The sequence below is a fragment of the Schistocerca nitens genome, chromosome 5 (assembly GCF_023898315.1).
Source record: "Schistocerca nitens isolate TAMUIC-IGC-003100 chromosome 5, iqSchNite1.1, whole genome shotgun sequence".
Classification (NCBI taxonomy): Eukaryota; Metazoa; Arthropoda; class Insecta; order Orthoptera; family Acrididae; genus Schistocerca; species Schistocerca nitens.
In genome coordinates, this window is record NC_064618.1 from 181,146,134 (window position 1) to 181,290,312 (window position 144,179).

The window sequence follows — 144,179 nt, forward strand, 5'->3', positions numbered from 1 at the left end:
CTTATATTCATATGCAATCCTAAACAACTAGTTCCGGTAGGATACAACATTTTAGTGTTGTGATTGTCAGCGTTCAGTCTAATTCCGTATGTTTCAAGTAACGGACTTAACCCGTGGACATGTTTGCCTGACTGTGATGAGCTGTGACTACTACACAGTTTCTCGTTTCAGACTCACATCAAACACACGTTAACAATTAGAAAAGAAAAGTGAATATAGTGGTATCGCAATTAATGTGTGTCAAATCAAGTCGCACTGCACTAGCCAACATTAGTATTAATGATTAAGAATGCTTCACAATAATAATTTATATGGAAATAATAAATGTATTTGCTAACATTCATGTTCCATTTATTGTAATAACTACCCAATTTTCCTCTGAAGAATGATTTTAACTAGGTCGTTACAAGATTTTCCATTTTTTTTTGTCTGTCTCATATTTTCTCTTCCCAAAGTCTCTTCATTCTTCGACTGTGTTTCTGTTTCCTTTATGCTGTCCATATTTTCCCTTTTTCTTCCTTTATTTTACTGAAAATTAAGAGTGCATAATTTAGTTCTGAATTGGACAATTTCATTTATCCTTTCCCCCATTGATTTCTGTTTGCTTTAGGTATTCTTTTATTTGTTGAATGCAATTGAGGATTCTCTTTGTGAGGATGTTGCTGCTGATTCTATCGATGTGTCCCTATAATGTCAGTAGCCGTTTTACGATAGTGTCTGTACGTCTGTCTATATGTTCTTATAATTTATTGGTCGGATTCTTCGTCAATACATCGTGTATTACTCCAAAAATATTTCTGAGAATTTTATGTTCTATCTCTCAGTCTCTCTGATCAGACAGTGAACGTTTCTAATGTTAGCGTGTTTCTGGCAATTATGTTATAGTTCCCGAGTTTGGCTTGTCTTGAAACCTTTCTTTTAATTTTGTGCGCCCATGTTAGTTTGTGCGCTTTATGAAATGTTTGTGTTTCATCTGCGTTGGATGGCTTGTTTGATCTTCTTATTTGTAAATATTCCCCTAGGTATTAGACTTTTTCCAGTCTGCTAACCATAACGTGTTTTGAGTGCATTATTTGTGTGTCGCTTTTTCTTCCATGTATTGCGTTTACTCATACATTATGTGAAACCTGTTAAGGAGTAGAGTTTCTGTAAGTATTCCAGAGTTCCTTGTGCTTCGTGCCTATTGTAGCTCTGTCTGCCGTGTAATCTGTAAATTCCAGACGTTTTATGAGTATTTTTGTTGTACGTGTTATTCCTAACTTAACCCCTTCGACTTTTGTTTTCCATTGTTTGATAATCTTGTGCAAAACCAAGTAAAATAAAATATGGGCCACCTTTCCACGGGCTGCATTTCAGCATCGAAATATTTGCCCTTTAATTTATGTTCCGTATGAAGCAGTATATCTGTCAGAATGATCGATTATCTGGAAATTGGAGAAATCTTACTTTTTTCAATGGAAAGCACTACAAGTCTATTATTACACACGTATTTCATCAGGAACGGTACACTGCCCGTAGTTGTTCCGGAAAACATTTAATAATGCTTACATTATAATTAGCTTGTACGCATAGGCATGTTTAATATAAAAAACTGTTCTTACGGGAAGGAAGAAGACGAAGTTTAAGTCATGTTTCATTGCAAACTTAAGAAAACGCTCACTGGTCCTCCATTAAGAAAATTTGTTGACTTAGGCTGTACGCTACCTACAAGATAAACGACATCATCGGCTACAAATAACTTAAACGTGTATCGAGAAGTATACAATTATTTGCATATAACTTGTTTCAATATTTAATTAAAATAGTCGTTTTGAAGTGTCCTCTAAGTAAATTTAATAATGGAACTGCATTGGCGCCATTAATGGGTAGTTGTGTGGTGAGACTGCATCACTTCCTCCACTCTGAATCCACTGTAGCATTTTCGCCGTCCGACATTTAATGGCAGAGCTGTTTCTGTTGCAGTACACACTACAGATAAAAGAGTCCATCTTCTTGTCCATCCACTGTAGTTATCTCAAATGGTACCGAGGTGTCTTTCACAAATTATATTCTGCGTGTGGTGCCCTTGAGAGTGTATTGTATATTCATGAGAGAATTTCACGAATGTTCTTATCGATGATTTGCTCTTTGTGTTTCCATATTTCGTTGATAGTACCATCTTCTCCTGGGGCTACGTTGCTTTTTACATCTATTATAATATTCTCCAGTTCTGTCGCTCTGTCATGTTCGGAATCTAGCTTTGGTACTGTTTTCGTGCAGCTTAATTTTTCTTTAGGATTCTTGGCATTGAATAATTTTTCAAACAACAGTTTTTTGAGAATTGAGGAGTTTTCTTCAGTATTTTCGTAAATATTCTGTAGAAATTTACCACGTTCTTCATTTTTTTCTGAAATCGCCTACGATTTCACTTAGTCTACTCGACGTGTACCCTTTTTAATCTTCCAGTATCATTCGAAGATTATTTTTGGACTTTTTTGAAAATCATGCCTTTTCTGTTGTTCTGTTAGAGCTAACGTTATTCCACGGCAGAATTCTCCGTTTAGTGGTCTTGTGAGAAGTTGCGTTCCACCATTTATGCTTGTGTTTCCTGGTATAATGACCCCAACCTACTGATGGTGAACTTTCTTCCCGAGATCTTTCGATTTTTCGGATGTCTTTTGATTAAATTCTTCAATGTATTTATCTTTGTTTAACTACACGTATTTTGGATCCAGTATTATAATTACACTCCTGGAAATGGAAAAAAAGAACACATTGACACCGGTGTGTCAGACCCACCATACTTGCTCCGGACACTGCGAGAGGGCTGTACAAGCAATGATCACACGCACGGCACAGCGGACACACCAGGAACCGCGGTGTTGGCCGTCGAATGGCGCTAGCTGCGCAGCATTTGTGCACCGCCGCCGTCAGTGTCAGCCAGTTTGCCGTGGCATACGGAGCTCCATCGCAGTCTTTAACACTGGTAGCATGCCGCGACAGCGTGGACGTGAACCGTATGTGCAGTTGACGGACTTTGAGCGAGGGCGTATAGTGGGCATGCGGGAGGCCGGGTGGACGTACCGCCGAATTGCTCAACACGTGGGGCGTGAGGTCTCCACAGTACATCGATGTTGTCGCCAGTGGTCGGCGGAAGGTGCACGTGCCCGTCGACCTGGGACCGGACCGCAGCGACGCACGGATGCACGCCAAGACCGTAGGATCCTACGCAGTGCCGTAGGGGACCGCACCGCCACTTCCCAGCAAATTATGGACACTGTTGCTCCTGGGGTATCGGCGAGGACCATTCGCAACCGTCTCCATGAAGCTGGGCTACGGTCCCGCACACCGTTAGGCCGTCTTCCGCTCACGCCCCAACATCGTGCAGCCCGCCTCCAGTGGTGTCGCGACAGGCGTGAATGGAGGGACGAATGGAGACGTGTCGTCTTCAGCGATGAGAGTCGCTTCTGCCTTGGTGCCAATGATGGTCGTATGCGTGTTTGGCGCCGTGCAGGTGAGCGCCACAATCAGGACTGCATACGACCGAGGCACACAGGGCCAACACCCGGCATCATGGTGTGGGGAGCGATCTCCTACACTGGCCGTACACCACTGGTGATCGTCGAGGGGACACTGAATAGTACATCCAAACCGTCATCGAACCCATCGTTCTACCATTCCTAGACCGGCAAGGGAACTTGCTGTTCCAAAAGGACAATGCACGTCCGCATGTATCCCGTGCCACCCAACGTGCTCTAGAAGGTGTAAGTCAACTACCCTGGCCAGCAAGATCTCCGGATCTGTCCCCCATTGAGCATGTTTGGGACTGGATGAAGCGTCGTCTCACGCGGTCTGCACGTCCAGCACGTCCAGCACGAACGCTGGTCCAACTGAGGCGCCAGGTGGAAATGGCATGGCAAGCCGTTCCACAGGACTACATCCAGCATCTCTACGATCGTCTCCATGGGAGAATAGCAGCCTGCATTGCTGCGAAAGGTGGATATACACTGTACTAGTGCCGACATTGTGCATGCTCTGTTGCCTGTGTCTATGTGCCTGTGGTTCTGTCAGTGTGATCATGTGATGTATCTGACCCCAGGGATGTGTCAATAAAATTTCCCCATCCTGGGACAATGAATTCACGGTATTCTTATTTCAATTTCCAGGAGTGTATGTTGTGTATTATATTTCTGTATTTGTGACTGGCCTAATTTTTGCTTGTAGCAAGTGATGATCGGACTCGAAGAATCTTTAACTTGAAACTTCCTCGGGGATTAAAATTGTGTTCCGGACCGAGGGTCGAACTCGAGACCTTTGTCTTTCGTGGCACCTCAGTCACTATCGCTGACCCATTCTCACAGCTTCACATCTGCCGGCACCTCGTCTCCTACCAACCCAACTTTACAGAAGTTTTCGTTGCGAAACGTGCAAGACTAGCACTCCAGGAAGTAGGGATACTGCGCAGACATGGCTTATCTGCAGCCTGCGGGATGTTTACGGAATAAAATTTTCATTCCACAGCGGTGTGGGCGTTGATTTTGCATTGACATAATTTTTATGTTAAAATTTTGATAATAATACATTAGATGATATTAATTTTCTTGTTTGTGTTCTACGTAAGGGTCAGTGTACTTTTCCCTTCACCTAGTCGAGACTTGAAGTCTCCAAATACAGCTTTAATATGTGTTTGTGATATTTTGTTATCCTTCCGTAGCTCCATAAAAGTGTTGGACTTGTTGCTGTTTCTTTATGTTGTGATCATTCACCAACGCATGTGCGTTGATGGTGGCATATCTTTCGGTTCCTGATTTGAACGCGATGGTGAAAAAACGTTCTGATATTGAAATGAACTACAGGATGTTGTCTTTGATTGACTCGTTTACTGGAAATCCTGTGCCAAATATTGTTACTGTTTCCCGTCTGACATCATGTTTAGCTTCGTATTGTGCGTGCTGGACGTTCAGACTGGAAGAGCAATTTTATTCGTGGTTTAACTCTCGCAATACCAAGCGAGGAGGGGGAGAGAAGGGAGTACTTGATACCTACCTCTGCAAATATTGCAGTTTACTCAGCTCCGTTACATTTTAATTCGATAAACGACATTTATTGTTTTATTGCATTCTTCTATCTGATTCCATGTATATTTTAAATTATTGTGTTAAACTTAACCAAAAATTTATGTCACTGTTGGAGATCTCTCGTTAACCAGTGAATATTGTGTCCAATATTACAGGGTTTGTGGCCTTAGTTACATATCACTCCTTCTTTGGAAAATATCTTGAGAGTGAAAGTCAACGACAATGAACTATATTTACAATTTTAGTTGTTTTGTGTATTGGTCACGAATTCGAAAGTACACGTTACTGAAACAGAGATGAATTGCTAAGAGAGTGCCAGAAAAGTGTTTCCAGTTCTTGACCCTACTTACACATCAGTAGCTCTTTGCAAAGTATGCTGTTAACGTAAATCAACAATAGTTAATGTATTTTGCAGTTTTCAATTTTTTCGGTTGGGCGTAAAGTACCATCTTACCCCCATTTGTAAGGCGCGTTGGTATTGCAATCGTGAAAAATTTTTAAATTTAAATTTTCAACTCTTACTCATCGCACAATGTAGAAAGTTTTTCTGCAGAACTGTGGTTGAGCTTTGGCCGGCGGGAACGCACCGGCGTATTGTGCCGTTTTCACTGCTGTGAGTGGCCTGTAAAAGATGGGACATGCACTGTGTTCACTGATGTGTTTCCCAAGCTAAAGCGCCATTTTATTGGATTTCGTATTTGTTGTTGCGTGTTACGAGAAGATGAAGTTTATTTGATGCACAACCGTGAAAGACTACATGTAACCGCATTGTTTATGTACTATGTGAGGAGGAAACGAGACTGTAACTGTGACTTCGTTGCATTAAACTCTTAATTTTGTATCCCGCCTGGTAGGCGGCGCGTGGGTCTGGTTCTATAATGTGAAGGGTAGGCCGAATGTTGGAAGCTAGGAGGAGCATGTGAGGTAGAACTCTCGGTACTTCAGTGTGAATTTAAATCACCTTCACTTCAGCAAGAAGATGAATACATAACATTGCACTGAGGAGCACGTAGGTGCGAAGCCGCATGTCGCAAAGGTCACAGAAGTTACACAGGCCAAATCTGTAGTGGCTCGCCCACGATGAAATAGAAACGATGTTGCTTGATCATCTATTCGGAATCAAAAGGGCTGAATCCGGAGTGGCGCTTGTAGAGCTGCACAGCGCCGGCTAGAGTGCGCTGTCGTCGGCGTCGGTGTCATAGTGCCAACCTAGTAGAGCGCACCTATGTTGTGGCGTCGAAGCTATCGATACCACACTTACCTTTATTTTCAGCCAAAAAGCCTTAATGATCATGACGTAATTGTGGTAAAAGGACTTTTTTACTGTGAAAGAAGCAAAGTAATAATAAAAGTAAAGGAAATTTGTAATAACCAGCAGCCTGAAATTAGCAGTGTAATTGTTCATGAAAACGTAATGTCACCAGCTGTAATGTTTGTCCCTGTGTATTGCCTGTACTACATCTCACGTGGTGTTTCCTCTGCACAGATGTTTTCTCGTGTGACGGAGTGGTTCTGCTGCCTGTCAGCAGCGCCAGGGGAGGCGGAGGAGACGCGCGTGTGGGACGACGTCTCTCCAGCAGAAGACACCTTGCAGGTGAGTCTCGTCGTGCTACATTGCTTCCGAGAGTAAAACTTAAATTGTAAGGGATGACGATTGTTCATTCGTCTTTCTTTCGACTCAGTTACACTCTGCCGGGATGCAAACAGTTTAATGTTACTGAAAGAACTGAAGTGTCCAAAAGAGCTCAGCAACAAGCTACTTATGGCTTTAGCTGCGAGTAACAAGACCGACACGAAGGAAGCTGATTACAGGGACCGTCGGAGTAGAGCATCAGGTAGTGATGACGCAGCGTTTTGTTACACGGGAGCCTTGTGTACAAGACCTGGTGCGCGACCGGGAGATGGAAAACCCCAGTCCAGCTCACCTGGTTGATTAACTTAATATCACATGCTCTGGTGATGTATAGAAAGAGACTTCCAGGCGTTTAGGATACACTGAATGTCCTTGTATTGTGAAGCACCTTTTTCATGAGGAGCGGAGGCAATGTGATGAGTCTTCGCACTAGTTTGATGCGACCACAAAGAATAAAAGAACACTGTGCCCACTTCTCCTTTCTTAGAATATCTTTTACAAGTTCGTGATTGTAGGCCGTGGTTTTTAATATATTTTTTTTCTCAACGGAGGAACTCATTATTTCTTATCTTACCTGTCTTCCGAATTTTGAATTAAGACTCTAACAGCACTTACCAAACGCTACTAATCTTTGTTTGACATTAGCAGGCTGCTTTTTACGGAGGATCGCTGTCTTCATCTCTTCTAGTCTACTACTTGTAGCTTCCTTGCTTGACCATCCTGTGTTATTTATCTTCCAATGTAGGAGTATTCCTCCCCCCTCCACCTGATTGGTTACTTATTTAATTGCATCCCTCAGAGGGCCTATTGCCTTCTCATTACGCTGCTCAGTTCACTCTCTTTGTTTCGTAAACCTTTCTACCATTCACAGAGGATTGCACTCTCAGTGAATTTTACCACTCATATTCTTTCGCTCCTCATTTTAATTGCACTGATGACACTTCCTCTTATTTTCTTCAATGATTCTTTGATATACAGCAATGACAGTAGGGAAAGAAGACTGCATCCCGGTTTTACTACGTTTTTTTAATCAGAACACGTTCCTCTTAGTTTTCCATTCTAAATCTTTCCTCTTGGTTGTTGTAAATATTGTGTATTGTCAGTCTTTTACGAGAGTTTCCATGTAATTCCACATGCAAACAAGACTCGACAGCGTCAACTTAAAACGTCGGACTTACCAACGATGACACGATAACTCCAATGGGCGAATGTTTCTATTTTAATCAGACAACATAGATGTAGACATTTATCGCGGCCCTAGAATATGTAATTACTGTTACAGCACCGAATAGTAAACGCCCGTTGAATATTACAGCGTCCCAATATCTGAACTAAATGTTCGCCGTCTACACTCGTACTTTCTTCTCCAACAGGTGCGAGCTTTGACACTGGACGAGTTCTTTGATGTGTTGATGGAAAGCCGCCTGCATGAAGAGGAAGAGCGTGGAGCTGGAGTGGTGAGTACCACAGATACCGTACTCTTCCTTAATAGGAGTGGTCTGGAGCCAATTACTAGAAACTTCCTCTAGTCATTACATGTTAGCAGTACATACGAGGATATTTTTTCCTGGACCATTTATTTTGCACAGATGACGCAATGCAACCCTTGTCACTTATGTTAAGTGTCTGAGAAAAATATGTATTCATACATAAACATATATATTCATATAATTCGTAACACATAACTTTCAATGCGAAGGCAGCAACTTTAGCTTACCGCTAATGCTTATATCCTTACCAAACACATCAGTCCAGCACACTATTACTAGGTGGCGCTATTTCAATCTTTTTAACTTTTTTCTCCAGGACAATGGCGGCTCCTGGTCTGCCTGCTGGACTAGTGTGGACACCGAGCCGTCCCGCCCTTCAGAGACACCACACCACGCGTCGCGCCTGTGGCGTTGGCGCCCTCAACCCACGGGAGGGGGAACACGATCTGGACGCCACACGGTACGTCCCCAAAACAGTCGCCATTAGTATTGGAACACAGAGTGCAGTTGCAGTAAAGATATAGACTGACAGGATGGCATGTTTTCAATTCTTAGTTGGTACGATGAAGTAAAAAACAGTAGCAATGGCATTGTAGGGCGGAAGATGTGTAGGGGTTCTTAAGTCTACCGAATCGATGACCTAGAATACTGGGTTTTCATTCCATAAGGTAACTGCTGTCTGCTAGTAACGTAGCTGCATTACCTGGAACTTCAACGTTTATTTGTAATACTGAAGATCCACACACTTTGACACACAGTCAGGTGTTTTTCAGCAAAGAGGACATAGCTCGTAATTCTTTCATGATCTGCACTGTATTGCATCAGCAGAATGTCTTAAATTCCATTGCATTTCGCTTACTCTGGCCACTGTCTCACACTTTGTTATGTGTATGCAGATTTTCCAACGCATCCGGAGCCTATGCTGCCTGGGCGCCGGATACGAGGAGATGGAGGAGGACGTGGAAGAGGAGGAGCAGAGCCGAGCTGCGGTCCCAGACACTCTGCAGGTGAGGCATCTGTTGTTACGTCACTGATGACAGGGCAAACGGAACAGTGGGAACTGGGGGCAACCTGATTGCATTTAACACATCCACTAGTTACTAAATTCTATCACGTTTTCATGGAACTCCAATAATGCTTTGCTAAAATAGTATTTCGCTTGGCTTTCACAAATACTACGACTGGAGTGACACCTCTCCTGCAAAGTGTTCTTATCGCAGAATTTTGTATTCATATATGTAATGGCGGATGTAAGTATCGATCAGCTAACTCAACTCTCTAAGTTGCGTTTGTGTCCTGAGACACTTTATTCTTGCTTTGTGTGTGGCGGAGAGTTCTTCTGGTACCATTGTCACTTCACCCACTTCTGTGCTGCTTTGCGACTGTAGTGTGGGTGGAGTGAATGTCTGTTGTTTATCTCTGAATCAGCTATATGTTCTCTGACTTTTTCGCCGTTCTCATTTCGTCCGGCATGAGCAACAGGAAATCAAGGAGAAAGTACTCAATATGTCAAAGACGACGGCAGCAGTATTATGTCGTACACTCCTATTCAGATACAGGATCTCTAAATTTAAGCAACAAAGTTTCAGGAGAAGTGCGTTGTCTTTCCTCCAAAGAGTCCCATTTCTGTTTCTTTTCATATGGGCTAAACCTACCTCTTACCATCGTAGGAGTACGCTTCTGAATTAGTTCTATGCGAACGGTCCTTCCTACTTAATGAGAACTCCTTTAACGCAAGAACAATACCCCAGAATTGTTATATCGAATGCCTTTCATGCAATTTTCCTTATTCATACAGTGTATTTTCCCAGTACCGTTCCAAGAAGGCTTTGACTTCCATTTGCGTTTGTTAATACTGATTTAAGTATTTGTCCCACTCTGTATAGGGTCTTATAATTACCTCCTAATTGTTATTTGAAGAGACTTTGTTCAAAAAATGGTTAAAATGGCTCTGAGCACTATGGGACTCAACTGCTGAGGTCATTAGTCCCCTAGAACTTAGAACTACTTAAACCTAACTAACCTAAGGACAACACACACATCCATGCCCGAGGCAGGATTCGAACCTGCGACCGTAGTGGTCCTGCGGTTCCAGACTGCAGCGCCTTTAACCGCACGGCCACTTCGGCCGGCTAAGAGACTTTGTAATCGGACAGAATGATGGGTACTTCTCTTGTTTACCGAAATGATCTATTTACGTTCATTTAGAGAGTTCTGCCATTAATACACCTAGTGGGAATTTCTTGTAACTCTCATCACATTTCCGTAATTTCATCAAATGGCGACAGTTCCTTGTAGACATCTGATACTTGTAATAGCAAGAGATAATTATATTAAGTATACCGACAACATTACAGGTGCTATTACGTCTGCTTGGTGGACAACCCATGTCAGTTTCGTTTCCGCGCAACGTTCTCCACCCAGTATAAAGTGCCAGCTTCTAGTAGTGAACTATTTAGCGGGTGAAAGACGAGTCTGAAAAACACTCCGTATGACCGTCTTGATAGTCGACCATGTAGCACAGTGTCTAACAGCTACGAGCGCCAGTGAATTGAACACACGAATGTCTCTGAACTTCGAAGCTGACCTACCTGTGCTTTCGATTATTTGAAAATCGGAACAGCATGGTTACGACACACACGCTTACTGACAGCACTTGGAATTAACGCAATTTAATGCCATTTACTTTGAAATAATGCATTGCTGTACGCAGTCTAGTGTTTTGTGGCGAAATTCTCAAGCTTCTTTATTCCGCCTGCAGGACGTTGGAGAGCCCCTACCACCCACCGCTGCGGTTCTCCCAATCGAAGCGTCCGGCACTTCCGAGCCGCCGACACGCCCGACCCATCTGCGAGGGCGTCGACGTTGTCGTCGTCAACGGCGCTTCGTGCGGAAGCGAACTGGACACGTGGCGGCTCGCCTCAGAAGTCGCCGCCATTGGCAACTGTTTTTGCGACTTCTGTTCTAATAACTATACACACTGTTGTTGAAGGGAGATGAAGTATGAGGGGGTGGAGGTAATACTGACTTACTATTTAATAAAGTGTGATGCAGATTTAATACCGTCTTTTACATATTATTTATTTATTCAGTTCTTTATGCACGCATCATGTGTTTAACACATCTGCTGGATGTTGGTATTGATGTGTGAGACTACTATTGCTTTAAAATATCTCATTTGTTGTCAAAGTCATGCACTTCAGAAATACGAGTCAAAAGTGAATGTTTTCATGAAGCTCGGTATTCAGCAACAAAGTCTCGTCCTAGCTGTCGGAAGAAACTACCTTTAGAAGACGCTGTTTACAATTGTTTTTTATATTGTAGTCGTCTTCGTATTTCCATCAGGGGTGGAAGTCGCGACTGTTCGCCAAAAGTGGTTGTTCTTCAGAAAAACATGGTTGTTGTGACTCAAGTAAATTGACACGTATCTTACCTTTCATATGCCTAGACATATAAATGGCTACAGTATACTTAATTTTCCGTGACCATTCAACAGTCAAAGAGAATTCGACCGAGGAAATGTAAGTCTGTAAACATCCTCATACCAGAAGGCGAAATTTGTAGGTATTCGTACTACTCAAAAACTAACCTGTGTAACCTACTGTTTGATTCTTCCAAGATGAACTGGAATCAGTAACAGTTGTTGGTTCGAGAAACAGTTAATGGTGCTTGCAATACTATAATTCTTTAACTCGTACTATCGATGAAATCTGGAAAAACAACCGAAGTTCTCTGACCACTCATCATGAAGATAATTAATGTCAGCTGCCACGCAGAACATCTAAGAAATCATTATGTGACACACAAAAACGTAGAACCTAATGTCTGACGACCACAACCATCTGCAAGCACGATATTGCTATTTTACACAAACAAAAGGAGATGCGGAACTGAAACACGATTCTAACACAAGAAACTGACATTGTCAGTACCAAAATGTGACAGTGTAAGTGCCATAACTTGGCAGTGTTAGTTACTCGGTCTTAAAACAATTTTGTAACAGCAATATCTGTCAGTGTGTGCGTGTAACTGGTGATTGCTGTTATCCTAAAAACCGTCAGAATCTATGTTAAAGCTACAAGAATCTATATTAGAGCAAACTAATTGCCTCTTGATAATGCAAAATCTTAACCAAAGATATACATGTCACACATGTACACCTTAAGAGAAACATCTTACATTGCGCAGCAATTTCAGTGTAACTGCTTTACAGCGAAACCATTTTCCTGTTCAAAAGTTTGTAGGATAATTATTTTGCGGTATTAACATATTCCTGTGTAAATGTTTTCCAGTGTAAACATATACAAATGTTGATAACACATGAAGTTAGTCAGTGAACCACGACCAATATTATGCCATCACACTTAAGAGCTTCAATTCTATTGATCACCAGATACGTGTGCTGACCTGAGCATGTGATATCAGGAATCTGTGTGTTTATCTCGTTGAAACAAGTCTTGAGGAAACGATTACACTGGAGATGTTTACACTAGAATTGCTAACTCTGAAAAGCAGTTACACTGGAAAACAGTACAACAGAAAAATTATCACACTGGTTAATGGTTACACTGAAAAATGGCTACACAAGAAGAGTCTTATATTGGAGAACTGTTGCATTGGAAAGCAGTTATACAACAATACAGTTGCACTTTAAATGACTACACTTGAAAAATGTTACACTGGAAATGGTTAGAATGAAAACCAGTTACCCAGGTAATGGCTTTTATTAAAATGATTACAATGGGAACAGTTACACTGGAAAATGGCTATGCTGGAAAATGTTTTCACTGGAAAGCTGTTACACTGGAATATGTTTATGCTGAAAAATGGGTACAATGGAAAATTGTTACACTGAAAACAGTTGCACTGGGAAACAGATACACTACAAAATGGTTGCACTGGAAAACGGTTGCACTCGAAAATAATTGCATTGGAAAGTAGTTATACTAGAAAACTTTTACAATAGAAAACTGTTACCTTGGAGTACAGATTCCCTGGAGAAAAGTTACAGTGGAAAATAGTTAAACTAGAAGTAAGAAACTAGAAGTAGTTTATCAGGGCAAAAGCAGTATTGGAAGTGAGGGAAAATTATTTCACTGGAAAAGGTAATGTGGAAGAAATTTAGACTGGAAAATGGGTACAAGGGGAAATGTGACTTTTAGAAACACCCGAACCAGAAAACTGTTACACTGAAACTCATATACAGCAAAATGGCTATACTGAAAAAGTCTACCTCAGTACTCATTTAGACTGTAAAACGATTACACCGACAAATGCTTACACTTTGGAAATTTGGTAGACCAGGAAACATTTCCACTAGAAACTGATACACTGGAGAACAATTACATTGGTAGCGAGTTACAATGGAAAATAGTTAGACTGCAAGACAGATACAATGGAGAACATTTACAATGCAAAATGGTTACATTGCAAATGGTTACATTGGAAATTCTTACTGTGAAAAGAGTTACACTGACAATGACTACAAAGGAGAGAGGTTGACTGGAAGATGGCTGCATTAAAAATTGTTATACTGGAAAATGACTTAGGTGAGGTTAGGTTAGGTTAGGTTAGATTACACCAGGAAATGGTTAATCAGGAGGTGGTTACTGTGAAAAGAGTTACACTAACAATGACTACAAAGGAGAGAGGTTGACTGGAAGATGACTGCATTAAAAATTGTTGTACTGGAAAATGACTTAGGTGAGGTTAGGTTAGGTTAGGTTAGATTACACCAGGAAATGGTTAATCAGGAGGTAGTTGCACTGGAAAAAGTTTAGACTGGGTATTTTTACAAGGTAAAAGGTAGCAACAGAAACAGTCACATTGGAAAATGGTTACTTTGAAACAGATACACTTCAAAATGGCTATACTGGCGAGTGGTTCCACTGAAAATGGTGACACTGGAGAATGGTTACACTGCAGAAGATCCACTGGGAAATGGCTACACTGGATAACTGTTGCATTATAAAATAGTTCCACGTTAGAAACATGTTTTCAGTGGAAAACACTCTTACCACTAGGGTATAAAAAATGTCACACTGATATTGGCACACATGTGCTGATACATGTTTGAAAAATATTAAGATTAGTTGTCTGAATAATTAGGTGAAACCGATTACGATGATTCAGAATGATGGCAGGAAATTTGGACCAAGCACAGTAACACTAACATGACGATCTACGTGATGGCTTTAGTAAGTCAGTAAGGTTGCAGGAAGGATGGGTTTTGTAATACCTGTAGCTTGGTCCCTACTGATCTACAGATTTAGAGTTCTATCCTCCAAGGTCATTCAATCGGTCTTCTTAATGTGACTCTTGCCCACCGGTAATCCATGAATCTTCCTTAGCAGTTCTTTGTCGTGTACATTTTTTTACTTCGCTGAAAAATACACCCTATATTAAACATTTCCAATAATTGATGTAGTCGCTATTAAGTGAAACAGTATATATGTAGAAGATTAAAACCAATGTTTTTCATTCCTTGTCGAGACTCCTTTGAGTAAAACACTAAATCAATTAATGACTGAATTCAGACATTACGAGAAACATTTGGAAAGAACGATGAAACTAACCCGTGTTTAATTCATATGAAGTCGCTGCCGGAGTGTAAATTTCGTTTCCTAGGGTCTCGATTATTGGGTCCTTCCCCATGCTTCTCCATATTGAGTGGATTTAAGGAAATTTATTGTTTAGTGGATTACGGAAGGAATTTATTTCCCAACGGTATGTGGACAGCAGTTCTACCAACGAGCTGCGCCAAGTGACAAACTATTGAAAAAGCTTACGAATCTGAAACATAGTTCGACGAGTGTAAGGTGTGTGTTGTACTGCGCGTCTCAGATGCTTCCTAAACCTATACTGAAGGCTGACGGTAAATGCGATCTGAGACGAACATGTTTCCATCCGAAACACGACCGATAGGGCTTTTAATTCGTATAACGAGTACACCTTTTGCAGTGTATTCAACGATCTTGACGCATAAGGAATGGATCGTCTCCCCTGTTCACTCTGCTGTAACAGGATCGCCCCCATTACCACAGCAGAAGCATCTGTCTGTAAGGGAAATGTTTCATTATAATATACGAGAGGACAGGGCCATAGCTGTTACTGATGCTTGCTTCAGCGACGTCCAAGCTGCGTTCTGGGAGAGAACCCATTGCAACTTACGTCCTATTCTACACAATTAATTCAACTGTCCGGCCTTCTCGGGAAATCCTGAGATGCATCTGCGAAAAAAATTGACCATGTCAATGAACGTAGCTACTTCGTCTTCACTTATTGGTGCCAGCAGCCTAAAGGCCTCCACCTTATCAGTGTCGATTGTTATCCCCTCCAGAGACTTGTTCGACTCACAAGCAACTTTCATCTTGTGTTGTTTAATAGGTAATCCTGCTCTCCTCAATCTCTCAAGAACTTTTAAATCCTGAATGAACTCAACCACACAATGATATACAAATTTTTATTTTTCATCAGATAAAATCCCATACAGCAAACAAGAAGAGTACAGGGAAACCCATAGACCAAAGAAATCCTGTTAAATTCATAAAGTTCCAGTCAGTCGTAAAAGACGTGATGGATTCAGAATATTTACCTAGATTAATTTCTTAATCAGCCTGATTGAGGTCTAACGTGGTGACCTCCCTAGCACCGAAGCAAGACTGTATATCAGGCAGCCATGCTGAACGCTGTGTCACCTTATTTCAGTGCGGTTAATCATTATCAGGTCGGTATTCTCCATTTCACAGGGATACTAAAGATATTTGATCCACCTACACGGACATGGAAGGATGAATAGCTGCTAGTTACAGCATTTGTTCGATTATTTTTTTAAATATATTCATCTTAGGAGGGACAAGCGATATGGTGATCTTTCAATTGCGAAATTGTCTGATAATTAAATATTCTATTCCACCAATGAAACACCCTAATTTAATTGTTAATACGTCCAGACATTCCGAATACGCGCTTTTTATTTTCTTCTGTGTCTCAGAACCCAAGAACCACAACCTACCGATGGACACTCTTCTTCCTTCTCTTCCCCTCCTACAACTTGTCCACTATTTGCAATTGCTCCGTCGCACAGGTCCTTATGATTGCAAAAGGAAAAACATTTTATGTGGTCAGAATTTGATCGAATACTTTGTGGCCCCCTTAACCAGTTACAAGACCAATAACGTCTGCCTCTAAGATACAAGTAATAGCCAACTTGTGAACAACCCGCATGCTCACCTTCCAAATACAATCTTTTACCTAAAGTTTCAACTACACTGCACCTTTTCCTTGACGCTAGAGTGATTTAATCCCTTTGTTCTCTACGCTATCTTCTCTCAATTCCCCTCATTTACACTTCTTCCTATTTGTACAACAGCAATCTATCGCCAGACTGGCACTCCCTGCATCTAAGAAAGCACAAAGATGGTCACCGTATTAGTGGTGATACATTCACATGGTACGTGTTATCCCTACCGTGTCTTCACCGCAAACAGGGCCTTGTGCTTCTCCCTTCTTTCTTCCAGCAGTTTCCTTTTCACACCGTTCCTACTTTTGTGTCACACTTTGTTAAATACCAACTCGTTAACCTCTTCCTAACAGCCATATCGACCGCTCTAGCTTTCTGTTGGAACTCCACAAAGAAATACAGAAACTTAGTAAGTTCGCCAAGCGAATCAGTGCAAAAGCATCGCACTCAGCCAAACATTCTTCCAGTGGGTTGGGCAGCTTGGCAAATGGTTTATCTGACGTCGCATGCCCCCTCAGCTGCCACTGCTCACTTTGCCCAACTACACATCCATTGTCACTCCCTGCCCAGACCACGTTAGCACCGAGCGAGTTGGTGTCGCAGTGGTCAGCACACTGGACTCGCATTCGGTAGGACGACGGTTCAAAGCCGAGTCCGGCCATCCTTGTCTAGGTTTCCCGTGATTTTCCTAAATCGTTTCAGGCAAGTGCCTGAAAAAGACCACGGCCGACTTCCTTACTCAATCCGATGACCTCAGTGTTTGGTCCCCTTCCCCAAATTAACCAACTAACCAATGACTTTAGCAAACCAACTACCAATCCTTTTTACGTAGCCTTTCATTTACTCTTTTTTTTCTCTCTCCATGTCCTTCAGGTCCTCTGAGCGATCATAGTAAGTGCGTATCTGGCTTTTTCTCTCCTAAACTGCTTATAAGTAAGCAGAACACTACCTAATAATTCAATATTTTCCGACGTTTCTGCCAGAGCCGTGCAAATACCAGTGGCGGCCAATATTACCTCCTTCTCTTTCCTCAGATCTTCCGTATTACCGGGATTTGAATGTTTTGCCCGAATTGAACTACCAGTTCCGTTACTCTTCTTTGCAGTCCCTAAGTCACGTCTCCTATCAGGAATACTAGAACAATGAATTAGACAATATCATATTTCAATAAATAATTTTTCAATTGTTTAATCTCGATTGTTCGTCTCTCCACGTAATCAACCATGTTTTCTGGTACCAATTTTCTGCACATACTGAAACGACATCCTTATGTCAGTGTCTGTTTGATTAGGGAAAAGGATAGAGAAACAAGAAAGGTCCCAACAACTGATTTAAAAAGAAGCACTCAAACTTTATATTTTAAATGTGAAAAATTTTGTGGAATAACAGTAGATTATTACAGATTTGCCAGAATTAATTAAAAAGGACAATAAAGTCTGCTGAAAGTGAGCGAATGAGAGCTTCAAAATGATCAGTGTACTAGAAATTTTATTTTATAGAAAGCAATAGATAAATCAGCCAGATACAAGTAACACGAGTAGAATATTATTAATACTGACCAATGCCTTAACATCACGTCTTAATTAAAACTCAAACTCTCCAAAAGAATCAAGAGCGCAATAGTTACAGAGCAATACATAAAAGTGTCAACTGTATTAACAACAATTCGATAGTAGCAACACATCCTACGGAAATTACTCCGAAATCACTTCGGAGGTTTTGCTAGTCAGGATCTATTACTTCCGGTTATCCAAACCAACACGACGCTGTTTCCTTGGTCATGTCCCTTACACACGTGAACAAGACTGTTTTCTTACTTCAAGACAAAAATTTCTCTGAAACGTAAGTACCGCAAGAACAAAATAAATGATTGGCTTACATGCATCCATAACACAGATTTGCGACAAGTGCTCTCAAATAAGACATCAAATCCGAGTAGTTGCTCGACATGACGAGATCAAAGCTAACTAAATAATCCTTCAACAATCACATATCGTTGGTAATTACTATACTCTAAAAAGGAGACCTTCATATTGGAAAAAAACATAACTTACACTACCCTGCGTATTCCCATAAACTGACACTAATGCTTCACGTACAGAACGTACCATGAGAAGAAGAATCACGTTGAGTCCACTTCACTAGAACGTGGACACACCAGTTATGCTCGACGGGGGCTCCAAAGCCTCCGTCGGCCGGTGTGGCCGAGCGGTTCTAGGCGCTTCAGTCTGGAACCGCGCGACCGTTACCGTCGCAGGTTCGAATCCTGCCTCGGGCATGGATGTGTGGGGAGTCCTTAGGTTAGTTAGGTTTAAGTAGTTCTAAGATCTAAGGGACTGATGACCTCAGATGTTAAGTCCCATAGTGCTCAGAGCCATTTGAACCATCCAAAGCCTCCACTCAAGTACGAACACGCTTACGACTCACGTCATTTCATGTGTCATTCATACTGCTTCCATCCGGATGACGTTTTAATCAGTATCATACAATCTCATCCGGAACATAGGCGACTTATATAAATAACTTCCGAGCCGTCGAAGTCGCGAGTGGCAACTGTACCCTGTGACTGCCCAGAAGTAACTAACTTCCCTCTTCACTTCACACACATGTCCGCTCACAGTCACATGATCCACTCCATATCTCTGCTTGAGCGATGCTATTGAACAGTGATGCCAACCTTTGACACAGTGACTGTGCCATTGTTTAAAAACACATCTTCTCTTAATACTAGGTTTGTTAAAACTCTTAAAACATACATAAAATTTGTACGCACTGGTGGTACTTCGGGTAACACAAACTGCAGCTTAAATATTTACATATAATACAGTACAAAAGAGACATATGTAACATATTAATAGTCAAACATGTTTTGGAACATGTTCCTTTCCTCCTGTCTTCCGTCTTCTATACGAAAAAATACAGCCTAAGACGACGCATGTATTGACTTACCAGTACACAGCCGGCCGTTGCGGCCGTGCGGTTCTAGGCCCTTCAGTCTGGGACCGCGTGACCGCTACGGTCGCAGGTTCGAATCCTGCCTCGGGCATGGATGTGTGTGATGTCCTTAGGTTAGTTACGTTTAAGTAGTTCTAAGTTCTTTGGGACAGACGACCACAGATGTTAAATCCGATACTGCTCAGAGCCATTTGAACCATTTTTTTGAACCAGTACACAAACAGTAGTTTACAAGTCCTTTAGACTCTTAACATGGCACTGAGTACACACTGACGCAAGTGATACTGTACAGTGCATTGCCAGACCAATCAGTCAGTTATTACACAATAACTTTTGTTGTCCTAGTAACGAGCGAAAACAGTGATTACAATCAATGTGATCTTGGAATTATTAATATACTGTCTTTTATAACGTAAAATTCTTGCGCGGTGTACTTGCTTTGAGAGATAGAGGCTCCGATTGAATGTTTTAGTGATATTACCATATAAGTGTTTTGTTTCATCTCGTTGTTTTATTACTTTATTTTTGTCTTTTCTTTTGTTTGTTCTCACAGTGGAAGTTTTTCTATATGGATCCTATCCTCCCACTATATTCCACAACCGTTTTGGTGGCGGGAAATGGTGGTTCAGGAGGCGACTATAAAATTTTTGTAGAAGGTAGTGAAATGACCCCTTAGAAAAATTATTAATGACTGTGCTGGTAAACTTCTACGTTATTTGATTTTCAAGCAGCTGAACAAAACTCAACGTACTCAAACAGTATTTTCTTTACTTACTCTGATGATCACTAAACTGACACACAATATTTTTAGCGCAACGCAATCTGACTTTTAATAATCCCTACAAAAGAATAGCCCTGACTAACAATAACTTGTACCCTTCATGAATCACTTACCTCACAAAAATCTTCGTTAGTCGAACTACTGCAACACAGCGAGCGCCAATACTAACAGCTAAATAAGAGATTATAACTACTGAAGGCACTAACTACGCATATGCATAGTTAGCAAATGAAAGATTTTTATAGAGAGCAAACAATGTACTTACCTTAATAGTGTTCAATAGTCATCATATATATATCTATCAATTCATGACATAGATCTTTGCAAATTTCCTTTTTCTGGCGGACACACGTCCAGATCGTCCGCTTATAGCAAACTCTCAAAACTCTGGCTTCTCTGTCCCTCCACATCCACCACTGTTGGCGGTTCACCTCCAACTGCACAGCGCTATGCGCTGTTCACATCCAACTGCCCAACACTACACAAGCGAATATTCCAAAAATGAGTCCAACCAGCCACAGGCTGCACACAGCACAGTCAGTGATTTTCATACAGAGCGCTACGTGGCATTACCAACATAAAAACCTGAACAGCCTACTTTGAGTGGATGTATTTGGAAATTACTGTAAATGTCACGTCACTGTCTACAATTTTGTACTTATCTCCGTTCTGGGAACCAACGATTGTACCGTGTTTCTCTGGCTTTTCTAGTTCAGTATTTTATTATTTACTTGATTTCGTGGTTGTTATATTCCCCCCCCCCCCCTCATTTCCCTCCGTTGTCCCATTACCTTCAATAATAGCATTACAAATTTGTAAGACTCATTACTTGATGTTTACACTTTCGAATCATGGAAGGGAAAAAAAACTTCATTGCTCGTCATTTTTATATTTGGTTGTAGCTTCTTATGACTTTGTTGGTAAGATCTACGGACTGTATCGAACACTCTAGTTTATCCATCACGGTTGTTTGCAACTGGGTAACATGTAATACAATGCCAGGGGACATGAAAAAATATAAGAAAAGCATTAAAGTCTATTTCACCAACATCCTATCCTTCTAGCGATCCGGGTAAGGTGTTCATGAACAATTTCTGTCCAGTTTGCTCTATCTTGATGTACATTTTGTCTTTATATTGTCCCCAGTTTTCTCCTCTAACCTTCAGATCTTCCTTAATCTGATCCTGCCATCTTTTTCTGGGTCGTAGTGACGGTCTGTCCCCCTGCACTTTTCCGTCCAAGTGTTGCTCTGGCAGGAGGTTGACTTTCGTCATCTTCGCATGTCCAAACCACGTGGGCCGTGCAGTACTCATTCTCTCAGTCAACGACACATATACTTGCATATCTCCTCTGGTGTTTTCATTCCTAATTTTATCTCTTCTAGTCTTCCACAAATCTGCTCGCAGAAACTTCATTCGCCACACTTCTAAATTGCTCAGATCTGATTCGTTATGTAGACAACACTGCAAGCTGCGTGTCATAATCGGCTGGAGATAGGTTTTAAACATGGTTTGTTTTGGATCTCGCAGGAACTCCGTTGCCACACACAAGGTTCCGCAATTGATGATAAAATTTAGATCCATTTGGTGTTGTGGTGTGTACTTCTAGTTTGGCAGATCCATTCCTTGATACTGTACTTCACAGCTAATTGAAAGGTTTCATACGTTCAATTTTTTCTCCATCTAACATCAGATTGCCCTGGGCGGATGTCACGCCCATAATCATTCCTACAGTTTTGCTCTTGCTCACTATCACATCGTACCCTTTAAACTTGGAGCTGCATTCCTGTAATCATTCCTGTAACTCTAGTTCTGTTCCTTCTCAAATAGCTACACCATTAACAAGGACAAGAACAATGAGATCACATTCTCCTATGTAATTGATTTCCTTTATAATCACATATGTAAGCACAATAAAACGTAATTCTGAATCTGCACTACGCTGTTGCACTCCTCTCTCTGTACTGAAATTCATTTCAGAAAGAGAAAAAAATTCTGACATATTAAACCTAAGTGAGACATCTATAGACTACGTAACAAACACAAAACATTCAAGGAAGAAAAATGACTGACAGATGACACAGAACAAACAAATGAAAATTATAGCAAAGGGAATGTGGATTCTGTCACGACTGTGTAACATCCAATGTCTTGTGGTTCCATACCATTCCTCCTTATGCTCAGTGGCTAGCTCTGAAATTATTTTCTGAGGGTCAAACGCAGAAAAGTTGGACACAGGCCTCAACAACAGACAAGGGTAATTACAATATTAAAGTACCAATCGGTTTCGTTGCAAGGAAATACTTACAACGAAATTAGTGTCCTAACAGAGCCAAGTGGGTTCATTTACCAATCTGTTGTGCACATCAGAAAAAAAGCTGAAAGAGATAACTTGAATAAATACATTAAAAAACAAACAACAAAGTCGACACCTTAAACAACACATGCTATAGAATTAAAGGTTATTTAAGTAACTCAGAGTGTCGTTTGGTAAAAGAAGTAAAACCTAATAAGGCAGTATTACTTTATAACAGAGGTTACCATAGCAATACTTCTGCAGAAAAGTTGTGCAATGAAGTTCAAGGATGCATAATACTAGTCTTTCACTGTCTTCCTCAGTTCAGCACCTCATTCATCCTGCCGGAAAGCTGACCCATTAGTTCGGAGGAACAGAACGGAAGATTTGAAGATGTAGTGGGTGGTCGTATCCTCAAATCTTTCCCAAGTGTGCGTGGTTGCAGACAGCGGAAAATGCGTAGAGATTAAACTGTATGTTACTATTTTTTACGTTATTAAGCTAACTTGTTCCAAGTATGTACAAACGCCGGCCGGGGTGGCAGAGTGGCTCTAGGAGCTACAGTCTGGATCCGAGGGACCGCTACGGTAGCAGGTTCGAATCCTCCCCTGGACATGGATGTGTGTGATGTCCTTAGGTTAGTTACGTTTAACTAGTTCCAAGTTCTAGGGGACTGATGACCTCAGTAGATAAGTCCCATAGTGTTCAGAGCCATTTTATGTACAAACATAAGGCTGATCCACTTTAGCTATAACCCATTGAGGCATTGCAAGGTCAAGACACTGGCGTGAAATTCGGAAGGATGGAGGGTCATGGTGATAAAAAATTTCCGTGGTTTTCAATTCAGGCCAATACGTGTCTCATTCCTTAAATAAGTTCACGGCCAATCGCGAGTCCTTTACTCGTTAAAGAGAGATGGATATATTTATATGTTCTTATATACGACTCACGATTCCCTCGTATTAAGCTGACAAATCCTACATCATTGCGAGGTGATTCCTGGGCGGCATATTACTTATTCTAATATTACCGTTTCTTTCTCTTAGTGCCGCAGGCACTACAGTACATGGCACAAGTTTCGATGCCTTACATAGTAGACAACTGCAGCTGCGTTTTGAATAGTTGTCAATCCATGTCAAATGTTCGCACACTCTGTTAATGTGCAAGGCTTTGAACAAAGTGCTCGTAAGAAACCAGTCTCTCTGCTTAGCCCAGCTTCGTTACCACGCTTCCTGTCCAGTTTCTGAATTACCTTACAAATGAATTCATTTAATCATATTAATCTGCTCTAAGGGTCTTTCAATCCAGTCAGCCATTTTCAAGCTTGTGGGTAGTGACGACTCTGAATTTTCTGCCATACAGCTAACACGTAAAACACTGGACAATACCGTATATGTAACAGGAGGAAGCATGGAAGTGGGTGAGACCAATGTATTTGTGGTTTTCTTGGTCTAAATTTAGCGTTGTAATTTGTCAACCGACACCAAAACTGTGCTTTGTACATAATTCAAAGAGCGAATTCATGCTGGCTGACTGCAGTAGTTAGGTCTCGAAATATATTCACTACATTTGGCTGTAACGTAAGGAATCTTTAATCTTATAACTCATCAAAACTTATCATTGTAATCCCTCATGCATATCCAATTAAGACACCAAACAATAAACTCAAGCATACACTTAATATCAGAGACCAATGATTCAGGAAAAATAAGCGAGTCCTAAAGGCTATTGTTAAAAGTCACAATATGCAGACAAATATTTCAGTAGACGCTTTAAGACATATATTCAAGCAGAACTTTACACAAGAACAAAGATGGCGTGTACTTCAGTTCACTTCCGACACTTCGCAACGTTGCATACTTTTGCACAACTGGCGCGCTAAACTTAATGTATTCACAGAAAACTCCTCACAAGAACACACATGGCACGAAATCAAGTTAACTCGAGACACATGGAAATCTTTACATCTTAATAAATCACGGTAAATCTTTGCAGTTGTTAAGTAAATGTTTACAGATATACATCCATGATGACTCAAACTTAACATTATGTTAACGAACAGCAGGGAACGAGAACGAAATCTGACACAGCATAACAGCCCCCACCCCCCAACGAGAGACCAACGAAATGACACGCAGTCTAACAACACACTAACAGGCACCATGAGCACAGATCCCTCACACAGAAGACATTAAACCCCAACCCCCCTCCGAAGAAAAGAAAAAACACATCAGTACGAAGCATTATGACTGGCAGAAGAAGGTCGCCCAGACAGATGAGAGACTTGTAGCAGCCTCAGCTGAACCAATCCCATGTTAATATCCTCTGGGCGTCATATTTCAGGCACAGAGCAGCGAGAAAGTTGCAAGCCGACAGGTTACACACATTGCTAGTCAATGCACAATGTCCATCAGGGCACAGTATTCGCCACACGGCATTGCGGAAACGACAGGCCGACAACTATAGTGTCCCTTTTGAAATATTCAAGCCGATTTATCTGAAATAAATAATAAAAGGACTCTCAATAATATTGTATGGACATAAACGACAAATTAATTATGAAGAGGTATTAAATAAGGTTAAAGACTATATCGATTGCAAAGACAATATTTATATTAGATGAGTTCGTAGTGCATAACTTTCTCGAAACTAGCATTATTATCTTTGTCATTATATGTAAGAGAAAAATGATATTTAAAATCACTTCGAGTGAGATCATTTCTTCTGCTGTATGTAAGGTACGCTTGCTATTGTAAAGCGGTAGCTTTTGTTCTATTTGTTCTCGTACGTAGCGAATAATTCAAGTGTGTATTCTGTGCTTAGTGGAAATATATTTACAAAAAGTGAGTGCACTGTGTTACTTAAAGAACCCATGCAAACAATTGTTCCTGAATTAATAATAGCAAGAAGTTATTTAGCATTTTTTCAGTCTCTGAGAAGCGAGCAGCGGTGATCTTTCACTGGCAACAATTGGCCGCCATTACGCGGCGTATTTAAGTTAATTTTTTAGTGTAACATATCACCACAAACGGAGCAGAAAGAATCATTTCAAGTTATTCAGTTAACTAAAGTGCAAAGCTTCACTAATTTTATTTCGTCAAAAAATGCATACTTTCAAAGATTCTAAGTCAGTGAACTTAGCCTGCATTACATTTCGCCGAAAGCATTTGAAATAATTTGTAGGGTGTCTGGTGCTCATTTGAAACACAATTTAATATTTATCTTTGGCACCTACAAATCAATATATATACACACCTGGAAATTGAAATAAGAACACCGTGAATTCATTGTCCCAGGAAGGGGAAACTTTATTGACACATTCCTGGGGTCAGATACATCACATGATCACACTGACAGAACCACAGGCACATAGACACAGGCAACAGAGCACGCACTATGTCGGCACTAGTACAGTGTATATCCACCTTTCGCAGCAATGCAGGCTGCTATTCTCCCATGGAGACGATCGTAGAGATGCTGGATGTAGTCCTGTGGAACGGCTTGCCATGCCATTTCCACCTGGCGCCTCAGTTGGACCAGCGTTCGTGCTGGACGTGCAGACCGCGTGAGACGACGCTTCATCCAGTCCCAAACATGCTCAATGGGGGACAGATCCGGAGATCTTTCTGGCCAGGGTAGTTGACTTACACCTTCTAGAGCACGTTGGGTGGCACGGGATACATGCGGACATGCATTGTCCTGTTGGAACAGCAAGTTCCCTTGCCGGTCTAGGAATGGTAGAACGATGGGTTCGATGACGGTTTGGATGTACCGTGCACTATTCAGTGTCCCCTCGACGTTCACCAGTGGTGTACGGCCAGTGTAGGAGATCGCTCCACACACCATCAAGATGCCGGGTGTTGGCCCTGTGTGCCTCGGTCTTATGCAGTCCTGATTGTGGCGCTCACCTGCACGGCGCCAAACACGCATACGACCATCATTGGCACCAAGGCAGAAGCGACTCTCATCGCTGAAGACGACACGTCTCCATTCGTCCCTCCATTCACGCCTGTCGCGACACCACTGGAGGCGGGCTGCACGATGTTGGGGCGTGAGCGGAAGACGGCCTAACGGTGTGCGGGACCGTAGCCCAGCTTCATGGAGACGGTTGCGAATGGTCCTCGCCGATACCCCAGGAGCAACAGTGTCCCTAATTTGCTGGGAAGTGGCGGTGCGGTCCCCTACGGCACTGCGTAGGATCCTACGGTCTTGGCGTGCATCCGTGCGTCGCTGCGGTCCGGTCCCAGGTCGACGGGCACGTGCACCTTCCGCCGACCACTGGCGACAACATCGATGTACTGTGCAGACCTCACGCCCCACGTGTTGAGCAATTCGGCGGTACGTCCACCCGGCCTCCCGCATGCCCACTATACGCCCTCGCTCAAAGTCCGTCAACTGCACATACGGTTCACGTCCACGCTGTCGCGGCATGCTACCAGTGTTAAAGACTGCGATGGAGCTCCGTATGCCACGGCAAACTGGCTGACACTGACGGCGGCGGTGCACAAATGCTGCGCAGCTAGCGCCATTCGACGGCCAACACCGCGGTTCCTGGTGTGTCCGCTGTGCCGTGCGTGTGATCATTGCTTGTACAGCCCTCTCGCAGTGTCCGGAGCAAGTATGGTGGGTCTGACACACCGGTGTCAATGTGTTCTTTTTTCCATTTCCAGGAGTATATATGTATATGTATATATGTATATGTATATATATATATATAAAATCCCTTTCTTGTGTTTGACTTATTAATAATAATAATAATTAATAACCACAGAAAGGAAGGGATAATATACAGCCTGTCCCTGATGCCTGGAAGGGACAATATACAGCCCGTCACCGATGCCTGTTGCACCACAACATCCATCTGTCCCTCGGCCTCTGCGCATGACACTGAAGAGTGACAGACAAATAGACCGCCTGCACTTGGTACGCGCAGTTCAGGACTGCCCTCCGTGCTCAGCACTCGCGGCCACAGCTTCAATATACAGGCCGGCCGCTACCCGAGGTGCTGCAGCGGACCACCTGCCTGCTTCCTTGTTCGTATCTTGATCCCTGATATCGACTGCAGAGACGAGCTGGCGTGTCTCAATCTCAAACCTCCAACCTCCCCCCCCCCCTTCCCCTTAAACCCAAAGGAAGGTAACCAAAGATCTGCAGCATAACAGGAAGACAAGCAGAACAAATTGTCAACTAGTACACAAGGGGAAGTCTGAAAAAATACAGATAAGACTGAAACAAAAGACCATTACAAGCGACACCGAGAATCAACGACTCATTTTGCCGCACAAAAGTAAAAAATCCATAAAATGTAATTAGCACTAAACTAACTTCCGCGATTATGCACCAGAACTCAACCCAAATGCCATTACCTTACCCAAACTTCATTGTGAATCAAGGCAGACTCTTACAACATCGATTAAATATTTCAATTCCTACACAGCTACCATTACAACTCCTCTATGCACTACCACTGAGGCAGCAGTACGCGTGAGAGTGGGGGCAGTGAAACGTGCTTGTGGTTTTACTGGACATATTTAAGATCTTTTATTAGCAGCGACCAGAACTCACATTTACACACCATTGCAAGAGTGAATGCACGCTGGCTGATCACAAAAGAGAGATCTCGAACTATACACCGTCCAGTCACATCAATGTGTCAAAACCCTGAATAACACTATTTTGCAGCGTAGACAGCATCGAGACGTGCCTGGAAGGCACCGATAGCGATGTGAAGCTATGCCATCTCCAGTGCTTTGGCCAGATGCGCTAGGTTCCTCGGCTGACAATCCATTGCGCGAAGAGCCCGGTCAAGGTCATCCCACAGAGTCTCGATTGGGTTTCAATCAGAGGAGTTTGGTGGCCAGGGACGTACGTTAAACTTAACCTGGTGCTCTTCGAGCTGTGTGATACATTGCATTGTGCTGCTGGTAGGTGGCATCTTGGTGAGGAAAGGCAGACTGTAGGTGGGTGTGGACATGGTCCCCCAAGGACGTAGAAGGTGAGTCACATTTTCATTAAATTTCATCACAATTCTGACCAATCCCTTCGTAGATGTGTCACACGATAATAACGTCATCACACACCCTGTTACCCACGTCTTCACCATCTTCCGACGCCTCCGCGACGGAGGTCAGAATCACGACGCCAAGTGTTGAAATGGGGGGGGGGGGGGGGGGGCTTTACTGTGGGTGGCAGAGGAAAACATTTCAGACACAGCCGCTCAGAATCTATACGAAAAGACCTCAGGGGCTGTCGCAAAGGACGCCGATGAAACCACATCTTCTATAGCGGTGTTGATACCCACGCATTCCGCTGCCAAAAACGTCAGTTTGCTGTGCGGTGTGCAACGGTACGACGATCTCGACAACTTTTGACACTTCTGACACCCGATAGAAAGAGCATTAAGTGCTTACGCTTTTCATTCCTCCTGTTTCGCGCCCTCACCCTCACGTGTGAGGGTGGCTGGTGTGAGGGTCGGGGTTACGGGAGGGGAAGGGATAGAGAAATCCAAAATTTACGCACATGCAAACAAATCGGCAGAGGGTCATATTTCAACAGCCTCGGTGCCAGTTGCCCAGCTTTGTTGAGCACTTTAAAAATTTGCATGTGCAGAGCCAACATCAGATGATAATCGTAGCATCTACATCAGGCTACAGTGCTCTCTTTCGACTGTTAGTAGTGTAATGTAATAAAATAAAAATTATTTGTGACTCTTTTTCTTTGCTATCAGTGTAATGTAATAGAACGAATATGAGCCGTGACATACAAAAAAGAAACACGCATTAATACAATGGCTCAGCATAAAAGAGAAATAACTAATGTTGACAGAACCGACTGCGGACCTTTGGTGCAGAGCCGGGTGGAGGGTCTGAATCAGAGGCTCAGACGGTTTTGCGACCGTGTTGGCTGCAGGTTCCTTGACTTGCGCCATAGGGCGGTGGGGTTGCGGGTTCCGCTGAATAGGTCAGGAGTTCACTACACTCAGCTGGCGGCTACACGGGTAGCGGAGGCTGTGTGGCGTGGACTGGGCGGTTTTTTAGGTTAGAAGGCCTCGGGAAAGTACGGGGTGGGCTGCAATCTCAAAGGGTGCATGGCAAATACAGGACGTGCTTGGATCAAGGAACAGTCGGCATTGTAGTTGTAAATTGTTGTAGTTGTGCTGGGAAAGTCCCTGAGCTTCAAGCGCTAATAGAAAGCACAAAGGCTGAAATCGTTATAGGTACAGAATGCTGGCTAAAGCCTGAAATAAGTTCTGCAGAAATTTTTACGAAGTCTCAGACGGTGTTCAGGAAAGATAGAGTAGGCAGAATTGGTTGTGGAGTGTTTGTGTCTGTCAGTAGTGGTTTATCTTGTAGTGAAGTCCAAGTAGATACTCCGTGCGAATTGGTATGGGTGGAGGTTATACTTAACAGCCGAACTAAGTTAATAATTGGCTCCTTCTACCGACCCCCAGACTCCGATGATATAGTTGCGGAACAGTTCAGAGAAAATTTGAGTCTCGTAACAAATAAATACCCCACTCATACAGTTATAGTTGCTGGGGACTTCAACCTTCCGTCGATATGTTGGCAAAAATACTTGTTCAAAACTGGTGGTAGGCAGAAAACATCTTCTGAGATTGTCCTAAATGCTTTCTCCGAAAATTATTTCGAGCAGTTAGTCCACGAACCCACGCGAATTGTAAATGGTTGCGAAAACGCACTTGACCTCTTAGCCACGAACAATCCAGAGCTGATAGAGAGCATCATGACTGATACAGGGATTAGTGGTCACAAGGTCGTTGTAGCCAGGCTCAATACCGTTTCTTCCAAATCCACCAGAAACAAACGCAAAATAATTTTATTTAAAAAAGCGGATAAAGTGTCACTAGAAGCCTTCCTAAGAGACAATCTCCATTCCTTCCGAACTGACTATGCAAATGTAGACGAGATGTGGCTCAAATTCAAAGATATAGTAGCAACAGCAATTGAGAGATTCATACCTCATAAATTGGTAAGAGATGGAACTGATCCCCCGTGGTACACAAAACAGGTCAGAACGCTGTTGCAGATGCAACGGAAAAAGCATGCGAAGTTCAGAAGAACGCGAAATCCCGAAGATTGGCTAAAATTTACAGACGCGCGAAATTTGGCACGGACTTCAATGCGAGATGCCTTTAATAGGTTCCACAACGAAACATTGTCTCGAAATTTGGTAGAAAATCCGAAGACATTCTGGTCGTATGTAAAGTACACAAGCGGCAAGACGCAGTCAATACCTTCGCTGCGCAGTGCCGATGGTACTGTTACCGACGACTGTGCCGCTAAAGCGGAGTTACTGAGCGCAGTTTTCCGAAATTCCTTCACCAGGGAAGATGAATGGAATATTCCAGAATTTGAAAGACGAACAGCTGCTAGCATGAGTTTCTTAGAAGTAGATACCTTAGGGGTTGCGAAGCAACTCAAATCGCTTGTACGGGCAAGTCTTCAGGTCCAGATTGTATACCGATTAGGTTCCTTTCAGATTACGCTGATACAATAGCTCCCTACTTAGCACTCATATACAACCGCTCGCTCACCGATAGATCTGTACCTACAGATTGGAAAATTGCGCAGGCCGCACCAGTGTTTAAGAAGGGTAGTAGGAGTAATCCATCTAACTACAGACCTATATCATTGACGTCGGTTTGCAGTAGGATTTTGGAGCATATACTGTATTCAAACATTATGAATCACCTAGAAGGGAACGATCTATTGATACGTAATCAGCATGGTTTCAGAAAACATCGTTCTTGTGCAACGCAGCTAGCTCTTTATTCGCACGAAGTAATGGCCGCTATCGACAGGGGATCTCAAGTTGATTCCGTATTTCTAGATTTCCGGAAAGCTTTTGACAGCGTTCCTCACAAGCGACTTGTAATCAAGCTGCGGGCCTATGGGGTATCGTCTCAGTTGTGCGACTGGATTCGTGATTTCCTGTGAGGAAGGTCGCAGTTCGTAGTAATAGACGGCAAATCATCGAGTAAAACTGAAGTGATATCAGGTGTTCCCCAGGAAAGCGTCCTGGGACCTCTGCTGTTCCTGATCTATATAAATGACCTGGGTGACAATCTGAGTAGTTCTCTTAGGTTGTTCGCAGATGATGCTGTAATTTACCGTCTAGTAAGGTCATCCGAAGACCAGTATCAGTTGCAAAGCGATTTAGAAACGATTGCTGTATGGTGTGGCAGGTGGCAGTTGACGCTAAATAACGAAAAGTGTGAGGTGATCCACATGAGTTCCAAAAGAAATCCGTTGGAATTCGATTACTCGATAAATAGTACAATTCTCCTTTACTACTACTACTTAAAGTAGTAAAGGAGTTTTGCTATTTGGGGAGCAAAATAACTGATGATGGTCGATGTAGAGAGGATATAAAATGTAGACTGGCAATGGGAAGGAAAGCGTTCCTGAAGAAGAGAAAATTGTTAACATCGAGTATAGATTTAAATGTCAGGAAGTCGTTTCTGAAAGTATTTGTATGGAGTGTAGCCATGTATGGAGTGAACCATGGACGATAAATAGTTTGGACAGTAAGAGAATAAAAGCTTTCGAAATGTGGTGCTACAGTAGAATGCTGAAGATTAGATGGTTAGATCACATAACTAATGAGGAGGTATTGAATAGGAATGGGGGAGAAGAGAAATTTGTGGCACAACTTCACTAGTAGAAGGGATCGGTTGGTAGGACATGTTCTGAGGCATCAAGGGATCACCAATTTAGTATTGGAGGGCAGCGTGGAGGGTAAAAATCGTAGAGGGAGACCAAGAGATGAATACGCTAAGCAGATTCAGAAGGATTTAGGTTGCAGTAGTTACTGGGAGATGAAGCAGCTTGCACAGGATAGAGTAGCATGGAGAGCTGCATCAAACCAGTCTCAGGACTGAAGACCACAACAACAACAACAGTACAATTCTCAAGGCTGTCAATTCAACTAAGTACCTGAGTGTTAAAATTACGAACAACTTCAGTTGGAAAGACCACATAGATAATATTGTGGGGAAGGCGAGCCAAAGGTTGCGTTTCATTGGCAGGACACTTAGAAGATGCAACAAGTCCACTAAAGAGACAGCTTACACTACACTTGTTCGTCCTCTGTTAGAATACTGCTGCGCGGTGTGGGATCCTTACAAGGTGGAATTGACGGAGGACATCGAAAGGGTGCAAAAAAGGGCAGCTCGTTTTGTATTATCACGTAGTAGGGGAGAGAGTGTGGCAGATATGATACGCGAACTGGGATGGAAGTCATTACAGCAAAGACGTTTTTCGTCGCGGCGAGATCTATTTACGAAATTTCAGTCACCAACTTCCTCTTCCGAATGCGAAAATATTTTGTTGAGCCCAACCTACATAGGTAGGAATGATCATTAAAATAAAATAAGAGAAATCAGAGCTCGAACAGAAAGGTTTAGGTGTTCGTTTTCCCGCGCTCTGTTCGGGATTGGAATGGTAGAGAGATAGTATGATTGTGGTTCGACGAACCCTCTGCCAAGCACTTAAATGTGAATTACAGAGTAGTCATGTAGATGTAGATGTAGATGTAATGTAGGAATATTATTTACAGTGTAATATGTTGTTTAATTTAGCCCGACGTGTATAAACACTCAGTAAACTGGCTCAGTTCTCAGGGTGGTTACGTAATCATCGGTAATTAATTGTCCTTTTCTTATTTACCCAACACTACAGATATTATTCCAGGCTCGTGAGATGTCGTGTGCTTATTGCACCAGAGAATATTTGCCAAGTTTGTTCGATGTACACTACTGCAACACGTAAATTATCATCGTGGTTTCGTCTCGACTGCTCAATATAAGATAACAAGAGTAGCATCTACAAATGAAATCCTGTAATGGAACTGGAATCCTGTGACCAGACCTTTTCTGCCTGGGATGTTATCTCGTTATATAAGGAAAATCTGTAAGTAAAATTGTTAAATTATTAGTAGCTGCCTCCAGTCTCGTGGGATCTGAAATAAGATTAATTGTCCTAACCGACGGCACGTCTCGTAGATGAGCTAAAAGAAAAACGTTAAAGATTTTTCTAAGATAGCACCTAACAATGAAAATTCTTTGTTAAGGCCCATATCTACTTACGACAATAAAGGTATCAGACTACCAATTGACTGACCACACACACAGCCGGCCGAAGTGGCCGTGCGGTTACAGGCGCTGCAGTCTGGAACCGCAAGACCGCTACGGTCGCAGGTTCGAATCCTGCCTCGGGCATGGATGTTTGTGATGTCCTTAGGTTAGTTAGGTTTAACTAGTTCTAAGTTCTAGGGGACTAATGACCTCGGCAGTTGAGTCCCATAGTGCTCAGAGCCATTTGAACCATTTTTTTGACCACACACACAAATTGTTTTGACAAAATTACCATTATATTTTTCGGGTTTTAAGTACAACTTACATTATCAGCTGGTACAGCAATGTGATCTTTACACAAGAGCGTTCTCTTAGGTCCGAATCCAAGCAGATAAGATAAGTGAAAGACAAAGGAAAGATAGTTCATGCATATAAGCGCAAGAGTCCATGGAATAACATGTCCATTGTACTTCTATCTCTTCTTCTTTGACGTACTTGTCGATTATTTATAAAATTTATCGTAATATTTAGTTTACATTTTTTTAAACCCAAGTCCACCCAGGACAAACAGTACAGTAGGCTTGTGGAACGGGAAAGGTTGTCAAGGGGATGCCTGTCTGCAAATGCTGTAAGTAGCCTGTTTATACGTTTGTATGTTGGCAGCGCTTTAGACTGCATTTATATCACTGACAGCGCTGTGCACCCTCTGTAGGAGACTCGGTAGCTGGTCGGACTCGCAGTTAGAAGTTAATAGTTAGCAAAAAAATGGCTCTAACTACTACGGCACTTAACATCTGAGGTAATCAGTCTCCTAGACTTAGAAATACTTAAACTTAACTAACCTAGGGACATCACACACATCCATGCCGGTGGCAGGATTCGTACCTGCGATCGTAGCAGCAACGCGGTTCCGGACTGAAGTGCCTAGAACCGCTCGGTCACAAATGTCGGCTAATAGCTAGCAGTGATGGAGATTACAAGCAGCGTTAGCGCGAGTAGAGGGTCTGGACGTGTGACTGTCATGGAGATTTAATATTGGTTGGACATGGATTGTAAAATGTGGGTAATGGAATTATTGACGATTATATAATTTTTGGAACTGGATGTCACGGACGATTATCTAATTTTTGGATCTGGGTATCACATGATTGAGTTAAAATCTGGTAAATACATTGCTTGGTTTGCAACAAAATCTTTCCTTTGCTAACCACTTGCCTATTAGTAGTTAGAGCCTACAGTAGTTAGAATCTTTTTATTTACCCGGAGCGGGTCCCACACTGAAGAATAGGTCATACTGGGATCCTATATGCGGTCCGCTCTAGAGATAAACCACACTTTCCTAAAATTCTCCCAACAAACCGAAGGCGACCATTTGCCTTCCATACCATAATCCTCATATGCTCGTTCCATCTCATATCGCTCCGCAACGTTGCGCCCTGGTATTTAAACGACATGACTGTGCCAAACAAGACAATACTACTGCAGTATCCGAACATCGTGGGTTGTTTTTCCTACTCATCAGCATTAACTTACATTTTTCTACATTAACAGCCAGCTGCCATTCATCACACTAACTAGAAATTTTATCTAGGTCATCTTGTATCTTCCTAGAGTTCTCGATCTGCGAAGCCTTCCTGTACACCACAGCGTCATCAGCGAACAACGGCAGATTGCTGCCCATCCTGTCCGCTAGACCATTTATGTATACAGAAAGAAGCAACTGTCCGATCACACTTCCCTGGGGCGTTCCTGATGTTACCCCTGCCTCCGATGAACACTCGCCCTCGAGGACAACATACTGTGTACTATTAATAAAGAACTCTCCGAGTCACATATCTGGAAGCCTATTACGTATGCTCGTACCTTCGTTAACAGTGTTCAGTGGAGTACCGTGTCCAAAGACTTTCAGAAATCTAGAAATATGAAATCTGTCTGTTGCCCTTTATCCACAGTTCGCAGTATATCATGCGAGAAAAGAGCAAGCCGGGTTTCGCACGAGCGATACTTTGTAAATCCGTGCTGATTGGTGGACATGAGCTTTTCGGTCTCTAGGAAATTTATTGTATTCGAACTTATGCTCCAAAATTCCGCAGCAACCCGATGTTACGGACATTGATCTGTAATTTTGCGGGTCAGTTTTTCTACCCTTCTTTTACACAGGAGTCACCTGCGCTTTTTTTCCATTCGCGTGGCACTTTGGCCTGTTGGAGAGATTCGCGATAAATGCAAACCAAGTAAGGGGCTAATGACGTACACCGAACTGGAATTACATTCGGACTTGGCGACTTATTTTTCAACTCTTTCAGTTGTTTCTCTACGCCAGGGATGCTTATTATTTTGTCATCCATACGGGACTCTGTGCGATGGTCAAACGAAGGTACGTTCGTACGATTTTCCTGCGTTAACGGTTTCTTAAACGTGGAGTTTAAAACTTCGGCCTTCCATTTTCTATGTTCTGTTGCCAAAGCAGTCTGATCAACGAGTGGTCGGATGGAAGCCTTGACCCGCTTAGCTATTTTACATAGGACCTTGCCATATTGCCTTTTTCCAGTAAGCGGTTCACATATAAACAGAAGCAAGGTCCTTTAAGCAGGATGTAGATTTGTATAATGTAACAAATCGTTGTCATTACTCTATTTGCTTGTGTACACAGTCCCGTTATTAACATAAGTTCCCAACGCGTTTTTAATTATTGTGCCATTCTGAGACTAGTCGCTTGGTCGACTGTTGTTAATCGTGGACATAGATGGGATGTCCATACAAAAGATGGATTACGTCCGACACAAATGATCAAATGATGATCTGACGCTCTTCATAAGGAGCGTTTACATGAGAAAGGCACAAAAACTGAAATCGTGATTTCAAGAAGGGCATGGGGGTTATTTCTCACGTTAATTCTCACCAACGCCTGTTATCACTTTTTTATAGGATGAAATTACTGGCTTAGTGGAAATACTTTTACTTGACACTTACGCCTATCTAGTGAATTATGAGCCTACCACATACTTTTCTACATCTACATCTACATTTATACTCCGCAAGCCACCCAACGGTGTGTGGCGGAGGGCACTTTGCGTGCCACTGTCATTACCTCCCTTTTCTGTTCCAGTCGCGTATGGTTCGGGGGAAGAACGACTGTCTCAAAGCCTCCGTGCGCGCTCGAATCTCTCTAATTTTACATTCGTGATCTCCTCGGGAGGTATAAGTAGGGGGAAGCAATATATTCGATACCTCATCCAGAAGCGCACCCTCTCGAAACCTGGCGAGCAAGCTACACCGCGATGCAGAGCGCCTCTCTTGCAGAGTCTGCCACTTGAGTTTGCTAAACATCTCCGTAACGCTATCACGGTTACCAAATAACCCTGTGACGAAACGCGCCGCTCTTCTTTGGATCTTCTCTATCTCCTCCGTCAACCCGATCTGGTACGGATCCCACACTGTCGAGCAATATTCAAGTATAGGTCGAACGAGTGTTTTGTAAGCCACCTCCTTTGTTGATGGACTACATTTTCTAAGGACTCTCCCAATGAATCTCAACCTGGTACCCGCCTTACCAACAATTAATTTTATATGATCACTCCACTTCAAATCGTTCCGCACGCATACTCCCAGATATTTTACAGAAGTAACTGCTACCAGTGTTTGTTCCGCTATCATATAATCATACAATAAAGGATCCTTCTTTCTATGTATTCGCAATACATTACATTTGTCTATGTTAAGGGTCAGTTGCCACTCCCTGCACCAAGTGCCTATCCGCTGCAGATCTTCCTGCATTTCGCTACAATTTTCTAATGCTGCAACTTCTCTGTATACTACAGCATCATCCGCGAAAAGCCGCATGGAACTTCCGACACTATCTACTAGGTCATTTATATATATTGTGAAAAGCAATGGTCCCATAACACTCCCCTGTGGCACGCCAGAGGTTACTTTAGCGTCTGTAGACGTCTCTCCATTGATAACAACATGCTGCGTTCTGTTTGCTAAAAACTCCTCAATCCAGCCACACAGCTGGTCTGATATTCCGTAGGCTCTTACTTTGTTTATCAGGCGACAGTGCGGAACTGTATCCGGAAGTCGAGGAAAATAGCATCTACCTGGGAGCCTGTATCTAATATTTTCTGGGTCTCATGAACAAATAAAGCGAGTTGGGTGTCACACGATCGCTGTTTCCGGAATCCATGTTGATTCCTACAGAGTAGATTCTGGGTTTCCAAAAACGACATGATATTCGAGCAAAAAACATGTTCTAAAATTCTACAACAGATCGACGTCAGAGATATAGGTCTATAGTTTTGCGCATCTGCTCGACGACCCTTCTTGAAGACTGGGACTACCTGTGCTCTTTTCCAATCATTTGGAACCTTCCGTTCCTCTAGAGACTTGCGGTACACGGCTGTCAGAAGGGGGGCAAGTTCTTTCGCGTACTCTGTGTAGAAACGAATTGGTATCCCGAGAGGTCCAGTGGACTTTCCTCTGTTGAGTGATTCCAGTTGTTTTTCTATTCCTTGGACACTTATTTTGATTGACTTGTGAAAATCATGAGCCAGACGTCTATAGTAATCGCAGAACAAGGTCAGTTTCATATTTCAGCTTTATTACACTTTATCGAACACACATTTAATATTAATACATTCGCTTTAATATCACAGCCACGTCAACTTCATTCCACGCGCGACACCGTCTGCGCCCGCCGATATTCCACGTTGCTACGTGCTACGTGGTTCCATCTGCCACTATTGTGTGACGTCATTCAAAGTCTAGCAAGCATGCGCTCCAGCTTCGGCGCCATCGTCGTGTGCAGAAGGAGATTAAATGAGCCACAGTTTATCACAGTCCTGGACTCGACATGCCCGGTTAAGACATCAAGTCATACCTCCTCCTCGTTCGCAGCTTTAGATCCACTATGTGGCGTCGGCGGTATCACCGTTGCATGCACACACCAGATGACACACATAAGAACCTGAAACAGGAGATTAAATGAACAAGAGTTCATCTCACTTCTGGACAGGCCATGCCTGGTTAAGACCCCACGGCGTATCTCGTCCTCCATCACAAACCGTTTCGTCGCCGCCAGCTCCTCTAGCTTTTGCGCTTCCTGCGACTTGTACACGGCGGCGGCGGCATCGCCACAATCTGGGAACACAAGCGCCTTGTGCTGCAACATGTCTCACGCAGACGACTTCCCCTGAAACACTGCCTAACACTCGCAGCTTGATTCCTTTTACAGGTTTTCGACAGTGCTTGGTGTGGTTTCCTTGGAAATATCCCCTGACGTCAGTGCTTCGCCAATTGTTTAACACAATTTCATCCATATGCAGTGATACTAGAGTTTCATTTCCAAAAATCCAAACGAGGAAAGGTACACAGGCTTCTCCAATGAATTTAAATTGCTCATCTAACTTTAAAATTTGAAATTACGTCGTCGTCGGACCGTCTTTAAGTGGGTTATAGCCATCTTCTCTTTTAAGAATTATACCATTCAGTTCCTCACACTTATCAACAACACGTACAGCAACCATGCACTATAGGTTTTTTTTCTTGTTTAAGTTATCAGACTTCTGAATGGTTTCATGCGACTTGCCACGAATCCCTCTCCTGTGCTAACCTGATCATCTCAGATTAGCATTTGAAAACGGTGTGATAAATTTTTTTGTGGATGTGTTCTAATCATCCTGTCCTTTCATCTTCTCAGAGCCTCCCATGTAGTCCTTTCGTTGCCAATTCTGCGGAGAAGCACCTCATTCTTTGCCTCATCAGTCCACTTAAATTTGAACATTTTTCTGTAGCACCGCACCTCAAATGAGTTGATTTTTTTCTGTTCCGGTTTTCCCACGATCCACGTTCACTACCATACCACGCTGTGTTCCAAACGTACTTTCTCAGAAATGCCTTGCTCAAATGAAGGCCAGGAATGCTCTTTTAGCAGGTCTAGGCTGTAGTCAATAGTATTACGACTTTGTAATGTTACTGAGAGACGTGGTAAAAAACACAGCTGAAATCCCAAGATAGTCACGTGTAAATTGTTATTCCAGGTTTCTTTCTAAAGCCGGCCGCGGTGGTCTCGCGGTTCTAGGCGCGCAGTCGGGAACCGTGCGTCTGCTACGGTTGCAGGTTCGAATCCTGCCTCGGGCATGGATGTGTGTGATGTCCTTAGGTTAGTTAGGTTTAAGTAGTTCTAAGTTCTAGGGGACTTATGACCACAGCAGTTGAGTCCCATAGTGCTCAGAGCCATTTGAACCATTTCTTTCTAAAACCGAGCAAAACCGAATAACTCTTGCCTCCCTTGAAATCTCTTTTCCGTCTTAGCATCCACCTCTAATGACTCAGGGGGTGAAGAGGCATATATCGACTGTATGTTAGGAAGCTAACCCGTATCGTCGACAGAAGTCGACGTCACTGACGGTCACGTAGCATTGCGACCATGGTGTTGCCAACCCTTTTTTAGATGCGGTGCGCCGTGACAGACAGAGCCTCCTCCTCCTCCCCCCCCCCCCCCCCAACACCCACTGCTGATTTACTTTAGTCGTTCACCAGCGGCAAACGTGTCATCATCAGTCAGGCACTGCCCGCGACGACATCCTTTGTTTCCGTATAGTTTCGTAGGCCTAAACTACTTTAATTCTACGTACTGTGACTGAGGGGAATAACTACAAACAAAGGAAAGGAAATATAATGAGTACACGAACTGGTTATGTGTGAATTTCGAACGGAGTAAGAGCTGAGGTTATTTCAATATTGCAAAATTCATGTAATAAATTAACGATATTGTCACAGAGCTTGTTGTCAATCGAAGTCATTCCCCGACTCCCAGACAGACACTGGTATCGTTTATCGTTTTGACTATTCTAGAGATGTTCATATAGCTTGAATAAATTTAGCCGTCACCATATAGTCGAATCACATGTGTTTTCCGTTATATTTCTCCTTGAATACGTCAGTCTAAGAAATAAGATCTTAGCCTTCGTCGTTTCATTACAATTAGATGTGACCATCACACATACAGTGGTCCACACTTTCTCTGTGCCTATGAAATAAAACGTGGAGAAACCTCTACTGTTGCGTGACCCCCTCCTGCAGAATATCGATAAATGATAACAGCGACAGATTTTCCGTATGTACTGGTATTGCAAAAGACCCCTCTAATCAGTATCGAAGAAAGGGAAAAATGAACCATCTCCTTCTCAAGTGTTCTTCCATACGTCAGGCCAGCTGACCTGAGGGTATTTACCTCACATTCTGTCAGGACTTGACCTTTTCTTAATTTGGTAGTACCACTTCTTTGCGTTGCACATTTCGTCTCCCTGATTTTCGTAGCTGTTCTCAATTAAGGCGGTTCTGAGACAGTTGAGCTTTCAATTTATTTGTCAACATTGACTTGGCTTTCTGGCTGAACTGCTTTTATAAGTAGACTTGCCAGGTTGGTAGGACTGAATTCTGATCTCTACATTATGTACTGGTAATGCTTTGCATTTTGTGTCACTTTCTGTTACTCCGATCCCATCTTACCTTGACAATATCTCCATTTGATACGAAATATGTAACCGCTGATATTAGACTTTTGGCTGTTGGAAGCGGTACAGGCAAAATTGATACTGTGTTATATACTTTAGATAAAATGAACTCGTTCACTAGTTTTCTGTTATTTTGCTCAATAAAAGTTTCGAATACTATAAGCAACACTATCGTAAAATGTTGTTTACGACACTAGAGGTCTCATTGAACCAGACACTTCACGCATTATCCAGTTACAGTCCATATAAAGGGCGGTTGAGACGTGGAACTTAGGGAAGGCTGGAAAAGGTGTGGACGGGGCCTAATCAGTTACCGTTGGTTGCACAGTAAACACATACATTTTATTTAAGGAAATATTTTAAAAAAAATTATCTTTTAAAAAAACTGCCTGTAACACAAGCTACACTGACGACTGAAGCCCTTATTACGAAAGAATTCAAAATTATTTGTCGGCTGAAGGCCACAAGCAATACTTCAGAACAATTAACGGCTGAATTCCTGAATTACAAATGAGGAAGACAATTACACGTTGAACTACCAAAACCATTTTTAAAACAATCATTCCAAATAAAATTAACTGTAACACAAGCTACACTGACGGCTGAAGGCCTTATTAAGAATAACTCAAACTATTGTCGGCTGAAGGCCACAAGCACTAGCAATAATTTAAACAAAACATTATTTTTAAACAATTGACACAATCACACCAAATAAAGAAGGAAGTGATCCACAGACAGTGCTCCAAGGATCGACCTGAGAAAAGAACAAATATAAGGCAGGAAATGTGATGATTGAGCAGCGACGCGGGCACACCATGGTTTAAGGGCTTGATCCCGAGGTCGCTGCCCAACCCAGCGACATTTATTGTCTCTAGGTGCGCACAGTTGAACGCAAGTACGAGCTAAATGCCCTATCGGACCGCACCTGAAGCAACGCCGCGGTTCCCTTTTAGCAGACTCAGCCGATGTAGATAATCCGAGGTTCTCCTTGATAACGCCCGCGGGCTGAAACTTAACTTCACGGCATGGATCGTCCGCGAGAGGTAATGCAGATATCGCTACAATGGCGGAGCGAAGTTCTTCCCAGGTGGAGGGACGATCACGAAAACAAAGTGCGACCTATCCGCCGCTCGCATTCCCTCGGGACAATAGAAAATAACTACCGTTCTGGCAAGTCGACTAACAAGGCCAAGCAGGCCTTCTTGACTCTGTCCACATATTGATGTAACTCCTCCATATCTTGAGCATCTCCCAAAAACAGCGACACTCGAGCTGTTTGCAAACTCCCATGGTCCTTCTTTCGTTAATTACAAACCGCCGCAAGGAAAACCCCCCTGACATGGCTCTGGATACGAGGGTGCTCAATTCCCCTCAAGCTAACGGATACAATAGCGACAAAACTACTTGATGCGAAACGCCAGAGGCTTCAGCGTGTTGAACAAGGCGAACCAACAACCGGAATGACGTTTCAATTTGCTCGAGTCTGTCTATCACTACTTCTGTGATGTCCCGAAAGAGGTGCACCAGAGGCTTAGGCAATTTAGCAAACGCTGCATCTAATCTCTCGGGAGACGTAAGTGCATCATTCCCGGGCTGGCTGGCGCGCCCCCCTAAAGACAGCAAGTCCTGCTCCCCTGTTCTCTTTTCATCAAGCTCTAAACATGTAACCTTAAACTGCAATTCATTAATCAAGGACCCCAATTCAGCGGTTTATTCCTTATAACGATCCTCTGACGTTAATGTTCTTAAATCCGTTGTCCGGTTGGTTAAATGTACTAACTGTTCCCGCACCCTGTCTGACTGCCACTAGGTCGAGTGCCTTCAAATAGCTAATGGTATCCACAAGGCAGCTAACAGCCTTACACAATAACTCAATGGCTGCTTCTGTCTCACCCACAACATCCGGCTTGATGTCAACTGGCTGAAGAACGGTAGCACGCAGCCGGGCGGCTAATTCAATAGGCTGGCGCCTTATCGCCAGCTCGTAAATGAGGTGGTCCTTCCTCAACAGGCCGATCCCGGGGCACTGCCTGACGTCATTAGAATTAGTCACCTGAAACAATCAAATAGCAAAGACAAATATCGTGTAACACTGACAGAGCTACAATTTGAACCAATGGTAACTGTAATAGCAATATTACAATCGTAACCACGCTCGGCTACCACTGAGACGTGGAACATAGCGAAGATAGGAAAAGTTGTGGACAGGGCCCAATCAGTTACCGTTGGTTGCACAGTAAACACGTACACTTTATTTAAGGAAATAATTTTTAAGAACAATCATTTTAAAAAAACTGACAATAACACAAGCTCCAATGACGACGAAAGAATTCAAAATTATTTGTAGGCTGAAGGCCACAAGCAATACTTCAGAACAATTTGTGGCTAAAGGCCTGAATTACAAGTCAGGAAGACAACTATATGTTGAACTACCAAAATTATTTTTTAAAACAATAATTCCAAAAAAATTGATTGTAACACAAGCGACACTGAAGGCAGAAGGCCTTATTAAGAAAGAATCCAAATTATTTGTTGGCTGAAAGCCACGAGCAATACTTCAAATCAATTAACGGCTGAAGGCCTGAATTACAAATGAGGAAGAAATTACACATTGAACTACCAAAATCACTTTTTAAAACAATCATTCCAAAAAAAATTGACTGTAACACCATCTACACTGACAGCTGAAGGCCTTATTAAGAATAATTCAAATTATTTGTCGGCTGAAGGCCACAAGCAATAGGAATAATTTAAACAAAATATTATTTTTGAACTATTGACACAATGAGACCAAATAAAGAAGGAAGTGATCCACAGACAGTGCTCTAAGGATCGACCAGAGAAAAGTCCCTACAGCTGCGTAGGCAGTGAGACAGGCAGCCAAGAGTTATGCTCACCTAACAGGATACCAACTCACACTAGGCATAATTTAAACGCCGATCAATCCACTTACCAAATCCACCTAACATGTGGTAGCCAGTACAATGATGGGATAATTCAAGCGAGGACGAAGTGATAGACAGCACTGCGTCTTCAGAATCTGGTGTTTAAACATCGCAAGGCAGGAGGAACCAATACAACCAAGACAGATAAAAGAAAGCAGTGTTTACTACTGGCATGCATTGTGGCTGTTTCCCAGTACGTAATCATACCACTGCCACAGCGGCACACCGCAGGCAGTTCATTATCAACGATAGCTTCGTTCATTTTGTGTCCAGTACTGCGGTAACATACTACGTAGAGGTATGCAACACTTTGATAGAGTCAGGATACTGCTTTACTTTCAGTAGGTTATAACAGCAAGATGTTGCCAATCGGTTGCAATTTGTGGCTGAAGGCCTGAGTTAAAAGTGAGGAAGACAACTATTGAAATTTCGGGACAGCACTTTTCAGGAGGAGTCTGACAACATATTACTTCGCCCCCCCCCTCCCCCTCGTGTTGACAACGAGGAGAAAATACGGGAAATTAGAGCCAATACAGAGGCTTACCGACAACCATTCTTCCCATGCACTATTCGCGGGCGTCACTCAAAGTAGTGTGTCAGTGGTGTTGTGAGAGTACAGAAAGATGGGAAATGTGAACGATAGACCCCCCACAGTGGTCGTCCTCGTATGAGAACACCAGTGCAGGATCTTTTCCTCCATCTGTCGGCTCGCAGGCGTCCAACATCAGTTACCAGAAATACTGGAAATGAGTTCTTCCTGGTAACAGGGATTCGTAACTCAGGCCAAACATTGCTTAGAAGATTGTATCAAGTCTTCTTTCCAGAGAAAAAGTCAGGAATTTTGCACTGAACCAACGGAACCGACGCAGTCGAAGGACCTGGCCTCTTGCCCATCAACACTGGACGATTGCAGAATGGAGTAATTTCACATTTGCTGACGATACCAGGACTGGTTTGCAATCGGACACTAAAAGCGTTAGTGTTTGCAGAGACGCTAGATGACACAAGGACCGCCTATACTTCCAGGAAGTCCATCCGGTAGCAGGTGGAAGTGTAATGTTGTGGGCAGCAATAATGATGGGACGGTGGACCCCTCTGATTCCCATCTACTGCAATTTGACTGATCCCCAATACCTCCAAGAGGTCCTACAAACGATCGTAAGGCTCATCAGACATGATGTCGGAGACAATTTCATTCTAGTCGATGACAATGCAAGATCACACCGTATTCCAGCAGTGTCAGGGTGTCTTCAAAGATGCAACGTCAACCGAATGCATTGGCCAACAACGTCCCCAGACAATGGACGCAATTGAGCTTGCGTGGGACCTGTCGAAGGTTGCCATTACACAGCGTCTGAATCCACTTGACAATCTTCAGGAGCTTACTGAAGCTACCTTTGCCGGCCGGAGTGGCCGTGCGGTTCTAGGCGGTGCAGTCTGGAGCCGAGCGACAGCTACGGTCGCAGGTTCGAATCCTGCCTCGGGCATGGATGTGTGTGATGTCCTTAGGTTAGTTAGGTTTAATTAGTTCTAAGTTCTAGGCGACTGATTACCTCAGAAGTTAAGTCGCATAGTGCTCAGAGCCATTTAAATCATATGAAGCTACCTTTAAGTAGTGGGACCTCATATCCCAAGATAAACTTGGTGGTCTCACCCACAGCAAGCCTCGCAGAATGAAAGAACTCATCCGCTTGCGCGATGAAAGTATGCATTAGGACAGTGTGGTGAAATTTGGGTTAACGGGTTGTGAAAGCGGACAACTGACGCGAGTGCCTATGGTAACAGCACGACGTCGCCTGCAGCACCTCTCCTGGGCTCGTGACCATGTCAGTTGGACCCTAGACGAATGAAAATCCTTAACCTGGTCAGATGAATCCCGATTTCAGTTGGTAAGAGCTGATGATAGGGTCCGAGTGTGGCGCAGAGCCAACGAAGCCAAGTCGTCAACAAGGCACTGTGCAATCTGATGGCTCCATTGTGCTGTGGGCTGTGTTTACACGGAATCCTCTGGTCCAAATGAACCGATCATTGATTGGAAAGGGCTATGTTCGGCTCCTTGGAGATCATTTACATCCATTCATTGACTTCATGTTCCAAACATGTATGTCATATTACTGAGCCACAAATGTTCGCGACTGGTTCGAAGAACATTTTCAACATTTCGAGCGAATGATTTGGACATCCAGGTAGCCCTACATGAACCCTGTCGAACATTTATGGTACATAATCGAGAGTCAGTTCGTGCGCAACAAAATGAACCAGAAACACATTTGCAATTTTGTTATAGAGTCAGCATGGCTCAATATTGCTGCAGGGGACTTCCAACGACTTTTTGAGTCCATGGCACGTCGAGATGCTGCACTATCCCAGGCAGAAGGATATCCGACACGATATTAAGAGGTATTCCATGACCTTTGCTATTGGCACCTGCAACAACCTGGATCGAAGGACTTTGTGGCGTTCGCTGTGTTATTCAGCGGTTTGGTATTTAACTAATTAGTAAATGAAAATGATAATTTTATTTCATTACAGTGAGTAACTACTAAATAATTTTTTCTCCCGGCTAAAGATTTGGTCAAGTTGCTAAAGAACTCCAAGTTAACGTTGTGTTAAACTGTTGTCTGTAAGCTGTGTGTCACTAAATCACAGTTCAAACAACAGATTCTATACAACTATTGATTATGATTGAAAGTTATCTTAGCAAAATGATCATTAAAACCTCCGAATATCAGCCGCGCACAACACTGACGTATGTCACCTGAAACAATATTCTTCGAAACTCGTGCGTAATTAATTTCGGCTCCATCCATAAGCAAGAAAAGTTTGTTATATGGATCGTGCTATGGACACTGTTTTTAAAGAACCAATCTGATTCGAATTATTTTCATTAAAATGAGTTCGGGACCACCGGTGCACATTTATTTTTATGCATTTTTATTACCTTCGGCATTTATGTCTGCAGAGTTGCGTAATTTGAATTTGCCGCTGAGATAAATGTTCAGATGGCGGCAGACAATTGATAGAAACTTTCTATTGTTAGAGCAAACTTCCTTTTAACAGGATAAGTATTTGAAATGCTTATTAATCTATACTTTCATATTGTGCACTATTTAGACTAATCAAGCAAACCTTTGATACTTTCGTAGGAAACACAAATAAAAACGCGATACAAATCGCTATCATCAATGGCTGCGCTCCTTGCAGCGGAAGGAAATAATTAAAATATGGATCAAATGGCTCTGAGCACTATGGGACTTAACATCTGAGGTTATCAGTCCCCTAGAACTTAGAACTACTTAAACCTAACTAACCTAAGGACAACACCCACATCCATGCCCGAGGCAGGATGCGAACCTGCGACCGTAGCGGTCGCGCGGTTCCTGACTGAAGCGCCTAGAACTGCTCGGCCACACCAGCCGGCCGAAATAATTCACACAGAGGAATTAAAGTTACATATAATTATTCACTCATATTTATAATAATAATGAACTCTATTCTCAAGTAATAATTAACAAAGAATTACAATTTCTTAGCAGTTTGATATGCGTCTTGCGTCCGCAACCTACAAAAGCCAACCAACAAAAGGTAAAAACAAAGGAAGACAAACGCAGGTCATAAAAGGAATTTACAATTATCATTGTCTTTGTATGATACACATCGATATGTCCAATTACATCATAAAATATTATATAAGTAATTAATATTTATCAACGTTTTATTTCACTGTTTTTTCATATGTCGGTTAGATAATGTTTATAACTGTTAGAGGCATAATTTCCTCTCGTCGCACGGTAGCTAAAATTTATCTCGTTGATGTTACAACTTTCTGTGTACTATCTATTTCGGGACGTTCTCAGAGATGTGCTTGAAGTTAGGACTTTCTCACAGGAACAACGTGACCAACTGCAGTATTATTCCAGATATTCGCAGACATGTATTAATTACTTAAACAGTGTACTCAAGGAAACCCTGCACCGCACGCTGGCCTGGGTGGCCGAGCGATTCTAGGCGCTACAGTCTGGAACCGCGCGACCGCTACGGTCGCAGGTTCGAATCCTGCCTCGAGCATGGTTATGTGTGATGTCCTTAGGTTAGTTAGGTTTAAGTAGTTCTACGTTCTGGGGGACTCATGACCTCGGAAGTTAAGTCCCAGTGCTCAGAGCCATTTGACCCTGCCCCCACCCCCTCCACAGCTGACTGTTACTGTTGATTCTGGTGGTTACTAATTTTAATCTCGCAGTGGACTATTGAACAAGACTGTTCCGAAGAGATATACCCCTCCACTGTGGAGCGTTGGGACAGGATAGTGTTCATTTTACAATGTTTTCGATTGGGTGTCTTTCTTATGTTGTATCACCGGAAGGGTATCCTCAGTTTAGTTGTGTTACTAATTAATAACTATTCCGTCACACGTTTTCAATCTATATAGCAATTTTATTATGTTCGCTATTGTTAGAACCATGTGAGTAACCGATAAAAAAATAAAAATAAAAGATGGGTTAAGGCTACTGCTCTGAAAAAACAACGAAAAGGAAAAAAGATGTCCCGGTCCAAAACAAATACGTAATCACAAAATGCGAATCAATTTTGTAATATCTGCGGCTTCACTGCTGTGTTCAGGCACATCGACACCGTTTTGGTGTTATTAACAGCAGTTGAATTACTATCAACTCAGTTTGCTACCGGTTCTTCACTTATTCCTGCTACATTTAGTTAGGCTGAGTTCAAGATGGGGCAGTCCTGTTTAACGAGATCCGTTTCATTATATACGAAGCATACAGATAGTTGCCCCGTGTCTGTAATTTATGCTTAATAGTCCCCAGTACTCATTACGGATGGCGTAGAATTTTTCATTTTTGCGTTTGGATCAGGGAACAGATAAATATCTTCTTCCGGAACTTCTGTAAGGGATGTACATTTGCCGAGCTGCCTTCGACTGGATTAATTGTAACCTTAGAGACACAGCCTGTTGCTAACGTTAGCTCAAAGTTATCAGTACACTCACCGATTACTTGCTCGTACATTAAGTTAGAGCAAAGGTTGAAACAGTAGACCTACTCCTTAGTTCTTAGTTGCAAAATGTCTACTTGATCTCTTGTTAGTTTCATGTTGTTAAGGGGAGGTTTACTATCTTTGGCCCTAAAAAACCATGTTCTTTGAGAATTTTTTCTCGGGATGGGTTATAGATATCAATGTCAAATTTGATCAAAACGCTTACTGATATTTCCTCTACAAACTGGAATTTTTTCGACCGGAAATCTCGTAGAGCAAAGGCGGAAGTGCCGTCAGAACGAAACAAAATTTCGATGTAGACCTCCACATGCGGTATGTCACAGGTTAGCCGGATCGTCTGAAATCAAAACTGAGTAGATGTTAGCGAAGTGTATAAGATGCTTTTGGAGTTGTACCTATCTTAAGTTTTTTGGACCATAGGAAACAAAATGGCGGCCATTTGAAAAAATACGGTGTTTTTCATGGATTTTTCGACTTCGTCGGCCAAGTAAAAATATTTATAGTTGCTGGATCGGAATAAAAGTGGTACAACTCCTAGACAATTTAGTTAGCTTCGTCAGAAACAAAGAATCATGCCAATCGGTTCAATAGATTTGAAGTTACCATACCGCGCGATAAAAAAAAAGTCATTTCGAGAAAAACGCGTTCAAAGATTTGACTACATATAAATGCAATATTATGCTACTTACGTTCAATCTGCTATCCCAGGTCCATAAACTAGTCCTTCCTGAATGAGATTTTCACTCTGCAGCGGATTGTGCGCTGATATGAAACTTCCTGGCAGATTAAAACTGTGTGGCGGACCGAGACTCGAACTCAGGAAGTTTCATATCAGCGCACACTCCGCTGCAGAGTGAAAATCTCATTCTGGAAACATCCTCCAGGCTGTGGCTAAGCCATGTCTCCGCAATATCCTTTCTTTCAGGAGTGCTAGTTTGGAAGGTAGGAGACGAGGTACTGGCAGAAGTGAAGCTGTGAGGACGGGGCGTGAGTCGTGCTTGGGTAGCTCAGTTGGTAGAGCACTTGCCCGCGAAAGGCAAAGGGTCCCGTGTTCGAGTCTCGGTCCGGCACACAGTTTTAATAATCCTTCCTCTTCCTCATAGAGGGCGTTCTGCTCGATCTGGGCCATTCTGCGCTGCTCCAAGGCCGGCCTGTGACAAGCGGTTTTCGGCCACTTGAACCCGGGGGTCGTCCGAATGATTGGCGAACTGCGTCGAATAGAGTCCCAGGGTGACGTCCATCGTTGTCATGATCTTCAGAATTGCTGAATACCCTTCGTTGAAGCTGCTCACTGCCAGTAAAGTCGATATTTCCACAGTCTTCGCACCAGAATGCAAATGCTTGGGGGCTAACTTCCAAACACATGCTTTCAAACTTTCATTTGAATTTTATGTGTTTCCTCCCAATCACCGGTACAATAACTCGTCCTCCGAAAGACAAAACTGGTGCGTGAAAAACGCCGATTTCAGGCAATCGCAGTTTTTTGTTCAACCACGAATAACAAACATTTCCGTTCCGTATTCGAGAAAACCGTTTCAGGGGTGTATTCTAAACACTTTTATGGATCCAAAAATGAAATTTTTTAAAAAATCGATGTTTTGAACCAAAAGATAGTAAACCTCCCCTTTATTGCCGTATCTTAATTTTAAAAGCTGTTGGCAGCTTGTTACCCATGGCGAACTCTAGTTTCAGAGCATCCCTTTTGTGGTAGATTTCGATTATTATTTATACGTTTCAAATTTGTGTGAATTCCTAATGGACCAAAATTCTGAGGTCATCGGTCCCTAGACTTAAACACTACTTAAACTGACTTACACTATGGACAACACACACACACCCATGCCCGAGGAAGGACTCGAACCTCCGGGCCGGCCGGGGTGGCAAGGGGTTCTAGGCGCTACAGTCTGGAACCGCGCAACCGCTACGGTCACAGGTTCGAGTCCTGCCTCGGGCATGGATGTTTGTGATGTCCTTAAGTTAGTTAGGTTTAATTAGTTCTAGGGGACTGATGACCTTAGAAGTTAAGTGCCATAGTGTTCAGAGCCTTTTGAACCATTTTTCGAACCTCCGGTGGGAGGGACCGCGCGATTCGTGACATGGAGCCTCTAACCACGTGGCCACTCCACGTTGCTTTATGTGTTTCCACACATTTATGGGAGAGTAGAGGTTATCACTGTCCACGTAAGGAAGCTGCGTGATAGACACTACGAGAGATAGCGCAAATAGCACGTAATTTGTAAACACTGGCTGGCTACATCCCGCACAAGTCAACACGTTGTGACCAGTCGCTATGACAGCCGAGGCAGAACTGTGGTACTTAGCAAGTAGTTGATTCCCCAGACTGTTTAGTTTTGACGCAGTCATTAATTTGTTCTGCGTCATGTATGCGTCTTTCATTATCGGGAACGTGTTCTGAGATGAGGATGTGAGACAAGTTGAAGAAAGTTAACGGTGATAATAGAAACTGAAGACATGAATTAAAATTTGTTCCATAACTGGGGCTTGACTCCATGTCTAGATCTTACTAGGCGGATGTGTTAGCCATTAGACCAGCGTAGCTAACACAGGTGCACGGATTACCGTCGTCCATTGCCCTCCCTAATGCAAAGTTCACCTCACGAGTGGACTAGTTTACTCCGTGCAGCTGCGTTAGCAACATTGCTACGGTGGTGTAATGTTTAGCACATCCACCTAGGTAGCAGGAGACTTGTGTTCAAATCAAGGCCATAGCACCAATTACAATTCATTTCTTCAGCTTACGTCACTATTGAAGGTAAAGTTGAGACTCAAATGTCTCAAGGAAAATTTTATTCCATCTGATCAACGAAGAAAGTTTGGGGTGTGGTTGGGGAAACATCGAACATTTATGATCCGTGCTTTTAAACTTTAAAATTTCCTGTTCGTATCTGTGTCTACGTCATTCAAATCGAATTTTTTGTGACCTGGTGGTAGTCAAGGGAAGGCAGGATTCGGTTACGATTGTGGACGGGGCTGTAATCAGTTACTATTGGTTGCCTTCTAAAGTTACACACATTTATTTTTAAAACAGTAATTCCAGACTCAACAATAAATAACAAAATACCACACGTTTTTAATGAAGGAATAAACGACTGTGTAAATAATAGTGTTTTCAGTGCGTTACAATTTAGCAAATCACCATAAAATACAGATGCAGATAATGTAAAAAAAAAAAAAAAAAAAAGGCCACTTGATCAAGGCTGAAGGCGTTACACGCCAAGAACGGCAATAAATTAAGAATGTTTAAGAACTCGCTGCAATTTCAACTAACAGCTATTGAAATATTAAAAAGTAACTGGCCACAAACACATCAGAAGGTATCAGACTCCAGGAATGGCAGTAAATAAGGTATAAAGGCTTACTGCTAAAATACAAATACCGAATTATTTTTTCAAAGCAAATGACCACAATCACGGCTGAAGGCCTTACACGCCAGGAACAGCAATTATATAAAGAATTTGGAAACCTGCTCTAAAACAGTAAATACACGCAAAAGGTTAATTAAAAGAAACAAGCAACTGACCACCAAACAGGTGAAATAAGTTGATGGTAACCTTGTAACACAACCCTTACACTGTTAAATTTATTCCAGAAAGCGACCGGAACTATCAACTGAACATACACAATCTTTAATGTAGGCATTAGAAGGTATGGTAATAAATAATACAATAATAAAACACAAGGACCAGTCAGAGACAAATGGTTCAAATGGCTCTGAGCACTATGGGACTTAACATCTGTGGTCATCAGTCCCCTACAACTTAGAACTACTTAAACCTAACTAACCTAAGGACATCACACACATCCATGCCCGAGGCAGGATTCGAACCTGCGACCGTAGCGGTCACGCGGTTTCAGACTGAAGCGCCTAGAACCGCACGGCCACACCGGCCGGCAGTCAGAGACAGTGCTCCAGGAATCGACCTCTGAGACGGTCCTGCAACAAACACTTTCGCGAGTGATGAGACAGGCAGCCAAGAGTTGCATTCACTTCACAAGATGGTAACTCAGGCTACTGGCAGTCCAACGAATGACTAATGATAACTTGTTGAAGCTACCTACCGTACGATAAAACCAAATACAACGATGGAACAATACGCCAAAGCCAGAAACGGCGATCTGCACTACGCCCCCAGAATACGGTGTTTAGAGTGCCCGGAACGAGAAAGGAATCGCTACCACCATAGCAGAAGAATCACAAACGGCCTACAATCAAGAAAGCTGTCAAAACTACACGCCTTACCGGACAGCAGCGGCAAGGTGAAGAAACGTATACTGACGCTACAAACATTAACCGCCAGGGCAGGTAACTGGGGCGTTAGCGACCACCAGGCAGGAAAAATACGGCTGGTTGAACTTAACAAATTGGAACAAGCTGAACGCAGTAAATAGTAGTAAGAAGCCGAGGAAAACTAATCACATCCGCTTTCCCCAAGCACTCCACTCGCCGCTTTTCGCGTCGGCGGCACTACGAGCAGCAACACGAACCCAGGTCACTGGAGAATCGCGAGATGTCACAATGGTGGAGGTTTCTCTACTTGAATTGAAATGCACTCGTCTTAAATCCTGCAGGATCTGGTTTACGAAGAGGTCGTGCACCCTCGTGGCCACAGCCCTTCCATCCGGCAGTCCATGCGCGCCTCCACTGGTCTCGGCGTATTCTCGCGCTACACGGACCTGGCCCCATCTGAGTGCCCAACCGAACTGCCACACACACGACCCGGAAAAACAACGACGTCGCCCCAAAGATAGGGCAACAGTTACTACATATCGATAACCGCCGCTGCTGCCACTAGCGGACAGGCAACGCTTGCGATGCCGAATGGCGCCAGTCAACACGAGAAGAAGGCAAACAACCGAAACCATGCCAACTAAACGATACCGTCTGGCCTGCAACAGAGGGCGGAAACCTACAAACAGCACCAATGCGAGTCACAGCACGGCTCTTTTTTATTTCATGAAATAAACATTGTTTAGATCATTTCCACGTTTACGACTAACCCTATAATGCTGTAAGTTGTGAAGGTTTGAAATTGGTTACTGTGACAGAAATTGTTGCCTGTTTGGATTTACCTTGACTCAGTATTGGCTTAACGATGTTATGCAATAGAAATTAAAAAAAAAAATATTGCCAATTTAGAAAGAGTCTGCACCTCATTAATAACATTTGTGTAATGGTAAACGAAGCTGACAATTTCCTTTTCTTTCGTTCAAACTCGTTATAAGAACATGGCTTTTTCATTGTAGGCGTATTGCGTATCCTTAGCGCAACTGAGACAGAAATGCATGGAGATAAAGTACTTCTACTGTTGACATCTTGGATATTCGGGAATCCAGCCGGATATTCGCGTCGTTCTCACACGATATTTCAACAGCGTGCCTCGCTGTCTTCTTCAGGTGCTACCTGAGACTGGTCCTTGAGTCGATCGAGTCCAGTATTTATGCCTGGAAGGAGCTGGACATTCCGTCATCGGTCCGCGCCGTGTCGCGTGTTCCGTCTGCGGACCGCGCCTGCCAAACGCGGCTACATTGTCCCTCTCTGGTCGCCGGTGTTCCGACCGCCGTCCACGCCCGGCCTGGCCATTTTCTGAAGTCGAATTCATGATCTGGGGTGTGTCAAATCTGGTCTCTAATGTCCGACACCTTGTCTCACGACTGTGCTCTCGGTCTCCGCTTCTATTTCTTGTAGAATCCCGGAGTGTCCTGCGTTGAGTTTTCACAAGTTCAAGTGATGGATTCCAGGCAGTGCTGATTTGGTATCCCGAGTCACGGTAGATTAGATTATCTGTGACCTTAATCTCAATGGCATCTTTAATGACACTGTCCCAAAATCTTGAGGTCCGTGTCACAATCTTGGTGTCATTGTAAACCATTGAGTGACCAAGTTCCAGACAATGCTCTGCTATGACTGAGTCTGGAGTGCCTTTGGTGTTCTTTACACCTGATGTCCACAGTTATGATGGTCTGGCCAATGTATGACATCCCACACTGGCATGGTATGATGTAAATACCTGGCTTGCGTAGCCCCAGGTCAACTTTTACATTCCCCAGTATAGCCCAAATTTTGGTGGGTGGGCAAAATACGCTCTTGATGTCATATTTCTGGAGCATCCGGCTGATTTCGGCAGAGATAGGTCGGGCGTATAGCAGGTATGCCATTTTCTTTGCCTCTTCTGGTTCTTCTTCTGGATCCTTTGGCTGATTTGCAGGTTGAAGTACCTTCTGGATATCTCTAGAGGAGTACCCATTCCTGCTGAACACTGATCGTAAGTGTTCTATTTCTGTGGCCAAACGATCAGAATCTGACAGAGTTTGTGCTCTGTGGACCAGTGTTTTGAGCACTCCATTCTTCTGTGCCGGATGGTGGCAACTGCTGGCTTATAGGTATAACTCAGTGTGCGTAGGTTTGTGGTACACACTGTGTACAAATGTGCCATCTACCTTTCTCTTCACTAGAAAATCCAAGAACGGAAGTAGTCCACCGGGCGAAAACGACGCTAATATCCGGCTGGATTCCCGAATATCCAAGATGACAACAGATCGCCGGGAAAGCATGAAGAATTACTTCTACTGTATTTTGAGTATTGAGTCTGAAATGAAGACACCTAATCATGCTACTCCCATGACAACCCACGCTCCAAGCTGCTCTCACCAGAACTTCGCGTGATAACCTTTCGGCCTGCATTGTAACAATAATACGAAATATTTTACAAATAAATTATAAGAAATAAAATGTAACTGAACTGATAAAGGACCGAAAAGCGATTTGTAATAGTCTTATTAATGTTTATGATGGGAAAGATAACTAGACAGCAGATATCACCAGGAGAATTGGCCCCAGCTGCTACCTGGAAGTCATTCGGGAAATTTGGTTACATTGTCCGCAGTTTGGTTACCCCTAAAAATTCGGAGATGAAGGTTAATGGCACATGTATCCTGCCAGTAACAAAGAACGGGCTCGAAACAATGACTCCGGCACTGACTCTGGATCTGTCAAAGGACATTTGAGAGAGTAGTGCTTGGAGTGAGTGTGGGGGACAGGATGAACAAGAAAGAGATAAGCAGAGAAGATCGGGCGTCTGTGACGTTTTGGGTTGGTTAGCAGGACTGCAGTGGTGGTGGGCAGGAACGCTGCCAGGATCAATTTGAAATAGGCCATAACACGGATGCAATGGCGTCCGAGAGGCACAAAAAGAAGTGTCAAAGGTCTTCTGACGATGTGGAGACACGATATCGAACGACATGCGGGAAAAAGCTGGATCCAGATCGTTCAGAGGCCTATGTCCTGGAGTGGATATCAGGCCGATGGGGAAGGCATCTTCCTTAAGTACCATGGAAGTTATTCCTCGATTTCTTAACAAGTGACGTCTTAACGAATCCTGTCCGTTCTTCGCTTTAGTATTTTCGGCGTGTTCCTCTCCTTGCGATTTTGCAGCGAACCTCTTCATTTCTTTTCGTATCAAGCCACCTAATTTTCTACACTCTTCTGTAGTTACCATTTTCTTCTTTTACGATTTTCCCACAGTCCGTGATTCACATCCATACAATGCTGTGCTCTGAACGTACATTCGGAGAAATTTTATCCTCAAATTTAGGTTGATGTTTGATACCGGTAGACTTCTTTTGGCCGTGAATGTTCTCTTTGTCTGCACTAGGCTGCTTGTGTTCTCTTCCGAATTTTGTCCGTCATGTGTTGTTTCGCTTCTAAGGTAGAAGAATTCCTTAGCTTAGTACTCTTCGTGAGCAACAATTTATGTTAAGTTTCTCACTGTTCTCGATTTTGTTACTTCGTCTACTTTGCGACCATAAATTTCGATGTTGTGATCGATTATCTAATTTCTGCTATTCCTCGTTAGTTTCGTCGTTCTTCGTTTTACTCTGCATTCGTATTATGTGCTCACTAGAACGTTTCCTCTACTGAGTAGGTTCTAAGTTCTTCCTTCCCTTTACTGAGGATACCAAGGTCATTAGTGAATATTATCACTGATATCCTTTCACCCTGAATTTTAATCCCACTCCAGAACCTTTTTTTTTATTTCCGCCGTTGCTTCTTCAATGTATAAATTGAATATTGGAGGCGAAAGACTATATTCCTGTATCTCACCCATCCCAGACAAAGTACTTCATACTTGGTCTTCAGTTCTTATTTTTCTCCCTTATACTGCTTAACAGGATTATTTTCTCACAAACATTGTGAACAACAGTGTAAGCATACGCTTGCGACTAGCTAGAAGTGCTTAATAACGCACTCGCTCAGACTGACAGCCTGGTGAATGCGACCTCGATCCTCAACCCTCGGATGTATAACAGGGTTCTTCTTGATTCGGCAACCTTCCATGTTATAAATAAGTTGTCTTAAACACTGTCTCACATTTACTGTTTTAGTTTATTGCCTGTAATACAACATCTGTTAGAATGAGAATGCCATACTGCTGACTTTCTTTAAGTATAACGTTATCTCAAGCAAGTCTAATAAATTATTTTCCTTTATTGACTCTGTAATTCTATATGTGTAATGCATGGCAGGAATCATTTAGACCCTTTAGGTGAACAAGCCAAGTTTCTAATAATTTATCTTTGATCTGAATGACACGTTATGTTTGTAAGATTATTGGCACAGTTCAAATGGTTTAAATGGCTCTGAGCACAATTGGACTTAACTTCTGAGGTCATCAGTCCCCTAGAACTTAGAACTACTTAAACCTAACATACCTAAGGACATCACACACATCCATGCTCGAGGCAGGATTCGAACCTGCGACCGTAGCGGTCGCGCGGCTCCAGACTGTAGCGACTGGCACAGTGCAGCACACCTAAAATCATTGGTAAAATATCTTAAGTATTGCAAAAGCTACAACTGATTAGTGTTTTGGATGGTAATTGTATTTCTTTATGTCAGAGTTGTTTCAGGTGACCGTAAGTCTAGTTTCATGAACAGAATAATTATGCAAGGCACTGTTATCCTTTATTTACAGCACAAATTCAATATTATGTGGCAGAAGCAAAATAACATCATCATAAATACATATGATTAGAATCTGAATCATGAGCTCCTGAAAGGCTTGAACATAAAGTTCTTTTGGATCAGGAAGGTGACAGCGATTCTCACATGGACGGTCCCAAGAAAAATGAATCGACTTTTTCTATTGCTCCAAGTAAAGACAGACTACAGAAATGCTGGTTTACTTAATGGTCCTGATGGAACTCAGTGGAGTAAACCATTGCCATCATGCGGCAGAATTCGGGTATACAGTACCATGAAAATTCCACCTGAACCAATAACAAGTAGTTCAACTGTCACACAAAGAAAGTATGGAACAATTTCATTTCGCAAAGAACTCTAGAGGATGTTGCATATTGTACTAATATAGAAGGAAGGTCATTGCTAGTAACAAGAACAAAGTGGTGGAGAATCGTGTCGGAGGAAACAATTGAATTTTTGGGAGCCTGTCTACTGAAGTCGAAGTAGAGTGTGATTGTGAAGTTATCTGGACATGTTTAACAGGGTTATGAGAAATAAAGCTAATTTTTGGGTGTTATTACTGGCGACCAGGTTCCACCGTGGCAGTTCTAGAATCATTCAAAGGGAGTCTACACTCTGTATCGCAGAAGTACCCGGATCATGCTATATTAGTTGGATGCGACTTCAACCTACCTAGTATAGACTGGGATTTCTATGGATTCATTACAGGTGGTACAGACAAGCCGTCGTGTGAATTACTTTTGAACACATTATCCGAAAACTGTCTTGAGCAGCTAAATCGACAGCCAAAGCGTAATGGAAATATTTTAGATCTGGTAGCCACGAACAGACCAGACCTCATCGACGGTGTCAGTGTTGAGACAGGGATTAGTGACCATGATGTTGTCATTACGACTATGGTTACGAAAGTAAAAAGTCGGTCAAGAAGGCTAGGAGAGTATTCTTACTGGAAGGAGCATATAAGCTGTTGTTAGTATCCCACTTAGTAAATGAATCGACTTCATTTACTTCCGGTACGATGGACGTGGAAGAATTATGGGCAAATTTTAAACACATTGTAAATCACGCATTGGACAAGCATGTGCCGAAAAAGTGGGTTACGGACGGAAAAGACCCACCGTGGTTTAACAGCGCAATTCGGAGAATTCTCAGGAAGCAAAGGCAGTTGCACTCGCGCTACAAGAAAGATCGGGAGAATGAGGACGGGCAAAAGTTAGTAGAGATTCGTGCTGCTGTAAAAAGAGCGATGCGCGAAGCATTCAACCACTACCACCGTCATACCTTAGCAAAAGATCTTGCTGAAAACCCAAGGAAATTCTGGTCTTACGTAAAATCGGTAAGCGGGTCGAAGGCTTCCATCCAGTCACTCACTGATCAGTCTGGCCTTGCAACGGAAGACAGCAAAACGAAAGCGGAAATTTTAAATTTAGCGTTTGAGAAATCTTTCACGCAATAGGATCTTACAAACATACCGCCGCGTGAGTCTCGTACAGATTCCCGTATGGAGGACATAGTGATAGACATCCCTGGGGTTGTGAAGAAGCTGAATGGGTTGAAAATTAATAAATCGCGAGGTCTTGATGGGATTCCAATTAGGTTTTACAGAGAGTACTCTACTGCATTGGCTCCTTACTTAGCTTGCATTTATCGCGAATCTCTTGCCCAACGTAAAGTCCCGAACGACTGGAAAAAAGCGAAGGAATTCCTGTATATAAGAAGGACGGATCCTCAAAATTACAGACCAATATCCTTAACATCGGTTTGTTGCAGGATTCTCGAACTTATTCTCAGGTCGAATATAATGAATTTCATTGAGACAGAGAAGTTGCTGTCCATGCATCAACACGGCTTTAGAAAGCATCGCTCCTGCGAAACGCAACTCGCCCTTTTTTCACATGATATCTTGCGAACCATGGATGAAGGGTATCAGACGGATGCCATATTCCTTGACTTCCGGCAAGCGTTTGACTCGGTGCCACACTGCAGACTCCTAACTAAGGTACGAGCATATGGGATTGGTTCCCAAGTATGTGAGTGGCTCGAAGACTTCTTAAGTAATAGAACCCAGTACGGTGTCCTCCATGGTGAGTGTTCATCGGAGGCGAGGGTATCTTCTGGAGTGCCCCAGGGAAGTGTGGTAGGACCGTTGTTGTTTACTATCTACATAAATGATCTTTTGGATAGGGTGGATAGCAATGTGCGGCTGTTTGCTGATGATGCTGTAGTGTACGGGAAGGTGTCGTCGTTGAGTGACTGTAGGAGGATACAAGATGACTTGGACAGGATTTGTGATTAGTGTAAAGAATGGCAGCTAGCTCTAAATATAGATAAATGTAAATTAATGCAGATGAATAGGAAAAAGAATCCTGTAATGTTTGAATACTCCATTTGTAGTGTAGTGCTTGACACAGTCATGTCGATTAAATATTTGGGCGTAACATTGCAGAACGATATGAAGTGGGACAAGCATGTAACGGCAGTTGTGGGGAAGGCGGATAATCGTCTCCGGTTCATTGGTAGAATTTTGGGAAGTTGTGGTTCATCTGCAAAGGAGACCGCTTATAAAACACTAATACGACCTATTCTTGAGTACTGCTCGAGCGTTTGGATCCCTATCAGGTCGGATTGAGGGAGGACATAGAAGCAATTCAGAGGCGGGCTGCTATATTTGTTACTGGTAGGTTTGAACATCACGCGAGTGTTACGTAAATGCTTCAGGAACTCGGGTGGGAGTCTCTAGAGGAAAGGAGGCGTTCTTTTCGTGAATGTCCACTGGGGAAATTTAGAGAACCAGCATTTGAGGCTGACTGCAGTACAATTTTACTGCCGCCAACTTAAATTTCGCGGAAAGACCACACAGATAAGATGAGAGAGATTAGGGCTCGTACAGAGGCATATAGGCGGTCATTTTTCCCTCGTTCTGTTTGGGAGTGGAACAGGGAGAGATGCTAGTTGTGGTACGAGATGCCCTCCGCCATGGGACGAATGGTGGATTGCGGAGTATGTATGTAGATGTAGACAAAACAAACCAGCGACAAACCAACGACACCGAGAGGAAACACAACAATATTGGAATAATAATATTTCATAAATGTTCTTTTGCTTGAAGAACTATTGCAGGAAAAAGTTGCAGCAAAGGGAACTCTCAGACGAAACAAAGAAATTCCACCAGAAATGGTGGCTTCCACATCCAGAGAAGTTTTATCATGGTCAAACGGTTTTTGAGACAATTTGTTAACCGTAGTTACGTGCCAAAAAAGATCTAAAGTGTCAAACTGCTCAGTTCTGTGGACCACAGAGTCTTTGGCGCCCTCAGCCCGTCGTAGAGGGAAGACGATCTGGACGCCACACTGTACGTCCCCAAAACAGCCTCCATTACTATTCGAACGCAGACTGCCGTTTCCGAAATACGAAAAGCGTGAAGAGACCAAATGGTTTGCTATAATTTTATACACTATTAGGCTAACTTGTTCCAGCTATGTATAAACATATGGCCATAGCTCGTCAGGTATAAACGACTGAGGTTGTGAGAGACACCGGGAAGGATGGATTCCGTTGATTTAACTTCAGGCAAATGCAGGTCTTATTCCTTAAACAAGTTTATGGATGACCACCTGTAGTGTCCTTGTTTAACACATTGTATACGCTCCAAACAAAAAAAACAGTAAAATAAAATAAAAGAGAAAGAAAGAAAGAAAGAAAACCATCGCATCACGAAAGGAATTATCTGAATAGAACGGAAATCGGTAGAGGTAGTGTACATGTACAAACAAACAAACGATTATAGTTTCAGAAAAACTGAGTGATTTATTCAACAGCTAGACCTACACAATTGCTGAAGTCTATTACGTTTTCATCCACCTCTGGCCATTATGCAAGCAATTATTCGGCTTGGCATTGATGACAGAGTTGTTGGGTGTCCTGAGGAGTATCTTGCCAAATTCTGACCAACTGGAGCGTTATTTCGTCAGAATCCCGAACTGGTTGAGACCCTGCCCATAATGATCCACACGTTCTCAATTCTGGAGAGATCCACCTTGGTGGCCAAGCAGTGGTTTGGAAAGCACTACGACAAGTAGCAGAAAGTCTCGCAGTAATAGGATGGACATTATTTTGCTGAAATGTAAGTCTGGATGCTTCCCAGTGAAGAGCAACAACGTGGGGCATGAATATCGACAACGGACCGCTGTGCTGCCGCGCATGACAACTACAGGGATCCTTCTATGAAATGAAATGGCATCCCAGAGCACCACTCCTGGGTGTCGGGCCGTATGGTGGGCGACTGTCAGGTTGATGAGATTCCAGGCCGAATATGCCTGACATCATTGCATACAAATTTGTTGGTGTACAGAGATCAATGGCAGTCAGCGCCACAGGCATTGTAAACTCAGCCCTGTTTATATCGGCACCCTAGCAACCCTTGCTTGATAGGTATGGTCCCTTTACACCCCAATGCCCTGTTAAATTAAAAGAAACAGTTTCAACTTAGACGTAGGATTCTCGTCTTACAGGTATGGATTATTATTTTTATTATAAATGGGCAAAATATTTAAGGTTTTACTACGGCGTTTACAACAATAATTTTGATTCTTTGCATTGGGGTCGGGCAACACCTCAAGTATAGAAAATGTGATTTTCAATGTTATGTTTCAACTTTATTACGATAGTGAAAAATCTGGGATAAACGCTTTCTCAACCAACTTTTTATGTATCCATTGTTGTAACAAGCTCACAGAAAATACAAAGACGTGCATTCCTGCAATAAATGCACAAACAGAATTTGTGTTTTGTTGAAGTACGAGGTGATATATTTGACTCATATTGGATGATGATTGAGAAGGGCTAAGAGCTCAAAGAGTCTTTAGTAGGTATATACAGGGTGTTTCAAAAATGACCGGTATATTTGAAACGGCAATAAAAACTAAACGAGCAGCGATAGAAATACACCGTTTGTTGCAATATGCTTGGGACAACAGTACATTTTCAGGCAGACAAACTTTCGAAATTACAGTAGTTACAATTTTCAACAACAGATGGCGCTGCGGTCTGGGAAACTCTATAGTACTATATTTTCCACATATCCACCATGCGTAGCAATAATATGGCGTAGTTTCTGAATGAAATTACCCGAAACCTTTGACAACGTGTCTGGCGGAATGGCTTCACATGCAGATGGGATGTACTGCTTCAGCTGTTCAATTGTTTCTGGATTCTGGCGGTACACCTGGTCTTTCAAGTGTCCCCACAGAAAGAAGTCACAGGGGTTCATGTCTGGCGAATAGGGAGGCCAATCCACGCCCCCTCCTGTATGTTTCGGATAGCCCAAAGCAATCACACGATCATCGAAATATTCATTCAGGAAATTAAAGAGGTCGGCCGTGCGATGTGGCCGGGCACCATCTTGCATAAACCACGAGGTGTTCGCAGTGTCGTCTAAGGCAGTTTGTACCGCCACAAATTCACGAAGAATGTCCAGATAGCGTGATGCAGTAATCGTTTCGGATCTGAAAAATGGGCCAATGATTCCTTTGGAAGAAATGGCGGCCCAGACCAGTACTTTTTGAGGATGCAGGGACGATGGGACTGCAACATGGGGCTTTTTGGTTCCCCATATGCGCCAGTTCTGTTTATTGACGAAGCCGTCCAGGTAAAAATAAGCTTCGTCAGTAAACCAAATGCTGCCCACATGCATATCGCCGTCTTCAATCCTGTGTACTATATCGTTAGCGAATGTCTCTCGTGCAGCAATGGTAGCGGCGCTGAGGGGTTGCCGCGTTTGAATTTTGTATGGATAGAGGTGTAAACTCTGGCGCATGAGACGATACGTGGACGTTGGCGTCATTTGCACCGCAGCTGCAACACGGCGAACGGAAACCCGAGGCCGCTGTTGGATCACCTGCTGCACTAGCTGCGCGTTGCCCTCTGTGGTTGCCGTACGCGGTCACCCTACCTTTCGAGCACGTTCATCCGTCACGTTCCCAGTCCGTTGAAATTTTTCAAACAGATCCTTTATTGTATCGCTTTTCGGTCCTTTGGTTACATTAAACCTCCGTTGAAAACTTCGTCTTGTTGCAACAACACTGTGTTCTAGGCGGTGGAATTCCAAGACCAGAAAAATCCTCTGTTCTAAGGAATAAACCATGTTGTCTACAGCACACTTGCACGTTGTGAACAGCACACGCTTACAGCAGAAAGACGACGTACAGAATGGCGCACCCACAGACTGCGTTGTCTTCTATATCTTTCACATAACTTGCAGCGCCATCTGTTGTTGAAAATTGTAACTACTGTAATTTCGAAAGTTTGTCCGCTTGAAAATGTACTGTTGTCCCAAGCATATTGCAACAAACGGTGTATTTCTATCGCTGCTCGTTTAGTTTTTATTGCCGTTTCAAATATACCGGTCATTTTTGAAACACCCTGTATAAGACTAACAGTGATGATGAATCAGTTTTTGGAAATGCGGGTTTGAGTGATGCTGATAAAGATATGACAGACAATGATATACAGCTGGAAGTCTAGGTGTATGTGAATTAATATGAAGAAGATGATAATGGTACAGTATTCAGGTAACTATTGCGCCTACTCTTGCATGTAGAAGTGGACTGGTAATATTATACAGTATCACCTGCTATGCCTAAACAAACTTCCAGGAATATAATATCTGAAAATTCAAATATTCCATGTCACCTCAGACCGCAATTCAGAGTAGTGAAAATTGTCGCAGACCGTTTATTACCAATCACATGCAGAGTGTAATAGTAACACACATAAATAATAATGCAGAAGACAGTGAAATTCGACAGCCATATTTCGAAGGGGGGGGAGTTGAATTTACATATCAACAGGAATCCTTTGATCTACTAATAACAGCTAGTTTACACAAGGCACGTGGAGAATCTCTGAGCGAATTTTGGTGTGATTATTGTGACTTACACCATTTTCGAGCCACAATGAGCTTTGCAAGATGTGACCTCGGAGTCTTTCCCTGTAGCATGCTTCTACAAAATCTACTCGGTTTACAAGCCGCGTCAATTCGAATAAGACACTCGAGTTTCCTAGGACATCGTCATCAGGAGTTGAAATCAATGACTGCCTGCGTAGGCACGCTGTTCTATTTATATAGATGTAACGGTAGCATGTGGAGCCTTCCAGAGAGGGCTGGAGTGGTGCATGCGCTGGAGGCAAACTGGACAGTTACTGGAGGTTACGTCCACCCACGGATCCGAGTGACGTCACATGGAGCGAGCGGCCGGCGCTAAGCTTGAAACTGCCACTCCCTGTGGACACATCCGTCAATCCTACGTCTTTCCTAATACCACCCTTACGTGGTCATTCCATTTCATATCGGTCTGCAATGTTATGCCCGGATAGTCTGTCGACGTTACTGTCCAAGTAGTATACTACCAAGTCTGTAGTCGAATATTATGGACTTGTTTTTCCTACTGATCTGCATTAACTGAGATTTTTCTTCATTGAAACCTACTAACCGTTCACCATGTCAACTAGAAATTTTATCTAACTCATATTGTATCCTCGCACAGTCACTCAACGACGCCACCTTTCCCTACATCACAGCATCATCAGAAACCAGTCGGAGACTGTGCTTACTCTCTCCACCAGATCACTTAGGTGTATCGAAAACAAGAGCTGGGCTATCACCATTCCAGGAAACATCTGACGGAGCCCTTGGATCTGATGAATTCTTGCCATCGAGGACAACGTACTTGGTTCTGTTACTTTAGGATCTGCGAGACACTTACATACCTGGAAAAGTAAACTGTATGCTTGTACCGCCCTTAAAAATCTGCCGTGAGGCATTGTGTCAAATATTTTTCAGATATCTAGGAATATGGAATCTGAGTGTTGCTCATCATCCATGGTTCGAAAGGTGTCATATGAGGAATGGTCAAGCTGAGTTTCGCACGAGCGATCATTTCTAAAACGATACGATTCGTTGACAGAAGCCTTTCGTTCTCAATGGAATTTCCTGTATTAGAAGTGAGAATAAGTTCAAGAATTCTGTAATTAGGATATTGGTCTGTAATTGTGTTGTTCGGTTCTTTTGAGTTTCAGAAACGACTTTTTTTCCGTTCCTTGACCCTGCACTCGGCAGAGCTTCGCGATAAATGAAAGCTGACTGAGGGCAATCCCAAAGACCACTGTTTGTAATACCAAATCGGTATTACATCCGGACATTGCGAACTAATTACTTTCAGTTGTTTCACCTGCTTGTCAACGACAGGGATGCATATCACTATGTCCTCCATACGTGAGTCTGCACTGTGGTCGAACTACGGGATGTTTGCACGATTCTCGCGCGTGAAGGGTTTGTTAAATGCGAAATATAAAATTTGACTTTCCCTTTGCTATCTTTTGTTGTCACACTAGACTGGTGAACGAGAGACTGGATAGAAGCATAAGACACACATAGCGATTTTGGGTTTGTCCATAATTTTCTCGTCGTGCGGTAGCGTTCTCGCTTCCCACGCCCGGGTTCCCGGGTTCGATTCCCGGCGGGGTCAGGGATTTTCTCTGCCTCGTGATAGCTGGGTGTTGTGTGATGTCCTTAGGTGAGTTAGGCTTAAGTAGTTCTAAGTTCTAGGGGACTGATGACCATAGATGTTAAGTCCCATAGTGCTGAGAACCCATAATTTTGTCGGGTTATTGTCAAGATCTTTCGCTAAGGTGTGATGATGATAGTTGTATGCTTCGGTGTGGACATTTTTAAGCCACTCGAACTTCTATTAACTTCCGTCTCTCTGTTCTGTACGAGAGTAAATTTATATATTTCCTGTAGCACGTTAGTTCAATAATTTCTTTATTCACTTTCAACTCATTTTAATCCATATACACATACCCTTTAATGACGCGAGGTCTTTCTATAGCACATTGGCGTTTCTGTTTAGTGACGATCCCTGGGAACGTTCGCAACAATGCATGGCCGGTGGAGAAGGGCCTGAGTCGTTGCCTAGCATCATTGCGATTTCTGCCGAGGCTATCGTAGTGTCGTTACGAAATCGTGCGCTTACTTAAACCGAGAAAAAACTATCGATATTCTTTTTTGAAGTGGTAGAGCTTTTCTTTCAGCACAACAGCCGCTGTTAAAAGCTCATTCCGAGCTTGTGAGCTTCGCAAGAAGTCTTAGCTCCAGCTTTGGCGGCACGGGACGCATCAGTGATTACAGGTATGATCCAGCGGCTTGCTGTCAATCCTTATTCCTCTTGTAGCAGGAGACATACGATTACAATCAGTGTAACGTAAATTATTTTGTCTCACTATCTGTATACAATATTAGTACTGGCGTATTAAACTTTGTTTTCGGATTCTGAAGCGTGTTGCGGACACCTGGTTGGGTACTGGATTCCCTATGATAGATAAAACCCTGATCAGGTGTTTACATTGTACCACTTCTTGGTAACTTCCGCACAGCTGGAATCTTTGTTGCTTTAATTTTTGTCACTGAATATGTAACGCTATTTATGCAATGACCTTGAATATCCACAAAGTGAGTAAGATGTTTAATAGTTTAGTGGGGATTGTAATTTTATAGACCAGCGCTGAAATGAGCAATTCGACTGTGTGTTACACTAGGTAATGAACGCTAAATCACTGTTCTGGCTTATTTTGAGCTATTCATGAAGAGGAAGTTTTCATTACGCGAATTACACACTCAGGTGACTAAAACGAAGCGATTCCTCCTAATATCGTATCTGACAATGTTTTGGCACGGGGTACTCCAACAACTCGATGTGGACTCGGCTCATCAAGTCGCTGGATGTTCCCTGCTTGCCTCTACATGCGTCCATATTTGCGAAAGTGTTACTGAATTAGGATTTTGTGCGTGAACTGACCTCACGATTATGCCCCATAAATGTTCGATGGAATACATGTCGGGTGATCTAGGTGGCCAAATCGAGCACTCGAACTATCCAGAATTTTCTGCAAACCAATCGTTAATAATTGAAGCCCGGTGGCAAGGCGCAGTGTCATCCATAGAAATGAAATCTATGAATGGCTGCAGATGGTCTCCAGGTAGACGAGCACGACCATTTCCAGTCAATGATCAGTTGATATTGACCAGAAGACCAAGTCTATTCTATGCAACCACAGCCTACACCATTACGGAGGCAGAATAAGCTTGCTCAGTGTCTTGTTGCAACTTTGGTCCATGCCTTCGTGGGTTCTCCGTCACACTCGAAGCCTACAGTAAGCTATTACCCAGTGAAATCGCGACCCATGTAAGCATGCAATGGATTCTCCAGTCGTGTAGGGCTCAATAAATATGGTCACGAACCCAGGAGAGGCGCTGCAAGCGATGTTGTGCTGTTAGCAAAGGCACTCTCGTTGGTCGTGTGCTGCCACAGCCTATTAACGTCAAATTTCGGAGCAATCTCGTGATGGATACGTTCGTCGTAAGTCCCACAATGATATCTGCAATTACTTCACACAATGCTGCTGGTCTTTAAGCACTGCCAACCTAATGGAAACGCAGCTGCCCTCGGTCGTTAAGTGAAGGGCGTCGACCAACGTAATGTCTGTGATAGGATGTAATGCCCAAAATTTGGTATTCTAGACACGCTCACGACCCTATGGGTCTTGAAATATTGAACTTCCTCTTGATTTCCGAAATAGAATGGCCTATACTCCTAGCTCCATCTGACATTACGCGTTCAGAGTTTGTTAATTCCTGTCATGGAGCCATTATCACGCCCGTAACCACTTCACATGAATCACCTGATAATGAAGGACAGCTCTGTCAAACGACTGCGCTTTTTTATATTTTGTACGCGATAACACAGCCTGCTGAGTATGTTCGTATCGGTATCCAATGTCCTTTGACACCACTGTATATTATGTCGTGTAAGATAATACCAGTTACGAATAAGATACTCAGTCGTAGATTAATTATATGACAGAGAGAGACACAAAAAACGAATCGGTATCTCAAAGAAAGCTTTACAGCGGTTCCATTTTTTATTTCTAGTACAAAATAGTATTGTTCCAGAGTCGCTTCAAAGGTTGAAATATAATTTATCCCGGAACCATCAAAAATATGAAATCGAACAATGGTGTAGAGCAAATAAGTTCGAAATGTACTACAATAGGTGATGTCACACTAAGGCATTACCATTTCGTCACTGGTCAAAGCTGCCTATATAGTAATATCGCACATTCCTCTTCAGCTGTTTCGCGTTGCTGCATTGCTACGAGACATTCTCCCGAGTTGATGGCGTAAAGATAATCTTCGTGTCCACTCTTGGATCGTGATACTGCCAATTCCGCCATCTGTGAAGTGGTAGCTGTTTCAGCTGTTTAGAGCCGTGTGGAGTTCAACCGAAGTGTTCTCATCTTGTCGAATAGGTGGCCACAATTTCTGCTGCACAGTTATCTGGTCTCCACTGAAGTGCTTAGCATGGAACTCAGTGGATCTTCTTCCCATTAATGGGCATGTTTTCATTGCGAAAAGTGATTATTGTGTTGCATGTGAAAATCTTCTGCCTACATGGTGGTGAGCAATTAACATCGAATGAAAATCGAAATTATGTTCTTTTGGAATATTGTGACAGAAAGTAGCTTGGGGTGAAGCTAGTCGTTGGTGTGCTGACCCAGCCCCACGGATCCCCACATGCAGTGCCAAGAGTTCTCCAGTCTTTAGAGTCTCCCTAGACGTTTGTGACTCAACCCGTAGCAACATAATTTCCCAACCAGTCATTTCATGACCCACGAGCACACTGACACCTGGACTTAACAGGCGACACAGCGCTATGTGTTACCAGCGCTTTAATGTGGGGAAGCAAATTAACACACGTCTATAGAGACATTAGACGCCTGTGGTGTTATGATAAAGGTTGCAGTACTTTCTCAAGCGCGTACAACCAACGTTGTAGAACCCATCGCTTTCCAAATTAAGGAAATCGGCAGTCCTCAAATAGTACTGAGACTGTATACATTAAAAATTGTTGACAAGGAATATGTGCAATTTGTTTATGATATGGAAAGTATAATGAGTAGGTGACCGAGGGCATCCTTGTCTAAATCCCTGTATTATTTCAACTTTCATCAGTGCACAGTAATTTTAATACATGTTTTGCCATACACTCTATCGTTCTAACTAACTCTATGGAAGGCCTTTGCGTAAAACGACTTGAAGTAATTTCTTTGCAGTTACCTAATCAAATCCTGTTTCGTTAGCGATAAGAGCAGCGATAGCACAATTCTTCATTCTTATATGGACAATGTAAAAAATTTAGAATTCATATCACCAAATTCTGGTGCCTTCTTCCTTCTTTATAAGCTTTACTGAGTTCATCTGCTGTTACTGTATCTGCAGTTTCTTTTAATTCTACTGTATTATCTATTCCTGAGGAGTTTCGTAGTCATTTAATCCATAAAGTGGGACAGAATACTACTACAATCTGTGTATAAATGCTAAATACGACTCTTAGGAACACTCCAACGGAGTGATGAGGTACATAATGAACAAAATCCAACAACCATTCAGGCAAAATGAGATCTAACTAGCATGAAATAAATCTCAAATGTCCACCTAGTAATAATACAAGATGGCAAGGCGTGTTTATGACCGTGCCAAGCGACACACAATTGATAAAAGTGAGCCGGCCGGTGTGGCCGTGCGGTTAAAGGCGCTTCAGTCTGGAACCGCGTGACCGCTACGGTCGCAGGTTCGAATCCTGCCTCGGGCATGGATGTGTGTGATGTCCTTAGGTTAGTTAGGTTTAATTAGTTCTAAGTTCTAGGCGACTAATGACCTCAGAAGTTAAGTCGCATAGTGCTCAGAGCAATTTGATAAAAGTGAGTCTACTACTAATTTCTTCATTGCAATTGAGTATGTTTCAGCTTTTCTCGGAGACTCAAATGATTAAGGCTGGGAGCAGGCACAGGGGAACATGTGAAATTTTCTAAATGACTTAACCGTAAATAAAATTGAGAACTTAGTCGGAGGACCGACTCAGGAAGATAACATACTAGACATCCTGGTCAGCAACAGGCGAGAACTTTCGACTCAATAGCAAAGGGAACCTGTGGCGATAAAGCCGTTACAGCACAGTTGAAGAGGGTTCTAAATTTCAACAGCGAGAAACGTAGGAATATATCTAAGGTTAGCAAGAGTGACAAGAGACAGATTTCGGATTAGCTAATCGGTCAACGACAAAACTAAATATCCAGCACTGACAATGTTGACATCAATGTACAAAGGTCAAGAGAATTGTACAATACGCTTTTACAGCAGATACACGTCGAACAAAGTTGTGAAGGATGGAAAAGACTCTTCGTTGCTCGACAGTCATTATAGAAAGCTGCAACGATAGCAAAGAGAGCCCCATTGCAAATTTAAACGTAGGCGGAGCCTCGGAAACAAACAAAACATGAACGAAGCCAAAAGCAGCTTAAAGAGAGGCATTCTTGAAGCGCCCAACAAACTCGAAAATAATATTCAATATACCGACTAGACACAAAACCTTAAAATGTTTTTGTCTTGCGTTATATAGACAAATGGATCGAAGTCACCAGTCCAGATACTCCCCGGTCATAGTGATATCGAAACGGAGGATGACACAGGGGAAGCCATGTTACCAAAGGTCTTTTTGTCAGAACTGTTTCACTGAGGAAGACTGTACTGTAGTTCCTCCTTTCAGTCTCACGCGAGTGTCAAAATGACACATATTCACAATAAGCGACCGTGGGATAGAAAAGCATCTGAAATCACTCAACAGAGGAAAAGACACTAGTCATAGTGGGATACTGCAGACACCGCCTCCCAACTTGATGCCGTGTTCCATGACTTCCAGAAAAGTGTTCAATAGAGTTCCACATGGCCGAGTAATGAATAAATAACGAGCCTATAGAATATCAGACTCATTGTGTGATTAGACTGACGACTTTGTATCGAACAGAAATATTTGTGTACCCCCTGGCTGTGTTACTGGGCCTGAATTTTCATAGAATGTAAACTGGTGTGTAAAACTTATTGACGTAACTTATGCACTATGAGTCACTGCCTACTATCATTTCTCTGTGACACTTGGATCGCACGTAGGAAGAACAGCTACACCTACAGTACATAAGCTAACAACAAGAAACTCTCAGTGAGAGGAGTATAAATGCCACTTATAGTCAAAGGCAATAACTACACTCAGGTGACCATGAATGTTGAATGTGCCATGGACGTTATAAAAGGCTGGATGTTGCTCTTAGTAGGGTGTGTGATCGCCACGGACGGTAACGCATTTTCAGCAACGTGTTGCCGTTCTAGAAATGTTGCGTTTATATCGGAGTACAGTGTCACAATGACGTTGGCCGGAGGCTGTACTACGTTCAAAGCTTTCGAGGTTATTTCGCCTCTGCGATATTATGCCTCACCACACAACAAAATCTGGACTTCCAAAACGTTCACGTCCGACAATGTGCTTGGGTGGATTACGTATTCTCACCTCTCGCCAGATGAGGGAACGTCCAGAATCACTGGCTCTGCCCTCATCCGTGAACCATTCACGACTGGAACAGAACGAGGAAACGACGGTGGTACACAATATACGCTCGGCCACAAGCCGGATGGTGGATTGCAGGACATAGATGTAGATGTAACAGGAAGCTATAAGTAAAACATTAATAGTTTAGTTCCTGCCCGGCAAGCTGCTTAACGATGTGTGACGGAGGGTAGTATTTCGCTGTTCCACTTGCGAATGGCATGAGGGAAAATGGCTGTCGCTAAGCCTCTGTATTAATTTTAATTTATCGAATTTTCTAGTCGAGGTCACTTCGTCATTTGTATAATAATCAGGAACTCATGTTGTCCACCTCTTCTCAGAGAGTGCTCTCTCGAAAATTCAGTACTGAACCTCTCCTTATATACGAACATCCAGCATGCTGAAGTAACCAGGATCAGCAACTTCTGTTACTCACTAGAGAGAGAAACCGGTCCAGGTTGCAAATATTTCATTTTTCATTCGATGACTAGTTTCGGGCTGAGACTCATTTTTAAATCTATATAACAAAGTTGGAAAATGACTTTTCCAAAGATGTAAAAAAACATCTAATGTATATTTACAGTTACTGTATGCACAATAAATGTGCATTACACATTTGTTGACATGTTCGGAAATGCTATTTTCGACTTTGTTATGTTGATATGAAAATGGGTTTCGGCCCCAAACTAGTCATCCAATGAAAAATAAAACATTTGCAGCTTGGACTGGTTTTTCGTTCTATTGAATCCTCTCCATGACGCATAACGCCTGTCTTGCAAAAACGTCGTTTCTTGAGCATCTCTGTAACGTTCTTGCGTCGAGAAAACGAACCCGCGACAAAGCCTTCCGCTGTTCCTTGGATCTTGCCTATCTCTTCTATCAATCCTACCTGGTAAGGATCCCACATTGATGAATAATACTCATGACTCTGTCCAAGAAGTGTCTTGGAAGCCCGTTCCGTTCTGGATGCGTTACAATTCGTGAAGGATTCTGCAGCGGATTTCTTTTCCTCCTTATGCGCAGTATGCTACATTTATTTACGTTTGCTCATTTCGAAAATCGATACGGTGTTCTGGCATTGTTAGTTTAAAACCTATCATTTGCGAACAGTCTTAAGTTTACTTTCTTACCGACAACCGCCTCATATGCGAGCAGTCTGAAGAACTTTCTATGTTTTCTATTAGATAATTTATTTATTTCATCTTTTTCTGAGTAATCATTCTTCTGACTGGATTGATGCGGCCCACCATGAAGTCCTCTCCTGTGCCATCTCAGAGAAGTACCACTTTCAACCTACGTCCTCAATTATTTGCTGGACTTTTCCAATCTCACTCTCTGCCCTAATTTTTTGGACTCTAAAGCTCAGTCTAGTTTCACGGAAGTCATTCCATGATGTCTTAAAAGATGTCCTGTCATCCTCTCCCTTCTCCTTGTCAGTGTTTTCCACATATTCCTTTCCTCCCCGATTCTGCGCAGAACCTCCTCTTCCCTTACCTCATCAGTCCACTTAATTTTCAACATTCATCTGCAGCACCACATCTCAAATGCTTCGGTTCTCTTCTGCTACAGTTTCCTACAGTCTGTGTTTCCCAATCATGCAATTCTTTGTTCCAAACGTACGTCCTCAGAAATTTCGTCCTCAAACGAAGACTTATTTTGATACGAGTAGACTTCGTTTGACGGGAAATGCTCGTTTTGCCAGTACTAGTCTCCAGTTGATGTCCTCGTTGCTCCGTCCTTCATTAGTTGATTAGCTGCCTAAATTAACTTCCACCTACTTTGTGAACATCGATCGTGACTGTAGTTTCTCGCTCTTCTCATTTCTGCTACTTCTCATTACTTTCATCTTTCTTCGATTTACTCTCATCCCATATTCTGTACTCAATCTTAGCACTGATATATTGATATTCTGTCACCTTGAATTTCTATTCCACTCTTCAACCTTTCTTTTATTTCCATCATTGCTTCTTCGATGTACAGACGAACAGAAGGGGCAAAAGACTACGCGCCTTTTTAATCGGAATACTTCGTTCATGGCCGTCAGTTCTAACTATTCCTTCTTGGCTCTTGTATATATTGTATATTACCCGTCCCGTGTCTCCCTATATCTTATACCTATTTTTCTCAGAATTCAATCTAGTATGTCGTACCATTTTACATTGTGCAGTGCTTTTTCTAGGTGGACAAATCCTATGAACGTGTCTTGATTTTTCTTTAGTTTTGCATCAATTATCAACAAGGTCAGAACTGCCTCCCTGGTGGCTTTGCCTTTCCTAAAACCAGACTGATCGTCATGATACACATCCCCAGTTTTATTTTTCATTCTTCTGTGTTTTATTCCTGTCAGGAACTTGTACACATGAGCTGTTAAGTTGATGGTGCGATAATTCTCACACTTGTCAGCTCTTGCAGAGTTCGGAATTGTGTGGATGACATTTTTCCGTATCTCTGATAGTATGTCGCCAAACTCATACATTCTACAGACGAACGTGAATAGCCGTTTTATTTCCAGTTACTCCCATGATTTTAGAAATTCTGGTGGAATGTTATCTATCACTTCTGCCTTATTCGAGCTTGAGTCATCCGAGTCTCTCAAAAATTCTGATTCTAATACAGGATCCACAATCTCTTTTAAAGCGACTCTTGTTTCTTCTTTTAGCACCTCAGACAAATCTTTGACACATACAGACTTTCAATGTATTCTTTCCACATATCCAATCTCTCCTCTGTATATACCACTGAAGTCCCGTTACACTCTTAATGTTACCATCCTTCCATTTCAAATGGTTCAAATGGCTCTGAGCACTATGGGACTTAACATCTGAGGTCATCATTCCTACTTAAACCTAACTAACCTAAGGACATCACACACATCCATGCCCGAGGCAGGATTCGAACCTGCGACCGTAGCAGTCGCGCGGTTGCAGACTGAAGCGCCTAGTACCGCTCGGCCGCAACAGCCGGCCCACCCTTGCTTTTAATTTCACCGAAGGTTAATTTGACTTTCCATTATGCTGGGTCAGTCTTCCCAACAATCATTTCTTTTTCTGTTTATTCATATTTTTTAAGCAGCCATTCCTCAGCGACTTGTATTTCTGTGTTCTTGATATTACCTGAACGTTTTTGTACTTCCTTCTTTCGTCGATAAACTAAAGTGCTTCTGTTACCCGTGGCTCTGTTACTCGTGTCTTTTTCGCAGTTACTTTCCCTATACCTTTGTTTTTGTTTCCAACATCTGTGAATGACCTTTTTAGAGATTTCCTTTCCTGTTCAGCTGTACTACCCACTGAGATATAGCCTTAGAAAATTTCAAGCATGCATCGTCATTTCTTAGTACTTTCGATCCCACTTCTTTCCTATTGATTTTTCCTGACTAATCTCTCAAATTTCAGCCTACTCTTCATCACTACTACACTGTGATCTGAGTGTATGTCTGTTGGATACGCCATAGAATCCAGTATGGATTTAGCAGTCTCTGTTTGGGCTAGATGTAATCGAAGTGAAATCTTCCAGAATCACCCGGCATTTTCCATGTATACATCCACCAGCTGTGATTCTTGAACGCAGTATTCGCTATTACAAGCTGAAATTTATTACAAAACTGAATTAGTCTCTCTCCTCTGTCATTCCTTGTAACTAGCCATATTCTCCTGTATCCTTTTCACCTACTCCTTCCCCTACATCTGCATTCCAGTCCAACTTGACTATCAGGCTTTCATATCGGTTTACTTACTGTATTATCCTTTCAGTATCCCCATATACTTTTATCTCTTCATCTTCAGCTTGCGACGTCGGCATGTATGCCTGAACCATCGTTACGGAATCTCTTGCCAATGGAGAGGTCATCATGACACTTTTTCGATTACAAGCCACATGTCCTGTGGATACACGTGAAGTGTCTTCAGTGCACTGGCTCTCATTGCCTTCTGCATGTTTATGCTGTTACGTCTTTAGAGGCAGTTTCCCACCCCATGAACCAGAGAGTGCCCTGAACCTCTGTCGGCTTCTCCACCCTCTTTGATGAGGCCGTTGGCTAAATGGGGGTGACTTCTCATGCCGGAAGTCTTCGGCATAAATTATATACACTGTAAACAATAACGGTTCGCTCACTGTGCCTGGGATAACCCGAAAATTACCTTTAAAGCAGTAGATACAGTTCAGTCAAGTGTGACGTGTTGGGTTCCGTCTGCAAGGAAGTCTTGAATTCAGACGTTGTACCGAAGATTAGTAATAAGTTATTTTAAATAAAGCTGTATTTATTTCGGGTCAATCAAACCTAAATTACCTACGGAAGCCGACAGAGTGGAACATTTGCACGGCAGAACTACAGTAACCCCAGTGAATCCGTTTCTAGGGCCACTGGACATCCATTGTAGCTAACAGACTTAAATCTCGCTACCGAATTCTAGCTCAAAACCTTCTGCCAATTGTTCAAGAATGAGTACAAATTAAACGGTATATTTAATCGATCCATATACTTGTGAGATCTCTGCTGTTACCATGTTAAATTTCTGAACAGTGTCTTGCTATACGATCGCTCAATAAAATTGAATTCTGATGACTGAAATGATATCCTTCATGAACTTAATGCTGGAGGCATGTTAAATAGATTTACACGAATGGTTCAAAACACCAAAAAAAAAAGGTTGCGTGTATGTACGTGCTGAAACGTTGCCGACTGGGGTGTACAACCTACTGTAGGTGTTCATATTAACAATTGGAGCGCAACTGGTTGCCACAATTAAAGTTCTTAAAAGCGCGGAACGGGAATGTGGAAGCATAATCTCATCGTCGACGATATCGCGTCCCGCCTGGCCGCTTGCAGAGACTGATTCCAAGCAATGACAAAATCAACTTTCTCATGGTAACCAAACTGGCAACAGCTGAATACGAATTGTAGGTGTCTGAAAGTAAAACACCCAATACTCGGTGCACTATAGATTGTTATTTAAGTTGTTTCCCCTTGTTTTTAGTGCATCTTCAGCTGGTGTCCTTGAAATGTTATACAAACGCCTTTTCTGTTTGCACATTTAGATTATCGTTTGAACAGACTGGTTACGTATAGATTTAAAAGAGTTCATCAAATGTTTATACTAAAACGGAAAGGTACTCACAGAGGACTGTCTAATCCTTTGTTTGTAACCCAAATAACTTTCTCTCAAGTGGCAAAGTGATTGAAAGTCTTGCGGTTTTCCTAGTGGTTACTCTGTTTCGACATGCAGCTCCATAACTGCGAGTTTACGTGTAGAAGTGTCTCTGTTTTCTGTTAAGTGTTGCCAAATTTCTCAATTTCCATACTTCCGTGTTCTAATACGATCTCCTTTCTGGTGTATATTTGCGTCGTTTGGTATTTGAAGAATGTATTGAACTGTATACTTTGAAAGTTATTCTTATTTCTTGTCTTTTGAAAGTGTTTGTTATTCTTGTGACAGTGTGTATCTGTATGTCACTGTGTATCATCTTGGATCTTCTTCCTTTTTTCATGTGTGGTTTGTCTCGTTATGGTGTCTGCTTGTTTGTGTTTGTTTTGTTGTGATGTTGTCTGTAGCTCTATATGTATTGTTTTTAATGGCTGTCTTTGTTGTTCAATTTTGTGACTAGATTACTGTTGCTACCACAGTTTGTTGCTATAATTTTGTGAGTCTTTTGTAGGTTCACAACAATCCTGACATTTTTGTGTTATAAACTAAAATGTTTATTTCATTTTCAAACTCTCTTCTAGTGTAAACTTTATCTTTTTGCGTACTGTGCTTACATCTTCATTCAGCTGGTCAATTTCTGCTGGAGCCTCATCTATTAAGCAAAGGATATCATTCATGTATCTGATCCAGTAAAATACGTCGTAATTCCTAATGACAAAATCATATCATTTTGAAAGTGGTGAAAGGTATAAACGATAATGTAAAAAGAATAGCTAGGAACAGGCTAAAAGCGTATATTAATATTCCAGGCAGAAGTTACGGGACATGTTTCCATGGACTGCATTCCATTGTCGGAGTACTTGCCCACCATTTTATGTTCCACGTGAAGAAGGAGGTAGGGTAGGTATATTCACTCTGCTCGAAGCTGGAAAAATGTTACCGTCTGCAATGGAAAGGACTAAAAATTTCGTGTTACTCATATATAAGTGTCTTATTCATACCTTAAGTATTCTTTTGTACGCATGCCTCTAGTGGAAAATACATCAAATCATGCTGACCCAAAGTATTTTACTCTGAAATTCACTACGAAACGCCTTGTCAGTGGTGACGTCTTTGTAATTTTACGGCGAGTCTGTCTTTGTCTACACAACCGTAGTAAAAATTCAATAATTCACGCAAACCACAGACATATATTTCTGGGAAACAGTCACAATTTGCCCCTAGATACTCGTTCGAAATCACTGACTTTCTTTCTTTTGCTACCCTTATTTTCATATACAATCCCAAACAACTAGTTCCGGTAGGATACAAAATTTTTGTGTTGTGATTGTCAGTGTTCAGTCTAATTACGTATGTTTCAAGTAACGGACTTTACACATGGTCCACATGTTTGCGTGACTGTGATGAGCTGCTACTACTACACAGTTTCTCATTTCTGACTCACATGAAACACACGTTAACAATTAGAAAATAAACGTGAATATAGTGGTATCGAAATTAATTTGTGTGAAATCAAGTCGCACTGCACTAGCCAACATTATTATTCATGATCAAGAATGCTTCACGATAATAATTTATATGGAAATAATAAATGCATTTGCCAACAATAATGTTCCATTTATTGTAATTACTACCCAATTTTCATCCGAAGAATGATTTTAACTATGTCGTTACAAGATTTTCCAATTTTGTCTTGTCTGTCTCGTATTTTCTCTTCCCAAAGTCTCTTCATTCTTTGATTGTGTTTCTGTTTCCTTTATGCTGTCCATATTTTCCCTTTTTCTTCCTTTATTTTACTTTCTCTTTGTGAGGATGCTGCTGCTGATTCTATGTTCTTATAATTTATTGGTCGGATTCTTCGTCAATAGATCGTGTATTACTCCAAAAATATTATTAAGAATTTTATGTTCTATCTCTCAGTCTCTCTGATCAGACAGTGAACTTTTCTAATGTTAGCGTGCTTCTGGCAACTGTGTTATAGTTCCAGAGTTTGGCTTCTGTTGAAACGTTTCTTTTAATTTTGTACGTCCATGTGAGTTTGTGCGCTTTCTGAAATGTTTGTGTTTCATCTACGTTGGATGGCTTGTTTTATCTTCTTATTTGTATATATTCCCCTAGATATCAGAATTTTTCCAGTTTGCTAACCTTAACGCGTTTTGTGTGCATTATTTGTGTGTTGCTGTTTCTTCCATGTACTGCGTTTACTCATACATTATGTGAAACCTGTTAGGGCGTAGAGTTTCTGCAAGTATAGAGTTCCTTGTGCTTCGTGCCTATTGTAGCTGTGTCTGCCGTGTAATCTGTAAATTCCAGTATTTTTATTTTTTTGTACGTGTTCTTCCTAACTTAACCCCTTCGACTTTTGTTTCCTTTGTTTGATAATCTTGTGCAAAACCAAGTAGAATAAAATATGGGCCATCTTTCCATGGGTTGCATTTCAGCATCGAAGTATTTGCCCTTTATTTTATGTTCCGTATGAAGCAGTAGATCTGTCAGAATGGTCGATTATCTGGAAATTGGAGAAATCTTACTTTTTTCAGTGGAAAGCACTATAAGTCTATAATTACATACGTATTTCATCAGCAACGGTACACTGTCCGTAGTTGTTCTGAAAAACATTTAATAAGGCTTACATTATAATTAGCTTGTACGCATAGGCATGTTTAATATAAAAAACTGTTCTTACGGGAAGGAAGAAAACAAGGTTTAAGTCACGTTTTATTGCAAACGCAAGCAAACGCTCACTGGTCCTCTATTAAGAAAATTTGTTGACTTAGGCTGTATGCTACCTACAAGGTAAACGACATCATCGGCTATAAATAACTTAAACGTGTATCGAGAAGTATACAATTATTTGAATATAACTTGTTTCAATATATAATTAAAATAGTCGTTTTGAAGTGTCCCCTAAGTGAATGTAATAATGGAACGGCAATGGCGTAAATAATGGGTAGTTGTTTGGTGAGAATGCACCACTTCCTCCACTCTGAATCCACTGCAGCTTTTTCGCCAACCGACATTTAGTGGCAGAGCTGTTTCTGTTGCAGTGCACAATACAGATAAAAGGGTACATCTTCTTGTCCATCCACTGTAGTGATCTGGAATGGTACTGAGGTGTCTTTCACAAATTATATTCTGCATGTGGTACCCTTGAGAGTGTATTGTACAGGTGCCCTAATCTCTCTGTGTTTTATACGAGTCTGTCAAAGAAAGTCTGCTTCTCTATGGAGTCGTTGGCTTTTTTAAGGCCCACTAATGGGGTCTAGTGCAGCAGGGGATACAACCCGTGGGCTTTGAACAATGACGTCACAAGTCGCCAGAGACCATGTATTACAAAGATGAAAGAGCTGAGGAGAATGTTGAGAAACAAAGGAATGCGAGAGAGATAAACATTGATCTTGTGAAAAGCCGAGAAGCGATTCTTCTTAGTGTTTCAGCTCCCTTCAGTAGCTGATAAGTGTTTTTTGGCTTAAAAAAAAATCTCACGAGATAGAATAAACTGATCCTACTTTATTAAGCAATCAATAAAAAAACTAAACTGAAACATTGCTGTTATGTTTTAGTTTAGTTTTTTTATTGATTGCTTAATAAAGTAGGATCAGTTTATTCTATCTCGTGAGATTTTTTTTAAAGCCAAAAAACACTTATCAGCTACTGAAGCATCTGTATCTTAGGATCAGTTTATTCTATCTAGTGAGATTTTTTAAAAAAAAAGCCAAAAAACACTTATCAGCTACTGTGCCTTGGACGCTAATAGTATCCCATTCGTTACTTGAGCTATATAGCTATACGCAACATTTTTATCTTGCCCCCTATATTTCATATATTCCCCACAAAACCTCCCTACAAAACGAGTACCAGTCTACTACGGTATGTTTACTGACACGACACTCATGCACACACAGCCGTACAGGATATCTTAAACACCAACAATATGTTATTTTCATTATGTCTCTGAGGGCGAGCTTAGATTTCTCGAACCACGTCCCTCGTCTAGTGGACCGCCACAACCGATCTTTGCAGCAGCGCCATACGAATAAGTCGTGAGTACGGCGACTCGATACACTCGTAAGGCGCATATGTTCGCCGCACTCACGACATTGAACGTATTCCGCCATGAGACCACACATTTGCAGCAAGCAAATTGTGGTCAACATATCTTGGCCCATAACTTCCCTTAAATCGTCCAGATTCATAGCGGTAGACAAATCCATTCCTATAAACGAAAATAAGACACTACAAATTGTTCTATAATAAAAAATTAATAATCCACATTACCTCAATATCAATACGAAAAATATTAAGTACCGGCCGAATAAAAAACAAACAATTAAGTTAATTAAATCACACGTTTAATGATGTACCGAATATCAAGCGACAGCTTTTAGATTAACATTCAATTATTTTAATGATAGTGCTTATTAGAACACAGAACTGCTTTATTATCTATGCCTCGAAGTGAAGACATTACGATCTATGACTAAGGAATGACGTCATTGTTCAAAGCCGACGGGTTGTATCCCCTGCTGCACTAGACCCCACAAATGTGATCACAGTGTTACTCGTGCTCCCGACTTTTGAAAGTGTTCAGATAGTCAACATCTTTTGTAATACGTGATGTTACTTTTCTGATGTCTGCTTGGTAATCACCTAACTGTAGCATCAACTTGTGGTTCCAGTCGGTTGAGTAAGGTCTTGATAGAGTTTCGTATAGAAACGATTATAATTAGGTGCGATTGTAACTATTGGAGTCTTTCTTGACGGACGCTTTGTGAATCAACACGCCTTTGCATTCCAGTAGGATTTTATCTGTAATCCATATTCATGAGAGAATTTTACGAATGTTCTTATCGATGATTTGCTCTTTGAGTTTCCACATTTCGTTGATAGTGCCATCTTCTCCTTGGGATATGTTGCTTTTTAGATCTATTATAATATTCTCCAGTGCTGTCGCTCTGTGAAGTTTTTTAGATCTATTATAATATTCTCCAGTGCTGTCGCTCTGTGAAGTTCGGAATCTAGATTTGGTACTGTTTTCGTGAAGTTTAATTTTTCTTTAGGCTTATCGGCATTGAAGATTTTTTCAAAGAATTGTTTTTTGAGAATTGAGGAGTTTTCTTCAGTATTTATACCCAGAGGTCTGTCTGTTCCTTTGAACTATATACTTGGAGGGTGATAACCCTTTAAATTTTCATAAATATTCAGTAGAAATTTACCACGTTCTTCACTTTTTTCTGAAATAGCCTACGATTTCACTTAGTCTACTCGACGTGTACCCTTTTTAATCTTCCAGTATCATTCGAAGATCATTTTTGGACTTTTTTGAAAATCATGGCTTTTTCTGTTGTTCTGTTAGAGCTAACGTTATTCCACGGCAGAATTCTTCGTTTAGTGGTCTCGTGAGAAGTTGCGTCCCACCATTTATGCTTGTGTTTCCTGGGATGATGACCCCAACCTACTGATGGTGAACTTTCTTCCCGAGGTCTTTCCATTTTTCGGTTGCCTTTCGATTAAATTCTTCAATGTATTTGTGTTGTTTGTTGTTGTTGTCTTCAGTCCTGAGACTGATCTGATGCAGCTCTCCATGCTATCCTATCCTGTGCAAGCTTCTTCATCTCCCAGTACTTACTGCAACCCACATTCTTCTGAATCTGCTGAGTGTATTCATCTCTTGGTCTCCCTATATGATTTTTACCCCCCACGCTGCCCTCCAATGCTAAATTTGTGATCCATTGATGCCTCAGAACATGTCCTACAAACCGGGCCCTTCTTTTTGTCAAGTTGTGCCACATACTCCTCTTCTCCTCTTATATTCAATACTTCATAATTAGTTATGTGATCTACCCATCTATTCGATTTTTCAGTTGTCTTTTGATTAAATTCTTCAATGGTTTGTGTTGTTTGTTGTTGTGGTCTTCAGTCCTGAGACTGGTTTGAGGCAGCTCTTCATGCTACCCTATCCCGTGCAAGCTTCTTCATCTCCCAGTATGTATTTATCTTTCTTTAACTACACGTATTTTGCATCCAGTATTATAATTATGTTGTGTATTATATTTATGTTTTTGGGACTGGCATAATTTTTGCATGTAGCAAGTGATGATCGGACTCGAAGAATCTTTAACTTGAAACTTCCTCGGGGATTAAAATTGTGTTCCGGACCGAGGGTCGAACTCGAGACCTTTGCCTTTCGTGGCACCTCAGTCACTATCCCTGACCCATTCTCACAGCTTCACATCTGCCGGTACCTCGTCTCCTAGCATCCTAAGTTTACAGAAGTTTTCGTTGCGAAACGTGCAAGACTAGCACTCCTGGAAGTAGGGATACTGCGGAGACATGGCTTATCTGCAGCCTGCGGGATGTTTACGGGATAAAATTTTCATTCTACACCGCTGTGGGCGTTGATTTTGCATTGACATAATTTTTATGTTAAAATTTTGATAATAATACGTTAGATGATATTAATTTTCTTGTTTGTGTTCTACGTAATGGTCCGTGTACTTTTCCCTTCACCTAGTCGAGACTTGAAGTCTCCAAATACAGCTTCAATATGTGTTTGTGATATTTTGTTATCCTTCCGTAGCTCCATAAAAGTCTTGGACTTGTTGTTGTTTCTTTATGTTGAGATAATTCACCGACGCATGTGCGTTGATGGTGGCATATCTTTCGTGTCCTGATTTGAATCGATGGTGAAGAAACGTTCTGATATTGAAATGAACTACAGGATGTTGTCTTTGACTGACTTGTTTACTGGAAATCCTGTGCCAAATATTGTTACTGTTTCCCTTCTGACATCATGTTTAGCTTCGTATTGTGCGTACTGGAAGTTCAGAGTGGAAGACCTATTTTATTCGTGGTTTAACTCTCGCAATTCCAAGCGAGGAGGGGGAGAGAAGGGAGTACTTGATACCTACCTCTGGAAATATTGCAGTTTACTCAGCTGCGTTACATTTTAATTCGAAAAACTACGTTTATTGTTTTATTGCATTCTTCTATCTGATTCCACGTATATTTTAAATTATAGTCTTAAACTTAACCAAAAATGTATGTCACTGTAGGAGATCTCTCGTTAACCAGTGAATATCGTGTCCAATATTACATGGTTTGTGGCCTTAGTGACATATCACTCCTTCTTTGGAAAGTATCTTGAGAGTGAAAGTCAACGACAATGAACTATATTTACAATTTTAGTTGTTTTGTGTATTGGTCACCAATTCGGTAGTACACTCTACTGAAACAGAGATGAATTGCTAAGAGAGTGCCAGAAAAGTGTTTCCTGTTCTTGACCCTACTTACACATCAGTAGCTCTTTGTAAAGTATGCTGTTAACGTAAATCAACAATAGTTAATGTATTTTGCAGTTTTTAATTTTTTCGGTTGGGCGTAAAGTACCACCTTACCCCCATTTGTAAGGCGCGTTGTAGAACATGTCTAGTATTGGAATCGTGAAAAATTTTTTAATTTAATTTTTCAACTATTACTCATCGCACAATGTAGAAAGTTTTACTGCAGAACTGTGGTTGAACTTTGGCCGGCTGGTCACACCGGCGTATTGTCCCGTTATCACTGCTGTGAGTGGTAAACAAAAGATCGAACACGCACACTGTTCATTGATGTGTCTCCCAAGCTAAAGCGCCATTTCCTTGGATTTCGTATTGGTGGTTGTGTGTTACAATAAGATTAAGTTTAATTGATGCACAACACTGAAAGACTGCATGAACCCGCTTTGTTTTGTACGATGTGAAGAGGAAACGAGACGGTAAATGTGACTTCGTTGCATTAAACTCTAAACTTTATTTTCAGTTAAAAAGCCTTAAAGATCGTGACGTAATTGTGGTAAAAGGATTTTTTTACTGTGAAAGAAACAAAGTAATAATAAAAGTAAAATAAATTTATAAAAAAAAGCAGCCTGAAATTAGCAGCGAAACTGTTCCTGGCCGGCCGAAGTGGCCGTGCGGTTAAAGGCGCTGCAGTCTGGAATCGCAAGACCGCTACGGTCGCAGGTTCGAATCCTGCCTCGGGCATGGATGTTTGTGATGTCCTTAGGTTAGTTAGGTTTAACTAGTTCTAAGTTCTAGGGGACTAATGACCTCAGCAGTTGAGTCCCATAGTGCTCAGAGCCATTTTAACCATTTTTTTGAAACTGTTCTTGAAAATGTAGTGTCATCAGTTGTAATGTTTATCCCTGTGGTGTGCCTGGACTACATCTCACGTGGTGTCTCCTCTGCACAGATGTTTTCTCGTGTGAGGGAGTGGTTCTGCTGCCTGTCAGCAGCGCCAGGGGAGGCGGAGGAGACGCGCGTGTGGGACGACGTCTCTCCAGCAGAAGACACCTTGCAGGTGAGTCTCGTCGTGCTACCTTGCTTCCGAGAGCAAAACTTAAATTGTAAGGGATGACGATTGTTCATTCGTCTTTCTTTCGACTCAGTTAGACTCTGCCGGGATGCAAACAGTTTAATGTTACTGAATGAACTGAAGTGTCCAAAAGAGCTCAGCAACAAGCTACTTATGGCTTTAGCTGCGAGTAACAAGACCGACACGAAGGAAGCTGATTACAGGGACCGTCGGAGTAGAGCATCAGGTAGTGATGACGCAGCGTTTTGTTACACGGGAGCCTTGTGTACAAGACCTGGTGCACGACCGGGAGATGGAAAACCCTAGTCCAGCTCACCTGGTTGATTAACTTAATATCACATGCTCTGGTGATGTATAGAAAGAGTCTTCCAGGCGTTGAGGATACACTGAATGTCCTTGTATTGTGAAGCACCTTTTTCGTGAGGAGCGGAGGCAATGTGATGAGTCTTCGCACTAGTTTGATGCGACCACAAAGAATAAAAGAACACTGCGCCCACTTCTTCGTCTCAGAATATCTTTTACAATCATCGTCCTGAATTATTTGCTGAACGCGTTACAAAATGTGCTTCCTTCAGAAGATTTGACTCTCTATGGCGTGATGTGGTCAAATGCAATTTATTCCCTGACATCGTGATAAATTTCAATTCATGAAGTTCGTGATTGTAGGCCGTGGTTTTTAATATTTTTTTTTTCTCAACGGAGGAACTCATTATTTCTTATCTTACCAGTTTTCCGAATTTTGAATTAAGTCTCTAACAGCACTTACCAAACGCTACTAATCTTTGTTTGAGATTAGCAGGCTGCTTTTTACGGAGGATCGCTGTCTTCATCTCTTCTAGTCTACTACTTGTAGCTTTCTTGCTTGACCATCCTGTGTTATTTAGCTTCCAAAGTAGGAGTATTCCTCCCCCCTCCACCTGATTGGTTACTTATTTAATTGCATCCCTCAGAGGGCCTATTGTCTGCTCATTACGCTGCTCAGTTCACTCTCTTTGTTTCGTAAACCTTTCTACCATTCACAGAGGATTGCACTCTCAGTGAATTTTACCACTCCATATTCTTTCGCTCCTCATTTTAATTGCACTGATGACCCTTCCTCTTATTTTCTTCAATGATTCTTTGATGTACAGCAATGACAGTATGGAAAGAAGACTGCATCCCGATTTTACTACGTTTTTAATCAGAACACGTTTCTCTTAGTTTTCCATTCTAAATATTTCCTCTTGGTCGTTGTAAATATTGTGTATTGTCAGTCTTTTACGAGAGTTTCCATGTAATTCCACATGCAAACAAGATTCGACAGCGTCAACTTAAAACGTCGGACTGACCAACGATGACACAATAACTCCAATTGGCGAATGTTTCTATTTTAATCAGACAACATAGATCTAGACATTTATCGCGGCTCTAGAATATGTGATTACTCTTACAGCACCGAATAGTAAACGCACGTTAAATATTACAGCGTCCCAATATCTGAACCAAATGTTCGCCGTCTACACTCGTACTTTCTTCTCCAACAGGTGCGAGCTTTGACACTGGACGAGTTCTTTGATGTGTTGATGGAAAGCCGCCTGCATGAAGAGGAAGAGCGTGGAGCTGGAATGGTGAATACCACAGATTCCGTACTCTTCTTTAATAGGAGTGGTCTGGAGCCAATTACTAGAAATTTCCTCCACTCATTACATGTTAGCAATACATACGAAGATATTTTATCCTGGCCCATTTATTTTGCACAGATGACGCAATGCAACCCTTGTCACTTATGTTAAGTGTCTGAGAAAGATATGTATTCATATATAAACATATATATTCATACATTTCGTAACACATAACTTTCAATGCGAAGGCAGCAACTTTAGCTTACCGCTAATGCTTATATCCTTACCAAACACATCAGTCCAGCACACTATTACTAGGTGGCGCCATTTCAAGCTTTTTAACTTTTTTCCCCAGGACACTGGTGGCTCCTGGTCTGCCTGCTGGACTAGTGTAGACACCGAGCCGTCCCGCCCTTCAGAGACACCACACCACGCGTCGCGCCTGTGGCGTTGGCGCCCTCGACCCACGGGAGTGGGAAGACGATCTGGACGCCACACGGTACGTTCCCAAAACAGTCGCCATTAGTATTCGAACACAGAGTGCAGTTGCAGTAAAGATATAGACTGATAGGATGGCATGTTCTCAATTCTTAGTTGGTACGATGAAGTAAAAAACAGTAGCAATGGCATTGTAGGGCGGAAGATGTGTAGGGGTTCTTAAGTCTACCGAATCGATGACTAGAATACTGGGTTTTCATTCCATAAGGTAACTGCTGTCTGCCAGTAACGTAGCTGCATTATCTGGAACTTCAACGTTTATTTATAATACTGAAGATCCACACACTTTGACACACAGTCAGGTGTTTTTCAGCAAAGAGGACATAGCTCGTAATTCTTTCATGATCTGCACTGTATAGCATCAGCAGAATGTCTTAAATTGCATTGCATTTCGCTTGCTCTGGGCACTGTCTCATACCTTGTTATGTGTATGCAGATTTTCCAACGCATCAGGAGCCTATGCTGCCTGGGCGCCGGATACCAGGAGATGGAGGAGGACGTGGAAGAGGAGGAGCAGAGCCGAGCTGCGGTCCCAGACACTCTGCAGGTGAGGCCTCTCGTGTTACGTCACTAATGACAGGGCAAACGGAACAGTGGGAACTGGGGGCAACCTGATTGCATTTAACACATACACTAGTTACTAAATTCTATCACGTTTTCATGGAACTCCAATAAGGCTTTGCAGAAATGATATTTCCGCTTGGCTTTACAAATAATACGACTGGAGTGACTCCTCTCCTCCAATTGTCCTTATCGCACCATTTTGTATTCACATATGTAATGTTAGGTGTAAGTATCGTTCAGCTAACACAACTCTCTAATTTGCGTTTGTGTCCTGAGACACTTCATTCTTACTTTGTGTCTGACGGAGAGGTCTTCTCGTACCATTGTCGCTTCACCCACTTCTGTGCTGCTTTGCGAATGTAGTGTGGGTTTAGTGAATGTTTGTTGTTAACCTCTGAATCAGCTATATTTTCCCTGACTTTTTCGCCCTTCTCATTTCGTCCGGCATGAGCAGCAGGAAATCAAGGAGAAAGTACTCAATATGCCAAAGAAGACGGCAGCAGTATTATGTCGTACACTCCTATTCAGATACAGGATCTCTAAATTTAAGAACAAAGTTTCAGGAGAAGTGCGTAGTCTTTCGTCCAAAGAGTCCCATTAAAGTTAGGCGTGCATCTCTGTTTCTTTTCATATGGGCTAATCCTACCTCTTCCTATAGTAGGAGTACGCTTCTGAATTCGTTCCATGCGAACAGGTCTTCCTACTTAATGAGAACTCCTTTAACGCAAGAACAGTTCCCCAGAATTGTTATACTGAATGCCTTTCATGTAATTTACTTATGTATGCAGTGTATTTTCCCAGAACCGTTCCAAGAAGGCTTTGACTTCCATTCGCGTTTGTTAATACTGATTTAAGCATTTGTCCCATTCTGTCTTGGTTCTTATAATTACCTCTTAATTCTTATTTGAGGAGACTTGTCTAGTCGGATAGAATGAGGGGTACTTCTCTTGTTTACCGAAATGATCTATTTACGTTCATTTAGAGTGTTCTGCCATTAATACACCTAGTGGAATTTTCTTGTAACTCTCATCACATTTCCGTAATTTCATCGTATGACTACAAGTCCTTGTAGTCATGTGATACTGCTGATAGCAGTAGATAATTAGATTAAGTATACTGACAACATTACAGGTGCTATTACGTCTGCTTGTTGGACAACCCATGTCAGTTCCGTTTCCGCGCAACGTTCTCCACCCAGTATAAAGTGCCAGATTCTAGTAGTGAACTATTTAGCGGGTGAAAGACCAGTCTGAAAAACACTCCGTATGACCGTCTTGATAGTCGACCATGTAGTACAGTGTCTTTAACAGCCACGAGCGCCAGTGGGCTGACCACACGAATGTCTGTGAACAGCGAAGTCGACCGACCTGTGCTTTCGATTATTTGAAAATCGGAACAACATGGTTACGACACACGCGCTAATTGACAGCAGTTGGAATTAACGCAATTTTCTGCCATTTACTTTGAAATAATGCATTGCAGTATGCAGTCTAGTGTTTGGTGGCGAAATACTCAATCTACTTTATCCCGCCTGCAGGACGCTGGAGAGCCCCTACCACCCACCCTTGCGGCTCTTCCCATCGAAGCGTCCGGCACTTCTGAGCCGCCGACAGGCCCGACACATCTGCGAGGGCGTCGACGTTCTCGTCGTCAGCGGCGAACTGGACACGTGGCGGCTCGGCTGAGAAGTCACCGTCATTGCCAACTGTTTTTGCGACTTATCTTCTAATAACTATACAGACTGTTGTTGAAGGAGTAGAAGCATGAGGGAGTGAGGGGAATACTGCCTTACTATTTAATAAAGTGTGATGCAGATTTAATACCGTCTTTTACATATTATTTATTTATTCAGTTCTTTATGCAAGCAGCAGGTGTTTAACACATCTGTTGGATGTTGGTATACGTGAGACCACTATTGGATCTGGTTTGATGGTGTGCATGAAGAAGTACCACAACGGCTCGTGTTCATTGTTGTAGAAAATCTCCAAAACATTCAATCCAGGAAATGCAGGACTGTAAACATCCTCATAAGAGCTAATGGTGCTTGATATATTATAATTGTTTAACACGATCCATTGGTATAATCTGGAAAAACAACAGCCTATCTCTCATTAGTCATCATAAGATAATGTCAGCTGCCACGCAGCACATCTAGGAAATCATTATGTGACACACGAATACATACAACCTAATGTCTGACGAACACAGCCACTTGCACGCACGATATTGCTATTTTACACAAACAAAACGAGATGCGGAACTGAAATACGATGCTAACACCAGAAACTGACATTGTAAGTACCAAAATATCACAGAACATGTTCTATAGCTTGACAGCGTTAGTTACTTGGTCTTAAAACAATTTTGTGACACCAATAGCTGTCAATGTGTGTCTGTAATAAGATTTCAGCAAAAATTGTAACAACCTATGCTGCCGCAAGATATGTTGGAACCTATGTTATTGGAACCTATGTTACAGCAGAAATTGTAGCGATCTATGTCATAGCAAACGAACTGCCTATTGAGAATGCAAAATCTTAACACTACATACATTTGACACATCTACACCTTAGCAGAAAGGTTTTATAATGAGTAACAATTTACCAGCGTCTCTGCTTCACAGTGAAACCATTTTCCTGTGTAAAAGTTGGTAGGGTAATTATTTCGCAGTATAAACATCTTCCTGTGTAAATGTTTTCCAATGTAAATATCTACTAATGGTTTTACCACACGTAGTTAAAGTCACTGAACCACACATGACATTATGTCATCACTCTTAAAGGCTACATGACTAGCAATCACCAGATAAGCGAGCTAATATGAGCATGTGATATCAGGAATCTGCATGTTTTGCTTGTTGAAACAAGTCTTGAGGAAACGGTTACACTGGAGGTGCTTACACCAAAATTGGTAAGTCTCAAAAGCTATTACACTGGAAAGCGATTGCATTGGGAAACAGTGCCACTGGAAACGGTCATACTGGTTAATTATTACACTGGAAAATGGTTACATTGGAAAATGATTCCAATGGCATCAGTTACACTGGAAAATGGCCGGCTGGGGTGGACGAGCTGTTGTAGGCGCTACAGTCTGGATCCGCGGGACCGCTACGGTCGCAGGTTCGGATCCTGCCTCGGGCATGGATGTGTGTGATGTCCTTAGGTTAGTTAGGTTTAAGTAGCTCCAAGTTCTAGCGGACTGATGACCTCAGAAGTTAAGTACTATAGTGCACAGAGCCATTTGAACTGGAAAATGCCTAGGCTGGAAAATGTTTACACTAGAAAGAACATACAATGGAAAATGTTTATGCTAAAAAATAGGTACAATGGAAAAGAGTTACACTGAAAACAGTTCCATTAGGAAATAGTTCCACCACGAAATGGTTGCATTGGAAAATGGTTTCACTGGAATATGGTTGTGCAGGAAAATGGTTACACTGGAGAATATTTGCACAGGAATGTAGTTATACTGAAAAACCTTTGCACTAGAAAACTGTTACCCTGAAATACAGCTTCCCTGGTGAAAAGTTACACTGGAAAGTAGTTAAACTGGAAGTTGTTCAACAGGGCGAAGGCAATACTGGAAATAAGGGAAAATGATTTCACTGGAAAAGGTAACGTGGAGTAAATTTAGACTGGAAAATGTTACCCTGAAAGTGGGTACAAGGGAATATGTGACTTGTAGTAATACCCAAACCGGAAAACTGTTACCTGAAAGCCGGCCCGTGTGGCCGTGTGGTTCTAGGCGCTTCAGTCTGGAACCGCGTGATCGCTACGGTCGCAGGCTCGAATCCTGCCTCGCGCATGGATGTGTGTGATGTCCTTAGGTTAGTTAGGTTTAAGTAGTTCTACGTTCTAGGGGACTGATGACCTCAGAAATTAAGTCCCACCGTGTTCAGAGCCATTTGAACCTTTTTGTTACACTGAAACACACATACAGCAAAATGGCTATGCTGAAAAAGTCTACCTCAGCACTCAGTCAGTTACACTGGAAAACGGTTACACCGGCAAATGCTTACCCTTTGAGATAGTTACGTTGGAAATGTGTTAGACCAGGAAACAGTTACACTAGAAACTGATACACTGGTGAACACTGGAAAATAGAGTGGAAGACAATTACAATGGAGAACACGTACAGTGCAAAATGGTTACATTGCAAATGGTTACACTGGAAATTGTAACTGTGAAAAGAGTTACTCTGGCAATGGCTACAAAGCAGAGAGGTTGACTGGAAGATGACTGCCGGCCGCGGTGGTCTCGCGGTTCTAGGCGCGCAGTCCGGAACCGTGAGACTGCTACGGTCGCAGGTTCGAATCCTGCCTCGGGCATGGATGTGTGTGATGTCCTTAGGTTAGTTAGGTTTAAGTAGTTTTAAGTTCTAGGGGACTGATGACCACAGCAGTTGAGTCCCATAGTGCTCAGAGCCATTTGAACCATTTTTTTGAAGATGACTGCATTGGAAACTGTTATACTGGGAAAAGGCTTAGGTTAGGTTAGGTTAGGTTACACCAGGAAATGGTTAATCAGGAGGTGGTTGCACTGGAAAAAGTTTAGACTGGGTATTGTTACAAGGTAAAAGGTAACATAAAAGTCAGTCACATTGGAAAATGGTTACTTTGAAACAGATACAGTTCAAAATGGCTATGCTGGAGAATGGTAACACTGAAAATGGTAACACTGGTGAATGGTTACACCGCAAAAGATACCCTGGAAAATGGCTGCACTGGAAAATTGTTGCATCATAAAATACACTCCTGGAAATGGAAAAAAGAACACATTGACACCGGTGTGTCAGACCCACCATACTTGCTCCGGACACTGCGAGAGGGCTGTACAAGCAATGATCACACGCACGGCACAGCGGACACACCAGGACCCGCGGTGTTGGCCGTCGAATGGCGCTAGCTGCGCAGCATTTGTGCACCGCCGCCGTCAGTGTCAGCCAGTTTGCCGTGGCATACGGAGCTCCATCGCAGTCTTTAACACTGGTAGCATGCCGCGACAGCGTGGACGTGAACCGTATGTGCAGTTGACGGACTTTGAGCGAGGGCGTATAGTGGGCATGCGGGAGGCCGGGTGGACGTACCGCCGAATTGCTCAACACGTGGGGCGTGCGGTCTCCACAGTACATCGATGTTGTCGCCAGTGGTCGGCGGTAGGTGCACGTGCCCGTCGACCTGGGACCGGACCGCAGCGACGCACGGATGCACGCCAAGACCGTGGGATCCTACGCAGTGCCGTAGGGGACCGCACCGCCACTTGCCAGCAAATTAGGGACACTGTTGCTCCTGGGGTATCGGCGAGGACCATTCGCAACCGTCTCCATGAAGCTGGGCTACGGTCCCGCACACCGTTAGGCCGTCTTCCGCTCACGCCCCAACATCGTGCAGCCCGCCTCCAGTGGTGTCACGACAGGCGTGAATGGAGGGACGAATGGAGACGTGTCGTCTTCAGCGATGAGAGTCGCTTCTGCCTTGGTGCCAATGATGGTCGTATGCGTATTTGGCGCCGTGCAGGTGAGCGCCACAATCAGGACTGCATACGACCGAGGCACACAGGGCCAACACCCGGCATCATGGTGTGGGGAGCGATCTCCTACACTGGCCGTACACCACTGGTGATCGTCGAGGGGACACTGAATAGTGCACGGTACATCCAAACCGTCATCGAACCCATCGTTCTACCATTCCTAGACCGGCAAGGGAACTTGCTGTTCCAACAGGACAATGCACGTCCGCATGTATCCCGTGCCACCCAACGTGCTCTAGAAGGTGTAAGTCAACTACCCTGGCCAGCAAGATCTCCGGATCTGTCCCCCATTGAGCATGTTTGGGACTGGATGAAGTGTCGTCTCACGCGGTCTGCACGTCCAGCACGAACGCTGGTCCAACTGAGGCGCCAGGTGGAAATGGCATGGCAAGCCGTTCCACAGAACTACATCCAGCATCTCTACGATCGTCTCCATGGGAGAATAGCAGCCTGCATTGCTGCGAAAGGTGGATATACACTGTACTAGTGCCGACATTGTGCATGCTCTGTTGCCTGTGTCTATGTGCCTGTGGTTCTGTCAGTGTGATCATGTGATGTATCTGACCCCAGGAATGTGTCAATAAAGTTTCCCCTTCCTGGGACAATGAATTCACGGTGTTCTTATTTCAATTTCCAGGAGTATAGTTACAGAGACAACTGTTACGTTAGAAAAATGTTTTCAACGGAAAACACTCTTACCACTAAGGTAAAAAAACATGTCACACTGATATTGGCACACATGTGCTGGTACGTGTTAGATAAATATTAAGATTAGTTTGTCTGCATAATCAGGTGACACCGATTACGATGATTCAGAAAGATGGCAGGAAATTTGGTGCAAGCACAGCAACACTAACATGATGTTCTACGTGATGACATTACGAAGTCAGTAAGGTTGCAGGAAGGATGGGTGTTGTAATATCTGTAGCTTGGTCCCTACTGATCTACAGATTTAGAGTTCTATCCTCCTCGGTCTTCTTAATGTGAGTCTTGCCTACGGGTAATCCATGATTCTTACTTAGCAGTTCTTTGTCATGTAGTTTTTCACTGCGCTGAAAAGTACACCCTGTATTAAACATTTCACAGAATTGATTTTGACGCTATTAAGTGAAACAGTATATATGCAGAAGATTAAAACTAATGTTTTTCATTCATTGTAGAGACTCTTTTGAGTGAAATACTAAATCAATTGATGACTGAATTCAGACAGTACGGGAAACATTTGGAAAGAACAATGAAGCTAACCCGTGTTTAATTGAAATGAAGTCGCTGACGCGGTGTGAATTTCCTTTCCTAGGGTCTCGATTATTGAGTCTTTGCCCATGCTTCTCCTTATTGAGTGGATTTAAGGAAATTTATTGTTTAGTGGATTATGGAAGGGATTCGTTTCCCAGCGGTATGTGGACAGCAGTTCGACCAACGAGTTGCGCCAAGTGACGAACTATAGAAAAAGCTTATGAATCTGAAACATCACTCGACGAGTCTAAGGTCTGTGTTGTGCTGTGCGTCTCAGATACTTCCTAAACCTATATTTGAGGCCGACGGTAAATGCTATCTGAGATGAACATTCTGTGCTCCATCAACGTTGACAATGTTTTATGAGGCACTAAATAAATAGTGGCAGCTCTCTGAAACACATGTGCACGGCTGAATGGAAATCTTATTTAATTTTAAAAGTATCACTAATGTTTTCAGCGTTATTATTACTCTTGCTGCATGTCCTTTTATTTGCTCGCCATCTTGCGTCATGCCTAAATCATGGCAACTGATACAGAAGAAAATTTTGCATTTCAGACGTGATCACAGACATCTTGTGGTGCCTTTGCTTATGCAATTTCTGTGAACAATTATTTGTTAACCAAGCAGAGTCAAGATAACAGAAGGGGAGCACCGGTCGTAATAGAGTCTACAAATGTACTAGTATACACTTCTGACAAGGTAAACACTGTGGCCAGAGAAGTGCTCTGCACTGCTATAGTGAAACTCAATAAGGTTGTTCCTGAGTAACTCCATCATGCCATAAGGGCAAGAATCAGTGATCGACAAAGCAATCACCTGCGCCACTCTTATGAAATGAAAGTCAGTTACTATTGTGCCGCTGTGGTACCTAATCTCCCATCACGTCCTTGCTACCTAAATTCCGGTTACAGTACAGACATTATAGTGAGAACGGCACGTTTTAGGAGACTCGACTACATCTCTTTCGTCTCAACATCATCCCGCGTTTTCTTCATGTGAATACCACAGTGAGGAAGGAGTTAACCTAGTTATCGCCATCGACCACGACATAAGATGTTAAGAAACTTCGAAAGTATGGCAGTGAATGTGGTGTCACTGCCAGACACCACACTTGCTAGGTGGTAGCTTAAATCGGCCGCGGTCCATTAGTACATGTCGGACCCGCGTGTCGCCACTGTGTGATCGCAGACCGAGCGCCACCACACGGCAGGTCTCGAGAGACGTACGAGAACTCGCCCCAGTTGTACGACGACGTTGCTAGCGACTATACGGACGAAGCCTTTGCTCTCATTTGCCGAGAGACAGAATAGCCTTCAGCTAAGTCCATGGCTACGACCTAGCAAGGCGCCATTAGCCTTAGATAGCTTGTATCAAAAGAGTCTCACTTGTATCGCCACAATCTCCAGATGTCTCATCAAGAACGATGTATACAAAGGATTAAAAGTTAAGTAGTCCAGAAGCTACGTACTTTTCTTTATAGCATTCATTAAGTCTCCCGTTTCAGACCTCACTCCATCCTTCGTGAGTTAGCGCGTGCATCTTGGCCGCCTCTTTCAATTAGTGTACGTAGTGTTGGCAAGTCTGCCGACACTACAGTGAATGTCTTCTGGCATTAACAACGGACATTCAAGCTATTTTAGAGACAGAAGACCCGAAAGTATGGATCTGCTATAAGATTCTATAGTAGAAGCGGAAATACGAATGAATGAACAGCAAATTTTTGCTCTGATGATGATGATGTCCCATACTCCGAGGAGCGTAGGGGACGATGCGGGAGACCCACACCTCCGTGCTAGGCAAGGTCCCAGCGGAGGTTGTTTGGCGTTGCCTTACTCCGACCGTAATGGGGATGAATGATGATGATGAAGACGACTCAACACCCAGCCATCACGAGGAAGGAAAAATCCCTGACCCCGCCGGGAATCGATTCCGGGACCCTGTGCGTGCGGTGCGTGCGAAGCGAGAACCCTAACGCAAGACCACGAGCATTTTTTGCACTATAATGTACTAAATATGTAATAAATAAGTATGATTAGTTATATGAACTCCCATTTCTTTATTAATGAAAGCATTTTGATGTGGTAAATATGTAATAAATATCTACGATTAATTATATGAATCCTCATTTTTTATTAATTAATGCGTTTTGAATTCCTTACACCATTGGCTTAATTTGAAGTTATAGCATGTGTCACATAAATGGTTTGAGGCTGTGATACATTTCCATATTAAAAAAGTCATTCTAACGCTAGCTGTATGGGCAATGTCTCAAATTTAAAGGAAGCCTCTGGATTTGGACGACAGTGTTACAGCAATATCTTTGTATCTGTCCAAGGTTTTTGAGATGTCTGTTGAATCATTAGTTTCTTGATATCTTTGATGTGGTACTCCACGACTTCCTACACTGTGTAAACACTTCACCTCAGACTAGCAGCTGCATCCAACATCCCCAGTTATTCGTTTTCAGTATTTCCAATTTTGTTTTTCTTTTTCGTTCTGACATAACCACAAGCGCCGGAACGTAGATAAAGAACGCAAGAGAAGAGAAGGCGGTGAAACGACGTCGGCCAATGGTGCTCTCATTAGGAGCACACCACAATACGAGCGGCCTCTACAAGGGAAGAATGTAAGCGCAGCTCGGGCCAGCCTCGCCCGCTGAGTATCTTCTCACTATTCGGAAAGGATACGGACAGGTCTTGCATGGAGGGCTACAGTAGCAGTTATTATTGACTCTGTGACAAACTTTCATGAACACTGTACATAGCAAAGGACTCCAATTTATATTAGCTGTGGCGACAACACGATGTAAATTCAAGTTTAGTATTGTCAATCTTCTTATTTGTAATAAAAACTGCTAATGTCATTTTGCTTGAATTGTTGTATAGAATTCCGAGATTGCAGCATCATTTAGGCACCCTATACAAGACGAGTGGGCAAGACCCCACAGTTTTCATCCGCCAAGATAGGCTTGCGTGTTGAAGCGCCACTTCCAGGACGGATGAATGCGACAGCCACGGATTTGATCCTGCCGGCGGATTAACGATGTGTGTAAATGTTCTCCTGGATGTGTGGTCAGCGCGACAGAATGTCACTCCTAAGGGCCCAGGTTCGATTCCCGGCTGTGACCATCATCAATTCATCCCCATTGACGCGCAAGTCGCCGAAGTGGCGTTAAACCGAAAGACTTGCACCCAGCGGACGGTCTACCCGACGGGAGGCCCTAGTCTCACGACATTTACATTTACCTTCACATGAATAAAAGTACAATCAGACAGTCGGAGTACTCACATTCCATCCTGGGGGTAAGGGACTTCCTGTACGTTTCAGTAGGTTCTGTGATTCTCCCTTACGTTCACTGAAGATGTCAATGTCATCAGTCAATGATATCATTGATGCTCTTCAGCTCTGAATTTTAATCCCAATCCCGACTGTTTCTTTTATTTCCGACATCGCTACTTGAAGATGACATCAACGTTTTAATCACTGGTAAACACCAGACCACCTGGCTGGGAAGGCACACGAATTGTCAAGGGAGCTGAATTTGAGACTTTGATACCGCCTAGCGCTTTTGAGTCGTGATGATGTATGGTTTTGTTTGGTGCTATCATTCGTTACCAAGCATACGCTACTAACACGGACGTACTCGTACATTACTAAATTGGTAAAGGTGCATCTGGTTACCGAACCTTGATACTGCCATCCGACCTCATCTAACGCCAAGAACTTTATGAATAGTACAATTATGATTTTTTTGAAACGAAATAACGTTGTAAACTTTACGAGGTAGTTTGAATACGTTCTGAATATGAGATGACAACACACAAAGGAATAAGAAACAACTTTTTATCAAAGCCAAACAGAGCTTTCTCCATCTAAGAGCACTTTCATAACTAGGATAACATTTTTCGAAATGTCGACGTTGATCAAAACTAGTAAAAGAGTAACAAATACATAAACACTACTATTGCAGCACAAGTAATTACTGTATCAATTAGAACGTGATGAATAATAAAGAATAAAACCACTTTTTGCGGTTATATTTTATTTACACTTTCATAACCTCTTCTTTGAGAAGTACATCAACAATATCCCTATCAGTCTGTATTCTCTTCTCATTTCGCCTACACCGCTGCTGTAGGACTTGTTTTCTTTGCTTTTCGCTGATTCAGTGTATCTTTTTCTCTCAGTTCATCTATCATTTTTCTTTTTCTTAATGACAGATTTTCTATTCAACGCTCATCTCGATATGCTAATAAACACACGTTTCGAATTTTGTCACCAACATGAACATGAGGCTTCCTTGAGGCGACGATTTTCTAAATATGCGATGGATACGAATGGTATACTGAAGGGAATAGCTGCTTCTTGATGCCTCCTAGTCTGACCAGTGAATTCCTTGTCTCCTTCATGAAAGTGCTGGGAAAAAAGACCTACGGCTTTAGTAGGAGGCACGTTCTCCCTGCGAACTACGTTTACCCAGGCGTGACTTAGATCGCACCTTTTTGAAAATATGAAGTATCGTAATAATCACGAGAAATGAGCTACTAATAACATTGCTAACAACATTGTATTAAGGTGATCCAAAAATTCGAAAAATATTTTTCAAATTCTTAACTACAGCTTGTGTGGTCGCTGCTGTCACCGGGTAAGGCTAGATTAACTTATTATTTAATCCCAATCATAACTGTTTCTTTTATTTATGACAACTTTTTTCTGATGTAGACCTACGTGTTGGTCACTCTTGACAATAAACTATTGCTAAACAAACTGTTAACATTCAGAACACGTTGAACTGCTAACAAACAGCACAGCCATGCCTAGAGAGATACAATGATTGGCACTCCAGGTGATGTTTAATTGTTAGTGAAACAAATATCAGCATGAAAACGTTAACAGAGGAAATATTCACGGACGTATATTATCATTGTTCTGTTCGTAATATGTATCAAGGACTTCCCAGACAGCTGAACACATGGAGTGAAATTCTGTTTGATGATGACAGCAACACTCTATTCGTTGGTAAACACCAGAACTCCTAGCTGAGGAAGCATGCGATATCGAGAAAGGAGCTGAATTCGAGAGTTCGATACCGTGTAGCTGTTTTGAGCCTTGATGTTGTACCATTGCGTTTGATGCTATCATTTGTTAACTATCGTACGTGACATACTCGTGCATCACTACACTGGTTGAGGCGTATCTGTTACTGAAGCTTGAAGGCATCATATGCCCTCACCTAACGTCAAGAAGATTATGAATGGTACTGCTGCGATTTTCCGAAGAAAAAAAAAAAAAACGCTGTAAGCTTGACGAGGTGGTCTGAACAAATTCTCCTTCTTGTTGTTGTGTTGTTGGTGTGGTCTTCAGTCCTGAGACTGGTTTGATACAGCTCTCCATGCTACTCAATCCTGTGCAACCTTCTTAATCTCCCAGTACCCACTGCAACCTACATCCTTCTGAATCTGCTTAGTGTATTCATCTCTTGGTCGCCCTGTACGATTTTTACCTTCCACGCTGCCCTCCAATACTAAATTGGTGATCCCTTGATGCCTCAGAACATGTCCTACCAACCGATCCCTTCTTCTAGTCAAGTTGTGCCACAAACTTCTCTTCTTCCCAATCCTATTCAATACCTCCTCATTAGTTATGTGATCTACCCATCTAATCTTCAGAATTCTTCTATAGCACCACATTTCGAAAGCTTCTATTCTCTTCTTGTACAAACTATTTATTGTCCACGTGTCACTTCCATACATGGCTACAGTCCATACAAATACTTTCACAAACGACTTCCTGACACTTAAATCTATACTCGATGTTAATAAATTTCTCTTCTTCAGAAACGCTTTCCATGACATTGCCAGTCTACATTTTATATCCTCTCCAATTCGACCATCATCATTTATTTTGCTCCCCAAATAGCAAAACTCCTTTACTACTTTAAGTGTCTCATTTCCTAATCTAATTCCCTCGGCATCACCCGACTTAATTCGACTACATTCCATTATCCTCGTTTTGCTTTTGTTGATGATCATCTTATACCCTCCTTTCAAAACACTATCGATTCCGTTCAACTGCTCTTCCAAGTCCTTTGCTGTCTCTGACAGAATTACAATGTCATCGGCGAACATCAAAGTTTTTATTTCTTCTCCATGGATTTTAATACCTAATCCGAATTTTTCCTTCGTTTCCTTTACTGCTTGCTCAATATAAAGATTGAGTAACATCGGGGAGAGGCTACAAACCCGTCTCACGCCTTTCCCAACCACTGCTTCCCTTTCATGTCCCTCAACTCTTATAACTGCCATCTGGTTTCTGTACAAATTGTAAATAGCCTTTCGCTCCCTGTATTTCACCCCTGCCACCTTCCGAATTTGAAACAGAGTATTCCAGTCAACATTGTCAAAAGCTTTCTCTAAGTCTACAAATGCTAGAAGCGTAGGTTTGCCTTTCCTTAATCTAGCCCGGCCCGTGTGGCCGTGCGGTTGTAGGCGCTTCAGTCTGGAACCGCGTGACCGCTACGGTCGCAGGTTCGAATCCTGCCTCGGTCATGGATGTGTGTGATGTCCTTAGGTTGGTTAGGTTTAAGTAGTTATAAGTTCTAGGCGACTGAAGACCTCAGATGTTAAGTCCCATAGTGCTCAGAGCCATTTGAACATTAATCTAGGTTCTAAGGTAAGTCATAGGGTCAGTATTGCCTCACGTGTTCCAATATTTCTACGGAATCCAAACTGATCTTCCCCGAGGTCGGCTTCTACCAGTTTTTCCATTCGTCTGTAAAGAATTTGTGTTAGTATTTTGCAGCCGTGACTTATTAAACTTGCTCACCAGATGGTAGAGTTTTGTCAGGACTGGCTCTCCCATTGCCGTCAGTAGTTCTAATGGAATATTGTCTACTCCCAGGGTCTTGTTTCGACTTAGGTCTTTCAGTGCTCTGTCAAACTCTTCACTCAGTATCTTATCTCCCATTTCATCTTCATCTACATCCTCTTCCATTTCCATAATATTGACCTCAAGTACATCGCCCGTGTATAGACCCCCTATATACTCCTTCCACCTTTCTGCTTTCCCTTCTTTGCTTAGAACTGGGTTTCCATATGAGCTCTTGATATTCATACAAGTGGTTCTCTTTTCTCCAAAGGTCTCTTTAATTTTCGTGTAAGCAGTATCTATCTTACCCCTAGTGAGATAAACCTCTACATCCTTACAGTTGTCCTCTAGCCATCCCTGCTTAGCCATTTAGCACTTCCTGTCGATCTCATTTTGGAGATGTTTGTATTCCTTTTTGCCTGCTTCATTTACTGCATTTTTATATGTTCTCCTTTCATCAATTAAATTCAATATTTCTTCTGTTACCCAAGGATTTCTACTAGCCCTCGTCTTATTACCTACTTGATTCTCTGCTGCCTTCACTACTTCATCCCTCAAAGCTACCTATTCTTCTTCTAATGTATTTCTTTCCCCCATTCCTGTCAATTGTTCCCTTATGCTCTCCCAGAAACTCTGTACAACCTCTGGTTTAGCCAGTTTATCCAGGTCCCATCTCCTTAAATTCCCACCTTTTTGCAATTTCTTCAGTTTTAATCTACAGTTCATAACCAATAGATTGTGGTCAGACCCCACATCAGCCCCTGGAAATGTCTTACCATTTAAAACCTGGTTTCTGAATCTCTCTCTTACTATTATATAATCTATCTGATACCTACTAGTACCTCCAGGATTCTTCCATGTATACAACCTTCTTTTATGCTTCTTGAACCAAGTGTTAGCTATGATTAAGTTGTGCTCTGTGCAAAATTCTACAAGGCGGCTTCCTCTTTCATTTCTTACCCTCAGTCCATATTCACCTACAACGTTTCCTTCTCTTCATTTTCCTGCTCCCGAATTCCAGTCACCCATGACTTTTAAATTTTCGTCTCCCCTCACTATCTGAATAATTTCTTTTATTTCAGCATACATTTCTTCAATTTCTTCGTCATCTTCAGAACTAGTTGGCATATAAACATTTACTACTGTAGTAGGCGTGGGCTTCGTGTCTATCTTGGCCACAATAATGCGTTCACTATGCTGTTTGTAGTAGCTTACCCGCACTCCTATTTTTTTTTATTCATTAGCAAACCTACTCCTGCATTACCCCTATTTGATTTTTTATTTATAACCCTGTATTCACCTGACCAAAAGTCTTATTCCTCGTGCCACCGAACTTCACTAATTCCTACTATATCTAACTTTATCCTATCCATTTCCCTTTTTAAATTCTCTAACTTACCTGCCCTATTAAGGGATCTGACATTCCACGCTCCGATCCGTAGAACGCCAGTTTTCTTTTTCCTGATAACGACGACCTCCTGAGTAGTCCCCGCCCGGAGATCCGAATAGGGGACTATTTTACCTCCGGAATATTTTACCCAAGAGGATGCCATCATCATTTAACCATACAGTAAAGCTGCATGCCCTCGGGAAAAATTACGGCTGTAGTTTCCCCTTCCTTTCAGCCGTTCACAGTACCACAACAGCAAGGCCGTTTCGGTTAATGTTACAAGGCCAGATCAGTCAATCATCCAGACTGTTGCCCCTGCAACTACTGAGAGGCTGCTGCCCCTCTTCAGGAACCATACGTTTGTCTGGCCTCTCAACATATACCCCTACGTTGTGGTTACACCTACGGTACGGCTATCTGTATCGCTGAGGCACACAAGCCTTCCCACCAACGGCAAGGTCCATGGCTCATGGGGGTGAAATTCTGCTTATGAGCCAATATTAGAATACTAATTGTGTTCAACACATACATTATAGTACCGTATTATGAGAAGAACATCAAGTTACGTGTAGGTTTAAAGTAGACCATAGTTTTCGTAAGAAAGAGGAATAAAGATGCTTTTGATCAGACAAATAGAACGTTATACTTCTAGGAGCAGTTTTATAACGAGCGTAATATTTGAAGCAAGCTCGAAGTTGATCAACATTACCAAAAGATTAATAAATGCAGTAGCACCAACAAAGCAGCGTGATAAGTTACTGTATGTATCAGAAAATGACGAATAATAAAAAAATGAAACAAGGTTTTTGTAGCTACATTTAATTTATGCCTATTCGTTTTTGACCTTTCCTTTGAGAGGTAAATGAACAGCATCCTGTCAGTCTGTATTCTGTGCTCATTTCGCCTAAACTGCTGCTATAGGACATTAGGTTCTTTTGTTTGCTCTCATTAACTCTGTCGTTTTTCTCTCAACTCCTCCATTTTCTTTCATTTTCGTTGTGACCACATTTGCTAATCAACACTCATCTCAACTTGGTGATGAACTCTTATAACACAATTTGCAAATTTTATCACATTTTCAAGAACAGGAGGCTTGCTTGTGATGATCACTTGCTAAAAATGTGATGGATACGAAAGGAATGCGGAGGAAGAGCTCCTTCTTGGAGTCTCCCCATCTGTCCAGGTAAGTCCATCTGTTCTTCACGAAACTTCTAGGAACACAGACATAAAACATTTGTAGGAGACCCGTTCTCCTTGCGAACTGCTTTTACCCAGGTGTGCCCTCTCCCTCTTTGGAAATGTGAAATATCGTTATAATTACGAGATACGAGGCACTAAAACATAACTAACAGCAATACAATGAGGTGGCCCAAAAATGCAAAAAATATTGTTCAGATGCTTTACCACAGCTTCATCTACATCTACATCTACATTTATACTCCGCAAGCCACCCAACGGTGTGTGGCGGTGTGCACTTTAGGTGCCACTGTCATTACCTCCCTTTTCTGTTCCAGTCGCGTATGGTTCGCGGGAAGAACGACTGTCGGAAAGCTTCCATGTGCGCTCGAATCTCTCTAATTTTACATTCGTGACCTCCTCGGGAGGTATAAGTAGGGGGAAACAATATATTCGATACCTCATCCAGAAACGCACCCTCTCGAAACCTGGACAGCAAGCTACACCGCGATGCAGAGCGCCTCTCTTGCAGAGTCTGCCACTTGAGTTTGCTAAACACCTCCGTAACGCTATCACGGTTACCAAATAACACTGTGACGAAACGCGCCGCTCTTCTTTGGATCTTCTCTATCTCCTCCGTCAACCCGATCTGGTACGGATCCCACACTGATGAGCAGTACTCAAGTATATGTCGAACGAGTGTTTTGTAAGCCACCTCCTTTGTTGATGGACTACATTTTCTAAGCACTCTCCCAATGAATCTCAACCTGGTACCCGCCTTACCAACAATTAAGTATATATGATCATCCCACTTCAAATCGTTCGGCACGCATACTCCAAGATATTTTACGGAAGTAACTGCTACCAGTGTTTGTTCCGCTATCATATAATCATACAATAAAGGATCCTTCTTTCTATGTATTCGCAATACATTACATTTGTCTATGTTAAGGGTCAGTTGCCACTCCCTGCACCAAGTGCCTATCCGCTGCAGATCTTCCTGCATTTCGCTACAATTTTCTAATGCTGCAACTTCTCTGTATACTACAGCATCATCCGCGAAAAGCCTCATGGAACTTCCGACACTATCTACTAGGTCATTTATATATATTGTGAAAAGCAATGGTCCCATAACACTCCCCTGTGGCACGCCAGAGGTTACTTTAACGTCTGTAGACGTCTCTCCATTGATAACAACATGCTGTGTTCTGTTTGCTAAAAACTCTTCAATCCAGCCACACAGCTGGTCTGATATTCCGTAGGCTCTTACTTTGTTTATCAGGCGACAGTGCGGAACTGTATCAAACGCCTTCCGGAAGTCAAGGAAAATAGCATCTACCTGGGAGCTTGTATCTAATATTTTCTGGGTCTCATGAACAAATAAACCGAGTTGGGTCTCACACGATCGCTGTTTCCGGAATCCATGTTGACTCCTACACAGTAGATTCTGGGTTTCCAGAAATGACATGATACGCGAGCAAAAAACATGTTCTAAAATTCTACAACAGATCGACGTCAGAGATATAGGTTCTACAGTTTTGCGCATCTGCTCGAAGACCCTTCTTGAAGACTGCGACTACCAGTGCTCTTTTCCAATCATTTGGAACCTTCCGTTCCTCTAGAGACTTGCGGTACACCGCTGTTAGAAGGGGGGCAATTTCAAAATGGTTCAAATGGCTCTGAGCACTATGGGACTTAACATCTGTGGTCATCAGTCCCCTAGAACTTAGAACTACTTAAACCTAACTAACCTAAGGACATCACACACATCCATGCCCGAGGCGGGGGCAAGTTCTTTCGCGTACTCTGTGTAGAATCGAATTGGTATCCCGTCAGGTCCAGTGGACTTTCCTCTGTTGAGTGATTCCAGTTGCTTTTCTATTCCTTGGACACTTATTTCGATGTCAGCCATTTTTTTCGTTTGTGCGAGGATTTAGAGAAGGAACTGCAGTGCGGTCTTCCTCTGTGAAACAGCTTTGGAAAAAGGTGTTTAGTATTTCAGCTTTACGCGTGTCATCCTCTGTTTCAATGCCATCATCATCCCGGAGTGTCTGGATATGCTGTTTCGAGCCACTTACTGATTTAACGTAAGACCTAGGATTTTCTGTCAAGTCGGTACATAGAATTTTACTTTTGAATTCACTGAACGCTTCACGCATAGCCCTCCTTACGCTAACTTTGAGATCGTTTAGCTTCTGTTTGTCTGAGAGGTTTTGGCTGCGTTTAAACTTGGAGTGAAGCTCTCTTTGCTTTCGCAGTAGTTTCCTAATGTTGTTTCCTTATGTTGTTGCTGCTTTGATGGGGTAAAACTAGGTAAATTTCGTAAATGCATCAACGCACAGCATTAAGTATTGGTGGCCCCCTTTTAGATCTCTGTTAGGGTCCACAAAATCAATGAATAATTTTCGGTAAGGACGATCGACAAGTGTAGATGCCAGTTGACCAATATTAGTGTTCTGTGTGGGTTTTCAAACAGCACAGACTTTATACTACCTACTGTGGTTCGCTGTAGTTTCAAAAGGATCGAACTTCACCCACTCGTTACTCATGAAAATATGCAAGAAACAAGAGAACCGATACCTGATGCACAACTATATTTAATTTCTCATCGCAGTGTGCTGAACAGCAAAGAACATTGCCTTTGACAGCATGCCGTTTGACACTTAATTCCTTTAAGATTTTATTCCTAGTAGCTCATCCTTCTCCGATATTCCCATATATGTCTCAACTGTGGTCACATAACGTAGATTTGATGAAGGGTACTCATTTAGTGGGATTCCGGACACTGTCCTCTTTGTTTCCCTCCGTTTCTTCCCTAAACATGTCCCTCAAACGGCCTGCTGCCTGATTCTCAGACGCCTTTATGTTCCGGACTTGAAACTGGAAAGGCAAATTCCCAGTATTCCAAGATCTGCCCAGAACCCAACATAATGCTTGATTATTAGCTTTCAAGGTAAACTAAGATTGTTCCAGATACTACCTAAATTTTTTCATCCGCAGCAGTACCGACAGGGCTTTTAATTGACATAAAGAGTAGGTATTTTGCAATGGGTTTGATGTTCTTAACGCGTAAGGGATGGTTCGTCGCCCCCGTTCCTGTAGCAGAATCGCCCGCATCACTAAAACAGAGGCATCTGTCTGTAAGAAAAATAATACATTACACTCAGCGAGAGAACAGGACCGGCGCTGTTACAAATGCTTCATGTAGCGACACCCAAGCCGCATGCTGACAGGCAGCCCACAGCAACTTACGTCCTGTCTCTACTCAGTTAGTTCAACTGTACAACCTTTCTTCAAATCCTGAGGTAAATCTGCGGAAAAAATCCGCCATGCAAAAAATTCATATTTTTATCGGATAAAATCCCAGTAACAAGAAGAGTACCACGGCAGGCCAACAGAAATCATGTTACATTCATAGAAATTCCTGTTGGTGGTAAATGACGTGATGACTTCAGAACATTACGCTGGGGCAATTTCACAATCGGCCTTGTTGAGGTCTAACATGGTGAACACCTTAGGAACAAATCGAGACTGTGGCTCAGACACCGATGCTGAACGTAAAACCACCTTCTTATTTAACTGTCGCTAATCAATTTCAGATCGGCATGCCCCATCTGACAGGTATTAAAAATATGAGAGCCATATTCACAGACTTGGGCGGCCGGATAGTTTATTGTTCCAGAACATGTTCAATTAATCGTTTCAATATTTTTATCTTTTGGGGGCCCAACCGACATAATGACCCTTTACCCTGAGAATTATCTTATAGTTAAATATTATATTCCGTCAATGAAGCATCCCCTAATTTAAATGAGGAAACGTCCGAAAATTCCGAACACAAGTTTTTATTTCCTTTTGTGTCTCAGGATGCAACTAGCCTAACCGTATACCTCTTCCCCTCCTACAACTCGTCCACGATTTGTTGTTACAGTGGATCACCGGTCCTTATGATTACAAAAGGAAGAACATATTCTCTGGTCTGAATTTGATCGAATACTTTCTGGTCCCTCAAATCAGTTACAAGACCAGTGCCCCTACAGTACAAGCAGTACGTAGCATGTCAAAAACCCGCATTCTCACCTTAAAAGTAAAATCGTTTACCTTAAGCTTCACGAACGCTGCACCTTTCTCCTTGACGTTACACTATTTAACCCCTTTGTACTCTACGCTATCTTCTTTCAGTTCTTCTCATTTACACATTCTCTTGTTTGTAGAAAATCAATCATAATTTATCGTCCAATGGCACTCCCTGTGGCTAGTAAAGCGCAAAGGTGGTCATCGTTAGTGGTGCAACATTGAGATGGTACGTTTCGTAGCTATCTGGTCTTCATCCTTTCTTTCTTTCAGCAATTTCCTTTTCTCATAATTCTCATTTTTGTGTCCCACTTTGTAACAACACCAACTCGTTACCCCGTTCCTAACTTTAAGGTCTCCACATCAGTCTATCGACCTTCCATGACTCTTCTCTGGAGTCCAACGCTAATGATAGGGTTTCTACAACAATCGACAAGACAGTATCAGATTCCAATAAATGAATTTTTAATAGTAATTTGACCTTGGTTCCACGTCTCTCCAGTTAATCGGGCATGATCTATGCTACCAATTTTGTTGCGATACTGAGAACAGACTTTCTTGTCGGTGACTTATTAGGGAAAATGACACACGACCAGGTTTCCAAAAATTTGTTTTAAATATAGTAAAATTTTCATTCTTTGAAATATAATAACCTTCTAGAATACTAAGACATTACTAAAATTTTTTTCAGCATTAATTGAAAACACGCTATTGAAATTTAACTAGTTTGATCTTCAAAACGATCAGTTTACAGAAATTGTATTTTTATTAAAAGTAACAAATCAAGTCACCCTTATACGAGTGAAGGATTAATATATTATTAAAATTGACCAATGCCTTCATATCACCTCTTAATTAAAACTCAAACTCTGCAACAACACCCAAGAGCAAAGAGCTAATATAAAATACACAGAAAGATTAACCATATTAATAATAATTCCGTTGTATCAATCCTTCTTATAGAAATTGTCTACGAATTCACTTTCGAAGTTTTGCGGGTCGGGATCTATTGCTTTCGTTTATCCACACGAAAAAGAAGCTGAGTCCTTGGCCATCTCCCTTACACACATGAACAAGACTGTTTTCTTACTTAAGTTCACAAATTTCTCTGAAACATAGGTTCTATTGTAATTACTCAAATGATTGGCATACACAAACACACAAAACAGATTCACATACCAGTTATGCTCGACAGAGTCTCCCAAGATTCCACTCAAGGGAAAACGCACTTACGACTCACGCCGCCCCTTTTGTGTATCACACTGCTTCCACCCAGAAGACGTTTAATTTCGTAACATATAGTCACCGCTGAAACATAGGTGACTCATATAGGCAACTGCCCTGCTGCCGCAGTCGAGATCGTCAAACGCCCCATGCGATTGCCCGGAAATAACTAACTTCACTCCACAAACACGAACCCCGCCAGTCACATGACCCACTCCACATCGCTGCTTCACTGATGTAACTGAACGGTGGTGCCAACCTTTCGCACGATAACAGTGCCATTGTTCAAGAACACATCTTTAGGCTACCCTGTCAATACTTTTTCTGTTCAGACCCCTAAAATATGTATAAACTACTTAGCAGTGGTGGTACGTCAGTTAAGACTAATTGTAATGTAATTATTAGGCTTACATACAGTACAAAAGCAAAAATACGTAAGATGTTTCTATTTGTTCATGCATTAAGATGTTTTCCTGTCCTTTCATCTTCCGTCTTCTGCACAAAAAAATACAAGCAAACACGACACCTGCGTTGATCACTATGTCAAAACTCTAAAGGGAATATAGTTATATTGGTTTATCCAATTTCTTACGACTGTGTTATCTGAACACAAACAGTCGTTTACGCGGATTTTAAAATCGTAATATCGTGGTGAGCGCCAAGTGACACCAACGATTATGTATACAGTATTTACCAGCTATTATTGCCAGTGTAGTAACGTATATCTGTGGCTGTCAACAGATTTTAAACGTTATCTTTGGTTATCGTAGTAACGAGCGAAACAGTGATTACAATTAACATGATCCTGGAATTATTGATTAATATATTTTTTTCCTGTGTATAATTCTTGTTCGGCGTACTTCTTGCTTTGAGAGATAGACGCACCGTTTCTGTGTTATTGTCACTTTAACATATGGATCTATAGTTTCATGTCTTTGATCTATACCCTTGTTTTAGTCCTTTCGTTTATTTGTTCCTCGCCCCGTATTTTTTTGCTGCACGGATACACCCGTTGGATTTTAATATCCGTTTCTTATGGCAGGAGGCAGAGATTCAGGACTCACCTATTCAATTTTTTTAGGACTTTCATGTAATCCGAAAATACTGTAAATTACAGACGACTTGGTAAATTTACTACTTTTTTGCGTCATGGAAAGCAACAGTCACAACTTTTGGTGTTTCTCTGGCTTTTTCGATTTGCGTATTTTATTATTTTCGTTCTTTTGCAATGGATAATACTTCCACCTCAAACACCCAATTTCTCACTTTCGTCCCAACAGATTCTATATTTTTTATTACTCATTTATATGACTCAGTATTGGTTTACATTACTGCGGCATGAGAATGGGCTATGTAGTTGTTCGTCAATTTTATATTTTATTTGTGTTGAATTTTAGGTGTTGTTATGACCGCTTTGGTCAGATCGACGGACTGCATAGAACACTTTGGTTTATCTGTCAGCGACGTTTACAATTGGCAATATGCAACACACTGACAGTGAATATGAAGATATCAAAAGTGTTAAATTCAATTTAAAGATAGAAAATAACTCTTGACACATTTAACGTAAATAATAAGATTGTGTATGAAACAGAAAATTTTTCGGGATAAATAATGACTGACAGTTGACATGGAATAAACAAAGGAAAATTCTAGCAAGGACAATAAGTCACTTGCCATGAATGTGTGACAGCCAGTTGCCTGTTATTACATACTAGTTGTATTAATACACTGTTTATAGCTATGGGATTGTTTTCTGAGGATTAAATACAGGAATCACCGGCATAGTTTTAGAACTGCAGGAAACGGCCGTTACAATATTAACGAAAGTACCACGAGTCCATTGTGAGGAATCAGTTAAAAAATATTAGTGCCCTTACCGAGCCAAATGAATTCATCTACCAGTGTTTTATGCACATTAGAAAAAAATTGGCAGAGAAATGTCGAATACATTTCTTACAAAGGCACCAAAGTCTAGATCTTAAGGAATGCGTGCCATAGAATTACTGATTAGGTAAGTTACTCACACTATCGTTTAATAAAATAACGTAGTAACATACGTCGGCAAAGTAACGATATTTGCAGAAAAGTCATACACCCAAGGAGCGTAATACTAATGTCTCGCCTCTCTGCCTCAGATCGATGTCTCACTCATCCTGACAGAACGTAGACCCAGCACTTCAGAGAGGCAGTAGGGAGGACTTGAAAATGTAGCAGCGGAGCATCAGTGTAGTCGTGGTCTTGACGTCTTCTGCAAGTGTGTGTGGCTGTGGGCAGCGAGAAAAATGGAAAGAATCAATGGTATGTCATTATTTTTTTGTGTTATTAAACTTACTTATTGCAAGTATCTACAATTATAAAAGCACTGTATTTTGGGTGTAACCGGTTGAGACGGTGCATTTGTATAGTCACTGGCGCTAGATTGGGAAGGATGGATTTTCATGCTGATTAAATTATTCCAAGTTATTCATTTCAGGAAATTACCGAAACCATTCCTTGAACATGTTTATGGCCGACCTGCTGCCCTGTCATCTTTAAACACACGTGTATATAATGATATTCTTTTATTTGACCTATGTATTCCTTTATTGTATTCAGAAAATTTATATCACTTCGAGGGTATCCTCAGGCAGATAAGTTACTTATCGTAATGTTAATAGCGTATGACCATCGTATTTAAATTCCTTTTATAGCGTTATACGTCAATGCTCAAGTGTTTTTAAGGCATCCAGGAACTCCCCGAAAAGGACAGATCGTGTTCTTCTTTCGTTAGTGAGTAATTACACATTTAACAGCCGTAAGTGATTAATTGGTTAGGAGGTAGTCTTCTACAATTCTACCCATTGCTGTACTTATCTATGAATGGAATTACATGTTTATAATAGCGTCACTTTCCAGCAGTGATGATGGTATCTAATAAACCTTTTACATGACCTTAGTACTATATATCAGATAGGGTATTACAGTTCCTCATTGTCTCCACGATGTTAGGTTACTTTCTGTTGAAGGTTCTTCGTCGTGTGTAACTAGGTATGATCTTCCTTTGTGGTTATTTCTTTATAAATTCTGGTTTTAATGATAAGTAACAGTTTTGCGGTATTTGGAGTACACATTAATATACCCTTTTCACATATAACTGCTTGGATAAGAAACAATTAATTGAACGTAGGGTAACTGCTATATTATTGTTAAAAAATATGTGGAACATGTATACGGGTATACAAACTGTGGTGTCACCGCCAGACACCACACTTGCTAGGTGGTAGCCTTTAAATCGGCCGCGGTCCTTTAGTATACGTCGGACCCGCGTGTCGCCAATATCAGTGATTGCAGACCGAGCGCCGCCACACGGCAGGTCTAGAGAGTCTTCCTAGCACTCGCCCCAGTTGTACAGCCGACTTTGCTAGCGATGGTTCACTGACAAATTACGCTCTCTTTTGCCGAGACGATAGTTAGCATAGCCTTCAGCTACGTCATTTGCTACGACCTAGCAAGGCGCCATTACCAATCACTATTGATGCTGTAAAACATGTACCGTCAAGAGCGATGTTCACCAATTGTGGATTAAAGTTAAGTATTCCCGAAGCTACGTACGTTTTTTGCTAGTCTCAATTCCTTGTCCTGTTCCATACCTCACGCCAGCCTGCGTGAGCTTAAACGCGTGCCTTTCGGCTTCCTCATAGTGGGTTCGCTGTCTTGCCAATCCACAACACAAACAGTCTGCACATCATGTAACAACAAGTCATACAAATAAGTAACTCTCGACACTGTTCCTTAATTTCTTTTCTTAACACTTCGAACACCTTACGACTCTGTGTGTTTAGGCAGTAATTCGGCATGTTGACCTCACCTTCTTAGAGGTTTCATTTTTATAGTCATTCTATTACCCTGCTACATGAACTTCCGTGGAATTTCTATATGTTACTTCTCCCTGTCATTTTTTTTCTTCATATGTGTTCTATAACGTATCTATGGCAGCTTGATTATCAGCGCATTGTTGTCACAATTCATTCAGAGCCGAAATTCGAAGTTCTTGTCTAAAGTTTCGTATCCAACATGTAGACAGATAGAGGAGACGGTGGACTGGTATTCTGTTTCAGCTGTTGAAGTTGTCATTAGACATTTCTTTCGAGCATTCCGTACAATAGGTCCCCTTTCCATGATAAGAACTCCATTGGTGGAGCATCTAGTTGGGATATCATCTCCATAATCAGAATAACAATAGGAAAGTTGAGTTTAACCTTCATCAAAGAATATAGCACAATTCATAATTCATTTTACGTACTGAAAAATGCCTTCTACCGTTTTACAGTGAATATCCATTGATTTACATCTAAATCGTCCTAAGTAATTAATAGCAAATCTAATGTCTGGGCGAGATGTTGTGGCAACGTACAGCAGACTCCCCATAGTTTCTCGTTAGCGCTAAGTCCTTACCAATGGCTCATCACTGACGAGATTTTGTTCATCTGTCACCATTATATGCTCCGTAGCCGTACCTGCTGCACTTAAACTAAACTGTCTTGAGATTTTCATTCTATACATAGGTTGATATCCTAAAATTCCCGATGAACTTATTTTAATTTTCGTTCCAAGATTTGACAAATGTTATTTCAAACTTCTGATTCAGCTTGTTCAGAACTTCAGTAAAACCATCTGTACTCCTTCCAGCAAACATCCCATCATCAAGAAAAAACCGTTATGATGATAGTTCTGACTTCTTTAAAGCAGACGTAAGGATCATTGTCAGTGGTAACAAAACCTAATGTCGTTAAATAATTTGAGAATTTCTCATTCTAGCTGCCACTTCACCTAATGGTTTTCTGCTGAATAGATACTCTATAAACAGCATCCCATAGCAACAAACCAGTTGTGACTTTAATTGATGTTGCTCTCACCTTAGATAATTAGGCTACCCGCGGCTCTGTTTAAAAACATTAGCTGTAAGTAGTCAAAGGTCTATCCGCGCACGTTTGCTTTGATCCCCAGCAACTAACTCGCTGCAAAAAAAATCTTTAGCTATGAACCTTCAGTTAAACAGTCCATGCATTGGCTAGAATTGCCAGTTAATAAAATGCACAGGATTATTGAATAGAAGTTAAATAAATAACTTATAAAATATTCTCAAGATCTGAACGAAATGTGCTCTAAATCGGTCACTTGAGCGCACCACTCAAAAAGTGCCCGTCTTCCCTTGATTTGACTCAACCTGGCCACTTAACAAACTAAACTAGTGAATTAAAATAATTTTTAAATTAGGAATAACTCGCCTACATATGCGAAACGTTACATAACTGCACTTAATCTGGCACATTAGTTGGATAACTTGGCACGGTCTGTCACTTCAAATCTGACGAAAATATAACGTAATAAATAAATACATACTACTCGTATAATAAACAGAATTTATTACTTACATGTCAGAGCCATAGTGTAAGCATCTTTTTGGTTATGTATAGAACGCCGTGTACCTGCTAGTGTGTCATAATATATCATCAGCATGAATTTACTAAATCCAACAAGAATTATATAAATAACGGAATATTTATTAAATGAGCAAATAAACATAAACCATATAAATTTAGGAAACATTCGAGACAAGTAGACTTACGGTGATTCGAAATCACATTTTGCTTGGAGCATTTCTTCGTAGCACGTCACTATCCTAAGCACAGCGGACGATCGGTGTTCTGTCATCAAATTTTAGATCGTTCGCAGTCCAGCCACATCTGCAGCCACTTGACCAAGTACTGCGTCGAAACATGCGTCAATCTGCGGCTCCCGGCAGCGTTGGACGGTGATAGCTGTCGAAATACATCTGTGGTGTGGTTACTAACAATGGTATAACTTCGCTAATCCCTATAGATTCGGTGCTGTACTCCCTCCCCAGTAGAATCGATTCACTCACAAACAGTTTAGCAAGAAAAAAAGTCCATTTCTACCACTAGCCAAACACATTTGATTCCGCTCGGCATTTCAAACACCTTGTCCACGATTCCACTAGAAAACATGTCTTTCGTACCATTAAATGTGTTCAGTACCATAAAGTCAGCTATAATTTTATTATTTCTTTGGTTCCTTAAGTCTCTAAACCAACCAACCAATCCTTTACCGTATCTAGTTAGAATCTCTAAGGAAAAATGAAATTACTCTGGGCATGATTCTCCCTTTTGATTTTAAGTCATCGCATAGCTGAATCATGAAATCAGCAAATGCTGACTGACATTGGCGCTGAAATACCATTTATCCCTAGAATTTTATTCTCGTGAACACATTACGAATTTACCGCCAGTATATGCTTACACAACCCCATAATTTACATATAAAACCCTTCCAGAAAATATATGATGTAGAGTTACTGAACGAAATAAATCCCGAAGATTTTAAGTCTTTGGTTCCAAGCACATGGTCTACCCTCTCGAACAATTCAGATTTTAATGAGATCTGATTAGTTGCAAATACCAATTTTTGTGCTAACAATAACGGAAAATAAACTAAATATATTGCAAATAACACATTTAAATAACTCCTTTAATATCTCCCAGCAGTCTTATGTACAGTACAATTCATTCCTGTCGTACATAATTAATGAAACTGACTTTGTTCAGTCGACGTACACGCACCAAGAGTTGCGCGAACAATATACACTCCTGGAAATTGAAATAAGAACACCGTGAATTCATTGTCCCAGGAAGGGGAAACTTTATAGACACATTCCTGGGGTCAGATACATCACATGATCACACTGACAGAACCACAGGCACATAGACACAGGCAACAGAGCATGCACAATGTCGGCACTAGTACAGTGTATATCCACCTTTCGCAGCAATGCAGGCTGCTATTCTCCCATGGGGACGATCGTAGAGATGCTGGATGTAGTCCTGTGGAACGGCTTGCCATGCCATTTCCACCTGGCGCCTCAGTTGGACCAGCGTTCGTGCTGGACGTGCAGACCGCGTGAGACGACGCTTCATCCAGTCCCAAACATGCTCAATGGGGGACAAATCCGGAGATCTTGCTGGCCAGGGTAGCTGACTTACACCTTCTAGAGCACGTTGGGTGGCACGGGATACATGCGGACGTGCATTGTCCTGTTGGAACAGCAAGTTCCCTTGCCGGTCTAGGAATGGTAGAACGATGGGTTCGATGACGGTTTGGATGTACCGTGCACTATTCAGTGTCCCCTCGACGATCACCAGTGGTGTACGGCCAGTGTAGGAGATCGCTCCCCACACCATGATGCCGGGTGTTGGCCCTGTGTGCCTCGGTCGTATGCAGTCCTGATTGTGGCGCTCACCTGCACGGCGCCAAACACGCATACGACCATTATTGGCACCAAGGCAGAAGCGACTCTCATCGCTGAAGACGACACGTCTCCATTCGTCCCTCCATTCACGCCTGTCGCGACACCACTGGAGGCGGGCTGCACGATGTTGGGGCGTGAGCGGAAGACGGCCTAACGGTGTGCGGGACCGTAGCCCAGCTTCATGGAGACGGTTGTGAATGGTCCTCGCCGATACCCCAGGAGCAACAGTGTCCCTAATTTGCTGGGAAGTGGCGGTGCGGTCCCCTACGGCACTGCGTAGGATCCTACGGTCTTGGCGTGCATCCGTGCGTCGCTGCGGTCCGGTCCCAGGTCGACGGGCACGTGCACCTTCCGCCGACCACTGGCGACAACATCGATGTACTGTGGAGACCTCACGCCCCACGTGTTGAGCAATTCGGCGGTACGTCCACCCGGCCTCCCGCATGCCCACTATACGCCCTCGCTCAAAGTCCGTCAACTGCACATACGGTTCACGTCCACGCTGTCGCGGCATGCTACCAGTGTTAAAGACTGCGATGGATTCCGTATGCCACAGCAAACTGGCTGACACTGACGGCGGCGGTGCACAAATGTTGCGCAGCTAGCGCCATTCGACGGCCAACACCGCGGTTCCTGGTGTGTCCGCTGTGCCGTGCGTGTGATCATTGCTTGTACAGCCCTCTCACAGTGTCCGGAGCAAGTATGGTGGGTCTGACACACCGGTGTCAATGTGTTCTTTTTTCCACTTCCAGGAGTGTATATAGTCCGTTGTTGGATTAAATTGTGCCTCCTTACTTAATGACATTCATTTTTAATTCATCATTACTTTACACAAAACAGAAATTGACCCCAAAATTCTTACGAATCATTCATGAAAATACCCTTATTGACACACAATTTTTTTGCAAACAACACTATTCATTGACGAGGCGCAACTCAGCCACCGTTGCCTCTTGTTATATTTGTCTCGCTAGTTTGGCTAGCCCACATTTCTTTTTTAATTTTTTCACCTGCTCAAGTTCTAGCCCTCTTTCCTCCATTATCAACGGACCCTTACGTTTAAAGAGAAAATGTGTTGCTACCACTGGAACACTATTTTTTTATTTTCGAGAGACACACTCTTTCTCTCTTCATCAAAATTGATCATTTCACTTACATTAACTTCTCACGGTCGGGTTCACAGACGTGTTGATGTTTTTAAAAGAAATCTTATCCGCCTTTGAGTGTAGAAATTATTTATTCTAGAATTGCAGTTTCGGCCTTTGGTCCATTTTCAAGTGGTACTGCAAAAGATTTTGGTCCAGCACATGCTAGACTTTATAATCCTCTGACATCGATAGATGTCGGGGGATTTTAAAGTCTGACACAAGCTGTAGCAAAAACGTTGTACGTGCGACTTGGCCCAAAGGTCGCAGCAGCAGTTGTGTAGTGAAAAATATCTCGATTCAACGTCGAATGTAGTGCCATTTAAAAGAATTTAATTTACAGACTAAGAATTTTTAATTTCACTCCTCTCTTAACATTTCTCTCTCAAAAAATCATTGTCAGCGGCCCTTCCGTTCTTCTCTATTATAATCTGAGACCAGCCCTCAATACCATTATCTATTCCTAGACTCTTCTGAATTATCTCTAAATCATTTGTGACATCTAAATCGTTCGCAAAAATCGTAGTTCCAACGTCGTCTAACAAAATCAAACATACTGTCTCCTTCTTCCGAATTAACGATATGCAACACATTCACAATTAATCACACAACTTAAAACTTGCCTTCTCTTAAACAAAACCTCACTTATTTCTGCCAAATTATCACGAACATTATCACAAATAGCTCTGTTAGCTTTTTCCGATAACTTATAAACTTCGTTACTTAAATGATCTATCACACCAGTCAGTACATTTTCAACACCCTCACTGGCATTGTAGCGAGAAGGAAGTGCTACTTTGGGCGGTATCACTAACCACCCCACCCTTCTCTCTCAGCCAATAAGGACACTTCTCTCGTTCCCTATATGTATAAACCTTCAGCCAATGGGCGTTCAGATCGCTGTTGCTAGGCGGATGTGACGTCACGTTTGCGGACATTGAGACGGAAGTTTGTCTCGGAACACTGTCTCAGATTGTAACATCCTACTCCTAAATAGTCGGATCTTGTCCATACTAAGATTGCACAACATTGCCTCCTATGATTTCATCACTAATGCTCTTGCTGACGCTTAATTGTTAATTGTACATGTAGCCTGGCTGCTACTGAGCATTCCCGATCGCATAAATGTGCGTAATACTTGACTTAAACACTTGAAGGGAATGCATATATGCATTACACATTGTAGAAGTTACCACCAATAACTCCGTCGACCTCGGAGGATACACCACATAAACTGTCGCTACCGCATCGTTATACATTACAATTCACGGTACAGACGAATTCCATTAGACTCTATGTTACATTTTTTCTGTTCTCCTATTCCTCCGACACTTTGCATCTTGATCTATCACCTGACACAGTACTTTCAGTTTCGTCTATCCACATCCCCTCATAAATTATGATTTCATTAAGAGCTTCCATTGGTAGAAATGCAGAAATACCTTTCTCCAAGATATGTAAATCAATAGCCTCAAGTTTCGTAACCTGAGCAACTAAAACTTCATCTAACAATAAACCACCGACTTCCGTCGACACATAATAAAATTCCTCAGCAACTGACGAGACCATTCCTACGCCGTCCTTATAAATATCTTCATATACTTCCGCCGATACGCCATAAAATTCATTTCCAGTTGATGAGGCTACAACTACGCTGCCTTCACAGATAACTTCACTTATTCCCGCCGATACACAGTCACCTGCATTGCTATAATCTTGCCACTGACTAGTGCCTCAGTATAATTCTTCACAGTTTCCACCTCCACTACATTCTGATCCCCTTCAGCGTCTCTTTTGATCAAAGAATTCTGCATCAAACTTACATTCATTTCACCATTCACTTCTCTTCAAGAAAATAAATTCTTCAGCTCTATATCGTAATTATCGGATCTCTCAACATATTCTACGACATCTCTTGCGTTTTTCTTATGGCTGCACCGCTTAAATTTATTCTTCATTTCATTCTTGCTTCATACGCTGTCTATTTGAAACATTTGTAGCTTCTTAGTCGAATTTTCGACAAGCACTGAATTTTTAAACCAACGTGTTATTTTCGATGCAGAATTATTTCGCCATTTCCGGACATGAAATGCGAAAAGCATGAAGAGACCAAATGCTTTGATATAATTTTTGATACTATCAGGCTAACGTGTTCCAGGTATTTACAAACATTAGACCATATCACGTCAGGTATAAACGACTGAGGCAGTGCATTGTAAAGACACCGGAGGCAGGTTGGGAAGGACCTAAGTCGGTTCAAATGGCTCTGAGCACTGTGGGACTTAATTTCTGAGGTCATCAGTCCCCTAGAACGTAGAACTACTTAAACCTAACTAACCTAAGGATATAAGCGTAGGCTTCCGCGGCCGTTGTCTTCTTCAATAAAATTCTTTAGGGTATCAGACCGCATCGTCATAATTTAAAATGCGCCAACGTTTCGGCCAGCGTTGCAGCTAGCCTTCATCAGGGCCTTACGTTAACTGCTAAATGAACACATTTGGTTCCTTAAATAGCTGCACGAGAAAACCGTGTCGTTACTTGATTGGCTGTAAAAGGAGGAGGGGTGAAAGGTATGCTTTATTGGTGTTTCCTTTATTATCTGTCATTGGCTGAAATAGCTGTTTTCTATTGGTCTTTATATTAATCCACCCCATTGGAGGAGACGGACGAATAGCGAACAGGTGATGGCTGTGACGTCACACTGTTTCCATGCTGTCCAGGAGTCGCTGCGGCGTGCCATTGCTTTGTGTACTCGCGACCACTACTGCGGCTCTCCGCGTGTCTGCATGGGCCGCCACGGCTCTGCCGCCGCTCCGTAGCCCTGCTATTGCAGGCAGCCAAGACCTCGGAAGCTTGTACCCGTCCTCTCTATTCATGTTGGCGGGTCTTTTGGCTATTTCTATCGCCTCTCTAATCTTTCTTTTGAAAGTGAGAGGCTGTTTCGCCAGGACGCGTGCTTCTTGAAAAAATATTGGTTTCCCGCACTCGTCTCGGTGTTCCGCCACTGCTGACTTAGTGTGTTGTTTCAGGCGGATATATCTTTCATGTTCCGAGAGCCTTGTGCTAATCGGACGTCCCGTCTCACCTATGTAGACTAATCCACACGCACAACCAATTTCATACACGCCAGCTGTGTGTAGTTTGTCAACTGCATCCTTGGTAGAACCGAGCATGTCTGATATTTTGTTTCTGCTTCGGAAAATTGGTTTGATGTCGGCTTTTCGTAGAATTTTGCCAATACGTTCGGTGACCCCTTGTACATACGGTAACACAGCAATGCTTTGTGCCTCCTTCTCCTCTTCCCTATTAGTCTTCTCCCTTGTCGACGTGGTGCTGTCTATCATCTGCTTCCCATAGCCATTAGTTCCGAAGATGGACCTGAGGCGTTCAAGTTCTGTCTTCAGATGTTCTTCGTCGCTTATCCTGTACGCTCTCTTCGTTAGCGTGTGCAGGGCGGACTTCTTCTGCGTGGGGTGATGGTGGGAGGAGGCGTGAAGGTACCTGTCCGTATTGATTGGTTTCCTGTACACTTTGTGGCCAAGTTTACCATCAGGTTTTCGATAAACTTCCACGTCGAGAAAAGGCAGCACCCCATTCTTCTCTGTTTCCATTGTAAACTGAATTTTCCTATGCTGTTGGTTAAGGTGCTTGTGGAAGTTCTGTAACTCCTCTTCTCCGTGGGGCCAGATGACGAAAGCATCATCGACATAGCGAAGCCAACAATTTGGACGTAATGGTGCGGACTGGAGGGCTGTTTCCTCAAATGCCTCCATGAAAATTTCTGCTGCGATAGGCGATAGAGGTGAGCCCATAGCTACACCGTCAGTTTGTTCATAAAATTGACCTCTCCACTTGAAGTAGGTGGTCGTCAGACAGTGGCGCACAAGCTCACATATATCAGGTGCCACGCGTTCTTCTAGAATGTTCACAGTATCTGACACTGGGACATTCGTGAATAGGGATTTGACGTCGAAACTAACCATCAGATCTTGGTCCGTAACACGCATATCCTTTAGGAGAGACACGAAGTGAGTGGAATCCTTAACGTAGGACTCGGTTTGATGCACTAGGTGTCGGAGCCTAGGTGCCAGTTCTTTCGCTAGGTAGTAGGTCGGCGAATTTATACTGTTTACTATGGGCCTTAAGGGGAAGTCGGTTTTGTGTACCTTCGGTACACCATATATCCTTGGTGCCTGTGTCACTTGCGGGATGAATCTTCTGGCCTTGTCGTTGTTGATTCTAGAGTGCTTGAGCAGTGCCTGCGTCGCTTTGATTACCCTGGCCGTCGGATCTCCCTGAAGTTTCTTGTAGATAGGTTCTGCGAGAATATCTTCCATTCGTTTGTTGTAATCAGTTGTGTCCAAGACTACAGTGGCGTTGCCCTTATCTGCCTGTACCACTACTAAGTGGGGGTTGTCCCTGAGTTCCTTGATGGCATGGTATTCCTCAGCGTTGATGTTTAGCTTCGGTGGCTTTGCTTTATTCAGAACTCTGACCGTTTCCTGCCGGATCTTCTCCGCCTCGGCCTGTGGCAGATGACGTACCGAAGCCTCTACGGATTCTATGATATCTTCTTTTGGAACTCGCTTAGGTGCGACTGCGAAATTCATCCCCTTGGCCAGAATTGCTGTGGTTGCTTCGCTCAAGGTGTGGCTGGAGAGGTTGACCACTGTCCGTCGCCTGTCCAGCGTCAATGTTTCGTCCGTGGCTTTCTGTTGTAGTTTGTCGTACTTTCTCATCTGGCGGTTAGTAATACTATTGCTGGTCCTTGATGCTTGCTGAAAGGTTAACCTGTCGACTTTATCCCAGTCTTCCATCTGAAGTTTTCCGGCCAGAAATAGGTGCAGATCACACAAATTCCAGTTGTGAGCATCGAGACTTATGCGGATGTGGCGGATCCTTTCCCGTAGCAATGCTTTACTGGCTTTAACACAGATATTCCTCGCCTTGTTCGTTTTTATGTGAGACGTCAACGGCAAAGAATACGGCACAACACTCGTGTCTCTGCATCTCTTCAAAAAAGCAAGGTCATTCAGCAGTTTACATCTTTTTAAACGCAGTGCTTCTAACTTCTTGATGTTTCCGTGGATTTCCTGCCCATACAGGTTGGTTAAATATAAGCGTAGGCTTCCGCGGCCGTTGTCTTCTTCAATAGAATTCTTCAGGGTATCAGACCGCATCGTGAGCGAAGCAACCACAGCAATTCTGGCCAAGGGGATGAATTTCGCGGTCGCACCTAAGCGAGTTCCAAAAGAAGATATCATAGAATCCGTAGAGGCTTCGGTACGTCATCTGCCACAGGCCGAGGCGGAGAAGATCCGGCAGGAAACGGTCAGAGTTCTGAATAAAGCAAAGCCACCGAAGCTAAACATCAACGCTGAGGAATACCATGCCATCAAGGAACTCAGGGACAACCCCCACTTAGTAGTGGTACAGGCAGATAAGGGCAACGCCACTGTAGTCTTGGACACAACTGATTACAACAAACGAATGGAAGATATTCTCGCAGAACCTATCTACAAGAAACTTCAGGGAGATCCGACGGCCAGGGTAATCAAAGCGACGCAGGCACTGCTCAAGCACTCTAGAATCAACAACGACAAGGCCAGAAGATTCATCCCGCAAGTGACACAGGCACCAAGGATATATGGTGTACCGAAGGTACACAAAACCGACTTCCCCTTAAGGCCCATAGTAAACAGTATAAATTCGCCGACCTACTACCTAGCGAAAGAACTGGCACCTAGGCTCCGACACCTAGTGCATCAAACCGAGTCCTACGTTAAGGATTCCACTCACTTCGTGTCTCTCCTAAAGGATATGCGTGTTACGGACCAAGATCTGATGGTTAGTTTCGACGTCAAATCCCTATTCACGAGCCGGCCGAAGTGGCCGTGCGGTTAAAGGCGCTGCAGTCTGGAACCGCAAGACCGCTACGGTCGCAGGTTCGAATCCTGCCTCGGGCATCGATGTTTGTGATGTCCTTAGGTTAGTTAGGTTTAACTAGTTCTAAGTTCTAGGGGACTAATGACCTCAGCAGTTGAGTCCCATAGTGCTCAGAGCCATTTTTGAACCCTATTCACGAATGTCCCAGTGTCAGATACTGTGAACATTCTAGAAGAACGCGTGGCACCTGATATATGTGAGCTTGTGCGCCACTGTCTGACGACCACCTACTTCAAGTGGAGAGGTCAATTTTATGAACAAACTGACGGTGTAGCTATGGGCTCACCTCTATCGCCAATGGCAGCAGAAATTTTCATGGAGGCATTTGAGGAAACAGCCCTCCAGTCCGCACCATTACGTCCAAATTGTTGGCTTCGCTATGTCGATGATACTTTCGTCATCTGGCCCCACGGAGAAGAGGAGTTACAGAACTTCCACAAGCACCTTAACCAACAGCATAGGAAAATTCAGTTTACAATGGAAACAGAGAAGAATGGGGTGCTGCCTTTTCTCGACGTGGACGTTTATCGAAAACCTGATGGTAAACTTGGCCACAAAGTGTACAGGAAACCAACCAATACGGACAGGTACCTTCACGCCTCCTCCCACCATCACCCCACGCAGAAGAAGTCCGCCCTGCACACGCTAACGAAGAGAGCGTACAGGATAAGCGACGAAGAACATCTGAAGACAGAACTTGAACGCCTCAGGTCCATCTTCGGAACTAATGGCTATGGGAAGCAGATGATAGACAGCACCATGTCGACAAGGGAGAAGACTAATAGGGAAGAGGAGAAGGAGGCACAAAGCATTGCTGTGTTACCGTATGTACAAGGGGTCACCGAACGTATTGGCAAAATTCTACGAAAAGCCGACATCAAACCAATTTTCCGAAGCAGAAACAAAATATCAGACATGCTCGGTTCTACCAAGGATGCAGTTGACAAACTACACACAGCTGGCGTGTATGAAATTGGTTGTGCGTGTGGATTAGTCTACATAGGTGAGACGGGACGTCCGATTAGCACAAGGCTCTCGGAACATGAAAGATATATCCGCCTGAAACAACACACTAAGTCAGCGGTGGCGGAACACCGAGACGAGTGCGGGAAACCAATATTTTTTCAAGAAGCACGCGTCCTGGCGAAACAGCCTCTCACTTTCAAAAGAAAGATTAGAGAGGCGATAGAAATAGCCAAAAGACCCGCCAACATGAATAGAGAGGACGGGTACGAGCTTCCGAGGTCTTGGCTGCCTGCAATAGCAGGGCTACGGAGCGGCGGCAGAGCCGTGGCGGCCCATGCAGACACGCGGAGAGCCGCAGTAGTGGTCGCGAGTACACAAAGCAATGGCACGCCGCAGCGACTCCTGGACAGCATGGAAACAGTGTGACGTCACAGCCATCACCTGTTCGCTATTCGTCCGTCTCCTCCAATGGGGTGGATTAATATAAAGACCAATAGAAAACAGCTATTTCAGCCAATGACAGATAATAAAGGAAACACCAATAAAGCATACCTTTCACCCCTCCTCCTTTTACAGCCAATCAAGTAACGACACGGTTTTCTCGTGCAGCTATTTAAGGAACCAAATGTGTTCATTTAGCAGTTAACGTAAGGCCCTGATGAAGGCTAGCTGCAACGCTGGCCGAAACGTTGGCGCATTTTAAATTATGACGATGCGGTCTGATACCCTGAAGAATTTTATTAACCTAAGGACATCACACACATCCATGGCCGAGGCAGGATTCGAACCTGCGACCGTAGCGGTCGCTCGGTTCCAGACTGTAGCGCCTAAAACAGCTCGGCCATCTCGAAGGATCTAGGGACATGCTGATTAAAGATTTCCGTGATTTTCACTTCAGGCAAATCCTGATCTCATTCCTTAAGTAATTTTACGGCTGACCGCCTGTAATATCCTTGTTTAAGACAAGTACATACATTCTAAGTGCCGGCCGCAGGTGGTCAAGCGGTTCTAGACGTTTCAGTCCGGAACCGCGCTGCTGCTACGGTCGCAGATTCGAATCCTTCCTCGCGCATGGATGTGTGTGATGTCCTTAGGTTAGTTAGGTTTAACTAGTTCTAAGTTCTAGGGGACTGATGACCTCAGATGTTAAGTCCCATAGTGCTCAGAGCCATTTGAACTTTCTAAGTCGAGAACAAAAATAAATTAAAAGAGAGAGATAGAAAGAAGTCCACTGTATTACGGAAGGAATTATCCGAATGGGACGGAAATCGGTAGAAGTGATTTACGTATATAGACAAACAAAATGATTCCCCCTTTCAGAAAAATTGGATGATTTATTCAACAGATAGACCTTCACAAATTTAGAAATGAATAAAGTGTTGATCCATCTCTGGCCATTATACAAGCAGTTAATCGACTTGGCTATGATTATAGAGTTGTTGGATGTCCTCCTGAGGAGTATTTTGCCAAATTCTGACCGATTGGTGCGTTATTTCGTCAGAATCCCTAGCTGGTTGGAGAGCTCTGCAAGTAATGCTCCAAAAGTTCTCAACAGGGGAGAGGTCCAGCAACCTAGGTGGCCAAGGTGGCAAGCACGAAGGCAAGTAGTAGAAAGTCTCATAGTGTTCGGGAGGACCTAATTTTGCTGAAATGGAAGCCTGGGTTGTTTGCCATGAAGGGGAACAAATTTGGGCCTAGAATACGATGGCTTGCCGCTGTACTGTAACGTTGCCGCTCATGATAATCAAAGTGGTCCTGCTATGAAATGAAATGGCATCCCAGAGCAACAGTCCTGGTTGTCGGGCCGGATGGCCGTCGACTCTCAAGCTGGTATCCCACCGCTGTCCGAGGCGTCCCAGACCGGTCTCTGCTGGTCATCGGAGCTCAGTTCAAAGCGTGACTCATCAACGAAGACATTTCTGCTCCAGTCGATGAAATTCCAGGCAGAAAACCCCCGACATCATTGCAAAAGGATCAATGGGAGTCGGTGCAGGGGGAACCGTAAGCTCAGCCCCTTTTATGTCGGCTCCCTATAAACCCTTCGTGGGTGGCTGCTGTCTTTAGAGTCCTAGGTTCTTTCAACTACAAAGAAACAGTTTCAACGTGAACGTAGGCTTCTCGTCTTAGAGATATGGAATATTATTTTTATTATAAATGGGCAAAATATTTATGGTTATATCAGGGTGTAGAACAACAATTTGGAATTTTTGCAGTGTTGCCAGACAACACCCCAACTATAGAAAGTGTGACGTACAGAGTTACGTTTCAACTTTATTGCGAAAATGAAAACCTTAGAGCAACCACTTTCTCACCCGACATTTATATGTCCATTGTTGTAGCCAGTTCGCAGGAAATACAAAAAGATGCTTTGCTGCAGTTCACAGAAAGAAATTGTGTTTTGTTGAAGTAACGGGTGATATCATATTTTCTCATAATCGATGCTGATATACGCTTGGAAAGGGGCTAAGAGCCCAAACAGTCTTTAGTAGATACACGTAGGAGTAACAGTGATGATTAATCAATTTTGGGATATGCGGATGAGAGTGATGCTGATGGAGATATGACAGAGAAACGTATACAGCTCTAAGTCGAGGTGGATGTGAGTTAATATGAAGAAGATAAAAATGGTACAATATTGAGGAAACTATTGGGCCTACTCTTGTGTGTAGAAGTGGACAGGTACTCAGCGTCATCTTAGACCACAATTGCAGACTAGGGCAGATTGTCTCAGACACTTTATCATCAATCACATGCAGTATGTAATAGTAACGCATACCAACAATCGTGCAGAAGACAGTAAATTTCGATAGCTATATCCTGGGCGCTGGATTGAATTTGACTTCGCAGATCTACAGGAATACTTTGATCTACTAATAATAGCTGGTTTACCCAAGGCTAGTGGAGAACCTATGAGTGAATTCTGGTCAGACGAATGTGGCTTACATATATTTCGAGCCGCAATGAGCTTTACAAGATGTGACCTCTGACTCTTTCCCTGTAGCATGCGTCCTTCAAATCTACGCGGTTTAAACTGCCGCTCCCAGTCGCTACACGCGTCAAACCTACGTCTTTCCTACTACCACCCTTCCATGGCCATTGCATTTCATATCGCTTTGCAATGTTATGCCTGGATATTTAATCGACGTTCCTATGCCAAGAAGGACACTACCAATACTGTATTCGAATATCATGGGTTTGTTTTTCCTACTGATCTGTATTAACTTACATTTTCCTTCCTTCACAACTTGTTACATACCAACTATAAATTTGGTCTAATATCATCAGCAAACACAGCCGCTGCTTACCCTCTCCGCAAGAGCACTTAAGTATATCGAAAACAACGGCTGTGCTGTCACACTTCCAGGAAGACACCTGACGGCACCCTTGTCTCTGATGAACATTCGACGTCAAGGACAACGTACTGGGTTTGTTACTTTAGGATCTTCGAGCCACTTACGTACCTTCGGACGTATTCGTATGCTTGTGCCGCCTTTAACAACCTGCTGTGGCGCATTATGTCAAATCCTTTTCAGAAATCAAGCAACGAGGAATCTGCTGGTTGCTATTCACCCGTGGTAAGCAGGACGTCATATGAGAAAAAGGCAAGCTTAGTTTCGAGCGAGCGATGATTTCTAAACCAATGGATTTGTGGACGGAACTTTTTCGGTCTCAACGGAATTTATTATATTCGTCTGAGAATATGTTCAAGAATTCTGCACAAAACCGATATGAACGATATTGGTCAGTAATTTTGCCGGTCGGTTCTTTGGCCCTTCGCCAACTATTTTTTCCCGTCGCTTGGGACTGCACTGGGCAGAGCTTCGCGATAAATGAAATCTGACTAAGGACAATGTCGGAGAGAACTGCGTCTAATACCAAATCAGGATTCCATTCGGACATTGCAATTTAACTACTTTCAACTCTTTCAGCTGTTTGTCTATGACAATGATACATAGTACTCTCTCCATATGTGAGTCTGTGCTATGGTCGAACTACTGGATGTTTACACGATTCTCACGCGTGAAGTGTTTCTTAAATGCAAAATATAAAATTTTGGCTTTCCTTTTGCTAACTTTTGTCGTCACACTACACTGTTGAACGAGTGACTGGATAGAAGCATGAGACACATTTCGAGAATTTGCGTATATGGAAATTTTCTCGGATTCTCGTCAAGATCTTTTGCTAAGATGGGATGGTGGTCGTTGTATGCTATGGTATCGACATTTTTACACTTCTGCCTCTCTGTTCTGTACGAGAGTAAATTTTGACGTCATTTAAATATTCCCAGTAATATGTTAATTGAATAATTTCTTTATTCACTTTTAACTCAATTTAATCCATATACACATACCCTTTAACGACGCGAGGTCTGTCTATAGCACATAATTTAATGACCAATGTCACAGCATCCATGCATAATTGTATCTAGGTTCTTATATGTTTTACCTTTCTAAACAACAGAGAATACAAAATGTCCACATAACGTCTCCGATAAAACGCTGCGGAATTCTCTGTGTAATTCACGGCGTTTTTGTTCAGTGACGATCCCTGGGAACGTACGCAACAATGCATGGTCGGTGGAGAATGGCCTGAGTCGTTGCCAAGCATCATTGCGATTTCTTCCGAGGCTATCGTAGTGTCGTTACGAAATCGTGCGCTTACTTAAACCGAGAAGAAACTATCGATATTCTTTTTTGAAGTGGTAGAGCTTTTCTTACAGCACAACAGCCGCTGTTAAAAGCTCATTCCGAGCTTGTGAGCTTCGCAAGAAGTCTTAGCTCCAGCTTTGGGGGCACGGGACGCATCAGTGATAACAGGTATGATCCAGCGGCTTGCTGTCACTCCTTGTTCGTCTTGTAGCAGGAGATATGTAATTACAATCAGTGTAACGTAAATTATTCTGTCTCACTATCTGTATAGAAAATTAGTGCTGGAGTATTAAAGTTTGTTTTCGGATTCTGAAGTGTGTTCGGGACACCTGGTTGGTTACTGGATTCCCTGTGATAGATAAGACTCTGATCAGGTGTTTACATTGTAGCACTTCTTGGTATCTTCAACACAGCTGAAATCTCTGTTGCTTTAATTTTTTTGATAATCTCACTGAATATGTGACGCAATATATGCAACGCATTCGAGTATTCACAAAGTGAGTGAGGCATTAAATATTTTAATGCTGGTTCAAAAATGGGTAATTTCCAAGAATGTTTGCCTATCGATTTGGAGGGCTCCAAACGATACATATCTAAGTTGCGATAGTAAATCGATTATGGAAGTCTCGTGGTGCGCGTTATGATAAATTACTTGTGATCGTTATTTGTATCAGTTTTGCGTTGTTTCTTCAGTTTGAGTACACTACGTTCCCGCCATAATTGTTTGTGACAGTTTCTCGTCATAGCGAGTGTAATGTGTGCTGCTTCTCAAGTTTCTTCTGCCGATTGCCTCACATGGAAAACTCTAATTCCATGCATATGCAGTGTAGACAAATGTTTGACTTTTTCCCGGAAATATGGACTTCTCCCGGACGACGACAGGAGAGACTGTATTGACTATGGTGCTGCCAAGTCTGTGAAACTGCGTAAGAGGAGTGCGGACACTGAGATTCCGTTGCAATTGCATTGTGGACTTTGTGGAAAGCGAACCAGCAACAGTAAAAATGCGTGGTTCGAGTCCTCAAATTATCCATTCAGACGAGCGTAATTCTCGTGTCGTGCTGGATTCGTGAGTATACTCTGGAGCCACAGCATCAGAAACTGAGCTATCGGCGAATACCGTCTGTGATTACTTCGGGTTTTGCCGAGAAGTGTGCTACGTCATAGCGACAAATGACAGTGTGCCAACTGGTGGACAGAATAAAATAGTGGAAGTAGACGAGTCTCACATTGCTAGACGAAAGAATCAGAGAGGACGACCTTCTAAATGTGAAGTAGATAATATTTGGGTCTCTTCCGATGACGCCAGGGTCCATACCCAGAACATTGAACGCCTGTGGAAGTCTGTCAAGTCAATCATAAAAAGAGAAGGACGTCCACGACAGAGAGACGAACTGTATTTGTTCAAGTATCTATACTTTCACAACTTGCGTTTGCAGGGGAAAGTCGATGCATGCGACACTCTTCCGATATTCCTACGCGATATTGGCAGAGTGTACCCTGGGTATGGGAAAAAAGGACTTGTCGCTGCAACTTATACATAAATGCGGACTGTCACAAGACGATAACACCAACAACGACTAAGGTAAGTGTGGTGTCACTGCCAGACACCACACTTGCTAGGTGGTAGCTTAAATCGGCCGCGGTCCATTAGTACATGTTGGACCCGCGTGTCGCCACTGTGTGATCGCAGACCGAGCGCCACCACACGGCAGGTCTCGAGAGACGTACGAGAACTCGCCCCAGTTGTACGGCGATGTTGCTAGCGACTATACTGACGAAGCCTTTGCTCTCATTTGCCGAGAGACAGTTAGAATAGCCTTCAGCTAAGTTAATGGCTACGACTTAGCAAGGCGCCAATTGTCACAGTGCATGTATCTTACGAGTATCATTTGTATAGCCAAGAGAGATGTATCACAAGGATTCATTAAAAGTTAAGTATATTCCAAAGCTACGTATTTTCTTTATAGCAGTCATAACGTATCCTGTTCCAGACTTGACGCCAGTCGGCGTGTGTGTACGCGTGCCTTTCGGCTTCCTTCTCAGTGTGGCGTAGCTAGCTTGTTACGCCACAACAGTAAGTCGTCTCGTTTCAATTTGCGAGTGCTTCTCTAAAGCTTTTCTTTTGTCTTTCTCTAGTGATACCTTCAAACATACTCGTAACACGCGCCACGAGACTTTCATAGTGGATTTACTATCGCAACTTCGATATGTATCGTTTGGAGCCTTCCAACTTCGATAGGAAAACATTCTTGGAAATTACCAAAAAATGGCTCTGAGCACTATTGGACTTAACTTCTGAGGTCATCAGCCCCTAGAACTTAGAACTACTTAACCTAACTAACCTAAGGACATCACACACATCCATGCCCGAGGCAGGATTCGAACCTGTGACTGTAGCGGTCTCGCAATTCCAAGGTGAAGCGCCTAGAACCGCAGGGCCACACCGGCCGGCTCAGCCGTTTCGCGTTCCTACGTTGCTACGAGACAATCTCCCGAGTCCATGACGTAAGGATAATCTTCGTGACCACTCTTTCATCGTGATACTGGTAATTCCGGCATCTGTGAAGTGATGAATGTTCCAGCTGATTAGAGCCGTGAGGACTTTAACCTAAGTTTTCCTCTTCCTGTCGAAATGGTTCAAATGGCTCTGAGCACTATGGGACTTAACATCTGAGGTCATCAGTCCCCTAGAACTTAGAACTACTTAAACCTAACTAACCTAAGGACATCACACACATCCATGCCCGAGGCAGGATTCGAACCTGCGACCGTAGCAGTCGCGCGGTTCCGGACTGAAGCGCCTAGAACCGCTCGGCCACCGCGGCCGGCTCCTGTCGAAATGGTGGCCACAAGTTCTGCAGCACAGTTACCTGGTCTCCACTGAAGTGCTTACCATCGAGACCAGTGAATCTTCTTCCCATTAGTGGTCATGTTTTCATTGCGAAAAGTGATTATTATGTTGCACGTGAAAATCTTATACCTACAAAGATGGAGCATTTAACATTGACTTAAGGACGAAATTATGTTGTTTTTTAATACTGTGACAGAAAGTAGTTTGGGGTGAAGCTAGTCGTTGGTGTGCTGACCCAGCCTCACGAATCGCCACATGCAGTGACACGAGTGCTCGAGTCTTTAGAGGCTCCCTAGACGCTTGTGACTCAGTCCGTAGCAGCGTAATTTTCCAACCAGTGAGTTCATGTCCCACGAGCACACTGACACCTGCACTTAACAGGCGACACAGCGCTATGTCTTATCAGCGCTTTAATATGGGGAAGCTCATTGTCACACGTCTCTAGAGACATTAGACTGTGGTGTTATGATAAGGGTTACAGTACTTTCTCAAGCGCATACAACCAACGTTCTTTATCCTCCCGCTTTCCAAATAAAGTAATTAGGTATTCCTCAAATAGTATTGAGTCTGTAGTAGAGTTATGTATATTAAAATGTGTTGACAAGGAATATATGGAATTTGTTTATGATAAGTAAAGTAAAGTGAGTAGGTGACCGAGGGCATTCTTGTCTAAATCCCCGTATTATTTTCATCAGTCCACAATAATTTAATGAATGTTTTGCCATATATTGTATCGTTCTAACTAGCTTTGTGGAAGGCCTTTGCGTAAAACGACTGGAAGTAATTTCTTTGGAGTTACCTAATAAAATCCTTTTTCATAGGAGATAAGAGCAATGTAAATACAATTTTTCTTTCTTATATGGGCAATTGAAGAAATTTAGAATTCATCTCACCACATTCTGGTGCCTTCTTCTTTCTTAGACTGGAGAGGATTTACTGAATTTACCTGTTGTTATTGAATGTACAGTTTCTTCTCCATGTACTGTGTTATCCATTCCTGAAGAGTTTCGTAGTTATTTAATCCATAAATTAGGACAGAATCATGTATAAATGCGGAATATGACTTTTAGGGAGACTCGTAAGGAGTGATGAGTTATATAATAAACCACATCCAACAACCATTCAGGCAAAATGAGATCTCACCAGCATGAAATAAATCTCAGATGTACACTCAGTAAAAATACGAGGTGGCTAGGCGTGTTTATGACCGTGTCAAGCAACACAGCAACTGATAAAAGTGGGTCTACTACTAATTTGGTCATTGGAGTTGAGGTCTGGAACTAGATTCAGATGCAGATTTCAACTTTTCTCAGAGACTCAAGTGATTAAGGCTGGACGTAGGGACAGGGGAAAATGTGAAATTTTCTACATGACTTATCCGAAGATAAACTTGAGTACCTAATCGGAGAACCGACTCGGGAAGATAACATTTTAGACATCCTGGTCAGCAACAGGCGAGAACTTTCGACTCAATAGAACCTTTGACGATAAAGCCGTTATAGCACAGTTGAAGAGGGTTCTAAATTGCAGTAGCGAGAAACGTAGGAATATAGCTCCGCTTAGCAAGAGCGACAAGAGACAGACGAGGAAACGTCCAGATCACTTGCTCTGCTCTCATCCGAGAAGAGTAAGCGACCTTATTCGTCATTGGTGCAGTCCGTGCTCACGTGGCACCATCGGAGATCTTTGAACACGGTACATTCGGAGGTCAACGTCACTGCGACAACGTATTCATTCCTCATTTCCCCCTTTTCAACGAACAGTCGCTCCTGACCCCAATTTTGTGGATAACAATGCCCGACTGCATCGAAGAGTCCATGTGGAAGAGCTCTTCGAACGAGAGGATATCCGGCGGATAGACTGGTTTAGTTAGCAATTCCCACTACTGAAATCTCATGGAGCATGTTTGAGGTGCGTGGGGAGCCGTATTGCAGTACGACTCTGCTGCAGTTGTGATCCGCGCTGCTGGAGGAATGAAACACTCTACCACAAAAACTCCTTACAAACTTTGTGCCCAAAATGGAATCACGTTGCAGAACATGCACTGTTGGCCGTCCTGATTACTAGCCATGTTAAGCTCCATGTCCATCTTTTTGTAACGTCCAGGGGACCACCATATAGCACAGTGACTTCACTGTATTCATAGTCTTTCAATAAAGGTATAATCTCTCTCATCTCATTGCGAATAGTTAATTTTTGTGCTCTGCTGTAGGTGTTCCTTCTACGGACGGTTAAAGTTTCATTGATGAATGTCGGTTGACAGTGACTCATAGCGCGAAAGCTACATTCGTTCTAAAGTCCGGCCCTCATCGTTATGGCGTCGGAAGATCCATGCGCCTTTTCGCTTGTGGTCCTCATACAAGAAAAGTCGCAAAGTAAGAAAACTGTGTGGAGACGCAGGAAGACATGCAGAAAATCTAGTATTGGTGGAGGGAGTTTTCAAAGACCTTCATCACAAACAGATGTAGCGTTTTGTGTATAAACAGGCAGAAAAATCCATTATTGTAGCCTCTTGCCGAACAAGCTCTGGAAGGAGTAACATCCATAAATGTCCAGAAGTGCGAGGGCAGAGCGGTTTTCGTGGAAAAACCTCATAAAACTGACTGCAGGTTAAATAGCTAACATACTAAGATTAATTGCAAGAACAATCAGCAAATTTAAGTCATCAACAAAGGAAGTAGTTTACAAAACACTCGTTCGATCAATCGACAGAAGAGCCTCGTGTTTCCTCACGGGATCACACAGTGAGCGCGAAAATCTTCGGAGATACTCAGGCAACTCCAGTCGCAGACGGTGCAAAGAAAGCTTTCAGCAAAACGGCTGCTTTACTGTTAAAGTTAAAAGAGAGTACGTTCCTAAGTATGTCAGCCAACGACATATCACTATCACCTACGTGACCTCGCGGAAAGACCATGAAGGCAAATTTAGGGGGACTCGAGCACACTCAGAGAGTGTTACCACCTATCGTTCATCCCACGAACCATTTGCGACGGGAACAGAACAAGAAATGACAGTGGTACATGTATACCCTCGGCCACATGCCGTATGGTGGATTGCGATATTTAGATGTGGATGTAATAGGAAGCTATAAGTAAAACATAAATAATTAGTTCATATATGGTAAGCTGCTTAACGATGAGTGGCTGAGGGTTGTACTTCCCTGTTCCACTCGAGGCACGAGGGAAAATGGATGTTTTTAAGACTCCGTGTTAATTTTAATATATCGAATTTTCTAGTCGAGGTCATTTCGTGATATGTATAATATGGGGGAACTCATATGTAGTCCACCTCTCCCCAGAAAATGCCTTCTCAAAATTTCAATAGTGAACCTCTTCGTAAATGCGAACTTGCATGCTGGAGTAGCCTGGATCACCAACTTCTGTTACTGACTAGAAAGAAAAACCAGTCCAAGTTGCAAATATTTTATTTTTCATTCGATGATTAGTTTCGGGCTGAGACTCATTTTGAAATCTGCGTAACAAAGTTTGGAAATGGATTTTTCCAAAGACGTTAAAAATGTATAAAGTATATTTCCAATGCACTGTAAATGTCCATTACACATTTTTTGACATCTTCGTTCTTTTGAATCCTCCCCATGACGCACAACATTTGTCTTGCAAAAACTGCCTACGGAGTTTGTTGAGCATCTCTGCAACGTTCTTGCGTCGAGAAAACGAACCCGTGACAAAGCGCTCCGCTACTCCTTGGATCTTGTCTATCTCTTCTATCAATCCTAACTGGTAAGGATCCCACACTGATGAATAATACTCATGACTCTGTCCAAGAAGTGCATTGTAAGCCAATTCCGTTCTGGATGAGTTACATTTCGTGAAGAATGCAGCTGCGGATTTCTCTTCCTCCTTATGCACAAAGTGTCAAATTTACTTACGTTTGCTCAATTTCAAAATCAATACTGTGTTCTGACATTGTTACTTTAAACCACATCATCTGCGAACAGTCTTAAGGTTGCTTTCTAACAGACAAACGCATCATCTGCGAACAGTCTGAAGATATTTCTATATTTTCTATTAGATAATTTTTTTTTCTGAGTCATCAGTCCTCTGACTGGATTAATGCGGCCCTCGACGAAGTCCTCTCCTGTGGCATCTCAGAGGAATATCACTTTCAACCTACCTCCTCAATCATTTGCTTGATATTTTCCAATCTCTCTCTTCCCTACATTTTTTGCACTCTACAGCTCCCTCTAGATTCATTGGAAGTCACTCTATGATGTCTTAACAGATGTCCTGTCATCCTGTCCCTTCTCCTTGTCAGTGTTTTCCACATAGTCCTTTACTCTCCGATTCTGCGTAGAACCTCCTCTTTCCTTATCTCATCAGTACACCTAATTTTCAACATTCATCTGCAGCGCCACATCTCAAATGAGTCGGTTCTATTCTGCTATGGTTTCCCACAGTCAGTGTGTCCCTACCATATAATTCTATGTTCCAAACGTACATTCTCAGAAATTTCGTCCTCAACCGAAGACTTATGTTTGATACTGGTAGACTTCGTTTGACGGGAAATACCCGTTTTGCCTTTGCTATTCTCCAGTTGATGTCCTCGTTCCTCCGTCCTCCATTAGGCATTTAATTTACTAAATAATAGAATGCCTTTATTTACACCTACTTTGTGACCATCGATCCTGAGGGTAGTTTCTCGCTCTTCTCATTTATGCTACTTCTCATTACCTTCGTCTTTCTTCGATTTACGCTCAACTCATATTCTGTACTCAATCTTAGCCGTGATATATTGATATCCTGTCACCTTGAATTTCATTTCCACTCCTCAACCTTTGTTTTATTTCTATCATTGCTTCTTCGATGTACAGACGAACAGAAGGGACAAAAGACTACGTCCTTTGTCGTCCTTGGCGCTCCATTCTTACTATTACCTCTTGGCTCTTGTATATATTGTATATTATCCATCCCGTCTACGCCTATAGTTTATACCTATTTTTCTCAGAATTTAACCTAATATGTCGCAACATTTTACATGGTCCAGTGCTTTTTCCAGGTAGACAAATCCTATGAACGTGTCTTGATTTATCTTTAGTCTTGCTTCCATTATCAACCGCAAGGTCAGAACTGCCTCCCTGGCCCCTTTGCTTTCCATTCTTCTGTGTATTATTCCTCTCAGGAACTTGTACACATGAGCTGCTAAGTTGATGGTACGATAATTCTCGCACTTATCAGCACTTGCAGAATTCGGAATCGTGTGGATGATATTTTTCCGAAAGTCTGATAGTATGTCGCTAAACTCACACATTCTACACACCAACGTGAATAGCAGTTTTATTTCCACTTACCCCCATGATTTTTGAAATTCTGGTGAAGTGTTATCTGCGACCGTAGCGGTTTCAGACTGAAACGCCTAGAACCGCTCGGCGACAACGGCCGGCCCACCCTTGCTTTCAGTTTCACCGAAGGTTAATTTGACTTTCCATTATGCTGGGTCAATCTTCCCGACAAACACTTCTTTTTCTATTCATTCACATTTCTTAAGCAGCCATTTCGTCTTAGCTCCCTGCACAGCCTATTTGTTTCATTCCTCAGAGACTTGTATTTCTGTGTTCTTGATATTCCCTGAACATTTTTGTACTTCCTTCTTTCGTCGATAAACTAAAGTGCTTCTTGTGTTACCCGTGGTTTCTTCGCAGTTACCTTCTTTGTACCTTTGTTTTTGTATCCAACATCTGTGATATCCCTTTTTAGAGACGTCCTTTCCTGTTCAGCTGTACTACCCACTGAGAAATTTCTTATCGCTGTATCTATAGCCTCAGAAAACTTCAAGCATACCTCGTCATTTCTTAGTACTTTAGATCCCACTTCTTTCCTATTGATTTTTTCTGACTAATTTCTCAAATTTCAGCCTACTCTTCATCACTGCTACACTGTGATCTGAGTGTATGTCTGTTGGATACGCCTTACAATCCAGTATGGATTTAGCAATCTCTGTCTGGATAAGATGTAATCGAAGTGAAATCTTCCATTATTAGCCGGCATTTTCCATGTATACATCCAGCAGTTGTGACTCTTGAACAGAGTGTTCGCTATTCCTAGCTGAAATTTATTACAAAACTCTCTCCTCGGTCATTGCTTGTCCCTAGCCATATTCTCCTGTATCCTTTACACCTACTCTTTCCCCTACATCAGCATTCCAGTCCAACCTAACTATCAGGCTTTCATAGAGGTTTACTTACTGTATTACCCTCTCAACATAAAAAAATGTTCAAATGTGCGTCAAATCTTATGGGACTTAACTGCTAAGGTCATCGGTCCCTAAGCTTACACACTACTTAACCTAAACTGTACTAAGCACAAACACACACACCCATGCCCGAGGGAGGACTTGAAGCTCCGCCGGGACCAGCCGCACAGTCCACTTTCAACATCCTCATATACTTTCTCTACCTCTTCATCTTCAGCTTGCGCCGTTGGCATGTACGTTGTCGGTGTCGGTTTTCTGTCGATTCTGATAAGAACAACCCTATCAATGAACTGTTCACGGTAACTCTCCCCCTTCCCTACCTTACTATTCATAACGAATCCTGCTCCCATTAAACTATTTTCTGCTGCTGTTTATAGTACCATATACTCATCTGACCAGAAATCCTTGTCTTCTTCCATTTCACTTCACAAAATTCCACTATTTCTAGACGGTGCCTTTACATTTCCCTCTTCGAATTTTCTAGCTTCCCTACCACGTTCAAGCTTCTGACAACACACGCTCGGACTCGTAGAACGTTACATTTTCGATGGTTACTGAATCTCTTTCAAATGGTGACCTCCACCTTGGCAGTCCACTTCGGGATATCCAAATGAGGGTCTAGTGCGGAATCTTTTGCCAATGGAGAGCTCATCATGACACTTTTTCTATTACAAGCCACATGTCCAGTGAAAATACGTAAAGTGTCTTTAATGGACTGGTTTTCATTGCCTTCTGCAAGTTTATGCCGTTGCGTCTTTAGAGGCAGTTTCCCACCCCAAGAACAAAAGAGTGCCCTGAACCTCTGTCGGCTTCTCCACCCTCTTTGATGAGGCCGTTGGCTAAATGGGGGTGACTTCTCATGCCGGAAGTCTTCGGCATAAATTATATACACTGTAAACATTAACGGTCCGATCACTGTACCATCGGATAAACCGAAAATTACCTTTAAAGAAATCGACATAGTTCCGTCAAGTGCAACGTGTTGGGTGAGTTCTGTCTGCAAGGAAGTCTTGAATCCAGTCGCGGGACCGAAGATTAGTAATAAGTTATTTTAAATAAATCTGTATTTATTGCTGGTCAGTCAAGCCTAAATTGCCCACGGAAGCCGATGGAGTGGAACATTTGCACGGTAGAACTACAGTAACCACAGTGAATCCGTTTCTAGGCCCACTAGAGATTCATTGTAGCTAACAGGCTTAAGTCTCACTACCGAATGTTTGCTCAAAACCTGCCAATTGTTCAAGCATGAGTACAAATTAAACGGTATATTTAGTCGATCCATATACTTGTTAGATTTCTGCTGTTACCATTTTAAATTTTTGAACAGTGTCTTCCAGGTATACGATCGTACAAAAAAATAGAATTCTGATGACTGAAATGACAACTTTCGTGAAATTAATGGTGGATAATGCTGGAAGCACGTTAAATAGATTTACACGAATTGTTGCCTGCTGAGCTGTACAACCTACTGTAGGTGTTCATATTAACAAAGACAGCGCAACTTGTTGCCACAGTTAAAGTTCTTAAAAACGCGGAACAGGAATGTGGAAGCATAATCGCTTCGTCGTCGAACTCGTGTCTCGTCTGAACGCTAGCAGAGACTTATTGTAAGCAATGACAAAATCAACTTTCTCATGGTGGCCAAATTGGCAATAGCTGGATACGAAGTTTGGGTATTTGAAATAAAAACTTCTATTGCTTGCTGCACCTTAAGATTTTTATTTAAGTTGTACAATCAAATGCGTTTCGCCTTATTTATAACGTATCTTCAGTAGGTGTCCTGAAATATTATACAAACGGCTTTTCTGTTTGCACATTTAGATTATCGTTTGAACAAACTGGTTACGTATAGATTTAAAATAGTTCACTCATATGTTTATAGTAAAAAGGAAAGGGACTCACTGAGGACTGCCTAATCCATTGTTTCTAACCCAAACAACTTTCTCTCATGTGGCGAAGTGGTGAAAAGCCTTGCGGTTTTCCTAGTGGTCACTCTGTTTTCGACATATGACCCATAGCTGCCAGTTTACAAGTGCAGAGTGTCTCTGTTTTCTGTAAGTGTTGACAAATTTCTCAATTTCCATACTTTCGGGTTCTAATACGATCTCCTTTCTTGTGGATATTTGCGTCGTTTGTTATTTGAAGAATGTATTGAACTGTATGTTTTGAATGTTAGGCGTAGGTCTTGTCTTTTGTAAATGTTTGTTTTTCTCTGTGAGAGTTTGTGCCTGTATGTCATTGTCTATCATCTTGGATCTTCCTCCTTGTTTTCATGTATACTTTGTGTCGTTATTGTGTCTGCTTGTTTGTGTTTGTTTTGTTGTGCTGTTGTCTGTAGCTGTATATGTATCGTTTTTAATGGCTGTCTTTGTTGTTCAATTTTGTGACTAGATTACTGTTCCTACCACTGTTTGTTCCTATTTGTGTGGTGATGTCTAGTTCTTCCTGATAGGTGTCTCTGTTGAGCGGTACGAAACGTGTATATGAGTGCTGGTTACTTTTGAGAGTATGTATGATTTGAAGTCGGGTCTATAATTTTGTGAGTCTTTTGTAGGTTCACAGCAATCCTGATATTTTTGTATTATAAACTAAAAAGTTTATTTTATTGTCGTACTGTCTTCTAGTGTAAACTTTATCTTTTTGTGTACTGTGCTTACATCTTCATTCAGCTGGTCAATTTCTGCTGGAGGCTCATCTATTAAACAAAGGATATCATTCATGTATCTGATCCAGTAAAATATGTTGCAATTCCTAGTGACAAAATCATATCATTACATACAATATTTTGAAAGTGGTGAAAGGATTAATGGAAAATGTAAAAAGAATAGCTAGGATCAGGTTAAAAGCGTATATTAATATTCCAGGCACAACTTACGGGACATGTTTCCATGGACTGCATTCCTGTGTCGGAATACTTGCCCACCATTTTATGTTCCGCTTGAATATAGAGGTAGGGTAGGTATATTCACTCAGCTCGAAGCTGGAAAAATGTTACCGTCTGCAATGGAAAGGACTAAAAATTTCGTGTTACTCATATATAAGTGTCTTATTCATACCTTAAGTCTTCTTTTGTACGCATGCCTCTAGTGGAAAATACATCAAATCATGCTGACCCAAAGTATTTTACTCTGAAATTCACTACGAAACGCCATGTCAGTGGTGACATCTTTCTAATTTTACGGCGAGTCTGTCTTTGTCTACACAACCGTAGTAAAGATTCAATAATTCACGCAAACCACAGAAATATATTTCTGGGAACCAGTCACAACTTGCCCCTAGATACTCGTTCGAAATCACTGACTTTCTTTCTTTTGCTACCCTTATATTCATATGCAATCCTAAACAACTAGTTCCGGTAGGATACAAAATTTTAGTGTTGTGATTGTCAGCGTTCAGTCTAATTACGTATGTTTCAAGTAACGGACTTAACCCATGGACAACATGTTTGTCTGACTGTGATGAGTTGCTACTACTACACAGTTTCTCGTTTCAGACTCACATGAAACACACGTTAATAATTAGAAAATAAACGTGAATATAGTGGTGTCGCAATTAATGTGTGTCAAATCAAGTCGCACTGCACTAGCCAACATTAGCATTAATGATCAAGAATACTTCACAATAATAAATGCATTAGCTGACAATAATGTTCCATTTATTGTAATTACTACCCAATTTTCCTCTGAATAATGATTTTAACTATGTCGTTACTAGATTTTCCAATTTTTTCTTGTCTGTCTCGTATTTTCTCTTCCCAAAGTCTCTTCATTCTTTGACTGTGTTTCTGTTTCCTTTATGCTGTCCATATTTTCCCTTTTTCTTCCTTTATTTTACTTAAAATTATGAGTTCATAATTTACTTCAGTTTTGGACAATTTCATTTATCCTTTCCCCCATTGATTTCTGTTTGCTTTAGGTATTCTTTTATTTGTTGAATGCAATTGCGTTTGGCGATTGAGATGTCACAGCATCAAAAATTCTCTTTGTGAGGATGTTGCTGCTGATTCTATGTATGTGTCCGTATAATGTCAGTAGCCGTTTTACGATACTGTCTACACTTTCTTATAATTTATTGGTCAGAATTTTTCCAGTCTGCTAACCTTAACGTGTTTTGAGTGCATTATTTGTGTGTTGCTTTTTCTTCCATGTATTGCGTTTACTCATACATTATGTGAAACCTGTTAAGGCGTAGAGTTTCTGCAAGTATTCCAGAGTTACTTGCGCTTCGTGCCTATTGTAGCTGTGTCTGCCGTGTAATCTGTAAATTCTAGCTCTTTTTTTTTTTTTTTTTTTTTTTTTTTTTTTTTTTTTTTTTTTTTTTTGTACGTGTTCTTCCTAACTTAACCCTTTCGACTTTTGTTTCCCATTGTTTGATAATCTTGTGCAAAACTAAGTAGAATAAAATATGGGCCATCTTTCCATGGGCTGCATTTCAGCATCGAAATATTTGCCCTTTAATTTATGTTCCGTATGAAGCAGTAGATCTCTCAGAATGGTCGATTATCTGGAAATTGGAGAAATCTTACTTTTTTCAATGGAAAGCACTACAAGTCTATTATTACACACTTATTTCATCAGGAACAGTACACTGCCCGTAGATGTTCCGGAAAACATTTAATAACGCTTACATGATAATTAGCTTGTACGCATAGGCATGTTTAATATAAAAAACTGTTCTCACGGGAAGGAAGAAGACAAGGTTTAAGTCACGTTTTATTGCAAACGCATGGAAACGCTCATTGGTCCTCTATTAAGAAGATTTGTTGACTTAGGCTGTATGCTACCTACAAGGTAAACGACATCATCGGCTATAAATAACTTAAACGTGTATCGAGAAGTATACAAGTATTTGAATATAACTCGTTTCAATATAGAATTAAAATAGTCGTTCTGAAGTGTCCTGTAAGAGAATGTAATAATGGAACTGCAAT